We start from the raw sequence: 127911 nt of genomic DNA, 5'->3' as shown, positions 1-127911 counted from the left end.
AAAGATTTGACTTCTGATGCGACTGACTGTCAACCTAGTTTTGGCTGTGGAGCAGTTCAACACCTTGAGAACTCTCAGTTCATTCTTGAACGAGGGAACTGAAAGATTTCTGCAAAATGCCATAATTCTATACAACTAATTCCGTGCAAATAATGTGCCAGTCAGGTGAATTTTGTATTTCTTTTAAAATTTTCGATGTCTTCTGAGAGCACAGTGGAAATGCTGTTGAGTATTTGTGTGCTTGAATCTCAAGGTAGTATTGTTCCCACACAACGGAGCCCAGTGGAGTGAAAACCATGGTTTTCCTTTTCAAAAAGGCATTATTGGCTGTTCTTGGAGAAGTGCGTTGACCAGCATAGCAACAACCCTGCAAATCACTAACCTCTTCCATGCACTGCAGGGGGAAACTTAAATGCTTGTACCCAGCAAAAAGATGTCATCTTGTAGAAGACCAACCCTGGCTGTTCTCTACCTGAAGGGAATCCTGACTCGGGCCCACCTGTCAGGAATTCCATTGAAAAGTGACATCGATCATCTACGCAGAGAGAGTGGTGCAGCATGGGAAATGTGTCCCCAGGGCAACACGCTGAAGATGACACTCGGTGTCTGTCTGACTTTATAGGAGACTGAAGCAAATAAGACCGCATACCTTGCACTGTCATATAAGCAAGCGTTTGTGAAGTATATCTCTGAGATTTGAGCCCTCCATCGGGCTTTCAATGAACAGTAAAAACTGGATAGCATGTAGCAGCCATGCCTGTTAGAAGCTCATAGCTGGTTACAAATGTTTATGGCTTAAGGGTTACTTGACAGACTAAGGAAGGTGTTTGTGTCCAATGAGGACATCTTGTGGAATTAAGTTAAAATGCAGTGAGATTTCAGATGGAGGTTTTCACAATGGATGTCAGTGTAAATGACGAGGTCTCTGAAGAGCATCAAAATCATTCTAAGAATTGTCAGACTAAGAGCTCCACGCCATCTGTTAATGTTGATGATAGTTGCATTTTATTTCCTATCACCATCATTTCGTGACCTATAACGTCCTTATTATCCAGGTGTGATACTGTTTCCCTTTACAAAACCACCATCTGTAATGTTTGTGGACACTATGAAGAAGACTGTGGCAGTCAGCAGCTCCTCTGTGAGATTTAGCAGACTAACTGTATTTCTAGACGATGTTTTGATTAATAAATGCATTATTTATGCAGTCATAGAGAATCTCAGCTGTCGATTTCACTTCACAGTTCACTGTTTGGTGTTGCGTCCATTTCCACTGTATTGTCTCGAGACAGTACAGTGAGGTGAATATCTGGGAGACCACAGGGGAGAACAGAAAAAACCATCAGTGCGAGGAGGGGGGGGGTGTCGCTATCAGCATATACACCAGCCACCCATGTCTGTACGTCCCACAAAGTCTTGGGAACAGCTTTTCTCTCAAGCTATGGAACAATTCAAAATGTTACCATCTACATTGTTTACCCCCTCCAGAAATGATCACCAGACAACTGAGATGAGACCTTTCACCGGGATTTTTATGATCTATGTTTTGTACATTTATAATACTTCATGACCACCTATATTAAAGCATTCAGGCAGGAATGTTTTACTACAACAAATAAAAAAATGATCAAACTGGGTTTCTCTTTTAGTCCCTCAGGATTCAAAAGTGCTTGTGGAATTGCCATTGAAAGTATAGAGTGTAAGTAAACTGCGATTGATTATTTGACTCATAAGTATTCAGAAAGCGCCCTGTAACCTTACACGCATGGCTTGATCACTGCAGACGACAGGCTGTTTCCTAATGTGATTGTATTAGTGTGCTTTTTTATTTTGTAGTTTGTCCTTAACAGAAAGTTTGACTGGACAGTGAAAGCTTTTCCTGGCTATTGCAGAAATATGTGGTTGCTATTAGGCAGTAAAAAAAAACATTTATTTACATTTACTTTATTTAGCAGGTGACTCAGTCCAAAATGATATACAAGTGAGGTAAATAGCACATTGCAAACATATAATGAGTCAAACAGGCATATGTGCTTCTAGGCAAAACTTCCAATATGCCCTGATAGCAGTAATATACCATCAGGGGAGCCTTAAAGGAGGGAGAGTTTAGAACGATTCTAAGGGCCCCTGAGTTATTGGGGTCCAAAAATATTTGGAACATAATCTGATTGATCTCAGTTGGGAGCCTAAGATAATATGCTTTCATGGGGCCCAGAATCTCATGTATACAATAATATACATTTTATGTTTTGAACCCTCATTTCAGTAAGTTGTATACTGTTAGTAGTACTAGCTTTAAAGTGACCACAGCCTTCCATGGGTCCTGCTATTAAGACAGCTCATAAATGCTTTGTATTATAAAGCACTCGGCGCCAAAACGGAATCAAGCCAGATCTACAAGGCACTAGGCCCCAGTCAGAATACATACAGCCCTTGGTTAAAGGTTGAGTATTCCTTAGATTTATAGCAGTAAAAGTAGAATGTCTTCCTCCTCATCTGGCCCAACAATATTTTGTGGAAATGTTACAAGGTGCCAACGCTGATCAGAAATGGCACCATTCATCTTTGAAGGCGAGAGGTAGATCTTCGGGGTGGGGGGTTGCGGGGCGGCACTGAGCCTTTGTAGTCGTGATGCGGAGAGCTAAAGCCAGGATGGGGGTCCTTTGCTTTGTAGTGCGTGGGGCTGCATCAACAGAGCCGGACTCTGAGGCGCCCTGTGATGTGCCGGTGGCTTTGTTAACACCAAGGCTCGCTGACAAGGAGGGAATAGAGTGCCTGGGGTACAGGAGCCTAGTGAGAGGCATAGGAGCAGGGGCGTTTTGGGGGGTAGGGGGGGGGTAGGCTCCCTGGGAGAGGGCTACAGGCTGATGAAATTTTAATAATTACATGTGCAATCCTTCCAAGTTTGTGTGTGTCTATATATATATATATATATATATATATATATATATATATATATATACTCACACACACATGTCTGTATATATATGGAATATTGTGACATTGTGCTTCACATTTGCATCCTATCTTATTGATCCTTGGCCTTGATCCTCCCAGCAGACAAGTTTTATTTTAATTTTTCATTTTAAAATCTAAATGTGTTTTTTTCTAGGAAAAAAACAGATATCCATGTAAAATAAAGATCCAATTAGTTATATTCTGCTGAGAAGTTGTTGAAGAAAGTGTTAAATGAGGCTGTTAATTTGTATATTATTTGTAATCCAATATCTGTGATGACTGAAATACTTGTGCATTTGTGTGCGTCTGTGTGTGTGTGTGTGTGTGTCTGTGTGTGTGTGTGCGTATAAAACACTCTTCCAGTTCCAGTTATTCATCCTTCATGAATAAGTATAGATAACTGGAAAAGTGTGAGATAAATACATTTGGGCAAACCAGGAGGCTCAGTGAGGAAAGGGCTTTGAATGAAGTAGATACAAGGTGCTTCTACACAGATGGGGGGGGGGGGGGGGGGGGGGGGGAGAACCGATTGGTATTATGGGCCGTTAAGCTTCCACATGACTATGGATCACTGTAGTTCTGCAAAGTATCAGACATCTTCTAGGTATTCATCATAATTTCCCTTTAAATGGGATCAGATAATGTCAGAGATATAGCATGTGTGAAGTTGATTATATTAATAATTAGCTTGGAGACCCTGCAAAATATTTACCTAAATTTTATACTGCTGACTTTTTTTATCATAGGAACATTGGGCGCCCCGTGATTGGTTATCTGACATGCATATGCAAAGCAGAACGAGTGGTTTGCTTAACCATTCAGCACATGACGTCACATGACTCCAGGTTAGGTGGGTCCATCCCCCTGGACTCAAAATGCTGCCTGTGTGGTCGGTCACTTACATTTGGTGAAATCTGTGAAGTACTGAAATGATCCCCAGTCAGCTAAATCAGCCGATTAGATGGCAATTGTTTTGTTCTTGGCTTAGAATGGCAGTAACATAGCTTGTGTTTTCACAAATGGAGTATAGCCTGTGAAAAATAGCCTCGTGCTTGGTTGTGTGACCGAGAGGGGCTTTTCCCGCAGCTCTGCCTTTTCCAGAGTAATCCTCTTGGTAGTTGCCGTCTCACAGATTCCCGGACGTGTGCCATCGGCAGGCATGTCACTCTCTCCCCTGCCTTCACACACGAGCTGCATGTGGCAGCTGGGGGGGAAGGGTGGGGGTGGAGCGCCATGCACACAGAGTATCCGTGGGAGGCCTGTGAGAGGGCCCGCCCTCGGGCGTCTGCCGCAGTGCCTGTCTCTATCAGACCTGACAGGCTACCTTCACAGGCCTGCGAGGGAAGGCCAGGCAGAGGCTCAAATGGACAGAGGATGAAATCACCCTCTGCATTTCCATTAGAAAAGATCCATCCTGACAGTCTGCTCTGGACGAGATTATTAGATCTGAACAGCAGGACCATCTTGTCTCATTTGTTGTTGCTGTTGAGAAACCAGCCTTTTTACTCTTTATCTCTGCAGCATTTAACACTTAACTGAGATCTTTGCTCCTCATCAGACTTCTATTCATTTACTTAAAATTGTTTAAATGTGAGTCCATCTTTCATACTGGCGAATTTACAGGACAGCTACACAGGTATAAAACAACTGATCAAGATTTACAAACCCTGTAGCCCTGACCAGGAGGACTGGTTAGAATATCCATGGATGGATGAACGGACATACGCAAACCTTGGCTTGTCATTTAAATAAAAATGATGGATTTATTATGTGATGCATGGGGGCTATAAGCTCATGGGAGTTTTACACAAAAATGTTCTCATGGCAGAAAATGTACTGAGGGCAGAACAAAAAATGACTGGTTCAGAGAGATAACCAATCAGATTGTAGAGGAGATGGGTCTAAGCAACTACAGGAGGCAAACCAAGACATCTAATTGGTTTGTCCCGTATCCTCTACAAACTGATTATCTCTCTGAACCAGTCATTTTTCGTTCTGTCCTCAGTACATTTTTGTGTAAGTAAAACTCCAAAAAGCAGACTATAAGCCTAAAAAATTAAATGTTTTTGTATAAAACATAGATACAGAAAATGGGTGGAGATATTTACCTCATGTTAGCCTATTACAGTCTCTATGAAGTCCCCTTTCTCATGCTATGAAATGGGTTTTCCATCCAACTTTCGCAGGGCACATCTGCCCCCCGCGTGACAGCGAATTTAGCAGCTGCCCAAAAACCTTGTACACATGGAGACGCACCTGAGGGCACCCATAAGTCACTCTACGTCTGGCTAGCTCCAGTGGACCCCTCTGCTCTAGAAGCCATACTTCAGTCTTGGAGATAAAAGGTGATCAGTCTTAACAAAAGGGTCATTTATCCTGGTGAAGGAGGGTTTTATTCTGAGAGCATATTCCCACAGCGGGCTGTCAGTGTGAATGACAGGACCTGGCGTCCCGAGGTCTGACGGGCAGGGCGGCCCCCCAGGCATTCCGTGTCACTCATGAGGTCCATCCTGTTGTCTCCTCCATCAGTCTCGGCGCTGGAGCAGCTCAGAGGGAAGCAGGAGGAGGTCATGACAAGGGTAACACAGGTGATGCATTGAGTCACCCTCCCATGGCCCTGGGAGGTGTCCGAACAAGAATGCAGGACTGAATTTCTTTATGGCCACTGTGTGGAGCACTTTTGTGCATGAACATAGACATGCATTTCCAGTCCACTTGTGCTGTCATAGATATTATCAAGCAGGGGCATGCCTGGAATTTCTGCACCCCCACGCCAAATTTTCTGTATAATTTTGTGTACTCAAGGGCCCCTGTCAAGCGAATCTGTCAGGGTATTCATGCCCCTCCGACGCCCCTGAACACCTCCGTTTGAGATACTAAATGCGCTTATTGGTAATTTATGATCCTAAAACCCTAAGCCATGCCCCCCCCCCCACACCCCCACCGCTCCCTATGTGCACAGCACTGCATATTCATGCACAGTAATCAGTACTATTGATGTGACTGTTGGCCTGGGTCCTACACAAAAACAATTAATTACAATGTGACTCATGCCATCTTAGTGGTGTCCTGCTTTGCATTCTGAAATGATACCAAGACGTGCTTTGGCCTAACAGCACCCTTCCTACTCAGGGGGCCGGACATCTCCGCTCCCAGAATTCCTTCATTTGCTGAATCTCACTCCTGTGCTCTAATCACCATCCCTACCCAACCTTCCCAGCAGAGCCATACACTGCTTTTGCTGACCCTAACCCTAATCACCATCGCTCCCTAACGTGTCCAGATTCAAAAGAAAACCCCCCCCCCCAGCAAAATCTCACTCTCTTCCAACCCCCGATGCTTTTGGGTCTCTTTAGGTTACCATAATAACACTTCCTATTCGTTTGTGTAGCTTTAATCTGCACGCACACTTCGTTTTGCTTTATACTGTAGGAAGCCCGTCACACTGAAATCACAATGTCTGACAAAGATATTAAATTAGCCAAATTAGCCATGCCCTAAGCCAAAAGAAGCCCTTGTTCTCCAGCTGAAAATGAATTCGTGGGGCGATGGGAGGCGTCTGCGTGATGGCTGTGCTGTTTCAGCCAAAGGACGGATCAGCTTGCCGTGTGTTAGAAACTGTCTACATTTCCCGCTTTATATATACATGCTGTAAGTGTCACACACATCTTTCGGGAATGAAGCTTATCTGCTTATTCATGCATGGATGAAGCAGGTGTTTCGGCTTGACAATGCTGATTATTCATTTTTATAGCGAGAATAGCATTTCAATTCTACTCCTGGATGTGGGTGTCCCTACACAGGTGCTTAGCACTGTTGTTTATTTGTAATAACTTAATACTTAATGTAAAGCAAATCATGAATTAATGTGAATACTAATATTAGTGCTTATTTACTATTAAAAACTGCATTAACCAGCCATACTTTATTTACTATGTATTTTCACCACCATTCTTACATGATCACTTCAACATAATATACTAATAATAGGCCTATATTGCTTGTAGATTCTTATACATATAATTTAATTGCATCATACAACATTTCTTACCGGACGGTTTTTTTTCTAGAAACTGACAAAAATATTAATGTAAGAGCGGGACATTGTACACAGGGAAATTTTAACCGGCAGCAATTTATAAAATGGATACGACGAGATACTGGGTTGAAGACTGAATAATTCTAATACAGACAATTAATACGCAATTTACAGCAATCCCCACCCGAAAATGGCTTTTAGATGCATAGATAATACGCAGTTATTACAATAATATGCGTACCGATTACGCTTTGTTAAGATTTATGAGTTGAATAAACTTGATACTTCGGCTATAAAGTCTCTCTGTATACGTGATTAATGGCACTTATCCAAAATACTGTGAGATGAATGCATCTACTGGCAGTGCCAGTGCTTCCACACTGCGGCTGTTTCAGGAACTGCAACGAGCAGCCATATCGTCGCACTGCTAAACGTAGTTGCAGCGTTGGGTAAGTACAGTAGAAATATCACCGTGTCAGTTTGTGTTTCTTCTAATGCAAACGTGCAATGCTGATGCACAGAAACTCGTGCTGACTAAAATTGCAGAATATTTTTAAGTAGATGATTTCTGTGGTTGTGTTTTGGATTACTTCGACGTTTGCAGATGCGATTTTCCGCAAACAGGCACCAGATGCTGTTAGAATCACTTACTGTGTACATTTCGAGGATCTGGTTTGAGTCTGGCGTATTAAGTACTTAATAAGTACTGAATTACAATGTTTGTTCGTGAAGAGAAAAAAAACACAAAAGCGGAACACAGTTTAAAACAAACAAACGGCAAAGTGCACATATTCGGAATAATGAAACCACTCTGCATTTCACCCCAAACGCTCAGCCGCAGTAAACTTTTAGGAATCTTTATATTTGGGAAATGTTTACTTTAGAAGAAATTCATTACGGTAATACATAATAAAATCCAGGTTTGTGCCTTTTCACATTTTACAGCTTTTTGTAATGGTACGGTAGTTAGTTTTCCTGCAGTTGCTTCAGGGTGGGTATAAATACTGTTTTATTTTGTGCAAAATTATACATTTTTACTTGAAGCCATATGCGCGCACTGTCCCCCAGTTGGGCGTGCTGCTACTTCCAGACACTGGGTTGTCCTGAAATGTTCTGTAAAACTGCCCGCATTAATGGCTAAATAACATTCTGTTCACTCTGGCAAAACGTATAGGCTAAAAAATAAAATATCACAGAGGATATTCTGTTATATATTACTGAGGAAGCCAAGTGTTACCCTACACAAAAAGGGCCGGATCCTAGGCCATGTGGCGCCCCCCACCGACCGCTACAGACGATGGCAAAAGTTTCTGTGTCGGCACTACAGAGGGCGCTAGGGAGCCAAATTCAAGTTTATATCGAGTAGCGTCTGGCTGCAGGTGGAAAGCATTATACCACTGAGAATGTTATAACTAAATTAATATCCAGAATGCTTCAGATTTTTAAAGTTGTTAATAAATATCTAGGCAGGTCTTTGACAAGTAATCGTAGATAAGTGATTATATCAATAAAAATAATATTTGCGTTTTTTTAATGCATAAACAAAAAAACTTAAAATCACCATAGTGAACATTTACATTTAAATGGACTGACAGTATCAAACATAGATCGTGCACAAATATATGCGTAGAACATTTTTTTCAAACACGTCAAAAGGATAAATTACACTTTGAAACCGATAGCGTTTCTTTGTTCTCTGCGCATGCGTCAACTCAACCGAGACGAGCACTGAGTCTGCAGCCGTGTATTATGGTTAGACTCGGGTCCCTCAGAATATGCTGCTCTAGGTAACCTCCCACCAGCCCTGAATCCAAATAATGGTGAGGTTAAATCCAAAAAAGTGGCAAATGAATGGTATTTGATGGACACATCCTTCCCTTCTTAGACGTGTGAACTATATTAAGCCACATAGTCATACAAGGTGTGTGAAGTAAACTATAAGATGTAAAGTAGATTTGTGATTATTTAAGCCAGGGGTTGGATAGAGAACCTGCTGGATACCGGCACTGCAGAAGAATTGCCTACGCCTGATTTAAGCTACTTCTTAAATTCTTTTCGATGCTCTTGTTAGTCTCCTTCCCCAGTGACCCCAAACCTGTCCCGTGACTCATGTTGGGCCTCCACTGCTGCTGTCTGGATGTGACCCAGAAACCAAAGGTGTTTAATAGACTCGACCTGCCAGAACCAAGCAGCTGAGTGTTCGCTGACTGTTTAGGTCTAGCCCTTCGGGTCGGACTGAGTGGGTTAGAAGTACTGGAGTGGATTTTTTTTATTTATCAAATTGATATTGAATGCAACTGAAAGAAAATAAAGGAACAGAGAAAATATAATGTTTAATAGGAGTAGTAAAATTAAATCTGGGGTGGAATTGATCCTGGGAGAAAAACTCCTATAAAGCTTGACATGCTTGTATTTTGATTGGGATAGAAATAAGTTAAAAAGGACAAAGAAAACCTGTTATCCAAATATTTATAAGTGTGGCTCATATCTCCTGCAATATTACCTCCATGCTTTGAGGTGACACTGTCGATGGTTTCCTTACAATGGTGTGGTGCTGTCTTGGTAGATGAGTATACTGTCATATCGCATAACTGTGTAAACGCACTTCTTCTCTAACTGATGTGTATTTCTGACAGTCCTTAGGTGCCGATACGGTAAACAGACAGTTTACAGGCACATACGTGTGATAGAGCTTCTTCATTGTGTATGAGAATTACAGCGTTCACAAAGCAAATCTGTCACATATATAAATAAACACGATGCTTGTCACAAACGTGCAAGTATAGCTATCCACCATAGTTCGGCATGTCAGATTTATGTGTTAGATCACTGTCTTACCTGTGTTTCATTGTTTTGATGCTGCATATTTTCAGATAGCAAAGAGACATCAAAATGGTGGTAATGTGCCCGTCATGATTAATAAACAAGGTGAAGGAAGATGGTTACGTTGTGCTACAACATCTGAGCTCTTGTGAGGAGACTTCTGATGAACCTTCGTGCATTTCCATGGTTGTTTTTTGGTCGAGCTTGACCTCACTACTTTCCCTTGTTTGAGACGCTATAAATGAAAACAAGCAAACAACGTAGTTAAAGACAAACAGAAATGTTTATTCGTAGACAACCCAGCAGAAAACAAGTCACTTACCTGATTAATGTCTTTTTCCTGATACACAACAGTTTGTTGGCAGTGAAAAATAAGGCAAAGGGCTTCATCGTATATTTATATATGTATATATGATAAAAACATTTTTGTTCACTGACAGTAAAACAGCTATACATTCACTTCTTACCGCATACACACGATACCGGGGCATTGCACCCATAATCCCATACACGCATGCGAGAGCAAGGCGTTTCATGGAGGGAATTGGGGTGAAGGGGCAGCAGTGGGCTGTAGCCCCCCCCTCCCGGGGGGGTGACATTCAGTGTGTTCTCCCACTGGGCCAGAACGCCCAACAGAATCAGAGAGGCTGGGTGCTACACAAACGTAAGTTCACAAGGATAATCCCACGTATACAAATTTTCCTCCTCATCCAAGGAATCCTTTCATTCACTCTCTGGATCTTTCCTTCCATCTGTGTCGTCTACGGATAATTAAATAAGCATGGCCTGTAGGCCCGGATATTTATTGTGTGGTTAATTGCAGCATATCTCACAGGCTGACTGAAAAGACGAGGTAGATCCCTCCCCTGTCCTTCTGCAGCATACGGTCGGTACACATCCCGCCCACTACGAGCTCCTCCCTCTGTCATCATACCACACCCCGATGGGGGTCTCTGGAGTATGTGACCTCCCCCCCACTAGGTGTGGGAGGGGACAGTAGGGGGCGCTGTGTTGTCCCAGCACCACTGACTCTCACAGCACGTCACTCAGGTCAAAAGTGCACGACCCCTTTCTTTTCCATCGTTTATCAAAAATACCCTGTTGGCCAGTGTTTGTCAAACCAGTCCTCAAGGACCCCCAGACTGTCCACTTTACCTGGAGCTGGGAGGGAGCAAGAATGTGGACTGTCTGGGAGGGACCAAAAATGTGGACTGTCTGGGAGTCTCCAAGGACTGGCTTAAGAAACATTGTTGTAGGCCTGTGTATCCCAACCCTGTTCTCAGGGACCCCAGCCAGTCCACATTTTTGCTTCCTCCCCAGTCCCAGTGAATTAAAAATACAGAATACTTGGTACAGGTGTGTTGGGAGCTGGGAGTGGGGAAAATGTCTGGGTGGTCTCTAAGGACTGGATTGGGACACACTGCTGTAGGTCACAGCTTTCATAAAATTGAGTGCAGTGACCTCTGCTGGTCGGTGTGTGAAAGGTCCTTTGTTGGTGATACTGATAGACATAGATCAGAATCTGGCCATTCACCCCTCCCAGGATAGGGGCTAATATTGCCTGGGAAGGACATGCTCCCATCTTTTAACGCAGGGTTTAATAAGCCCACATCCTCCTGTCCTTGTGTCTCTGCTGCTCTGCTTCCTCGCTGTAAGGAAATTGTAAGGAAAAAATCCAGCACTTGGGGTCTGATTTTATCGGACAGTCATGCGGGACTTTCTTCCAACACGCTGCAGAGGGTTCAGATGGGACATTTACCATACATTAGCTATAATGTTGCACGGAGACCAATCTGTGGCTTCAGAAATCAGGATCACAATGAAAAAAAGCTTTATGCCGGAACCCATTATATAAATATGTAAAAAATATATCTGTCTCTAAAAGACTGATAATCAATGGCTTAAATAAGATTTTTGGATTAAGGTACGTGAGCACTATATATATATAATCTGTAATATTTTGAAAGGACGTGTTTTTGGACTTCATATTAAATGCACAGGGACCAGCCTGTTTTGTAGGAATCGATGTAAGGGCTTGAAGGGACACAGCTCTGTAACATTCTAAATCTGCTCAGAGTTTCTTACAAGTGGTTTAGACTGTTCTGCTCCTGTGTAGTGAAATCTGGAGTGTTATCAGCATTCATCTAACACCGCTGATCCTGCTGTGTGTGGATGTCCATAGGTGTGGGGTTGGGGGTGGGGGTGGGGTCATTGGAGGTACCTGCCACAGTGCTTCTTGTATGTTTTTACTGGAATTTTCTCAAAGATATTTATCTTAGGCTGTGTTTGAGGATTTAGGGGATTTTAAGATTTGGGAGACCCAGAGCCCTCAATAGTTCATATTTTTTCCAAAGTGCATACATTTTTTTAATGTTTTATAGCAGTTTCCCCCAGTCCGGTCCTCAGGAATCCACAGGTAGTCCAGGTTTTTGTTCGCTCCCAGCTCCTGGTTGTAGTGATGTGCAAATTAAGTTTCATGACCCATTCTCTGTATGTTTTGTCCCCACTAGATGGCACTCTTGGTTGGGGCATGAATTTGACCCTTTTTTGAACAGATACCATCTTCTGGTGGTGTCGGAAAATATAACAATTGGTTCATGAAGCTTCATTTGCCCATCACTACCCATTGGGGAGCAAAAATGTGGACTGTCTGACAGAAAGCTTTGAGGGAGCAAAAATGTGGACCGGCTTGTGTGTCCCCGAGGACCAGATTGAGAAACAGTTTTTTATAGGATTAATGCAGCATGATGGGGGGGGGGGGGGGGGCAGCGTCTTCCTGTCACTGCTACTCTGGGTGACAGGACAGGGGTGGCCTCGCAGAGGTGAACACAGCCAGCCTCGCCCAGGCCTCAGTACAGGTCTTTGAAGGGCTTGGAGTAATTGAACATCAGGTAGTCCATGTAGTAGAAGTCATAGGCCCTCTGCCTTTCGGAAGTGTCAAGCTGTGCAAAGTAGTGGCGGGTGATGTGAGCAGAGGTGCGCTCCGCGTGCGGGTTCCTGTCCTTGAAGCTGGGGAAGGTGAGGTTGTGGGGGGCGCCCATCCTGTGCAGAAGGAAATTGGCATCCTCCTCTATGGTCTCAAACTTGCCGATGAAGTCGTAGTCGAGCAGGCAGGGGCTGCACAGCTGGCCCACATGCTCCCAGTGGATATCCATGCCCACAGGCCGGTGCACGTCCAGTAGGTACTGCATGAACTCCTTGAAGGTCACCCCGGCACCGGTCCGGAGGGCTGCCTGTGAAGCGTTGGCTCGGTACCGAGAGATGATGGGCTTCCCGAACACAGGGTGGTAGTAGGTGTTGGGGTTCTCAAACTTGTCCCGGAAGGCTGACACCAGCCTCTCAAAGGGCTCACGCACGAAGAGCACTTTGGTGTAGGTTCGAAGCCGATGGGCGATGCCCTGGCGATCGAAGCTGTCCAGGCGCCTGAGGTGGTTGCCATAGTGCACGGCGTCATGCTGGATGTCCCGCGTGGAGGACGCCAGGCCTGCCAGCACCATGAGGACCCGCTTCCAGTTCGAGCAGCCCACCTTGGGCACCTCGCAGTACAACAGCTTGTGCCGATCCTCCACAAAGATGCGGGACACATGCTGCGGCGTGACCGTCCTCCTGCTGGTGCTCGTGTACTTGGCGCACACCTCCTTCGTCAGCCGCTTGCGCGCCTCCTGGACCCGGGCCAGCCTCCTCCGGCTGTCCAGGGGACCGGCCAATGATGACGACGAGTTACGCGGCTGCATGGCGACTGTGCTTTTCAGTAGAAGCTTCCTACGGCGTTTGGTGATGCGGCCGGGGCTGCCTTCCGGGGGAACAGACTGCCGCTGCCAGCTGAACGCAGGAAACTCCATGGGGGGCACGGGGCTCGCCGGCAGCCCGTCTGTGCTGTCCAAGCCTTGCCCCAGGCTACTCCCTGCTGCCTCCTTAGTGCACAGGTCCTGCAGCAGAGAGACAGAGCACATTTTACCCTTGGGCAACTGAGATTGGCCTGATGAGACAACCACAGTGGCTCATCTTCATTATGAACACTTAGTTTTAGTAAAAGCTACAAGAAAAAAAATCAAGACTCCAAAAGAAATGTTATTTTTTTCACCACTAGGAGGCAGCATTTAATCAATTTTAATACATCTACCTTATAAGGTAATGTCCTGTACAGCAAGTTCTGCTAAACTATTACTTTTTTCACAATGTATTACCTTACACTTTTGACTATTATCTAATAAAGAAATGCTGTAATTAAATAACAAACAGTCCCCAAAAACAAACAGCTTGCAAATGAAGAAAGCCCATTAACAAAGTGTACGCTCCATATTGAATTGAGACCATTTTAATCTGCATTAAATGTGCTGTGACAGGACATCACTGTAATGCTCAGTGTTGCTGAATGGAGTGGATCCATCTCTCTCTCTCTCTCTCTCTCTCTCTCTCTCACACACACACACACACACACACACACACACACACACACGTCGGCATACCTATCTAAATGGGGACCTTCCATGAATTTCTATGGGGAAAAACCCTAATCCCAATCGTGACACGCTTAACCCCCTTCCCATTCCTAACCCTAATCATAAGCAACTAAACAAAATACAAGGCTTTTGGCATTTTTAGTTCTTTGACTGCGCTCACAGATTTTTAATAAAATTGAGTTTATCCAAATGGGAACCTGAAAAATGTCCCCAAAAATAAGGAAGTTTCAGGTTTTATTACACTTTGAGAACATTTTGGTCCCTAAATGTGATCTATGCAAATCCACACACACACGCACGCACGACAAAGACCGTTATTAATATAGGTTTGTGTTTAATACCAGCAGGAGCTGAACTCCCCATCTGCCTGGCCGCCTAATTTGAAGAAGCATGTTTTGTTAGGCCTGCCGGGCACACAGCCTCCTACAGTCAGCAATGCAGTGATTAAAGAACTCTTTCATCTCAAATGATTATCACAGCAGCGGAGGGAGCACAAGGAAGTCCGAGGGGCCGGGGCCTCGAGGGCGTGTCCCAATCAGAGCCCTCGTCCAACCCTTTCGCCTGTATCCCAAGTGAGGGTGCCCGTGTCATGAGAAGCGAGCGTGTTTGAAGACAATGTGCATCGGGGTCCCCGAGGACCGCCGGTCCTCTGCGGTCCCGCAAAAAGCATGGGCCACTCTGGGTCCTGCCGGGGGGCTACAGGATGTCAGTCAGCCCGATTGGACTGGCCTTATCAGTGCTGAGCATAATGCTGTTGGCGTGTTTGTGACTGACGCCAGGCTCACCTTCCTCATGGTCTGTCCCAGGGGGTCTCCGAACCTCATGCCTGGTGGGGACAAAAGAGAGAGCAGTCAAACCTTCATGGCGGTAACTATGGTGTGGAAACGGCACTGCGGGTTTCTGGAGCATGAAGAAGGTGCAGCAGGTGTTAATTGTGTGGTATTATAAACCGTAGCTTTCTTTTGTTGGAAGGTGTAGTTCCCCAGCACTGTGGAGTGCCGGACAATAGGGAGGTGAACGGCCTTTACGGCGGAGGTGCCGCTTAATGAGACAGCGCTCACGCAGGCTGGGAGGCCTGACAGCACCCCAGACGGCTGTTTTGGCAGTGAGGGTGCTGCTAGCTCCTAGTGCTAGGTCAGTGGGGGTTAAATTAGCCCGTAAAAGGGCTCTGCTCATCCGCGGATCCTCAGAAGCTAGATCCCATGAATACCGCTTATGTTTCGGTGCTGAGTTAGCGATCTGTTAGCCGTGTTTTTATGGAAATGCGCTCTACTGACTCCTGACTACGTCTCACATATCTGGACCTGATGTGTCCCCATGTGTGATGGACTGTCACTCTGGATACCCCTTCCCCTGTGGGGCAGCTTCTTTCGTTGTCATTATGTGACTTACGCTGGAGAGGGACAAAGCACTTATGCTAAATATATATATACACGCACACATGTTTGTAGGGACTCTCCATTCATTTCTGTGGGCATAATCCTAATCCCAGCAATGACAACCTTAACCCCCTACACAGCCCTAATCTTAACCATAAGTAACCATAAGTAAACCATAAGTTTTTTGACTGCAGTCACAGATTACTATAAAATAAAGTTTTCCCTTTTGTGGACCGAAAAGGTCCCTAAACCATCAACATATTTGATCCCCACAATGTAATATATACATGATCACTCAGACACACACAATGTGTGTATTTTTTAGATTATATAAATGAGTCCCTTATGTTGTTTTCATATTCTGTTACTTTTAAAAGTTTATTTATCACACAGACTGGGAACTAATATTTAAGTATGCAACAAATGCACACCTCCAAGCAAAACGAAAAAAAAAAAGCAGTTTGATTATTAAAAATTACTAATTGTTTAACCCTTAACAATGTAAGTATATAAAAAAATGCCACTTAATTGAACTCCGTCTGTGCATAACTCAAGGAAATTAACAGTCAAAATTCGCTTCACACCCAGTTGTCATGCACTGAATATGAATGAAAAGAGTTGAAACTTTATCTAAGGAGTCCTCCACCAATGTTTGGGGTGGAGACACAAAGATGAAAAGGAGAAACTGTCTGCCATTCTGATAAGAGCTAGAGTCAGGGACTGAAAGAGTGTCACACCAGAAGTGTCGGCCTAAGAGAACCAAATTGTGCCTGAACAACGTGTACGGTTGTGAGGAAAGCAAACATCAACACTACAGCACAGTGATCAGGAGAAGAAAGTTATGGCGTCTAGAGGCTGAGATCGGCATAAATGTACATCCGCTCTATGCATCAAGAGCTCTGAGTAAGACTGGTCTGTAAGGGAGGGTGGCAGGAATGGACGCATTACTGAAAAAACCCCATCACTGGGCAGGCCTGGAGTTCACCTGGAAGTAAGAGAGTGACCCAGTTAAGATGCGGGGAAATGAATGTGTGGCTGGAGAAAGAGGGATGATGGTGCTGCACGGCGGGGAGCGAGTGTCCTGTTTGGACGGAAGCATGGCTTTCAGCAGCATGGGGGGGGTACCAAGGACAGGGCCGGGGCTGCACTGGAGGACATCCAGCATAATAAGGTGCATGTCCTTCAGCAGACAGTTAGAGTCCTGATCTCAATCCCACCGAGAATCATTCGAACAAAAAAAGAACCGCAGCACAGTCCAAGCGAGCCGAATGACCTGGGGCGAGTCTGTCAATGTATAATGGGCAAAAATCACACCAGGCCAGCGTGCAAATCAGGTGGATAACTACCCATTAGTGTTTGGGCTCTACGACAGGGGTGGGCAATCTTATCCACAAAGGCCACTGTGTGCGCGGGTTTTTGCTGAAACTCCCTAATTAGATCACTAATTAGAGGACTGATTGTCTGAAGAGTCCTCACACCTGGGTCTGGACAACTGACCTAAAGGTTACCCTAAAACCTGCACACACACCGGCCCTTTGCGGATAAGATCGCCTACCCCTGCTCTATGAGATACTAAGGTGTGGATTTGAATGTCTGTGCAAGTGGCAGGAATCAGGCTTGACATCCTTTAAAATGTCCACTGAGAAATAACTTGGATTTAAAAAGTACGGGATAAGGGTGTCAGAAAATGCATAAGAATCGTAAAACCTGGAGGAATCATTGTAAACAGATTTGCTGCAGCCTATAAAAGAACGATATTAAACATTATTACATTGATTTTGTACCATGCTGGTCACATTTATCTGACACTTATCTAAAGCAGCTTACAGTACTGTTTTGTTTTTTTCTTTCCCCAAACCCACGACCTTTGCATTGTTAGCACAAGGCTCTACTTGTTGAGCCACAGGAGCTGCATGTATGGTGGGATGTTGAGAATTACAGCACGTTATAGCAGATCTGATTCAGTGGCATAACCCAGCAGCTGCAGCCCTGGTCCCTCATGCGTTATGTTGATTCTCCATTTCCCTCATGCCGCCCCATGAAAGGTCAGGGAGCTGATTGGCTGCCGCTGTGTCTCCTTCCTGTGACCTTGCCCCGCCCACCCGAGTGCTAGCTCAGCTTCCTCCGGGAAGCCCTCAAGTGCTGCATCATCCAGGTCATTCACATGCTCACCACGCCTAGCTCACAAATTAATAAACAGTTAGGAATTTCCCCCCGCTAAAAGCTGAGGTTAAAGCCCAGTTGTTTATTTAGTAGCAGAAATGCTGTTGTGTGTACACAGTTGATCTAATGCTGAGCACTGAGCAATATATGGGGGAGGTGACCCCCAGGCTGCCTTCTTGGTCTGCATGGGCTGGGCAGACTGCCCCAGCTGTCTGGATCACTGTGCCACTGGATGCAGTGTGGACTTGTTCAAGGCTGAGTGCTTTACCTGCTAATCCAGGGCAGCTCATTCGTACTTCTGGAGATCTACCACCCTGTAAAGCTGGGGTGGGCAGTCTTATACAGAAAGGGCCAGTGTGTATGCGGGTTTTCACTGCAACTCCCTAATTAGATTACTAATCAGAGGACTGATTGGCTGAAGAGTCCTCACACCTGGGTTTGAACAGCTGACCTACAGGTTACCCCCAAAAACCTGCAAACACACCAGCCTTTTGTGGATAAGATTGGTCACCTAGGCAGTACAGCTTAGGTGAACTTGGTAACATAGCTGGTTCTAACACTGTGTTCTGTTTATCTCGGAGGTCGGAACTCACTCAAATCACACACAAGTCCACAGCATTCCAGTGCAGCAAATCGGAAAGCCATTTAGGGATTTTTTGCTTACCCAGATAACTTGTCGAATTTAATTTACCCCAGTTCAAATGGCCTTTATCTTCATTCACTTACTTATAGCCCAGACTACCTTAAATCCAACAAAACGTCTGCTTAAGCAAGAAATTCTGCTTAGTGAAACGGGCCCCAGTTATTTAATTGTTAGTCATTGTTAGCAATATCACTGGATAACAACACATTACCTGCATAAAAACACTATAGCAACACACAGACACACGATAAATTGCACAGGGAATGACAGACACAGAAAAAAAGCTTTAAAGAAGGGATACTGTTAAAGTTAGCTTCTAAAGCTAACTGCAAAAATTAATGAATTGCCGAAGACAAGTGCTTTTAAGCGTTAAAGCTAATGAAGTGCTAAACCTGAGCTGCAGTACTGATTCATCTCTCAAATACATCAAGACTGTTCACTTCACTTTCTGACTGGGACGCAACTACAGCTTTCACTTCTGTTGATAAAGGGCGCCGTCATCTTGAATTCTGAGCTCGGGGTTCTTTAGATTCCTTTGAGTTCATGAATCAGAATTCCAACCTCAGGGGGCTTTCTAGTTGAAATTTCTGACTAGGAACTTGGAATTTATGAGTTACGAGTTCAAATGGAACGCAGCATCACACTGAGATGTTACTGAATGACCTGCTTGTGTGTATCACGCCTGCTTAATTAGGACTGCACCTAAGCTTTGCAGGGTGGTTGATCTCCAGGAGCAGGAATGAGCAGCCCTGTGATGATGCATCCATGTCTGTAGGTTCCTGGGGAGAATACATTCTCACCGACTCAACTTGGTATCTAGTCGTGCGTACCTTTTTTAAGTTTTAAATTTTTTTAAATTAAACATGTAGAAATTCTTGTTTCATGCTATTGACCCCGTTTATCTTCTTTGTATATTTCTTTAGAATTCATTCTCCTTCTTTTTCTGTTGAATTTCCTGTGTAGTTTTCTGTATCAGTGACCTTCAGCTTTCCAAGGTCCCTCATTTCAGTGGGACGTTGAGTACGTGTAAGAGAGCCTGACTGTTGCTGCGTAAGCCCATGTGTCACCGCACCGGGAGCCTTGGGAGAACTTTCCGCACACACTCCCCGCCACACACCGCCCCACGCCGTACCCACGGCCCATAATTGGAATAAAAATGAGGGCAGGCAGTGTGGTCCTTGGAGATCTGGGCTTTTGGTATACTTTACTGAGCATGGATCCGTTCCCATAATGCACTGGTAAAAGCCAGTGGATGCTGTTGACGGTCTGTGAATTCCTTCATGGCTTCTGAGACCTCTGTTGCTACTTCCCTCTCATTAGTCATTGCAATTATCTTCCTCATATCCTGATCGTGCGCTGCATTCCCTGAGATGCGGGGTGATGCCAATGCACTGACATAGAAAACAGACTATTCTCCTGAGGCACCTTATGGGAAAACAACTTAGTAACAAGAAATAGTGTACAGTGTTAAAGTTTTGTAATGTGTACATATCTGTAGACTGGAGCTCTTTTTCAAAGACTCCAGAGCTCTGTATGCTAATGCAGGCAAAGCCAGAGAGAGGATGGGTGGTTACCCATGATGCTTTCTGCTGTATCAGGTCTATCTAAGGTGCTTCTCTATGACCTGGACACGCAGTAGAGGAAGCAGCTGTGTTCTTCCTTGTATGAGAAGGCGCTGCGTTACCCATAACCTGAAGGACAAAACCGGTGTTCTGAGATGCACGAAGAGAATCAGATCGACTGCCACCTGCATTAATATAAATGTTGGCTGCTCAAAATTACATCGTTGAAATGTACCGTCATTTTTTAATTAACGGTGTGGCGTGAGAGTATGTGAGGGGGCGGGGCCCGCTCCTCCTCTTAGATATTAGCAGTGGAGAGATGAGCCTGAGTTGAGATGCCCTTGCATTCTGCCCTGGTTGTCATTCTGTGACTGAGGTCGTACGCAGACGGTCGAGTGTTTGATCAGAACCCTTACGGCATGTGAAGAAGCTTCATGGCAAAGTAATGGGAACCTCAGTGATGAATATTTCAGCAGCTCGCACTCGCTCCCAGTGTGGGGCACCCGGTACGCTTTTGTTTCGCAGGGGTAAGCAAAGATGGCCCTTTTGTATTGTAGCTAATACAGCTGTATGTAGCTGGAGGGATTTAGACATTGTTACTTTATGTAATTATTCTGTTTTGTTGTTTTCTTTCAATTCAAGTCTGTTCAACTGTATTGTGATTATATAATGCCAGAGCAAAACCGAACATAAATTGGTATAAACTCTGCAAGAAAGGCCAGATGTAATACAGTAAAACCTCGGATCGCGAGCATAATTCGTTCCGGAAATGTGCTCGTAATCCAAAGCACTCATATATCAAAGCGAATTTTCCCATTAGAAATAATGAAAACTCAGACGATTCGTTCCACAACCCAGAAATATTCATATAAAAATGATTACATTTATAATACGAAATATAAAGAATGAAATACATAACACAAATTAACCTGCACTTCACCTTTGAAAAGAATCATGGATGGTGTGAGGGAGACGTGAGAGAGGAGAACAGGAGGGTTATTTTGTAGGACGACTTTCACTATAACTAACGGAATCTCTTTCTTTTTGTGCGACTTTACGCATAAATGTGGACATTGCATTGTCGTTAAACAGATTCATCGCTCGCACTGCTACATCCTTATTCGGGTGGTGCTTTTCTACTAAATTTTGACTATACGAGTGAGGCACGCCGACTGAGATTTAGATGTATTATTTTTGGTGGGGTGTCAGTTAATCAGAATTCAGAATCAGAATTACTTTATTAATCCCCGTGGGGAAATTCTCCACATGTAGAGTCATGTAAAGAACGGTGGTAATTCAGTGTAATGTATTGGTAATAATGTTACAGAGCATGTGATGGCATGGCTGGAGTTTGGGGGGGGGTATGGGGATCACCCCCCCCCAGTCCTCATCGAAAGTCGAAATTGGAGTTAATTGGCAAGACCAGCATTGCAGTATGTTCTATGCTAGCACTCTGCACTTTTGCATAAGCGGTTTGTTGATACTCTATAGGTAGACAAAGTAACAGGTAATGTGTGCATTAGATACATGATACATTCGTTAACACATAAGGTAAGAAAGATGTGTTCTTTTGTTGGCACCCCAAAGTGCAAACGTCAAATTCTGTCTATGGTCATAATTATTGTTTTTCGATTGGTTAGAAAGTTAGAGTGTCTGACCATGATAGCTCATTATGATATGCGAGTATGCTGTGACGTGGGGGGCACCTTGTGGTCATCAGGCTCGTGGGAGTTTTACACAAAAAATGTTCTGAGGACAGAACAAAACATGATTGGTTCAGGTCAGAGAGAGAACCAATCAAATTTTAGAGGAGATGGGTCCAAAAAGCTAAAGCAGGTGGGACCCAGACATCTGATTGCTTGGACCTATCTGGTTATTCCACCGGACGAATTATTTTTCATTCTGCCCTCAGAATATTTTTGTGTGAGTAAAACTCCCGTGAGCGATTAGCAGTGTTCTAGCCTTCCAAGTCCCAGAAAAGACACACCTGTTGTGTCCATGGAGTATGCCGTTGCTTTTAAGGTACTGACACCTCATTGTAACCCTGTCAAATTACACAGGGAAAGACAGACACAGGAAAAAGCTTAAAAGATGGCAAGCTGTTTAAGCTTGCTTTTCTTATTGCTTAAGACAACGTCTTTTAAGTGGTAAAGCTAATGAAGTGCTAAACCTGAGTTGCAGCACTGACTCATCTCTCAAATACATCAAGACCGTTCACCTCAGTTTTTGACTGGGATGCAAAGACCTTGACACATTATCGTGTCGGAGCTAATTTCCATGGAAACGCAGAGAGTGAGAGGACCAGAAAGTGTTAAGTGATATAATAGCGATGTGTTGTCTTGGCATCTACAGGCAGCAGGGATCCGAAAACAGATCTTCAGTTACCATCCTACAGGTTAAGTGAATGAGCACAACGCAAGCAGGCTGCACTGAAGGGGCCCAATCAGATTTCTCATTAAAATGCATGAGGCGCGTTGACCTGCAGGAATCCTGCTGAAACTTTTAGGGAACTTTGTTGTTGGTGACAGTGAAGGATAAAAAATGCAGATATGATTTCAGGTATATTGTATAAAAACAGTGTGAGTTGGTGCTGCCTGCGTCGACGGTAGCATAGAAAGGAGGGAAGCCATTTATAAATAAATTGTGCGTCGCAATTCATCTTGCCAGTGTTTCTTTTGTGACATTATGTGAAGGTACATTGGGAACTGGAGTCTTTTTAGGGATTATTCTTTTTTAATCCCTCTTTTAAAATAAATGAAAACAAATATTTATGACACTTGTAATAGCAGAGATCCTACTTTAACAATCACAGGAGCTGCTAATGGATGTAAACGTGGGCCAAACTCCACTGGCAGCACAAAGCTAAAGTATATCTGAAAAAAAATTTGCCGACCCAATCCACCGATGATAAAATCCGCTGACCAGGCCGATTGACAAAATAGTGTTAACTTTACAGTTGTTATCGCTTATTTAAAAATCTGGCGAGAAATGCAGCTTAATTTTTAACGTACCAACACGTTTTACTTTCCAAAAAAAGGCCCTGCGTCTTGCCAAAGCCTGCTGTATTTTTCAGTGTTGATTTTTTTGTATTTTCACTGATCCAAGTACTAAAGCACAAATATGCTGCTGTTAATGCTGCTGCTTCAGTTAGTTAACTCAGTTACCGTTAAAGTTGTTAAATCGCTAATAGATAATCAAACTACTTCTTTCATCTGAGCACCCTCGGCCAGAAAACTGTCCGTTCCTCTTTGATGGGATGGCTCTGTCTCGCTACACACTGAACCAGTGTTCATTTCCCTCTTCAAAGAGACCAGGTATGAAATAGCCTGAGCCGTGCTGTTCCGGTTGGGCTCTGGAAACAGATCTTTCTAAAGCAGTACATTTCATGCCACCTTGGACAAGCTCTTCCAACAGGAGCAGAAAACTTGCAGGTTACAGTATATTATACACTCTCCTCGAATCACATGGGGTGTTTTTTCTATTGATTTTATGCCAAAACCTCGCTAGTGATGAAACGGAAGCAAAACCAGGGAAATTCCTTGCAGGTTCCACAGTGCTTTGGATATGCCCCCCATTGCTCTCACGCCTAGCGAAAGAAATGCGTCAGGCTCCGTACAGGGCCAAGCAGCCCTCTTAGATGTACCTCAGCTGGTTCTGCCTTGCTCCCATATCAAACTGATTCTGATTGGATCAGACACCCCGGTAGGGTGGAGCATACAGTACATTGTACCACATGCATGTGTCACATGCCCACTGCTACTTACTGTCATGTGTGCCATGGCATTCCTTATAAAGAGCCCAGCAAAAGCTTGGTCATGTCATGAGCTTCCATGTGAAACCTTCACTCGATGGAGCAGAAAATATAGGAACAATGCGGCTCCCTGCATCCTGCGATCGCATGTTCCGGTTTGGCTTATCATCTTCTGCCATTTGACTCTAGACCACTATGTAGCTGTAGCACAGGGCTGCAGCATCATTCCGGTGAGACCCGTAGCCTGTGCATGTTAAAAACGTCACCTCGCGGGAGGTCATACTCCAGAAATGCAGTTTAATCAGACTAACAGTGGGAACCGGCGACGGATTTGCCGGGGACGCCGACCACCGCAGGTTTAATGAGGCACATTCCATCAAGGCCTCAGATGGATAATTCTATGTGAACGACTGCGTGAAGAAGGAGGGAAACCGATGCAGTAAAGGTGCAGAATCTCACAGCAGGTTATTATTAGATAACACAGCTATTCTAGGAACAAAAACATGAGTACAGCCTTTGGTGTGTGAATTATTTTTTTCCCCCCCAATAAGGGCATCTTCAGACTACATCTAGCTACAGAATGCTGCCTTTAATGCTTATTAAGTGTAGTTTGTCATTTGATTTATCTCAAAAATCTGATCGTGGTATAAGGACAATGTGTCCGTCTCAAGTCCTGGAAGTATATTTGCGACGAAGGGAACAATAAAAATGGGATTTATGCAATTTTTATAACCAAATACTCCAAGGAATGGTGCTTGTCTAAAAATTGTTGCTGCTCAGAGATGACTGGTACTTAGGGATTAGGAATAACTATGCTGTCACTTTTTACAGCTATTATATACTCATAGGAGTTTCAATCTCTTGGTAACAGCTAGTTCCTCAGGACCTTGTTAATGAGGGATGTATCCAAAGGTGCCATTTTGAGTGACAAAGGCCCGGGTGCCCATGCACCGCGGGAGCTGTTGCCAAGATGTCCTGGAGCATGTGTGAAACCGGAAGCATTTGCATGAAATTCCTGGGCTTCTGGAATTAGAAGTCTAGCTCTACCTCGGTGACAACACCCAGAGCACTCCCCCCCCCCGAAGGGAAAGAAGCCCAGATACCCCCCCCCCCCATCCACATTGTAGCTTTGTGGCCACTGATGACGGTCGAATAAATCCCAGTCGGCCTCAGATGTGTTGCTGGGGCCTCCTGTCAGCGTGTTGGTGAACCTGAAGGTCAGGCGCTCTCCCGCCATCTGGCCCGCTCCGCCTGTGCCGGCGCTCTCGGTCTGTAGGAGGGCCATCTGTGCTGCTAACGCTAGCTGTTGTTGAATGACGTGGATCTTCCGTACCTTCCCAGCAGCAGCAGTAATGCTGGTATGTCTCAGTCTAGAAGTGGGAGATCTGAACCTCATTTTCCAGTGTGTGTTGAAATACAAGGCTACCTTTACATTCATTGAAGTGGCCATGCATTTTGTCTACTCTAAATGAGATGTTTTAGCAACAAGGCTACACCCTTGGAGATTTAATGATCAGTCTCATGTGATATTAAGCAGTTCCATCCATCCATCTGTGAAAGCGCTTATCTTCAGCAAGGTTATAAGCAAATTGATGCCATCAATCGATATTTATGGAAACATCACAGAACATCACGACCGTGTTTTCTGTTCTGTTCCAGCAGTTTATTTGTGTTCCAGTGGAACTCTCTTGTTCCTCAGTGTGTTTCCAAACTCCTGACTGGCCCAGTAGTGCCTGCCTGTTTCATCTTTGGCTTGATGTGATCTATGCTGGATGGCAGGCAGATGTGACTGACGGCTGCAGGGAAACTGAGCTTGCAGGCCTGTGTGTTTTGGGGAATCTCTAACAATTGGAGAACCAACTGTGGCCCTGCATTAAATCCCCCGTCAGGAAAAAAACCCCTTTTTCATGAAGGAGGTAATTAAATCCTGACAGTGATTGTGAGCGCTGTGAGGATGAACGCTAAATTTCCAGAATGCATCTCACTCTTTGCTCAAGTCAAATCAATGATTCCAGGCATGCTTTGTGTTATGAGAAGCTTTTAGTAATTGAAGTATACTGAAACAGAAAGACACTGCAGCCATCTTTGGACCCAAGCGATGGCAGATCGGATTCCAAGGTCTCGAATGGACCTCTGTCAGGAAGTGTAAACTGCACCATTAATCTCTCTGTGGCAAAAAAATGCTTATGCAACCACCATTCCTAGATTGAAGCACAATGAAGGTAAAGGTCAGAATCCAGTAGCAGAGGCTGCTGGCAGGTTTGCTAATGACCTCCAGCAGGTCCCTGGGGAGTTCAGGAGGATGGCGACTGGCTGAAGATGGAGAATGTGGACCATGTATCAAACCTTTAATAAACGTCTGTTAATTTAATTGTTGATTTCAGGGTCAAACTCTGAGATAGACAGTGCTCATGCAAAGTCTTGGGACATTTACTTAATTCTGTAAAAAAGATTATTAGTGTTATAACAAATAATGTTTAACATATATGCACAGACTGTCACGAGTCGTGGGCAACGATCGCGAGCAGAGAGCGGCGATCGTGCGGAAGGAGCAGGCAGGCAACAGTATAAGGGAAAACGGGGGTTTATTCTGGCTACGGGGAGCCGGGAACACTGGACGCAGACTGACATCAACTGACATTAATGACAGACAAAGCAAACTGGGGAGACCAGGACTTAAATACACAGAACAAGGCAGCAGGAAACAAGACACGACTGGGCAGGATCAGGAAATCACACGTGGGTAATTAGGGGGCGTGGCACACACGAGGAGCGGACGAGCCGGGCATGACAGAACCCCCCCCCAAAGGCGCGCTACACCGGGCGCGCCAAGGAAGGGGGCGACGGACGGGACGAGGCAGGACAGGACCTGGCAAACAAGAACAGAATTAACGCAGGACAGGGAACAGGACCGAGGTACAAAACAGAGCGAGGGACAAGACAAAAGACAAAACCTGACAGAGGGTCGGGAAGGCAGACAGGCAAACCAGGAAGGGAGACACAGAGGGAACAGGCGGAACAAAGGGGCCAGGAGTGCAAGGCGGGTACACCGGGGCACAAGGAACAGAGACGGGAGGAACAAAGGAACGAGGAACGGAGAAAGGAGGAAAGACAGGAGGAGGAGCAAACAAAGGAGGGACCAGGGCAGGAGAGAAGGGAGAGAAGGCGGGGGAACAAAGGGGAGCCCGTGGGAGCCCCAGCGGGCGACGGGCGGCAGCCGGAGGGGCCGCAGGCGGCCGGGAGGCCGGAGCCGAAGGGGACCGAGAAGGGGCAGAGGAGACAGGGCGAGGGACCCGCGGAGGGGCCAGGGAGGGAGCAGGAGGGAGCACCAGGGAAGGGGACGAGGGAGCTGGAAGGGGCCAGGGCGAAGGCACGGAGGAGGGGGGAGCCGCAGCAGGCGGCGATGTCCGGGGGAGGGCCGGAGGTAGGGGCCCCGCAGGCGACCGAGGAGCCGCCGTCGGGGAGCCCGCCGGCGACCGACCAGGCACCGGAGGGGGGAGCGAGGCAGGGCGAGCCAGGGGGCAGGGCGGGCGGGACCCCAGCCCTGCGTCTGTGTCCCCTCCCTTTACGGGACACAGACATGACCCCAGGTCGGGGTCGAGTTCGCCGGGGCGAGGGAGAAACTGTCACAGGGGGCGCCTCGGGAGCTGCTGCAGCGCGGTCAGGAGCAGGAGCGCGGTCAGGAGCAGGAGCGCGGTCAGGAACAGGAGCGCGGTCAGGAACAGGAGCGCGGTCAGGAACAGGAGCGCGGTCAGGAACAGCAGGTGGCTGCAGTGGGGGCGCCGGCCCGGGAGCTGCAGGTGGCTGCAGTGGGGGCGCCGGGACAGGAACACGGTCAGGAGCTGCAGGTGGCTGCAGTGGGGGCGCCGGCCCGGGAGCTGCAGGTGACTGCAGTGGGGGCGCCGGCCCGGGAGCTGCAGGTGGCTGCAGTGGGGGCGCCGGCCCGGGAGCTGCAGGTGGCTGCAGTGGGGGCGCCTGGACAGGAACAGGAGCGCGGTCAGGAACAGGAGCTGGCTGCAGTGGGGGCGCCTGCCCGGGAGCTGCAGCAGGCGGCTGCAGAGGGGGCGCCTGCCCGGAAGCTGCAGCAGGCGGCTGCAGAGGGGGCGCCTCTGCAGGAACTGGAGCGCGGTCAGGAACAGGAGGTGGTTGCAGCGGGGGCGCCGGCCCGGGAGCTGCAGCGCGGTCCGGAACAGGAGGTGGCTGCAGTGGGGGCGCCGGCCCGGGAGCTGCAGGTTGCTGCAGTGGGGGCGCCTGCCCGGGAGCTGCAGGTTGCTGCAGTGGGGGCGCCTGCCCGGGAGCTGCAGCAGGCGGCTGCAGTGGGGGCGCCTGCCCGGGAGCTGCAGCAGGCGGCTGCAGTGGGGACGCCTGCCCGGGAGCTGCAGCAGGCGGCTGCAGTGGGGGCGCCTGCCCGGGAGCTGCAGCAGGCGGCTGCAGTGGGGGCGCCTGCCCGGGAGCTGCAGCAGGCAGCGAAGGCGGCTGCGCAGGCGGCAGCTGCGCAGGCGGCGGCAGCGGCGAAGGCGGCAACGGCGGCTGCACGGGAGCGGGGTCCGCCGGCAGCACGGGAGCGGGGTCCGCCGGCAATGGCGGCTGCACCGGCGCGGGGTCCGCCGGCAATGGCGGCTGCACCGGCGCGGGGTCCGCCGGCAATGGCGGCTGCACCGGCGCGGGGTCCGCCGGCAATGGCGGCTGCACGGGAGCGGAGTCTGCAGCCCTCTGGAGCAGTAGGAGCTGCCGCACGTCGTCTGTCATACTCTCCAGCTGCTCGGGGTCGGAAGCGGGAGTAAACGCTGCAAAGCTCCTCTGGAGTCGCTCCGTTAGCTCCACTACCTCCGGACTTACTGGAGGGACCAGTTCCCCCCAGATCCTCCAGAACAACCCCTGAAGGGCAAAGAACTGGGAGGCGCAGTTCACCGGCTTCCCTGGGTGAGGCGCGGGTAGCGCCTCCGGGGTGGTTACTGCAGGGGGAGAGAGCTGTGTGTCCGTGGGCATTAACGGAGGAAGCCCCTCTGACCAGGCGGCCGCAGCGAGCAGCGGAGGCGGCTGCTCAAGCTGTTCCGCAGGGAGGAGCTCTGGGTCCGGGAAGACGAAGGGCTCGTCCTCGTCGTCCTCGCTCGGAGCCCAGAGCCTCGCCAGGGAGCAGGGTCCCAGACCGTACGGCCCCAGGTCGGGACCCAGGACGATCTCCTCCTCCTGTGGGAGCCAGGGGCTGGAGAGCGAGCAGCGGCCCAGATAAAGAGGCGGCGCTTCCGGGATTCGCCTTCCCCTGCGTCTCCTTTTCTTTGTTGGGTCTGTCATTCTGTCACGGGACGTGGGCAACGATCGCGAGCAGAGAGCGGCGATCGTGCGGAAGGAGCAGGCAGGCAACAGTATAAGGGAAAACGGGGGTTTATTCTGGCTACGGGGAGCCGGGAACACTGGACGCAGACTGACATCAACTGACATTAATGACAGACAAAGCAAACTGGGGAGACCAGGACTTAAATACACAGAACAAGGCAGCAGGAAACAAGACACGACTGGGCAGGATCAGGAAATCACACGTGGGTAATTAGGGGGCGTGGCACACACGAGGAGCGGACGAGCCGGGCATGACACAGACATTTTCTCTTTAAGTGTCATGATTTTTTTGACTGAATTATTTAGTTCTGTTATTGTAGTTTTGTCTTAATTGCAATTGTAGCATTGACTCCCAAAGAGATGCTAAACAGAAATGTTTGGTGTTTCATGTTATTGCAAAGGTGTAATTAAAAAGCACCTAATGAGACTAAAGAGAAGAGCTCTTTTAGAACTATAATTTGGGTTTCACTTTATTACTACTTGAAATGAATGTTTTACTTAAAGCTATTGGTTGTGTCTAATGTGATATATATTTTTGTAAACAAACGAATAATGATTTTTGTTATAAATTTGTAGTATTTTTACGGACTTAAGCAAGCGTCCCAAGACTTTCTGTGAGCACTGTAGCTCAAGTCATAAACACTGGGTTTTACTAAATATCTAAAAATATACTGTAAGTATTCTCTGGTTTTGTCCTGGTGTGTAGATATTAAGTACTTGGATCCCGTTGCTCTTTCTGAACCGCCGCATGCTCTGTTTTAATAGTAAACTTTGTTGGGGAATAGCCAGTGAGATTTGTGATAACTAGGACTTTGAGGTTTCCATGTGTGAACTTGGGGATCCATCTGGGGGCAGTTTGAATCAAACATGTAGAAAGAGGCAAAAATACAGACAAACTAATAGCAGTTGTGTTGACAAGTTTTATATTGTTGTAAGACCAAGGTCCACAAACGCTGCAAGGATTCATCCTTAGAGTGACTGCATGCAAGGGCTTCGTCTTCAAATCTGACACAGCGTAGCCTTTACGGCAGTGATTCTTAAACAAAGTCAAGGCCACCCAGTGGTTGCTTTTGTTATGACGGCTATTAATTTTAATTTATTAGTGTTTCATAAGGGAGCCCTCAGGGCGGCATGGTGGTGCAGTGGTTAGCACTGTTGCCTCACACCTCTGGGACCCGGGTTCGAGTCTCCACCTGGGTCACATGTGTGCGGAGTTCTCCCCATGTCGTCGTAGGGTTTCCTCCGGGTACTCCGGTTTCCCCCCACAGTCCAAAAACATGCTGAGGCTAATTGGAGTTACTAAACTGCCCGTAAGTGTGCATATGTGAGTGAATGGTGTGTGAGTGTGCCCTGCAATGGGCTGGCCCCCCATCCTGGGTTGTTCCCTGCCTCGTGCCCATTGCTTCTGGGATAGGCTCCGGACCCCCCGCGACCCAGTAGGATAAGCGGTTTGGAAAATGGATGGAAGGCAGCCCTCCTAGGTGTACCTCAGCTGGCTCTGCCTTGCTCCCTTACGACAGTGTTTCTTCGACTATCGACTGCCACTGTACTCAAAATACCCTCCATTTTGAGGGGACCCAACGCACCCCAGGTCTTAGGTTTTGTGAAGTTGACATCATCGTTGGTTTATTTGCTTGGACTGTCGGGGTGATGGTGCCCTGCGATGGGCTGGCCCCCCCATCCTGGGTTGTTCCCTGTCTCGTGCCCATTGCTTCCGGGAAAGGCTCCAGACCCCCCGCAACCCAGTAGGATAAGCGGTTTGGAAAATGGATGGATGGATGTCGGGGTGGTGCTCTTTGCTAATTTCCGACAGTGGAAGAGAGGTGATTAACTTGGTGCTCTGTCAGCCGTCAGAAAGCTGGAAAAGTCAGCCATATGTCTGATGATGGTCAGTGTTCTTTGGGATGCTAATTACTGTCAGAGTATAGAAGAGTAAATAAAATGGGTTTGTCATCCTTGGCTTTCAGACTGAGGCACTGGGAATAGATGGCAGGTTATTGCCTTTGTGTCGATAGCATCGTAATCACCCCATATGTTTTATTTCCTGCCTCTAAGAGATTTCTTCAGTGAAATCTTCCAGAAAGAAATGTTACTTGGTTGAATTTCTTTTTTCTGCTCTTTTGATCAACCTCCAAACTTATGCTTTTATAGGTGTGTGTGTGTCTTGCATAGAAAGTAGGTCTTTTAAGTAGGTTTATTTATCTAGGGTGACGCATCTGCTCGTTACTTTTTAAATACATTCTGTTTTTCAGTGTACAAAATCAATTAATTGTGGGATTCCGATCCATTCTTGCTGCAGGGGTAATGGAATTTAGAGATCTGGAGACTAATGTGTCGCGAAAGCTCACCAATATCTGCACGGCTAACATGTTTGACGTTTTGAAAGCCTGGATTCAGAGGGAAGTCTTCATACCAGACAAAGCTTGTTTTTTTTTTTTTTTCCTGACGCTTAGCCCGCCTGATTCAGGGCACTACACGGAATCTGTCTTGTACCGTGGGTGACACCGTCATTCCGGGCAAACCCTCTGAACGTGTTCGGCCTGTCTTATTAAGATATGAAACGCTTCTTTTCATCAGGAGCAACGGGAACCATTTACCCTTGCTTAATAAGGTGAGACTGAACATAAGCCCCTGACTGTGCCTCCTATTCGCTCACCTCGAACGTGACACCGCTGCAGATCCGCTGGACGTCGTCCTGTTGCACTAAAACTGACACTTCGCCTGCTGTTGAAGATTAAGGAAGAGACCGCACTCCATTTAATTAATTTAGCCTAACTGCAGGCACCCAGAAAACATTTTGCTTTCGTCTTCCACAGCAAGCAGTACATATTCATTATAAACAGCCTGCTTTTAATCTAAAAACTGTCTAAAAAATCGTGAGGCAAATAGCCTGTTTAGACTGGTTCATATTTCTGAAGTGGCATATTTGGCTCTTAGTCTCTACATTTTGTGTCTTTCATTTGTGTGGAATCAGTCAAGGTCTCCGCGAGAATATCTGTAGAGACACACTAAGGCCGATTCGCATGTCTGCGTGCTGTAAAATTCTTGGCATGTGAATATGAAATAAATCTACTGGCAGCGTGGCATATTTTTTTATACGGAATGCTTAGAAAAACAAGATAATACATTTTTTATTAAGTACCTGTATGAGCCTCCTCTATGTAAGGAATTATAAACATAGCCATTAAACGCTGTAATAAACGCAGAAAACATGTATTATACATGAAGGTAATATCAATGCATATACATAAATACCTTTTGCAATATGCATAAGAAATTATAAACATCAAACTGCATTATTAGTGCAGTATCAGTAAAATGTTATTTTGACCAGGCAACTTGATAAAGTGTGTGTTCAGTTCATCTTAATACAAATTAGTGCAAATAGCACTGCTCCCATTTGTCGTGTGTGTGGGAATGAGCAGCAGGCTGCTCTATCACCAGCTGATCTTTCTTGTGGCTACGGATTATAAACTGCAGGCAGCGTGCTCCCTGTGTCATGCGCGATTTGGAAAATCTCATCCCTATTGCTCTGCTTCGCAAAAGAAGAAACTGTTAAAACTGAACTGTGGAGCTTCGTAACTGTTCTAAAAAGCTAAAAGGTTTAATTGCCTTGTTTGCGAATAAAGCTGGTGACATTTCTGTATTTTGTCAGTGAACAATCACCACCGTCTTGAGATCCCCCTCCTAGTTCTTCTGTGATTTAATTGAAACGACAGTCCTCCCCACACCTGCCCCACTTGATAACCGTGCACTATGCAGCCATTAATGACTTACCTGTAAATGAGCAAATAAAAGAAAATGTAAAGATTTTCTAGCAGATGAAACAAACCAAGGTCCCAAACGGTAATAGACCCATAAAACTGTTTTCAAAGTACTTAAAGTGGAAATGCATTTTCCAAACAGAGCAGCGTTTAAAAGCCTTAGTGGGTGTGATTTTAAATGTCTGCTAGCTAAGTTTATCACTTTCTTTATATGCTTTTTATTCAAGCCATCCCTGCACGTCAGCTGAGATATCCACCAAACTAAACCAGCAGTGTCTATGGCAAAGGGCTTTCCGAGGCTGTGCCTATATTCACCATATGTCGCTGTTTCTTGGGGCTTGTTGTTTTAATAGCAGTAATAAATCACGATAAATAATGATGACCATGAAGCAAGAACAAGCAAAACTTATTTTATCCTAAGACATCTCGTGAGTAACCCATGTTCCATTTACATAAACTTGTTTGCGTTTGTGTAATAGTAGCACTCTGTAGCCTGTTTACTCTAGTGGATGAAGGTATAGTATAGTATAGTACTATATAGTATAGTATAGTACAGTGTAGTATAGCATGAAGGCTATGTGTACACTGTGCATTATAACTTCAAGACAGCAAGACTTCATTAGCACAGAGGTATCTGAACATTATGGTTGATAATAATAACCCAGTGTGGTCAATGAGAGACTAATGTATACAGGGACGGATTACGGACCGGGCCAGCGGGGCCGCTGCCCAGGGGCCCTTGGGGTGCAGGGGGCCCGTGGGGCCCCTAGCCCAAAACAATTTGCAACGCTTATCAACAATGTATTTTCGTTTGTCTATTTTAGAGAGCCTACATTCTTTGATCCTCTGCCTACAAGAGCCCCTGACCCTATAGGGAGGGCGTTTGGCTGCCAAGGGCCCTTGAATTGTGGTGGTGGTGGTGGTGCTGGTGGTGGTGGGGTCCACACAACCCATAATCTGACCCTGACTGTATATTGCTTAAGGTGACTGTTGTGCTGACAACCATATGTCCTGCGTTGCTTTCAGCAGATTATTAAAGATACACGTCTGGTTGTGACTACAGGAGCAAAGTAGCCATGGCAGACCCCCGCCCCCTTCCCATCCATGGCAGACCCCCGCCCCCTTCCCATCATCCCTCACAGGAGTCCCCTATCTCAGGCTAGCCTCCGATCCACACCTGATAAGGGTGATTTTCCATGTTTGAGCTAGTTTGGGTGAAGAAGTGTGTCCCAGTGGCCCAGTGCAGCTCCTGAGGGCTGATGAGCTCCACAGTTATGTAGACAGTGTCAGTTTCCATGTTTTGTGGTTTCTTTTGTCTTTTTTTCTCAAGTGCTCGGTCCAAAATGGCTTTTAGAAAGAATGTCATGCTGCTCTGTAGTGTAGCAAATGCCACTTTGACGAAAGATTTTCCTTCACCTCGAGCAGAGCTGAAAAGGTCCTTCAAATATTAATTACGTGTCCATCAATACAAAAATAGCCCTCAGTAAGAGTATTGTTGAGCCTCTCCCTGCGTGAAAGTGGTGAAGTTCAGAGCAGAAGAAGCCAGGTATCTGACCTTCTTAAGACCTGCAGGAGCTGGTCCTCTGTCAGCTGCGCTCGCTGACTGGCAGTGGGAATCTGCACCGACGTGTTCTCATTCGCTTTCCGCAGCTTACGATCAGCTCCCATTTTCCCTGCTAAATCGACAGATTACTGACGTGCAATTCAGAGCCATAGCGCTGTGCCCAGTACGGCTAAGTTACTCCTCTGGGATTTTAGAACGTAAAGACCTTTGTGGGGAAATGCTTGTGGTCAGTTGAATACTGTAATATTTTCTTTACATGAAGGACAATTTAAGTATACTTGGCAAAACCGATTGATAAAATATAGAGGATGTACACAGATTCTTCTAAAACTTATCAGCTGTTACAGTAAATTAGAAAATTAGTAAATTATGAGTTTGTCATATTCAAAGTAGCATGACCCCTTTTGCCTGTTGCAGTGCTCTGCTCTGGTCACCGAGCACGGATCAATTTATGGTAAAACAAAAATGGTAACACGGAAGTGGCAAACATACAAGAGAACTGTCATCTGAAAATACTGCTCAACCTAATGAAGAAGTAGCTGAAAACGATGAGAATGGAGATAAATGTGAAGGTTTTCTATCATTATCCGACCTAAAGGAGCCTAATGTACTTGGAAAAAGAGTATGAGCTATTCGAGATGAGCACAGAAGGTTTCAGGACAAGTGGACAGATAAATTTTTATTTGCACTTCACTCAGAAAATCCTTTGTTTAATCTGGCACAAACCTTGCTCTGGTTTCAAGTGTGGCCAATTACAAGTCCACACAAACCGTGCACACAAAGGCACGTTTTCACCCAGGAGCAACATTAGGAAGTAAAACCTGTGCACAACAAAAATTCGTGCACAGAGCAAACTCTACTTCTGAGCATTTGACAGGGGCGATATTTGAGACTGTGTGGGTATTAGCGAAAGTGGGGGAAAAAAGCATTTTCTGGTGCAGAAATGGTGAAAAAATGCTTTTCTTGGCTACTGCATAAATATCAGAAGTCTAATGTAGCGACAACGAAGAAATGATAAAGCTAAAAATTGGTTATGATTGGTGTTTGCGTCATGTTTGGCTCCTTTCTTGATTTTTCCCAGCCAATGTGGCTCCCTTGGGAAAAAATAGTGAGAAATGCTTCTGTAAAGGTTTCCACTCGTTCCCTACATTTCAGAGTTCCCCAGTTCTGGTCCTGCAGGGCCAGTTTGCAGCACAGTTTGCTGATTTCCCTCCTCCAACACACCTATTAAACCTGCCAATTAGCTGGAGAGCTGAACATGGTGTGTTTGACCAGAGGAATCTGCAAACTGTTACACACTGGCCCTCCAGGACCGGAATAGGGGCAGCTTGTTATATGTGTTTCCTTTGAGATTGGCTGGCGGGTGGAGGTATCCATATAGTCAAGGGTCTCCAATGACTGTGTGGCCACTGGTCAGGTTTGAGGGGAGAGTGAGGCCTGTCAGGGTTTCCTAGGGCAGCTGGAGGGGTCTGATTGGCCCCCTGACTCCCACACTACTTGTCACAGCTGGGCTTAAACTGGTCCCCGTTAGCCAGTGCTGCTAAGAGGGGCTTACAAACCATCTACTGTACTGACCATGACTTCTGCACAAGAATAGACAAAATCAGCTCAGTTTTACCATCTTGGCAGGCAGCCCTACTCGTCTAAGACTTCGGAAATATACCTCTATGTGTCAGGCAGGCAGCTAGAGCAGGTAGGTGAGCGAACAGGAAATCCGTGAGCATTCCTACTCAAGACTGAAAGACAGCTCCATGTACGAAACACCCCTGTACCAGCTACCTTATAAACCTAAATTAGGGTGGTGGGTGACATAATGATTGGGTTCTCCCATCTTGCAACCCAGTAGTTAAACTCATTTTTTCCCAAATTAATTTTTTATTTGCAAGCCAATTGAAAATATCTCATTATACAGTGAAATACACTGGTATTTTTTATGGCCAGCAGTAGTGGGAAAATGATTAGTGAATGTAATTAGCAGCAGTTTTATGTTGTTTTCCAGTATCAAACTCCTGATTGTTGCTGAGGAATCCCTTATATTTATTTATTTTTTTAACTTTTCTCCATAACATAAAATGATGATAAAATTACGTGGTTTACAATTGTACAACTTTTCACGGAGGGCTCACAGATGGCAGATGCGAATTGCCCTTTGAGGACAAATAAAGTTTTTTTTATTTGATTTGATTTGATTTTGAATGTATATCATGCATACATGGACATACAAGATAATGGAAACACCATACAAAAACAAAACGAATTTTACACCGAGGTAACTAAATTGCAATTAAAAATGCAGCCACTGAGATGAGTCATATTAGACTGAATGCTAATTAGCGGCATGTCTCACTTGTAAAAGTGTGACAGTCAGCACTTTGATATGTGACTTTTCAAAGTAGCAGAGAGCTGGTGCCCAAACTGCAGGTGTCTCGATTACAAAAAACTGCAAGATTACAAGGAGGCCAGTGCGGAAAATCATAACCGCATGTACCGGGTCCATGTGACCCAGTCTCTGCAAAAACTGTGCATTGTGAGTGTCATAATGCTGGAATGTGTGCTTTTATCCAAGGCTGATGCACAATCTGGTGCAAGATGCACAAAACCTGCACCCCAGAGCGATAGAAAAAAGTAATATGGTCGGTGAGTCATCTTTCTCCCCTTCTCCTGGATCTGGGCTGGTTTACACTTGCAATACGGGGAGGATCCATAATGCCACAGGCGCCCACCTTGAGGGAGTCATTAAGTCCGTAGATTTTGCATGGCTGCAAATCTGCCGAAGAATATGGGGCCATTTGACAGGACCTGGTGCGTCCTGTGATGTAAACATTGTTTCTTTATGATTCTCCCGTATTGTAAGATCATAATGTCCACATGATAGTGACAGTAATACACACTGCTGAATGAATTCAACAGTGGTTTCACGAACACCAGGATTACATGAAATGCCTTCCAAGGCCTCCTGAATCACCAGAACTAGATGTCATTGGCCCTTTATGAGAAGTTCTGGAGCTCAGAGTGCAAAGTAAATTTCCACCTCCTCCATTCTTCAAAGACCTGGAGGCTTTTCTTCTTGAAGTATGGTCCAATCAGAGTTGGAAAGTTCAGGTTCGGAAAGTACAAATCCAGACCATGATTTTGTTTCAATCAACCAATGTGACTCTTTATACTCAACTGGCTAGTTGAGGACTGAAACCTTCCACCTCTGGGTCCAATATCCCGCTAGGCACAATTCAGGACTTGAAGCTGTTCTGAAGACAAAGGGTCACCCTACTCCTTATGAGGTCCTAGACATATTGTTAGTTTTTGCAGTATTTTATTGACTCTGTATATGTACTAAACACAGCTAAACACTGTTATGAAGCTTATGAGATGTTGGGCAGGAAATGATTACCAGGCTATACCATAATAACTCTGACACGGTCTAACACAACTGGTTGTGTATCTCACTTATCACCTTCAGTATAAATCAGGTTGACACCAAGGTGCAATACCACCCCCTTTCAAAGTCCCAGTAATGCCCCTGATTATAGCAGTGGAAAAGGGCACTGTGATTTACAGCCTGCACCAGGGGAGAAAAACGAGCTTCCAGGAAGGTTCAAAATGAGTCTGAGAAGTCTCTCAACAGTCTGGCGACCAAGGCTCTCTGTGTCACCTCATTTGACCAAGGCCTGGCTCAATCTGGTGTTAAGTCTCTGAAGTACAGTTGTAGGGAAATGGTTAGGATGTGGGGATCTTCTAGTTATGGAAGTTGAGAATGAATGACATACTAATAATCCTTTGGAAAAGTGATGTCGGCGTCATAGATTAAGTGTAGATGGGGTTAGTGAGTGTGTGAGTACGGAAACTACAGAGTGTGAGTGAGAGTGTGTAATGATTAATGAAGATACTCGTATAAATGAACGACAGATTAGGAAAGGCTGCTGATTTTGCCTGAATATTAAAATCAGTGTGAAGCACTGAGCCGTTGGAGATGGCAGCGTTTTGCATCATTCATGCTACATGTAGGTCTGAGTCACAAGTGCTCTGATGTGGCAGACAGACGCGATGAATTAACCTGTTTGCGATTCCTCACAGGGAGGGGGTACTCCAGGTGTTCTGTGCAAAAAGGAAGTAAAAGTCCATAACATGATAAGACGAAATAAGAGGACAGTTTAGGACCCCCGGTCCATCTTTGTATGTTCGATTGTTGAAGATGACCTTCTGGAGCCTCTTTGTTTGTTGATACATCTTGCTATCTGACAGTCGTGAAGTCCGACAATTCTGTTATCAAATAGGACACAGGGCCTGCAGAGAGGTTTGCTTTAGATCCCGATCCTGACGAGCAGATCATGACTACATCACTTTAGTTGTTTAAAAAATGTGTCTAATATAGGAGAAAATGACCTTGCGTTATGTATTCAGAGATAACGCCCACTGGAAGGCTTACTCCATTGTACCCAATGCAGACAATCCTTTATGTGAAACGCCAAATTTCTGCCTCAGTGATATAAATGAAGCCAAGCTGAAGCAGCCTCTGGAGACTGGAGTGGGTCTCCGGTCTTTTATCCCTTTGTCTGTCATTGTGATCTGGGAGTCGGGTCTTTCACGGGGTCTTTTTGTGCTTGTCAACGTTGCACGTCACCTCATCTCATCTGGGCCACAGAGCTCTCCATCCTTCACTGAAGTGGCCCGAGATGAGAGAGTGAGGATGCATTTGTGAGTTATCCTGGGGCTGCTCAGGCACATTGCACACATGAAGACCCTACTTAAAATGTTCTGTGGCAGACACATAACCAGACTAGACACTAGAATTGACGCCTCGTGGGCAGGCAGAGTTCAAACTGTCACCTGGGCTGGAGATATGGCGTGGTGTAATGGCACACCCATTCCTATAGGGGGCACTCTTGAGTCTGCGATCAGATGACCATTGCTTTGTATTGAGCGACAGAATTGAAGAGGGTATTCTCGCATCCATGTTTATTGATTAAAAGCACAACGCTCAATAGATCACCTGATTGTCCTGTACTTTGAAGATCTGGTTACTAAAGCCATTTATAGCTGCCTGGGGGTGTTCGGTGACCGTTTTTGTCCGTGCCGACGTGTGTGGAGCATGATAGGACAATGAAGTAACAAAATTATACCATCTCTTAGATTTTTCTGGATGAGAGCTGTGAACATCTGAAAAGCTTCTATTAATTTGATAATTAAACCGCTTTGATAGCTGACAGGGGCGATCAGAATAGACATCTGCAGGGCCCCGAGTTGTTCTGATTCCAAACTTTAAAGCCTGCGTCCTTGCTGTGTGCCGAACTGAACGGCACGTCCTTGAAACAAGTCTCTCCGAGTCTGTCACCATCCACCAAGGTTTCGTCTTTTCTTTTTTTCTTTTACGTCAGTCGTGGCACCTCTGCGCCTCCGTTGCCGTCAATCACAACACGCTGTCGTTTATTTACATCCCCGCTCACCGCCGTTGTCAAGAAAATTTAATCACGGCAGCCAGGGTGTTTTGCTGCGCTGAACAAATTGGCCTTGTTTGCTCAGTCATTACGAGCAGCTGTGGTTTAAGGAAGCAGGGCCGACACTGAGCTCGACGGCAGCATCTCCCGAAAAGCTGACAGGCCTCCGTTCGAGGCTGGGACCTCCCAAAGTGCTGGGCGCCTTGTTATGTCTCTCTGAAGACCCGCAGCTCTACAGTAAGATGGATGTGAGGCTTGGACGCCTGACAGGCTGATTCCATATGGCCCCTTAGCAATTAGCACTTGAAGGAGATGCAGGAAATGTTTCTACAGTCCGTGCGTCTACAGTGATGCAGCTGGTGCTGCCAGAAGGACCTTGTTTTCGGCATAGTGTCCACGGGTCCCTATCGAAGCTTGGCCTCCTGGGAAAGGCCCCCTTACGGGTCTCCTTCTCGAAACCGGCTCCTGGAGCCTCGCTCCGGTTTTTGGCAGGACTGACTGGGTCCATTAGATCCTCATTATTGCACAAAGCAACAGTCGTCCCTTGTGTTTCAAGCTGTTCCCTAAGCTGTTTATAATAGCATTGTTTGTAGATTCAGTATTATTTCTTTTGAAATGCATCATCCGGCCTGTTTTTACTCCTGTGTGGCAATATATGTAAAGCATTAATATCTACATTCATGTATTGGCTCTCAAAGGGCTAAAGCATTTTTTTTTTCCCCGGGTGCACTTTCACAGAAGAAATGAAAAATTACAGCGAAGCGTCTGACTTTTCTCTTCTCCTAAATAAAAGGAGATCGCTGTCACACAGCAGCGAGACTTTGTGATAACACTCTCTCTGTTTTTTTTTTTTTGAAAAAGAGGCTCTGTTTTGCATCTAAAAAACAGAGCTCTGCAAAGTCCTGAAGAGAATGAGTATGAGATTACTTGTTGTCTCCTGACCTCCATTATTTATATGTCCATCCATCCATCAATCCGCCCCTTTCTCCAGTATAGGATTCCAGGATATTTGTGTGTATGAATCTAAAATATCAGTTATTCTTTATGCATCTTGCAGATCTTTTTGTATGTACTTTACTCTTTCAGTTTCAAAATTGAGAAACGGTTCAGACATAAAAGACACTTTGCTGAATTAAAAACAAGATAAGCAGGGTTTTAACAGACTCTTGTGTAACCACACCCGTCAAACAAATAGACTAATATTACTGTGGCCAAAATATGTCGTCAGATTCTGTTTTAAAGTGCTCTGACACCCATGGCAAGCTAAGTGGCTATGAATGTCATGGCAGGGCCCTTTACATGCAAATGATGGGAAAAAAGTGACGATTTGGACTGTTCTGCTGGGAACCGCTATGATGTTATAATAAAAAGTGGCATATCATAATTCCAGCTCAGGGATAAGCCAAGACAGACACCTTTTTAATTTTCTACAGATGTAAGAAGGAAGAGGACAATGTCACTGGGGTGTTGTCAGCTCCAGTGTAGAGTGATAGTTTCACTCGTCCTCCAGTTCCTACCTTTTGAATAGCTGCTGTCTCTGTGGTTTAGCTCTGAATGTATGTTTTTTTCTGTCTGTCTGGGTATCTTCCGTCTTTGTGTTCGGTTCATTTTAGTGGGATTTTAACAGGTAACCTCTTGCTACGTCACTGAGTAAAAGCATTGTTGTCCTTAACTACATTCAGACAAGATTTTTCGAATGCAAATTTCCACAAAACTAAAATTAATCGTGAAATGACATTAGTAATTAAGGCCGCGATGGCTCCACTATGGAAAGGTACTTTGTTGAGAAATCATTACGTATTGTGGCCTGCAAGACACGGCCTGCTGCTAAATCCCCCCAGGAAGTTGCCCGTGCCGTTTGTTCCAGAACTCTCTGCGATGGAGGGCAGGAACATGGCGACAGCTATGACATCACAGCTGCCACTAGGCACCCCGTACCAACCTGCCCTCGCCCCATGGGTCAGCGGCGGCTGCCCGCTCTCCCACCTCATCCTGGCGACCGACGTCCTCCCGGTCACTGGGCCGCCCACCTGCCTGCCCAGTCATGTCTTTATGAGCCTAATTAATGCATGCCCACCCCAGTGCACCGTCCTCACCCGGAAGGCTGACCTGCAGAGCCTGCTGGGTGCAGAGATGCCCCCGGCCCCGGCCTGCTTCATTATTCATTCCCGTGTTGCATTATGCATGGAAATTTCGTTGTGTTCGAGTCAATCGACAGCTGTGACAAGCGACATTATAAGCGTGACTGAGCGTGGCTGAAGGCAGCCTGATGAATAATGCAGCACAGGCACATTAACCTGTTTAAGTAAAAGGTGCTGTGACCCTAACGTGCCCCACCAAGCGGGATATGAGAACAGGGACGTATCCTGTGATGTCCGACTGCTACTGGAGGAAGAAAAGAAATCAAAGTATTTCAAAGATTTTTTTCCGCCGTATTTTAAGTACACGAAGGGAATACTCTGAGACAAGAGTTCTTTCTCTTTGTGCCAAGTTGATAGAGACTCAGGCTTTTAACCACAGGGTTCTCATCCTTTTAAGACTAAAAAATAAATTAAACACTGAGAATGGAACGTGTATTTGTCACTGCTAAAAAAAAAAATAATCGAAATCATGTAAATTCACAGTCGCAGCCTTCGCTTTCTGATTGTAATGACTCCGCAAATCCAGTAAGGATAAGCAAAAAAGATGTGACTGGTGTAAAACCAGTGTAACTGATAAATAATCATGCACCTGACTGTGAGCACCTGTCCTGAGGCCTTTAGCTGTTACCAGTCCTGCAGTCCCTGCCTTCACCACTAGGGACGCCAACCCGCTCTGTGTCTTGTGCTGTAGGTGCTTACACACATGTCCAGCATCCCCCTCCTGTCCACCAGCCTCCCAAGACGCATACAGAGATCCTGTTTTTCCAGTAACTGTTATGAAAAAAGAAAAAACCCGTGCCAGTATGTCTGTCACGAGCCTCGCCGGGGTCCAGCCTTCCTGACGCAGATATAGGAGACGGCAAAGATGAAAACAAAGCCGAATGATCATCTGATTGGCTTTTAAGACACGGACAGTGACCAGGCCCTCCCCTCACAGCTACACTGGGTTATGTTATTCTTATAATGTGGTAAACAGTGGGATTTGTTTTTTTTTTTGGGGGGTGTGGGGGGGTGGGGGTTGTGGTTAAATATTTTTAGTTCAAATATTTGTGGCTCATGCTTGCTCTCATTAGCTGTGTTTTGCCCATATTTGTGAATTCATTCAAAACACCACACACACACAGTCCCTCTCTCTCTCTCACACACACACAACAAAGATGCTGCCGTATTCTGTTTAATAGACTGTACAAGGAGACAGCTTTCTGTCTCATAGTTCAAAAGGCCTGGACTGTCATCTGACCTTCTGAATGCTTCCTTAGGTTTCTTTGATTCCACTGCATATTCCAGGGATATGTTTTGCTTTAGCTAGCTATGGTCTACTGCAGTTTTGCATTATTGTCTTCTGAATTCTCATGAAATGATACACCCTGGTAAATTTGCTAATACTTCCCTTTTATATAAGTATATATTTATTCATGCAGAGTTTAAGCATACTATATACTGTGCATTTCAGACTCTGCTAGATTATGCAAACCTAGCTTCCTAATTCGTGGTTTAATGTGGCTGCATTATTTCTGTTATATTAGATGAGCACCTATGATTCGCTCCCCATTATCTCTCTGTCACTTAAACTGGGGCACTGCTTTCAAAAAACTGTAGTTGCACGAGCTATAAACACAGCTTAAAATTCAGAAGTAGAGTTTTCACGGGCCTATGTAGGTCATCCTCACTCCCAGTATTGGTGAAAGGATGCTTACAATGCTTATTAAAAAATGTAGGCAAAATCATTCCACGGGTTCAAATAAAAAATGTACTTTTTTAAAAGTTAATTTTGAAAATGATTTATTTATTTCTCGAAATCACAAGTAGGTAACAGGCCACATTCCTGGTGGATGTTCAACCAGGAGGAAGAGAAACAAGAAAAACATAACCCAAATAAATTAATAACAAAGGTGCCCCACTTTCAGGTGAAGATTGGACGGTGCGTCTTCAAAAATCGATGTTTTGAAATATCTACTTCCTGTTTAAAGGCCCTGGAATCTGCTGAGAGGACAGGACGTTGTTCTGATGCTAGTGGTATGTGTCTGCATCCTCTCGGCCCTTCGTTGTGCGGGTTTCGTTCTATGTATGCGTGTCCTTTTTATGAATTTATCTGCAGTACACCTTAGCCATCTTTTTCAAGGATGCAGCCCTCGCTCGCCCCTTACAGGTATCACCTGTTACTGCAGCTGCGTTAACGGTGTTCCTCCCCCACACACCACCTCCAGCAATGCCGATTACCCATTGGCTGCTTCCACATCTCAGGGGCGTCACAGAGATGGGAGGTGAACCGGGATCGTGCATAATAATTATCGGTGCCTTTCTGGATTCTCCCTCCTTGGTGCAACACAAAGAACTCTCAAACCATTTATCTGGGCCGTGTTTGTAAACACCATCTGTTTTAAGCAGAGTTGCTTTTTTTTGTCTTCTGCGATTCAGGTCTCTGCACTTACTTTCCATGATTAAAGACAGCGTGAGTACCTAACGCTGCCTCTGGCCCGTTGTCGAGTTGCTGATGGGCGGTTCGCGCTCTCTCTGGCAGCGTACACTAATGCCATGTACGCTGGCTTTGGGGATGCCCCAAATCGGGCGGGTTTTTATCACCTTTGGAGGTGGATCCTCCCCTTGGTGAACAGTGGGGATCACTTCCCTATGGCAAATGACCTTTAGTAGCATTAGAAAGGGAGAGAGCCTTTCATGTAGCATTGCTGCTAATTCACCACAACAGACGCAATGAATGCTCGGGTAGCCTTTTTATGTTCCGAAAGTCGAACATAACTATTGACGCATATTCACGCCTGAGAGCCATTATAAAGAATGATTACCAACGACATATGTTTCATCTGTGATCATTTGCTAGTTTTTCAATCTGTAATTTTATATCCGTCATCCGCAGCATATTAATAATGGCTATCGTTTGATCCAACCTGTTGAATCTTTTTATTGACGGCTCCTGACACAGATGGCCCATAAAACAAGTTTCAGCTTGCTCAACCCATCCAAGAGGAGGTTTACTGGGGCTCAGATGAGACCAAGAATTGTTTTTAAGCGGGGAACTAAACTGATAATATAGGACAACCAATTCACATAGGAATGAATAAATGTGACAGAAAAATACTTTGGTGTCCTGTGACGGGTTGGCGCCCCATCCTGGGTTATTTCCTGCACTGCGGCAGTAGCATCCGGGATGGGCTCTGGACCCCCTGCAATCCTGTGTGGGACAAGTGGCTATGAAAAAAGGATGGATGGATATTTTTGTTTATTTCTGTGCCGTTTTAGTGTTTGAGGGACAGAGGACATAGCTTTTGCAGTGACAGGTAAAAAGTTGCAGTGCTCCTCAAAATTAGCCTTTGCCAGTGGCGACAGGGCAGGTCGCGATCAGAATGGTGTCCTGCATGGTGCATTACATTAATAAGAAATGAACGATTCTTGAATTTCTACAGCAGCGATCCAAAGACACGTGACACGGGCCCCCAGGCATTACAGATTAATAAGGGATCGGTAAAACAATCTGACTTTGAGAGTCGAATGTAATCCGAAGGGCCTGTTATCATTCGTCTTCCTCCTTTTCGACTGCAAGCAAGAAACTCTGCTCTCAGAAGCTGGAGTGTAATTCTGTAGCCGGAGTCGGGCTTTTTTTTCTGGTGCTTTTTGGAACTTCAGAAAGCTCTTTGATTTTAAACAGAAGTAACAGTTTTAAATAGCATGTGGTGATTAATGCCTACAGTAACACATAAAAGACTGGTCTCCTGTGGCACATTTGGCTTTGAAATTTATTTCCATCCAGGAGCGTGAATTTCCCAGGAAAATGAGATGGGTTTGTTTATAATTGTCTTAAATTGAACCGAAACTTCAATAATAATAATAATAATAATAATAATAATAATAATGTTTCTGCTAGTTCTGTTGCTAGAAGCTTTTATTTGTGGTTCTATTTAGATGTGAGTTAACCAAACAAACCATCAAACAAACACAAGAGCCTAGCAGCCAGTGTATCCTGGCTTATTTATTCAGCGCTATTCTTGGTAGAAGCCTTGAGTTAGAGGCACTGACGCCTTTCCGTCCATAAAAATAGTAACGGCCACGGCAGTGGAAAACCGCAGGAGCGCGTTGTCTTACCCAAGTGTAAAACCAACTGGAACTGTGTTCTTCACACATTTACCATCCACCTGACTTTCATTACAGACCAGAAGGGCAGAAGGGTTTCTGCAGATGAACAGGGTGCTGACAGTTAGGTTGGTCTCTCTCGCTAAGCATAGATCTGTGCGGAAGGGTGGGGGCATTTAAACATTCTTCCATGTTCTACAGAGCTGGACCACCCTGTCAGAATTGCAGCCCTAAATCGCTACTCTGTAATAAATGATTAACAAGCGTGTATGACTGCATTGCCTCCAGGAGTGATCATTTTTTAATTGAGCAAGCCTTCTCTACAAATATGTCTGTGTCTGGTGAGATTATACAGTGCTGTACAGTTTTGCATCCCTCCTCCACTTGGGGATAATTTTGGTGTGCCCAGTGAAATAAAAGCATGCTAGTATGTGTCTAGGCATGTGGGTAAGGTGGGGAGTAACTGCTATTTTTAATCTGAGTTTCATTCAGATCACTTATAAAAAGCGGAAGCGGTAGTACAAGCCTGATTCTGCAAACCTGCAAAATATCTGTTATGTCACAGAGGAGTTAGCAGAGTATGGAGATATCCGCCACACGGCATTCAACCTCCCTGGTGAGCTGGAAATCTCAAGTGAATGGTCCACTCATGGACTGGAGTCTATCTATCTTATATGAAGAAGCCATATAAAGAAAAAAGACTAATAATAATAATAATATTAATAAGTATAAAGTATATAATAATGAGTATAAAGAAGCCTTAATTGATATATCTATATTTATAGAATATTGAAAAATCCGTCACCATGATTCTTCTCAAGGTTGATTGTTTGCTCTCTCATGTTTTGCACAGAACTACTCAGCTGAGACTCGGACAGTGAGAATTGTGTTAGCTAAGTTTTTGCACGATTGGTTTGTTGTCGATGTGCAAAGCTGATTAATTGAGAACAAGCCTTTCTTGACAACACCGTGGCTTAAATGGTGGAGTTGTCACAGACTGCTCACATAGCCGAGCTCCTTTCCTCCGCTGTTAGATAAATATTGACAAACGTGAGCGGCAGATGGCCGGGAGCCGATCTGGGCCACAGCAAAGCATGTTGCGCTGGCAACATCTGGGCACCTGTGCCCAGTGGATGGCGTTCCTGTGTTGAACTGGTCCGTTTCAGTCGTCTGGAAGAGATGAAGGGGAGGACAGCGCTGATGCCCTGGCCCAGATCCCACAGCGATCTCTCCACCTCTATCTGTGCTCTCAGCCCGAGAGGGCACCTCAAATCACCAGAGCAGATGGATGGGTGAGACTGAAGGCTCACAGTGCGTGGTGTGTCTCTCTCATCACGGATATGGGTCCTCATAAATGAGGCCTTTCAGATTAGAAAAATTTAGCTAGCGTGAGAAGAAGAAGAAGTTCCTGTGACAGTGATAGCAGACGGAACCAGAGGGTGTGAAAATGTTTTTTTTTTCCTGCTTAACTAATGCAACTGTCAGTCTCGGCCATAAAATAGCAGAGTAATGAACGTGCTGTCTTTTGGTAGCATAACTCCGGAAGCTACGAATGCGTCCGCACACAGACTGGACATGAAAGCGCTGACATCTGCACCCAAATGAACCGAACATCCGGTTCTCTCAAGGACTAGAATCTGGACAGCATGGTTTAGGGTTACAGTGGCTGGAAGTCCCCCTCATCTAATAACAGATGAAGCTCTTGCTTGTTGAGCTTTTCACATGGAGATCGTCTGTGGAGGCTACGGTGCCAGTCTTGCTGATTGCTGCCATTGCTTATCATGTGCCGTTACTCTTAAAACTTTGGCCTTCTGTGCAACATAGTAGCCTTTGCTGTCTGATTTGATGGTTTTCTGCCTCACAAAATCAGTCTATCTGTGTCTGTCAGTATTAGACAGCCTGAAGGGGAAACAATCAATAAAAATGTGTTGATTATAATGTTATTTTTGAGATGGAAGGTTTATTGTTGCTGTCAATAAACGACAAGGCCTGTTTTCTCTGTGAACGCTGCATGTTTGAGTGCATGCTGTGCCTTTGTCCTTTGTCCTTTAAGCTGGAAACAGGTCCTTTGTCTTCCTAAAGGACGATGGTGGTATGTTTCATGTGCTCACTGTTGGCTGCGATCGATTTCATTCACGCCTGGTGGTGCTGAGCTATTTGTTTCGTTTACCTCAAACGCGGTGTCTTTTAGAAACCGACAGAGCTGAATATAGTATTATGGGAATTATGAGCAAAAAAGGTGCCTGCTAAAATGTCAACTTAGCAATTAGCTCATGGGAGTTTATTTACGCAAAAATGTTCTGAGCGCAGAATGAAAAACGATTGGTTTGGAGAGTTAACCAATCATTTTTTGTTCTGCCCTCAGAACATTTAGTAATGAAGAAATAAAAAGGATCTCAAAAGCAGGTGCTTCCATACAGGTGCAGTAATTAAGTAATTAATATTACGACTTGTTTTTCTTGTATATAAAAATGTTCCGGGAAGTCTGTAATACATCATGTCAGAGAGAAGGTTATTCTTCAGTCAGTGGAATGAACAGGCAGTTTCATCATTATTTGTCAGTTGAGAACTTAATAGAGAGGGATACTGTGGTCGCATGGTACTGTAGTGTATAAACTCCCTATTGAAGCTTAAGTATGCAATTTTGTGAATAACGTGGGGGGAGGAACAGGCAGTGGTCTCACTGGGAGAAAGTCATATGGTTAAATGAGTCATACTTCACCCTGTTCTCTGTACGCAGATAAGTAAGTGTGTGGTGTGTTTTAAATGAAGCCTGCTGGCTCGAGTGCATGTGGCCCACAGTGTTGTGGCACCCCTGATGTGGGGTGGAGCATGTTCTCCTGGCATGATTTAGGTCCACTCAGTGCCTGATAGAGCAAGGTCAGGGCCAGAAAACACCAAGCCGTTCTGCGTGATCATGTTCCTCCTAAAGTTAGATGTTACTGTCCTAATCGAGTCTAATCTTCCAGTGCACTGGTGACCCAGGGCACACAGGGCAGCTGCGGTCATGATATGGATGTGAGAATAACAGGGGTCTCCAACTCTGGTCCTGGAGAGCTGCTGTCCAGTAAGCTACCTGGCTTCTGATGAGCCACACCTGCTCCTGGTATTTAGCTGACAACAGGTGTGGCTCATCAGAAACCATGTAGGATAGAAAACCTACTGGACAGTAGTTCTCTAGGACCGGAGTTGATGTACACCATATGCCATGGTCATCACGGGAACCAGGTCTCAGCATCAGGGAGCAGCACCTCGGACAGTGTTCTCCATCAACAGAACATTGAAATTCTTGGTGTTGCATCTTTTCACTAGAGTTCCAAACACATCTCTGCCAGCCAACAATGGGGCTGATCTGGAGGTGTTTCTCAGTTACACTCATTGGTAAGAATAAAAATGGTCTAACTGCCAATGCTCCCGTGTGATACGCAAATGCTGTTACCGTAATAACCGCAATAGAGACTCCTATGAAAACCGATATCTCTTCAACAGTGTTATAATGGACAAATCAGGCTGCAGCGATATACATGGCATGAATATATCAGTTCTTTGCGATTATTCTGTAGCTTTAACTTAAGCGAAGTGCTTTTGCATAAATCAGGATAATCCCTTCAGAGTTATCATCTTGGAATGGTAACCACTTTTGGTGTGATGTGGTGTGACTTCAGGCAGTGATTCTCGCTGGAAGGCATGCTATTTTACTTTAGGAACGTGCGCTGGTTAAAACCGAGCTATTGACTCAGGAGGCAATGATATTATTGACATGTCTGACATTATGGTCTTCCCTGTGCTCAGAATAAGCTCAGCCTCACTGTTTAGGGCTGTCACAGACTAGCCACCTCACTCCTGTGAATCATAATCAGGTATCTGAATGAAAAACGCCTCAAAAATGCAAAACTCTGATGGGAGTCTCCCATCTGGGCGACATGAACACGGATGTGAGCAGCTAATAGACCGTTTGCTTGTTGATGAAATCAATTATTCGGTTTCATATTGCTTGGAGACCCGATGGCACTGGGCACTAAATCACGTTGACCGCACGGGAATAAATCACATCTTGTATGGTTTTTTCCTCCTTCTCTGGGATAACGTGGGAGATTGTGCATCGTAGCACAAGAGGAAGCAGTGGGGTTCTTTTGCTTGCAGAGATGGGAAGAGGATGGCCAGCTTGAAGCTCTCAGCTTCCGACTGCATCTCACTCAACGCCTTCCCTTACCGGCTGTCATCTGAAGAAGCCCTGTACAGATGGCTTTGGGTTCAAGTCCTAATTTTTCCTCTTCTCTTTTAATTTCTAACCTCTGGGTCTCTTCTACCTTTTTTCATACCGGAGGGGATATGATATTGCCTGGGGTCGAATCCTGTTACAGTTGATCTCACAATTCCCACGCTATGCTGTAAACAAAGCCGGCTGCCTCGTGCTCTGCCAAGCGCTAGCCAGAATGGTTGTTTTGTGCGCCCGGTGGCAGGCGTCGTACGCCGAACTCCAGCCCTGGCAGCAGGTGGTGTGGTGCTTAACGATCCATCACATAGAAAATCCCGGGGAAGGGGGCTATTCTGTAGCCCAGATACTTGACTTGAATTTCCTCCGTAAATGTCAGACGGCATATAATACGCGAAACTGTAAGCTAAATCGGTCGATTCAGACACGTTCCTGCAAGCAAATAAATAATACTATTGTGTCACTAATAATATTTCTCTATAAAAAGGCCAATGAAAGCCTACTGTTGGACTGGCTTTCCATAAACCAAGCGTATTCAATTCCACTTGGCACTGTGAAAACGGGAACAGCTGATTCGATTTGTCCGAGATAACGGTTAACAGGGGGGTGGTGGATAGCTTCATCGTGTCTCAGCAATGCTGTTTGAATAGGAGTAAATCCCCTCATCTGGGGAAAGTTTCAGCCTGAGCCAATGAAGGTCGTGGCTGAGCTGGAGTGGCGGGGGTGTTACCGCGGTAATAGACTAACCCCAGGAACGCTCCAAATGGACTTGCTCGCATACTGATACGTATCTGTATACGTGTCATGACACCATTGGCTCCAAGCAGATCAATACACGCAGTGCTGTGATGATATTATCCGAAAGTTTTCCTGCACCACTCCTTTTGCCCCCTTGCTTGGAGGCAAAGGACAGGCCTTACATTAAATATTAATTCTTTAAAGGCAGCAGAGAGAATCTATTAATAAAAACGATTAAAAATTCTTATTTCAATAAAGATTTGTCTTAGGATAAAAAGCAGAAAATATAGCTTTAACTAACTATTTCTCACCCCTAGGAACCAAATACAAGCTACAAAGAATTTGACTCATACCCGAAAAAATGTCAGAATATACCTCATTTATCTGCATGTTCTAGACTGTTAAATACAGGCTGGCCTTGCACTAAATAAAAATTAATTAAACAAAGTACTCTGTGTGAAAAATAGGTTTACACCATCAAATAGAGGCCCACTCCAGAGGTTTCCCACAATGCCTCACAGCCGGAGGCTCTTAAGCAATGGTTTGGGCAATCTCCTTTTCTTGTGTGTTCCACACATATTTTTTGGTACAGAAGTGGAGGGGTTCATTTGTATTACAGACACATCTTCCCCCAGAAGCGATTAAAAAAAAAACATTGGCCTATCTGCTGAATGCCTGGGGGACCTCGGGGGAGCATCGGATCAAAGCTGTGCTTATTTATGGAGAATAATAAGCCTAATTGGGAACTTTTTGTGCCGATTGATCTGCAATCGAATGCGGGCCGGTGCACCCGCTGCCAAGTCATGGACGGAGAGGGGAGTGGGACACCGCAGCCCAGGACAGGACCTTTGGCTCAGAAACCTCGCTCCAGATCCACCGCCAAAGTCGACATTGTGCTCAGTCACGTCTTTTTTTTTTCCCCTACAATTTATGCAGCTAATTCTATTTTTAGAGATTTTTAAAAATAGCTTAGTATTAAATAATGGGCCAGCTGTAGTTATGCTGGGTTTGAACCAGCAGTTTTCTGGTCTCAAAGTCAGAAAGGTCAGACACACCACCTGCTGGGACAATATCGCTGTCAAGGTCCTTCAAAGGAGTAGTGTTACTAGAAGGTGGAGACGTCAGGATGCATTACAGCCTGCTGGAATCGCCACTTTGCTTTCAAAAACATACATGCATCTTTACATGCTATCATTAGATTGAAGCATTATGAAATATTTTGACTAGAGCCTAATGGAATTAAATGCTTCTGACATATGAAGCTCATGCTCCCCGGGTGCCTAATTCTGCAATATACATTGTGCCAAAAACGTTTTTTTTTATTTTTAAAAAAGTTTTTCTCCTTTTCCTTCTGTTTACTTTCCACAGAGTAACCTTTAAGTCTGAAATGTCACTTTCAGCAACTGTTCATCTAATTGGGATTACGTGCATCCATGCATCAAGTTCCCTTTCCTGTGGCAGGGAGCACTTGGTCTAAGTACGCGGCCATCTCAGGGCGGTAAAGGTCACGGATGCACCTTATGAGCATGTCTCTGGACTTGGAAGAAACCTTGGTTGCTCGGGGAGGGCACGTTCCGTGGAGTCTGACCTCACCTGACCCGGCGTCCTGCTGGATCTCTGCAACAAATCAAAAAATCCTGCATTCCTAATCCTACCAACATATGAACTCTTACAATAAGCAAGTTCATTCTGGTTCTTTTGTATGTTGTTCCCGTGACTTAATGCATATCCCCCTTACAAATGAAGTTGCTATGGTGGATTAGTGCTTTTCACAATGGCCGCGTACATATAGAGCTGTGATTTCAAATCCTGCCCTGCAGTTTGCATGTAGTTACCACGTTAGTCTGGCTTTCCTTTGGGTTAGGGGACCTGCTGGTAGTGTGCAATTCAGGCTGCACGCGTGTGAAATCCCATCCAGATTGTTCCCCCGCATTGGGTGCTGCACTCAGCGCAAGACTGTACAGGATAAGTGGTTTCGGAACATTGCTGGATCCATTGACAGACACAGAAATTGCCGTTGGTCTATCATCATGTCTCCAGCGTGACAGGTTGGTCAGAGGAAAACAGAGTCACTCTTACGGATTCACGTTTCCAGGGAGAGCCCCGAAACTCACACTGCCCTCTTTGTTGTCAAGGAATGAATAATTATCTTCTCCAGAGTATGGAGAAGTGTGGCTTTGGATGGTAAATCTTTTTTTATTTCTAGTTTAATTAGGTGGCACTTTGGGTTGCTGGCAGAAAGAGAGTCGTCTGTTTGTGGATCACTGCTGAAAGTCGTACCAGTGAGCCATGATGTCTTTGGAATACATTACAGGCCTGGGCAGCGGGTCTGATACGTCTCACTTCTGTTTAATTGCACATTTGGCATTACCGCTGTCCCCTGCCTCTCGTACGGACACCTGTTATCGGATGTCCGACCTATTTAACTGGTGCCCGCGGTAACGGAGAGGAGTGACCGGACTGCAGAAATCTGGAAAGGGGAGACAGTTCTGGGCAGTGACTCTGTGAAATGAAGCCCATCTGATCAGCACTTAGAAGTCCGGGGATACATGCAACAGGAGAGTGGCCCCTCTGAAGTGACAGGTGATATCGGGGGGTGGGGGCGGGCCACAGAATGTCAATGGGCCCCCTTGTGTTCCCAGCGCTGGCTTTGAGTGGCTTCACAGTCCCGCTGCTGCCACGGTAACCTTTATGCAGGTATGGAGTCCAAAAGTAACTGGGAGAGAGTTTTAGGGACGGCACAACAAAGGCTGAAAAGCAGGGCAAAAAAAAGGAGCAAGACTGAAATGAGGGGGCCGTTCGTAAAGTTCGCAGGGGGGTGAGACCCTTTCAGCATGGGCATAAATTATTAGCCCCCAAATTATCAAAACCAGCCAATACAACCCCCTGGACCTCCTTAAATGAGTGGAGATCTCACCCCCCCCCCCCCCCCCCCCCCAAATGCTCAACCCAAAGATATGCCCTCGACTTTCAGTATGTTGGGGGTTTTAGTCCACGTGGTTTTTAAAGGTTTTATTATTGTGATAGTCGAGCTAATTGCCTAATTTCACAGATGTCACTGCTGTTGTGAATGGTTCATAAATCCCAAAGAGCAAAAAAAAGTATATATATATATATATATATATATAATTTATACGTGTTAAATATTTCACTTATTCAACTTTGCCTTTAAAAATTCTGTTCTTTTTCAGAAATGACATTACATTCATTGGAGCATGTATACCATTCTAGACATTTGTTTCTCCAACAAATTCTAGCACTTAACTTGAGGTCGTTGCATGTCGTTATGCCTAAATACACCTTTTTATTTGCCCACCAAGTCTGATGCTTTCAGCTGGAAAATAAAACCACTTTATGAAACTGTTGTTTATTTTTTTTGTATTTTGATTCTATGAAAAAATAGCTTGTTATTCCACAAACGCTTAACAGGCCTGCTGGTCCACCATGAAAATGAGTTTTGAGTCTGTGGAACATAGCGGTCTCACCTTTCTTACCAAAAACTATAAACAAATAAAGTCACTGTTGGTTTTTCCTGCATGTTTCCGATGCTGTGTTTAGTCGTCCTAAATGGAGAAAACCATGAACATCCAGTAATTTAATGCGTCGTTGGTTTCAGACTAGAAATATACATCATTTGCTGTTCATTTTGTGAGTAGTAGGTAGGCATTTTCATGTTTTCTTTCCTGACCTGTGGAACGGACCTGGTCATTGACAATTGAATACAAATTCCAGAGAGAATATTGGCTTTTCTGTTTTTGTGGTGCCAATGATTGTCTGTGAATAGAAGATGGGATACTGGAATGTTCATGGAGAGCTCACTTTATCGGCATATTGTTTAGTTTTTGCGCTGCTTTGTACTGTGCTGGGCTGCCTGGACTATTTTGCGCTGTCTGTATTGCATTGCACTCATTAGTCTCGTTGAATGGCTGAGAGACAAGCATTCCAACGCACCTGTTGCGCATGGCCAATAAAGATCTTAAATCTTGAATGCTCTTCTTAAAGTCAAAATGACAGTAAAGAAATGCTGTAAAGAGATGAACATACTAAATGATCCAGAATCCAGAAATGCGGTGGGGGCCATTTTCAGAGCGCGTGCATTGTTACTCCCCTTTAGATTACAATGCAAATAGGACTGCAAATGTCTCCCTTTAGTGTAGGAGGGTGAGATTATTCCGGAAAACGCCAAAACACAGGGCTGACTCTTCCTTCGCGGTGAATGCGATACTGTTTCCTTTTGATGCACAGGATGTGGACTGATAACAATATTAACAATGCCAGTTTTCGGGTTAATGTCCCCTTTTTGGCTGATGCTACCCGACTCCTGAAGAGAGCTTCAGCACAGGAAAACAGGTTTTTTGTGTGTGTGTGTGTGTGTGTGTAAGGCGGGCCACACGCAGATACTGCCCTGGCAGCGATATGTGCTTTTCCCAGTCAGCCGCCCCTGCTGGTGTTTGTTCTTGGACATGCTGCTCTCTGCTGACTCAAAGCTTTGCACCATGGGATCACTCTGCCGTTCGCTGTTTGCACTTTCCAAGCCATCTGTGTCGACTTTTACCTAGTGCCGCTCCGGGTCGGTATGGCATGAGAGCGTTGTGGTGGTTCTTTGCGACCGGTGACGCTGATTTGCAAAGCTCAGCACCATTAGACTGAGAAGTAATTTAGTTGTGTGTAAAAGAAAAAACCCTTCCCACCTTGTTAAAATCTATGTAGTTTATAATTCTCTCTCCCCAACCCCCCCCCCCCCCCCAGTGGTTTTCTGCATAGCACTATAACCTCAGAACTCCAGGGTCCAGTTTAAATCGTGCCTCCATTCTGTGTTTGTTGCTCTTGCATGTTCTCCCTATATTTACATAATTTCCCCCCTTTGCCCGGTGTCTCTAAATTGTCCTTAATGTGTGTGAGTGGGGACCCTATGATGAACTGGCATCGCAGCCGGCTCTCCTCTGCCCCGCGTCCTGTGCTGGGTTAGTGCTCACGGAAAATGGGCAGATCTCTTTTTTTAATTTTAGTTAAACGCAACTGGAATAGAAACAAAACTGGGCAAAATTTAATACTATGTTCAGCAAAATTCTGCAAGTTTTACAATGGAAATTATAGCTTCTATCAGCACTGGAAGTAAATCTGGAAAACACAACAGCAAAAATAGTACGGTAAAAATATACTTGTCATTTCGCGCTGCTGTAAAACTTCCAGAAAGTTTGCAAAAGGGCAGAAACAGTTGATCCTGTGCTGGTCTGTTTGGCCATATAACCATAAACAAAGCAATGGGAGTGAAACAGTCAAAGTCGCAGAGGACATAGCGAACGTGGACCATGGCAACCGCTGCCAGGGAACTTGGGTAGGTAACACGGGGACGCTGCCATTTTTAGGAGGGAATCTACGAACAGACTTTCTGCTGACATCATAAAGTGCGGCTTTATAAGGAGGGTGATAAACGCCCCGTGCTGCCAGGATAAAGCCGATCATTTACTGCAGTTACTGATTTGCTTTTTGATGAGTCCTAGGGATGGCAGTCCTCCATCAGCCTGCTTCTCATAATAACACCTCCTTATTCTGTTAAGCTGTCGCTCTCTACTCTGGCCATATGGGGTTACAGTAACTATGACGACGACGGAGCAGGTTGTTGGGGGTGTTCCCGGGTTGACAAGACCCCACCACTGCATCTTTATCATTTTATTATTTATTACGATAATTCATGTCTCTAATGGCCCCCGATCAAACTGTAATGTGTCCCCTTAGCCGACGTACTACCGCCGCAGAGGCCGACATGCCAGTTTTCTAGGTTGCTGTTAGCGGGACTCTCTTTATGGAATTGCGTAAAAACATTTATGGTCAACAGTATAAATGACCTAAAAAATGCTTAATCCTAATCTTGAACTGCAGGATGGATTGAAATTCATTATATGAGAGGTAATAAATGACCATATGGGACTTAGTCGTACACATTGGCCAGAAGCACACAGGGTTATGGCTTAATCCGTAAATCCCAACCGTGCCCTTGCTATGCTGTTATCATTGTCGCTAAAGCTTTTGCATGAGGAAATATATATATATATATACGTGTGTGTATGTGTATTATTATGAGCCTACACAAAGAGCCTGGCTCACACAAGATAAGGTTTTATTTAAATAGAAAGAGTTTGACTTTCTTCATAATGAGCACAAAGAACCTCATTTAATGTGTCACTTTTGAGAAGCCAAACGTTTGACAGAAGGGAAATAAATAAGGGATGTAGAATGGAGCGTTTCTCTGGGCTCCGTCTGAAAGGACTTGAAGGGCACCTAAGTGTTCCACACGTCTTATGGACTGGCGGTTCGCGGCTGTGCCAGGAGAATCGCTTTCTGGGCCTCTGCCACGCCTGGCAGCCCATCACCGGCTCAACGGAAGCCCTCAGCCACCCTTTCCTCCAAGAGTCGAGAGGCCGGGCAGCACTGGCTGAGGAATTGTGGGAGCTGAGGGAGGGGGGAGGGGAGCATTTACTGGCAGTGGCTTCTAACCGTTAGTAATGAAACTGTGGAAATATCCTTAAATGATTTTTCACACCCATGTCGTATAAGACTGTGGCCATTCTATCTCTTCCTTTTATTGTGCGTCTGATAAACCCAGCATGCAGGAACTAGGAGGGATGGCAGTTTGGTGGATCAGATTTCTGTAGATGGACTGTTACAGCAATCCGAAGCGTTTGCATGTTTATACATCTGACAGAATGTCTGTCTGCAGCCTAATCACGCAGGACGGTCGTTAACACGTACGGATGTGCCTGGGTATCAGTCCCCGCACACCTGAGGGACAGTGAACATTCTAAAACTCAGGTGGGCCCCAGAGCCACCATGCCGATTGAAACCATGTGTGACTGCAGAGCCCATAATTCATGTCTGCAATCTTTCCCATGGGAAGGTGATACTGAACCCTTTAACTCAGTTGGGGAATTGGGGACTATGGTCTTGTTTGTTCAAGCCCAGACTTCATCTAAGTGTTATTATTGGGACCCGAAAACGTGAAAACAGGACATAAACGTCTAATCAATTCATGATGGTGGTTAAACTGAATGCATAAGAAGCCAAATCTCCCAGATGGTGGAGGACACGCAGGGCCTACTGCTCCTATAGCATTTCTCGATGCAGAAGTTTGAGAGATTTTCCCGTTGCCTAGGTTTTATGGGTCTTCCAGGGGATTTAGCAGATGTGGTGATTAATAAGAAGCCTTATGCTCCGCCCCCCTGCCGCGCTCGTATTCCATATGGCTGGCACTCCTGAGCCCTATTCCCCCACATCAGCCCCGCTGAGACACCGTCACCTGACTCTGACAAAGCAGGATTAATATGGGGCCTGGTCCGCTTCGTAGCGACAAGCTTGCGATATGCTGTCAACGAAGAAGCAGCCGGTCGGGAGGAGGATGAGGCGGAGCCACTTGGAGCGTCCTGATTGGGCGTCGACTAGCGGCCGCCTCCCGCTCATAGTGTGCTGGCTGATATGACATACAGCTCACCGACAATCTGCAGCTTCACTGTCTGCCGTTCACAGTCGGCCGATGCTTTAGATAAGTCCCCCCACTGCTTGTGAACCTGGTCCTGAAGGCAGCTTGTTTATGAGGTCCACTGACTCATGTTGTACTACTTCCTGTCCCAACAGTAAACTTTGCTATTTTGCTTTGATCCTGGTGCTGAATACATTGAGTGCAGCTCAAGGCTTCTCCCAGAATCCCCAGCGCTACTGCAGCTGGCTCCTGACTACAAAACTGTTTCACATTGGCTGTGATACGTGTCTTGTGTACCAGAGGGCTGAGGAGCTGGGTCAGCAGCAAATGGTAAGACCCAGAACATTCTGCAGTGCAAAAAGGTGCTGCCCTTATTTTCACCCTTATTTGAGATGTTAATTTATTTTATTGGTCATGACTGCAGAGCATCTATTCACTGTGCGTTATGTGCTGTAAATCACCCTTTCTATACATACTTCACTCCCCCTTTGATATGTCGTATATATTGTATGAAACACTTACAAATGGTAATCGATGTCAGGGCGTGTGTATTTCAGAAGAAGCTGGATTATGAGGATCTCCGGGGAAACGTGCACCAGCCCTGACTTTGAGAAATGTTAATTATGTGCAACACGTGTTTATTTAGAGAAGGCCCGTGAATGCTTTGCTCTTTCACACCTCCTCGGAATGTGCATGAGCAAAATCGGGGTCCTAATTTCTAACAGCTTCCCATGTTTTTTAAAGGGTGCCCTATAAATTTGTTGAAATAGAAGGAGACAAAAAAATGAATGTTGAAGGAGAAAAAATATTGGAAATAATATTTGAAATATGTTTTTTTTTTCCAGAGGTGGCCCAATAGGGTCATACTGAACACTGGAGGAAAGGTGATGGCTTGTTCAGTAGGGGGCCGTGGGAGGGGGCATGCACATTGTATGTAGTGTGAAGGAGCCCCCCTCCCCAGCCAAGAGCATTGTAGCACCATGCATTTATCAGTGGAATTACTCGTATTAGCTGGAGAAGTATCGGTTGAATCATTATCCACAGGAAATGAGCCCAGTCTTTGGCAGACAGAACTACAATTCATATGAATTGTAGTTCAGTTACATATTTTTACTGGCGCTGACAGCACTGGAAAACAAGAAACCCTGGCATCTCTCAGTCTTACTGGAATGACGTACCATCAGAAGTTCAGACATGCCTCCATGTCGTTAACTTTCCCCTCCGTCTGTAACGTCTGCAATTAGTCTTGACTCATTGAGGCACCTTAGAGACATTATTTCACTGAAGGATGTCAGGGTGAAATTAAAGCAAAGCCCACGTTCACGGTTTAATTTCAGGTTATCCTCGCTCTGAACTCTTCCATCTGACCTGCCTTCCGGTAACATTTGAATATTTGTGCTATGGGGGAACAGGAATAGGAGAAGTGACATTCAGAGAGCCTGGGGCAAGAGAAGGAAACGGGGGGGTAGAATTAATATTATTCTTTCGTAGCTGCCTTAATTTTTGTTATTCTACATTCATGAGGCTAGAAATGTGACCTCCAGACCAGCCAAAATATCACCTGGCTGCATAGAAGGACGTGACAGCTATCCCATCAGCCCCGGTTCTGCATTTGGCTCTTTCACGCTATTAGTTATGCACTGATGTATTGACTGTGTACATCCTGTGCATCAACTGCCCCCTGGGGTGTTTAGTGTTCAGAACAACGGGCATGAACACAAGTATGTTAAGTCTGTTAAACACAGTCAGCTGAACCACCCTGTCCAAGCACAATCCTAGCTGAGATCCGAGTAAAGCATGCATCTAGCCTTTGACACTGCTGACTTCTGTACGACCAACCAGTTTCCAGCTGGGAATCTTATTCATTGAGCCAGTTCTGTTAGGAAGGAATTATTCTTAAATATATACATGTACTTGTAATCGTCCCAAATCCCATGTTAGGAAATTATGACTATGCGCACATTGATCATATCATAACTGGGGACCCACAGCATTCTGATTTTGCAGAAGCTGACTTGTGTTCAACTTCTATTCATTTGGCAGTACAGACGCTCCTCTACTTACGAACGAGATACATTGCGAACGGCCGTTTGTAACTTGAAATGTTCGTAAGTCGTTATTCAACATCATTATAAGTGTATACACAAGTACTAAGAACTATGATGCTGGGAGTACGCACGCTATGCTGCTGCGCGGCGGGAGTAGCGGCCAGATGTCGTACTAGGCGGAACTGGTGAGCAGAAAAAAAAAAACGATGTTGCGGACAGGAGACGGGAGCCCAATGAACACAATTTGGACTTGCAGTCCTCTTCGTTCGTATGTCTGAAAGTTCGTAAATTGAAAGTTCATAAGCAGAGGAGCGTCTGTATTTACTAAATGTTGATATCTCAAATATCCTTCCTTCCATTCATCTTCTATGTGCTTTATTTGAGGAGGGTCTGGAGCCTTCGTGAGATGCCATGTTAAATACTTGTTTCTTAAAATAATTTAACACCGGTGTGAGAGTAGCATCACTGCATCACCCCTCTCCCTAAGCATGCTTAAGTGGCGATGCCCCTACAGAAATCAGCGGCTTCTCACTTCTTTAAATCTCCACACCTCTGGGCTCAGGCTCTGTGTGATTTTGTCTCCTCCCACAGTCCTGAAATTCCAGCTGGGGTTGGAGGGCTTATTTTAGCAAATTCTCCCTCCAGAGATCTTTAACCCACATTTGTCAATGGCAGACATGAGCAGTAAGACGACGGCCTTGTACACACATGAACATAATTTCTCTCTCGCTCTCTCTGTCTCACACACACACACACACACACAGGTTTGTAATTATATCTTCCTGGGAACTCTCCATTTAATTCTGTGAGGGGAAACTCTAATCCCAACATGATGACCTTAACCCCTACCCAGCCTTAACCCTTTCCATAATACGAGACTTTTGGCATTTTCAGTGTTTTGGTTTTATTCACAGGCCTTTGTGGGGACCTGAAAAATTTGGTCCCCACAATGTAATATAAACATAATACAGACACACACGCACACACACACAGCTCTGCAGTATTTAATTTACTGCACATGGTGTCATCTAAACATCTCCCCATCTGTAAGTGGTCAACACCAAACAGATGTCATGTTTGCATGATGAATAAAGCTATTCGGTGGCAGATACTGTAGGCTGAAGCCCCCGATTCCTGTAGCATCTCCGAGAGCCTTGAGATTAAGTGCTTCACCTGACAAGGGCGTCTCTTCCATTAATCTCTCCCCCCCCCAACTTCACATGAGGCAGCAGGTTCCAGAAACCCAACACAGGCATCTCAGCATGTTATGTTAATGGCCTCAGAATGCCAGTGACCAGCCAAAAAAGCCTAATTAGGTACTGAAATAGTGTCCCATTGTACAGACATATGAACAGATTAGTGTCAGTGATGGGCGCTGTCTATGTGAGGTGGGTCATAAATTAGGTGGGACGTGCTTTTGGGGACTTTTTTAATGGAAGCCACATAGCTTGACCAAATGGCCTGATGCGTATTAGCATGCAAAACCCATCACCACGAACAGCGAGGCTGCCGACGTCCCCCAGCAGAACAGACCTGAATAAACAGCGAAAAATGTTTAATCTGTTGTTTAGCATCACTGCACAGCGCTTATTGAATGTTTCTGTTTAATGAAATGCTCATTAAAAATATAAACAGGTTTATGATGGAGGAAATGGAATTTCTTAAGATATAAGATGGCAGAAGAGCCACGCTGGTGGCCTGCACACGTCTCGGGTTGGGGGACAAACGCGAAGGTGCGGATCCTTCGGACACGGGCCGGATTTATTCCGATTTCCGGTCCGACCGAAGGGGAAATGGGCCTTCGTTTGTTCACGTGGCATGAGACAGAGAGCCGAACCGCAGACCGTCACCGTGCTCGGGCTGATGGCTGAATCGGCAGAACAAGTCTGACTACAGATATTTTATGGTTTCCACTGAAATAAAGGTAGCTGATTATGAGAAAGATCTCGGTGTGTATGTTGATGCTTCCATGTCCCACTCTCAACAGTGTGTGGAAGCAATAAAAAAGGCCAATAGGATGTTGGGTTACATCTCTAGGCGTGTGGAGTTTAAGTCAAGGGAGGTGATGCTACGATTATGTAATTCCTTGGTAAGACCCCACCTAGAATACTGTGTGCAGGTTTGGTCACCGTACCTTAAGGAGGACATTGCTGCCGTGGAAAAGGTGGAACGTAGGACTACGAGAATGATTCCTGGTCTTAGAGGAAGGTCTTATGAGGAGAGGTTAGCTGAGCTGAATCTGTTTAGTCTCAAGCAAAGGAAACTAAGGAGGGACAAGATCCAGGTATATAAGATTCTAACAGGTCTAGATGCTGTTCAGCCAAATGGCTACTTCAATATTAGTTTAAATACTAGAACTTGTGGCCATAAGTAGAAATTAGTGGGAGAACATAGAAATTAGTCTTCCTGCTAGTGTAGCGCAAGCTAAAACCGTGGGCTCCTTTAAATCAGAGCTAGATAAGATTTTAACAACTCTGAGCAATTAGTTAAGTTCACCCCAAATGAGCTTGGCCTCCTCTCGTTTGTAAATTTCTTATGTTATGTTCTTATGTCTGTTGGGGTGCATGCAGAGGGGTGGGGGCAATAAAATTTGTCAATTCTCGGGGGGGCATTGGTTAAGCAGACAATCCACAGCCACGTCCCTAGGAGAGACCGGTTATATGTGTATTAGGATAAACGACTTCATTAAAGAGATAATATTAAAATAAAACAGGGTGCCGCCGACCCTGCCATGCAGTCAAGCCTCCCAATAGAACGCTAAACCAGCCTGGGTGGCGGACGCCCTACCTCTACCATCTCTGTCAAAAAACTTTCCAAATTTAATTCCCATTGTTTGAAATCACTGGAACAGACAGAACCTTATTCTGAGTCTTTGAATGGGCCATTAACTGCAGCGTACATCTCTCACAAAGAGAATTTTACCTTCCAGAGAACATTCTCTGTACAAATAATAGGTCTAACCACTTGCAAATGTCAGAATTTTTTGTTTTGTCATTCAGTTGAGTGTGGAGCTGTTCATGCAAATAAAGTTTATTTTTCCCAATATATCGAGTCATAAAATAATGTTCCTGGTTTATTTAAATTTCTGCTGCATTGTTATTTGTTATTCTGCATGATACGTACTGATGTGTGCAAAGCCTTGCGAAATATATGTATGTTCAAGCAAAGTGTAATTTCCAGTAATACGGTGCCATGATGCCTGTACTTTGTAATGCAAGACATTTGTTTGTTTTTATTATTTTATTAGATTAATTAATATGAATGATTGAGGCTGCTTGTAAATTGATTTTGCCCACAGACTTGTGAGTTTTGTGGCACGTGATGATCAGGAGGAAGCATGCTGCACACTGCACTCTTAACTGGCAGAATTTTCACCCTTGAAACCTATGAGCTTTAAGAGGTGCTTGATATGATGGGCCATGTGAGGGTTGCGATTGGCTGGGAACAAAAGTTGTTGTTCGAGGTGTTTTGCAGTGGACCTCCCTATTGGAGACGGAATGAGTTTAATTAAAGGGGCTGATTTATACAACAGCGCCTGAGCAACATAAAAAATGTTCGTGCAGGCAGCATATTTTAGATTGCATGTAATTATGCGTAACGTTTTTCATTTGCTTAGCACTGGGCCTTATTTAGAGCAGCTGATGTGTATCCCCTCCACGTGGCCAGCCAAGCTCAATGATTCGCATAGGTGAAAAATGTCTTAGAGGAAAATGACTCCTTGATTTCAGGGTTTTTTTTTAATACTATTAATCCTTCTCAGACAGAAACGCTTCTTCACTCTGCATGTGGAATAATGGGGAACTGCACATGCGTTACAGCTATTATGGAGAAAAACGTGACCCCCCCCCCAGATCTCATCAGCATTTGATTTTCAAAGTATTAACAACCAAAGCTTGATATATTTTAAGTGCAGCGACTGTTTGTTCAACGGCTCTTTGGCGTGGATGAGATTCAAGTCCAGGAACGAGAGGCTCGCAGATAGCTAACTGGCTGGTATCGAGCCCTGGGTTTATGCCAGAGACCTGGGAAATGCCAACTTTGGGTGTAACACTGCCAACAAATTCACCTGCATGCTGTTACTGCTTCTGTGGGAGGCAGAAGTGACAGGCTCGTCCAGATTCACCTCCATCTCCAGGATTCCTGTTCTGCTGGACAACAGCACATGGAACAGACCCAGAAGGTTAGACTGACTTCTTGGGTGACTTGGGAAACCCAGTTTCAGAACAGTGAATAATTATGGGATTGCCCATTGTACTTTATAAATTTAGGAAGGTTGGTGTTTATTTAAAGTTCTCAGGTAAAGTGTGAAGACAAGGCTGGATTTCATGTTAAAATCCAAAAATGCATTTGAACCCAAATCGTGTTGCTGGTTATTCTGAGCAGACAGGATGAGAGTCTGTTTCAGGGAGTGATACGGGCCGTGGACATACGGAGCGTCATCGTCCAGACAAATTACGATGCGGGCAACCTGAGTAAGCTGAACACAGCAAGCTGGGCCAGATGGGGATGCCTTTCATCAATGGCTACGACCGTCAGTCTTAGGCAGTATCGAGAGCATGACCCTCGCTGTCAGACAGCAGCCATTAAGGAGGCACCTTGTCCAACAACAAGCCCTTATAGAAACCGCAGAATGCTTTTAATTGACCTCAATGCTGATTTAGGTGACACATGAGCAGAATGAGATAGACAATTAAGGGTGTAGACTGTCTCCATATTGGATTGGACATAACGGGAACAGTGGGGGTGCAGGTAAAACTAATCAATAAACTAACCATATCCTGCGTGCAGAGTTCATTTACTGCATATCAGTAAACTAATAAAAAGGGTTTGGGTGACTTGATAAAATACAACAGGCAGCTGCTCTCTCTTTTTTTAATGATGGTTGGGAGAGGAATGAGGGTCGGGGGAGTAAGAGTGGGATCACCTGACACTTCTTTGGACCACGTAGAGAAACACACAGCCCTCACCCCAGATTGTTTCAGGCCGTCTGCCCTGCGTTGCTTGCGAGACACTGAGATCTGCGTCTTCTCAGCTAGGAGATGCTGCTTAACAAACTCCACACCGCGCACCCCTGACAGGAAAGCCGTAGGGTCAAGCATGTGCAACACGCCGAATCCAGAGGCGTAATGGAGGGAAGCGTGTGGTGTTCGTGTGCAGGTGCCAGGGGGGAGGGGGGAGGACAGCTCTGTGTTTTACGCTGATGGGAGCAGATGAATGTTTAGCTCAACGTGTCCCCTCAAACCATGATGGCGGAGAATTTTCACCTTTGTTCTTCAGAACGCTTCTCTCCTCTGTAGCGTGAATGCTGATTCTGAGCACAGTCCAAACCAAGTTTAAAAGAAAAAACATTTTCTCTTCCCGCTTTACCCTTCCAGCTGTAAGCAATGGTGACAGTTCAAAGAGTCTTCACACTCACTCCTGTACTGTCCAACCACCGGTTTAAAATGAATCTATAGTTGGAGCCAGGCTTGGGCTGACCTTAAGCCTGCTGGTTTCACGCTGGATGTGCAGAGCAGCGTTTACTCCCTGTGGAATGGTAATGCTGCTCCAAGGCCGTTCGGAACCCTGTCTCTAACATAGCCGCACATAATAGGTGTTTACAGCTGCTCAGGAATTATTCCCGACAGTAAATCCGGATTTCATATACAAAGAGCTCCGTTATCCATAATAACAGGCTTCTTATTCCTGATCCAGTCTCCCACACCCAGGATCTTGGGGAAATCCTGAGCTCAGTCAACATGGTTTTTTCCTAGAGGATTCCAGGTACAGAACGAACAGGAACCAACCATGGGAGTCAGTAGGCAGCAAGTGGTCCAGCATCTCCTCACACTGAATGAATGAGCTGTTTATGAACAGGCTGCTTTTCCGGCAAGGCAAATGCTTTTAGCTGAAGTGGAAAGCAAACGACATAATGAGGTAGTCTGTTATAATCAATCATAAGCTCTCAATGGAAGTTATGAGGGAAAAAAATCACTTCATGTCATTCTTGGCTATATGCATAGTTGAGAGTAAGATGAAGCTAAGCCCACTGGTGATGATAATAATAATAAGAAGAAGAAGAATAGCCATAATAATAAAAACATGCAATCATCGATTTTATTTGAACAGATCTACTTGTGTTCTACATTATCATTAAAATTATAGCAAAATACATATTCGAAATTGCCCACATGTGTCAGTGTGCCCTGTGATGGGTTCGCACCCCATCCTGGGCTATTCTTTGCATTGATCCAACAAACTCTGGACCCCCTGCAACCATAAATAGGACAAATGCTTTCAGGAAATTGGTGGTTCTTTCAGTCAGGCTGGCTGTAGGCCTATGAAGTCCTCATACCTTCCAGCAGGTGTCATTACGCAGGACTGCCCCAGTGTTCCATCTTTGAGTGGGTATTTCTCTCAATAACATGCTTCAAGGCCACATTTACACAGCTAGTCTTGGGGCTAATTAATCAACTCTGTCAGACAGAACAACTGCGTGAATTATATCTATACGTTTTTAATAATATAGATAGTATATTATTAGTATATAGTCAGATGCAAAAACGGTTAAACTGAATCACCTCAGTTTATGGATGGGGTGGATGTTTCTGGGGAGCCTTTGATTGGAGGACAGGCCCCGCTTTTCATGTGCAACTAATTCAATTAAGTTTTGCAATTAATCAACTCTGTCAGACAGAACAACTGCGTGAATTATATCTATAAATTTTTAATAATATACATTGTGAAATTTGAGCTTGATCTCTGGATAGAGGATCAGAAATGTATTATGAAGATTATGCTTGAACCACTCGTCCCATGTAATTAAAATTTCAATGCATTGACTGATTATGCAGCTCCAAGAAAGCGTAGCAGTAATGGCATTAGACTTTTATGTATGCTGCATGCAGCCCAAAACTTAATAAGGCACCATGAATGCCTGGATCAGTTAAGCTGCTGATGTTTTAACACAGACCGTAGTTTAGCAAATTACTAACACCAGACACTGCGCAGCAGCGGCAGCATAGCAGTCCTGCACTGTCAAGCATTTTTTGCACAAATCAACAGGGTGGGTGGAATTTGTGTGTAATCTGACCTGACAATTACCAAAGCTCTCACACATGCACACGCATAAGCACACTGCTCACCGAGACCTGTTTCCTAACTTAAGCCATTAGCGAATCAATTCATCAAAAGGTTACTGAATATTTCATGTGGCATCTAGGCCCAAGCATTAATTCTCTAAATCTCAGACAGAAAAATTGCTTCTGTAGCTTGTAACCATGGGCCTAGGAGGGCAGATGGCAGAAACATCTGGGTATAAGGTGGTGAGGGTGGTTGAGTTGGATGTTTCGGTGATGATCTTTCTGGAATTTTCCACTGATAAAGTCTTATTTGGGCTCTTTGTGTGTTGTTTCCTGGCAGAGACCCTACACCTTGAGTATGTTCTGTTACTGTGTACCATCTGTCCGCTGATGAGGCATTGCTTACTCTCACGCCTGGACATCCACAGACCCCTGGATTAGAACTGCTGTTTTACCGATACATTTGTCGTCCGTTTGTAAGAGATGGTGCCAGAAAGCAATATTCATCCCAGCAAAGCACCTGCTCAGCCTCTGGGTCCTTTATATATGTGTCTGTAAAACCCCTGGTGGATTCAGGAGGAGGTTCCTCACTGTATGTTCCTGACTGGGGTTAAAATTACGCCTTTGTCTTTCCTAAGCTGACCTGATATTTTAATCTGAATACCTGCTAATGTCATACAGAACTTTTTACATGTTAATATTTGTTCGCCAAAGGCTGTGCTTGTCCGAACGGAAGACTAATTCAATCATAAATGCAACCTAAGATCTCTGCAGATGTTGCTGACCAGTCTGCTTGCTTTGTGGAATGTTATCGGAATCCTTAAAAAGATCATGGCAACCGGTGATGACTCTGCTTTTTGTCTGTGTGTTCTGGAGCTGGGGGCATTTTATAACTTCCAAGGAAGATACGACACCAACAGGCTGATAGTCACGGTCTGGTGGTTCATAATCTAATGGCCTATGGTAGCGGGTACAGCAATACGAGTTCAGCACAGTGAAAAAAGTCATTGCCTCATCTCATCGTCTCAGCTGTCATGTGGTGCTACCCCTGCAGGCTCCCGTCTGGATGCTAGTCATGCCCCAACCATAGGAGCAGAACCAATCAGAGCAGAAAATGCTTGGATGTCCTGCCAGTTGGATGAAAGTGTCAACTGACAGGAAGGGTGTATTGACCAATTAAGCTTTAAGCAGACAGATCAAAAGGTTGTGCTGTGCTTTCTGCCGCGGTTGAACAACAGCGTCTCAGGCACGTCAGTGTGGCTGATTATAGCGGGGAGGGGGGGGAGTGAGGACAGGATGAATATAAATTTTGACGTATAGTCATGAATAACAAGCACTTGCATAAAGATGGGAGGACGGCTTGGCTTATTTGTTGGTGGGTCCCCAACAGCCCCGATGCCGAATTTGTGGCAGCAGTGGAGTAATAAATGAACAATAGGCCCTGTGATGGTACGAGCAAGGAAGTCATCAGCTTCTGCTCTGATGATAAAAAAAAAAAAAACACGTTGAGGGAGGCCCAAAGCCTACCTTGGAACCAACCATGTCCACATACAAAGGATATTTCTTGGTGGTTTAGCTCACAGCTGAGACACCACCTGGAATGGGGAGGTTTATTTAAATGAGCTCGACTCTTGTTCCATCTGCCGACTGCTGGGGCTCCTCTCAGGAAGAGGTGCTGGGAGAGTCGGTGGTCTAGCTAGTTCAGTCACCCGGAAATGGCTGACCTTATCCGCACCGTTGGCTGTCTGCGCTTGCCTTCCTTCTGCCAGCGAGCCTGCGATTACCTCATCAGGGAAATGGCAACAGGAGTCGAAACGTTCCTGTCCTTAATCTGGTCTGGAGGATGTCGGCGCCAACGCTGGCCAACAGCTTGGCCGCCACGCATTCAGGGAGACTTAACCCAATGATTCCAGTCCTAATTTTGCCATTTTCACTCGTCATTGGCTGAGGTGTATCTTTTATTTATCGCTTTAAATAAACTGGAAATCTTGTTTGAAGTGACATTGGTCTTCCCAGGCTTTTGGGGGAGGCATTTATTTATTCATGAACCAGGTTAAAAATCAAAGACTAAAGTGTGTTTAAGGAAGGGGGGGGGTTTGCAAGCTTTCTGAAAACTAAGCAGGATGACCTGTCTGCCTTACTGCCGCGTGGCGTCTTGGCTGAGCAAAGCACGGCACGGCATGCTAGCAATAACAAAGACTCGGCTCCCCTCTTTAGTTCGTATTCCAAACAGGCATCCAGATACATTGCTCCTCGAAATGGTAAGTTATTCAATATTCGAAATGTTTCATCCTTTCCATTTTATTGGATCCTGCGTGTAGTACAGCACTGTATTAAAGTGCTGTACTATGCTGTGTATAGCACAGTACTCAGAGGCAAAGATGGCTAAACTGAATCACCTTAATTTATGGATGGGGTGGATGTTTCTGGGGAGCCTTTGATTGGAGGACAGGCCCTGCTTTTCATGTGCAACTAATTCAATTAAGTTTCGCAAGCTGTCTGGTTTGTCTTCCTGACGTATCCCGAGGATGCTGTTCGATTCGTTCCATTCTCCAGTTGCTGTACCCCCTTGGCCTGTTTGCTCTCCTTGGTTTTTCAACAGCGCCCTTTCATCAAATTCTATATTGTTATTCAGGGAAATACCACACAAAAGTTATGTTTTATATAAACAGGAAATCAAACCGAAACGAGCATGTATGCAGCATAGCTGTCAAGGAGGTTTTACCATAGTCAGTTCTGTAAATTAATTCCGTGATTAGGCTCCTCCCTATTCAATTCTGTCCAGCGAAAGACTGATGTGCTTTTAGAGTTTAATTAAGAGTCATAGCCCCCTGGAAGCTGTCCTGTTATCTCATGCAGAACATAGTGGATATTGCCACATCCCACAATGGTATTATGTATCTCCTTGCACGCCCACCCCTTCACCGCTGAAATGTCCCTGCAGGATCCAATTTACGTCTCTCGCTATTATTTTTTTCAGCGGATTGCAGGTTCTTCTGCGAGCTTATAGAAATCTCATTCTGATTTATTGTTGCCCCGTCGCTGCAGCACATGCGTCTCCATCATGCTAATTGCAACTGAACGAACAGTCAGGCTGATTTTTTTTTTTTAAATCCAAAACCACTGAAAACATACTGGCCTTTGATTCACCGCTTTACTCTTCCGATGTCTGAACGCAACGAAGCGTCAGGATTATTTAAGTGGAAATGTTTGAAGTTTTTAAATTAGCGTTAGGAGAATGTATGAATTGCCCATATTGAATTGCCAAAGGCATAACGAGTCAGAAACCTTTGCATTTTACCATCACATTGCTCACCTCATAGCCCTAAAACACTTCCATCTCCATTCGTGACTGCATGTCATAGGTTGCCCTGACCTGACGGTGAGTTTTTATACTTAATATGTCTTTCAGTCAAATGTTAATAACAAGATAATTAGTCTTGGATTCAGTCATTATATATATAATTACGTAGAGTTACGTTCCGAATGGCTGTCCGTGACTTGAAATGTTCGTCATTAACTCGGATGCTGGGCGTACGCACGTTACGTTGGTGCGCGGCGGGAGTCGTGTCCAGAAGTCGTACTAGGCGGAATTGACGAGCAGAAAAAAAATTTCATGTTGCGGACAGGAACCGGGAGCCCAAGGAACTCAATTTAGACTTACAGTCCTCTTCGTTCGTATGTCTGAAAGTTAGTAAGTAGTGGAGCGTCTGTATATAAAATTATATAATTATAATTTCCTTTTTTCATCTAGGAAGTCATTAAAATTTTAATAACATAAATCATAAATTTAAGGTAGATTTTAGTCACCTGTTACAGTCACAGCTTCTTTTCCGAAAACATCGGGCTGCACCTGCCCCCGGCGTACTGCATTGTATTGTATTGCATTGTATTTTTAGTACTGCCTACTGCAGTGGCTATATGCACATACTTTCCCAGCGCATCACCTATTTATTGCATCCATTGCATATTTATTGTTTCACTCTACTCTTTTGTCTCGCACTGTCTCATCTCTTACTGCACTGCTGTGTGTTTTGTATTGCAACGCTTTCATCCCCCCCCCCTGCACTTGTCCACTCCCCTGAAACTGTGGCACAAGAACTTCACCGTGTTCCATGGAAGAAATATGACAATAAAAATTTGAAACTGGAGGCTTGCATGTCCTGGATTGCTTTCCCCAAATCTTCCACGGCAAGCAGTTTCTGCCTGATGTTGCAGTTTGCTGCTATTCAAATATCTAAAGCCTGAATATCTCCCAGGAATTTTAGACTCACATTGATAGATTTTGTTAGAGAATGACGTTTTACTTTGCAATTTTACCACCTGCAGGATCTGAGTTTAATTAGGGTGATTATGCTACTGCCTGAGTAAGCAGTCAACTCGATGCTGTCAAACACAGTTTTTTTGGGTTGTAATTACTTGTGTACATTAACCGGCTTTGGTTTACACGGCTTTAGGCTGATCAGACACTGCATGCTGGGCGGTTCCCCAGCAGGGTATGTGGCTGTGAGTTAATATAGAATGATCGTATGAATTCAGATTCAGGGGAAAACCCACAGTGCCTATCAGAGTGGTTAAGGATGAACCTTACGTCTCATTAAAGCCATCATCCCAATGACACAATGTTAGCCAGGATGCTCATAAACCACCTACACCAGTGTTTCCCAACCCAGTCCTTGGGGGAACCCTGGACAGTTCACATTTTTTCTCCCTCCCAACTCCCAGCCAATCAGGAACACCAAATTCCAGGTACAAGTGTGCTGGGAGCTGAGACGAAACAAAAATGTGGACTGGTTCCCCGAGGACTGGGTTTGGAAACACTGACCTATACGACCGACTTTCTATATGTGTGGCTGTGTGGGGGTAAAAAATCATCATGTATAAAATACTGGCAATTAAAATCTTCTGCTTTTGTTCTGCAGCTGGTTCCGCCGGCAACACAAACTAAATGTCATCTCCGCCTGTAGTGAAATACCAATAAGAAACACAAAGCATGTGGGCAGCAGCAGTGAGTGCAGGGATGGGCAGATCCCCAGAACTGAAGATAGTCATCCCATGCTACAACCAGTTGATTATAATCACCAAGTTCTCAACTAGTTATCTGAAACAAAATCAAAATGGATTTTACCAACCAATCAGATGTCTTGGTCCCACCTCCTCTACAATCTGATTGGCTATCTCTTTGAACCAAACTTTTTTTTGTTCTGCCCTCAGAACATTTTTGTGTAAGTAAAGCTCCCATGAGTAGGTTTCCTCCAGGAGCTCAGATTTTTCGGCCAGGCTCCAAACATATGCAGATAGGTGAATTGGCATCTTTAGCTTCCTCGTATTGTGAGTGTACAGTAGGTGTGCATGTGTAAGTACTGAAATGGTCTGCCATCCCGTCCTGGGTGTTCTCCTGCCTTGTGCCTTCTGCTACCAAGAAAAAAAATCCTGCCTGCAAATTTAGATATGATTTCAAGAGAAACCCTGTAGGATCCATTAGGGAAAACCCTGACTGTAAGTTCCAGTAGGTTAACTGAGCATTGCATTATGGGTAGGAGAACTTCCTGCACCTGCGAGTCATGTAGGTGAGCCCTCAGGCTTCAGCTTAGCCCTAATTACATGTTTTGGTTAGCACAGTGTTTCCCAATCCGGTCCTCAGGGATCCACAGTCAGTCCACATTTTTGGGAGGGAGCGAAAATGTGGACTGTATGCCAGGTATCCCAGAGTGGGAGACACTGGGTTAGCATAGTCGAAACCCACAATGAGATCACCTTCATCCAGCGAGTTTCAGTTGCTGGTCCGGATCCATTAATTGCTTTTTTAAATGTACTTGGTTCTTAAACGCCACCTCGAGAAATCTCATTAATTCAAGCCTAATTGCTGCCACGGCCTATTCAGTGCATGGTCGGACCATACAGTGCACAGAGATAATATCAATATATTTGTGGTCTGACACATCCTTCATCTTCCCAAAGAGACTAATGAATTCTGGGTAATTAATGATTTACATATGCTGGCTGTCACCTCTGAGGTCATCCTTTCCAGTCTCACTTGTTATTATCTTACTATTAAAATGGTAATTTATATCCCAGATCATATCCCATATGGGGGTGCTTGGTTTTCTGAGGATGATCTTAGCTGTGTTCAGTTCAGTTCTCTTATATATGTCTTAATTTTTTTAAAATAGGTTTCAAATAAGTCTTCTTAGCTTTCATATTTTAAAAAAGTATTATTAAGACAATCAGAATAGGTGTTTTTTTTTTACAACATTCTGCTGATTTTAAACAATTCTGATCTTGCACCCGCTGGTAAAATGATTTCACTGCTCCAGGTTAATCCTCTTCTGCTGTGTTTGACCACTCAGCACTTGCTTTTCATTTAGCTATAAAAGAAAAAAAAACTTTCATGTTTGATAACTATTGGATACAAAATGGTCTCTTTAGTTTATGACACATATTCTGTAAGTTTTCACAAGTTCTTTATAAAGTTATCTTTCATCGGACTTGTTACTGCGATGTTAAATTATTCCTGTTGATATATAATATTGTATCCCTGTGCATCCATCCATTTTCCAGTATAGAGTTCTACCCCAATACAGGGCTCAATATGGGCAATTCAGGTAAAACTACAAACGTAAACCCGAATACAAACCAAACTACAAACACAGGGAGGGCGTGTGAGCTCCATACACAGGGGGGCGGGAAACAGACCCATATTTCTGGAGGCGTGACACCAGAGTGCTACTTGCGGAGGCCCCATGCCATACTTATACTTGCATGTTTTATGTTGATTGGTTAATGTCATTAGAATGGGTTTAATGAAGATACTGCCCCTGCACTAATGGGGAATCCCAGCAGGGGGCACTGTTGTTGTGAATGCATAAAAGAGGGTCCCAAATCACAGTGAGTAAGTTTCACAGACAGATGCTGTAAACCGGGCTACTCTGATAATCTTTCTTTCTTCTACACTGGAGCTACTGAACATGGCTTCAACAATGGTCACTGTCTTCCATGTCACAGCACATTTAAAAAATTCTGAATTCCTATTTTCCATAAATGGTAGCATGGAGGTGCAGTGGGCAGCACTGTCTCCTCACACCTCGCTAGTGTACGCCCTGACTCCATGTGTGGAGTTTGCATGATCTCCCCGTGACATCATGATGCATTTCCCGTTTCTTCCCACAATCTACGGTGAACTGTAGTTGCTGAATTGTCCCTAGTTGTGAATAATGTGAGTGGGTTGGCACCTCATGCTAAGTTATTCTCTGCTTTGCACCCATAGCTTCCACGATGGGCTCCGGACCCCTGCAACCCTGCATAAGACAAGCAGGTATGGAAAATGAATAATTTCCTGAAATACAGCTTTGGAAAAGACACCACTTTATACTTTTTAAAAATCTGCGTTTTAAAATCCAGGTTTAATCCTGGTTCTGCTAGCAGGAGGCTGCACTGCGCATCAGGCTGTTCCAGGCTCAAAGTTTCTAAGAACAAAGTGAAGCAGGAGACACTGGCAATAACCAAAAACCAGCCAGGTAAGAGGGCAGAAGCAACCTTCTAATGCCAGAGATGACTGTAAACTTAACTGGCAGTGTCTCATAAATGGGGGATGACCTCAAGTGACCTTCAAAAGGATTGGGAAACATTAAATGGTGTGAAGTGCACTGCTAAGACAATTCATAACGGGCTCCTAGAAGCAGGACTGAAGATCCATAAAGCAAGGAAGAAGCCCTTCATTAATGAGAAACAGGAAGGAGCCAGGCTGGATGTATATTTTACACAGCCGCTTAAAAACCCATAAGCTGAAATATAAGTGAAACCGTAAATATTGCTGTGGTCTCTTAATTTTTACCAGAGCTGTATGTGTATGGTCATGGTCAGATTTGGATGATAATGACCATAATTGTCTGTTTAATCTATTGCTTGTGGTCATTTCCTACCCAGAAACTCTTTGTGACTCATCGTCAACAGCAACGTGGGAATTCCAAGTCTCGCAGCTCCTCACATCATTTGGAGGTGAGGATGACCCCCTCAAGCGGATCATGGGAAGCTGACTTCCTCTAGTCTGAAATTGTGTCTGCCGGCGTAAACAAACTGATGATCACCGGTGATAAAACCTCCGCTTCCTACATCATTGAATAGAGTCACCTGCTTTGACCATAGAGTGTGGCTGCTTGACCCAGAGGGGCATCAGGAGGCTTGCATGCATGGACAACAGTGACAGTACCAGTCAACCTGGCAGTATAGACTGCATATGAACCTTGTGGTATGGGTGTTCCATTGTCAAGTATGGAGCTCCTCAATGAGAACGGGGCCAGTCGTGGACTTGTTGGAGTCTCCGTTTCTCATCAATACCCCTGAACCCCCCTGCCCCCCCGAGGGGCTCCTGGTGACACTCTATTCGATGATTACTGCTTTCCACAGCTGTAATTGCTCCTGTGAAAATCCTCTGTAACCACAGCTGCTGAAACCAGCTTTTGTAACGACGACAGGCTGTGTGTCCAGTGTCTGTAAAATGTATCTCCCAGTTCATCCCAGTTCAGCCATCGGTGTCAGGGGGCATTTCCTGATCATTATTCACTTTGTTTTATGATCGCATTGAAGAATACGACACATGAAAATACATATTTTCTAGAAATTGTTTGAGAATATAATACTGTACAGTGTAGTGTTTTACTCTCAGATATGTTTTTTTCTTTGTAGTGATTAGGTCATTTGGTAATTTTTGTAAGCATCAGCAATTAATGTTAGATGAGTAAATTAAGGCATGGGGTTAACTGAAAACTGTGTCTAGGTCCTCATAGCGAGGATCACTAACTGGAGAGCAGTACTGATTTCGTCAGAACCCAAGTCAAATCCCTGAATGAGAAACAAGACGTTATTTAAACCTGTTTGACGGGGAGAACTGGATAGCAATCAGACAGCAAAACCTGGACGGCTTTGAGACCCTCTCTGCTGTTAGGACAGAACTGCAGTAATGTTACAATACAGATTAGCATTACTGGGGGAAAAACAACCTCTTAACCGATATCACGTTTACAACAGTGCTGCTGCTTTGTGCTGTACAGTGCAACGGTGATTTTTCTGAATTAGGATACAACCTGGTAAAAGTACTGTAAATTACCCACTTAATAATGAAAACTTATGAAATATGGTTGTTGACTGAGTTGTTAAGATAAAATAATTAGCAAAAGAGAACGTTGTGTCTATGGTTTATATTATTAACAATATGCAAAATTCATAGCGGAAAAAAAGATGTGGGAGGGCATATTCTTCATGTTAAAGAAGTACTGTATGATGTAAATGAAGTGACGTTTTCAATCTGCTTATGAGAAACTGAGTTTTTGTCTCTTTCTAAAAAACAGGCTTTTATCAGCAGCTTCCCTGACAACATTAATCACGTATGGCTCACAATGGAAGGAAGGGAGATGATTTCTTCCTCCCCTCGCCTTCCACCAGGTTCACAGCACTGACAGCTGTAGATACTCCATAACTGCAGCATGGACCTTTGTAGCTTCAGACTCCCTCATGATGGCTGGTGAGTGATATTTCCAGAATTGGTGCTACAGGAACTCGACAGCTCGATATTCTGCCACCTAATAAGTCATCCTTGAGGTACGGAGATGTTCGTTGTGCATAGACCTGGAAACTCTTTCTCATTGTCATTCAACAACTTTCTCTTAATTTCACATCGAGAGGCCATCTTACCCAGAAAATAAACAGCCTCTGGAAGAATAAAATCATGATCAGATTGACGATTCTGTGAGATTAGTAATTAATATTATGTTGAAACTGTCTGTCATTTCATTGAGAATCTGGAGAACTGAAATTCAGAGCACTACATAGCTTACATTTCAGCTGTCTTGTTTCATGCCTGTGTGGTATTACTACCTGTCACTGTGGCTCACAGGAAGACCAGAATAAATCATATTTGAATGGGGAAAGTTAAGTTGAGCAAGCAGTAAGCAAAGCATAGACTGATGATTTAAATTGAAAGATGGACCACTGTAAATCCGAGGGCTCGTATTCTGTCTTCTTCTGCATCCTCGTTACAGGAAAACGAGCTTTTATTTATCATACTCTTAGAGGGGGCCTACCTGTTTAATCCCTCTCTTTTTTTAAAGCGTGATAACATGGTGCTGATTTATCGATGGTCTCCGAAAGTGTCGGATTTCGAAGCTAGGAACATTCCCGCTATGCATTATTCAGCAATCTCTCGATCCATCTTTAGGAGCCTGTGAGGATCCCTGCTGTTACTCCGTTTCTTAAAAAGCATATTGAGCTAAAGAAGTTTCCTGAAACGCCCTGTATGGCAATGAAAATTACTCCACTTCCCTCGATCTCTGCTACAAAGCTGCACTACACCCTAAGCATGAGCAAGACTATGAACAAACTTGGACTCAAACAGCCAACAGTACAATAAGTGTCATTAGTCAATGTGCTGGCTAAATTGTTTGGTCAATGGTCATTAGCATGGTGATTGTTTTTAATTTTACCACAGCAAAGCTCATGGATCTATACAAATGTCCCAATCTGCATAAACATGCCAGGGGTTCAATAAAGGGGTAAATCGGGAAAAGCTACAAACAAACCTGTCATGGTTGCATAGCAGGGAAGCAGAACAGAAGCCCTGAGGTTGGGTAGGTGGGAGTTTATTCAGGGGAAATAATCAAAAAATATAGGGTACACGCAAAATCGACGTCAATGACTGGACTGGGGTAAGACTGACTAGGTAGCACTTAATACAACAAGACTAATTAACAACAACTATACACAGCTGGGAACAGGGACGGATTATGGGTTGTGTGGGCCCCTGGGCAAAACGTTCGCGAGGCCCCCCACCACCACCACCAGCACCACCACCACAACCACCACAATTCAAGGGCCCTTGGCAGCCAAACGCCCTCCCTATAGCGTCAGGGGCCCTTGTAGGCAGAGGATCAAAGAATGTAGGCCCTCTAAAATAGACAAACGAAAATACATTGTTGATAAGCGTTGCAAATTGTTTTGGGCTAGGGGCCCCACGGGCCCCCTGAACCCCAAGGGCCCCTGGGCAGCGGCCCTGCTGGCCCAGTCCGTAATCCGTCCCTGGCTGGAAACACCTGGATTCCACACGAGGTAAATGAGGGGGAGAGGCACACGGGAGTATCGGACGAGCAGGGCATGACAAAACCGTAAAATTAATATGAATTTAATCTTTATATCTTGTTATTTGTTGTAGTAAAATCAGTGTTAACAGACATAGTGGTAATTTTTTGCAATATTTCCCAATCCGGTCCTCAAGTACCCACAGTCGGTCAATGTTTTTCCTTCCCACAAGCTCCCTGCCAGACAGTACACATTTTTGCTCCCTCCCAGCTCCCTACTGGGAAGAGCCGCTGGGGTATGATTGCTTGTGACCTATGATGGAGCCACATGCCGTCCAGGGGTTTCCTGCATTCTCCGACTCTGACCATGGTAAGTGTATAGAAGGTGGATGGATAAAACCCACATATTACTAAAGTGATTGTCAGTCACTTTAGATAAACAGGCCTTCTAAGTAAATGTACGTTTTTGTGTTTTTCGATTGGAGGTTGAAAGGGGCCTTGGCATGATCCATTTGTTACACAGCAGGCTGCAGGGTGTCGGTACCCATTCAGCAGGCTGCATCTCCCTCTGTGACTGAAGTTTCATTTACTCTGCATATATCTCTCCTTTAGCAGCCTGTCAATAGTGCTTTTGCGGAAAAAAGGGGTGGGTTGGTCTTCTGTCTGTCAAGTATGTAAAATACCAAAGCTACTTCAATAAAGTAATGAATAGCTATAAATGACTGGCATTTTTAAATGGAATTACATAACACCAGAGGGGGTATCTAGTGATTAGGGAGCACTGTTTGAATCTTTGTGTGTGTGTGTCTGTAGGTGTGTGTATGTACGTGGTCATGTATATATTGCATTGTGGGGACCAAATGTCCCCATAATGTGGTAAAAACCTGTTACTTTGACATTGTGGGAGCCATGTTTTCAGCCCACACTAGGGCAAACTAGATTTTATAAAAATCAATCAAAAAACTAAAAATGCCAGAAGTGTATTCTGCTTGGTTACTTATGGTTAAGGGTAGGGCTGGGTAGGGGTTACAGTTGTTGTGATTGGGAGTAGGGCTTTTCCTACAGAAATGAATGCAAGGTCCCCATTTCGATGGGCACACCAATGTGTGTGTGTGACTGAGCAGCTTTGCCCTTGTTCAGCGCTGTCAGCCCCCCCCTGCTCCCGTACAGATCATACAGTCATTGCGGTTCTCACCCGGCTCGTCATTGGCCTAAGTTCATACAGTACCCTGCCACTTGGCCTCTAACCTTTTAATTCCTTATTTCCTATCAGGAAGCCAAAATGTTTGTTATCCTGCATAAGACGTCAGCGATGCTGCCTTCAGCCAAAGGCAGGTCTGACTCAGTGCAGAGGTGATACAGCTTTCCGGAAGTTTCCAATTTAATCACTGACTCACTCTCCCGCTAAAAACCATGGTAGAACCAATTTAAGAATGACACCCAGTAAATATCATCTTACTCTCATGTCCAGCACTTTCTACATGGACACCCCCCCCCCCTCTGTCTAAATGGCAGGGATATGGAACCCAATCATCACATAGACAATTTTCAGTTTTGAACCTAAGAAGCTATCGCAGTTAGCAGGGCGTCGCTCTGATTATCGGTGATGGATTGTTTCAATAACGGCATAATTAGTGATTAGATTGTTACCCTCCTTTTCACCACAAGACTGGCATCTGCTAGCCTTGAGATATACATGACTGAGGTGTTAAATTGCCATGTTAAATTCGCCTACGCTTTATAACTGATCGACTGGCAGCAACGTGCGGAAGTAATTGATTTAGCACTTCCGAAAGGTTACATTTCAGAAGAGCACTTAATCAGTGTATTGCGATTGCTGACTCCTGTCTCATATCCATGTTTTGGACTACAAGTGCCCTTTTCAACATGGTGACATGGAGTGGGTACGACATCGTCCAGATGCAACAGTTGACTGGCTTTTCGCCCTGGCTTGGGGCCCTCTTGAACAGGAAATCGCTGTATTTTCCAGCTGACATTTGTTATTTGAAGTTTCTTGGCATTATGGCATCGAAATTAGAGAGCTGTTGTGTTTGGCTTTATCAATACAATTCCAATAAACAAAAATCACGCCCATGAAATTAAAAAATATATGTGAAATGTTATCTAAACTGGCACTACATGCTTCAGTGATATTCCAGCAAGAGAGAAGCATTTATTTATTTAAAAAAGGACCATCCCTCTAGCTTCTAGCCAGTTATTCTGGAACAGGTTATCTGTCCCAAGGGTGGAGCTTGTCCCAAGCTGCGTAGGGCACAAGGTTGGGGTTCACCATAAATGTGTGGCCTATACTACGAAGCAGGGTTACTGGCTTATCGGGTTAACTTGTCGGATTTAAGGTACCACAGTTTAAATGGACTTCATAATCGTTCACTTGCGTTTTGCCCAGACTATCTTAAATCCGACAAGTTACCCCAATAAGCCAGTAACCCCGCTTCATAGTACAGGCCACTGATGCTCGTTAATCACAGGGTATATACATAAAAACACTGCAGTGTATGTAGAGAAGCCAGTTAGCCTAACTGCATATCTGTGTAAGGAAACTGGAGTAGCCAGAGGAAAGCTGTATCACACAGAGGTACCATCTGAAATTCTCCCACAAACGTTTGATTCAAACCCCTAAACACAGAGCTATGAGGTGACAGTGTTACCCACTGCGGCACTGTAATTGTAAGAAATTGTTTTCTTTTTTTCTTTTTGAAGTAGTGCATTCCCCCAGAGCAAAACTGTAAGGTACAATGGGAAATTACAGTCATCTAACCAATATTCCCAGTAATAAAAACAAAATAATAACTTAAAGGAGAGAGTTGGGTTTCAAGATAAATGCACAGCAACAACAAGGATGTGAACTTACCAATTTATCCGCAAGGCCCACGTTCTCATGCAGACTGGAATGAGTGGGAATATGAATCTCTCCCTCGTGATTGGAAGCTGACTCAAATACGCCCCCGTTAAAAAAAAAAAAAAACACTCTGGAAACCAGCACATTTCATTACTGGCGAGTGAGAGTTACAGGTGATGTGTATGCGAGCTGAGAATGACATAACCTTATCCAGAGAGACTGCGAGGCTCAGAGCCAGGCTCCGCATGCAATGCGGCAGGAAATGGCCCAGTTCTGTCACGTCCTGCTGTTGGTGCATGCTGCCGTCTCTGTCTGAGGGTCTCCATCAGGGCTATGCTGCTGGAAGCAGCTCTAGGGGCACAGGGGGCGGGTGGGGGGGGGGGGGGGGACTCCCTTGATGTACAGCAGGAGCCAGCAGGCCGCTTGGCGCGGTGGGAGAAGGAGGTGATCCTCCGTCAGAGAGGACCGGCAGCCGGGAAGCATCTCGGCATGCTAACGACCTGCACCGGCTGACCCTTTCACCCTGAGTGTTCCAGTTAAACAAACACCACTTACACCGCAGCCCATCTGCCCATCTGCAGGGCAAATAAACAATTAGCAGAGCCTACAGTTTAGACCTCATCCATAATACAGATGGATATTTGCTAAATTACAGTTAAAAAAAAAAGAATAAAAAACCTCTGCTCTGCCAGTCAGGGAACTGAATCAAGTGCTCTTGGATTTTCTGTTTCCTGGCTCCCCAGTCAAGAGTTTTGTTTTTATTCTAAACATTCATCTTTAGGGCAGGGGGGATTGAGGGAAGATAGGCACATTTCCGCAACTCAAAGACATGAGCACAGGAGCTGAGATATCAGAATTACAATCAAGCTGATTTGTCATTTTTGGCTGTACTGTTGTGACAAAGGCCTTCACTCCTTATACTGACATGCGTAATATAAGGATGGGAAAAGGATCTGTCTGCTGGGGGGTGGGGGCGGGATCTCCCCAGTAACGATCGAATCTTGGCTGTCACCGACACTCTCAGCGTCACGCACTCGGAGATGGCGAGGCTGGAGAAGCCGGTGTGTGGGATGAGGCTGGAAGCTTGACGTGCCAAAAGTGGATCTTGTACTCAGTAAGAAACTCGTCAGCAGGAACCCATAAACCCCCCCCCCCCCCTCCTCTGCACCACGCCAAACTTTCTGAACTTGCCTTTGGTGGGACACGATGTCCGCACCGCTACACTGCTGAGACCCAGGGTGACACAAGACCTGCAGGGTTGGCAACTTTGGCCGGCGTGAGATTTTTAATTTGAGGCAAGTCTGCACACACATTTACTTGTAAATAGTCGGTGGGGTTTGCGAACGACCTTAACTCTTTTGAAATAGTTGATTTTTTTCGTTTACAATGGAATGATGTAGATGTGCCGTAAAATTTCTACTATGAACACGAGAATCTGAAAGCGTGAGTGAGGGGTGTGAGGGCTGGCAGTCCTGTAGCCAAAGCGACTTACCATCCATTGCGGGGAGTGAGATTTACACAGTGGCCGGGCTGCCGTCGTCTCCAGGTGAGGAAGCAGAGCCATGCTCCTCTTGCAGCATGGTGGTAAAGATTAACTGTTCCTCTCAACGTCGGCAGCCCCTAATTAATGCACCCTCACTCTGGTGTCTGCCTCCCCCGGCAACGGAGCTGACACCCCGTGATGGAAGGGCTGTCTGCAAGTCGGCTGGGTTGCCAGGAGACGGTGACAGCGACAGCAGCCCCCCTGTCCTCTGAGCTTGACCATCTTCCTGCATGTCTAAACAGAGCGGTGACAAACGGGTGGCTGCTCCATGGAAGCCTGGCCTTCGGAGGAGAAGCTTGCAAGATTTGGGATGAATTAGTGGACTGTTGTGCACTGCTGTAAACTCAGGATCACAAACGAAGGGTTTCCATCCCACGCCTGCTGCATTGCATGGTCATCCCAGGTTGCCTGGCTTTCCTGCAGTCTGAAAAATGTACAACTGGAGTTCCCATATTGCATGTCATGTGTGTGCATGTGTGTGCATCTGTGCGTGTCTGTGTGTGGGTTATGTATATATTACATTGTAGGACCCAAATGTGCTGACAAGGTGATATAAACCTGTTATTTTGACGTTGTGGGGAACAATTTTATTCGGTCCCCACAAGAGGTACCTCAGTTTTTAAAAAATCTGTGACTGCAATCAAAAGTGCTATACTGTAAATGTCAAAAGTCTTGTATTTTGTTGGTACCATATGGTTAGGGCTGGGTAGGGGTTAAGGCTGTCATTGTTGGGATTAGGGTTTTTCCCATAGAAATGAATGGATGCTCCCCACAAAGATATGAGTTCAGATCTGAGTGTGTGTGTGCGTGTGTGTGTGTGTGTGTCTGTCCACGCACATTTTGTTATGGAGTAGTGTGCTGTCCATCTCTGTCCCCTACTTCCTGGAATAGTTTTCTGATTCACCATGACCCTACATTGAACAAGCGATTGAGCAGTATGAGCAGTTTAAACACTTGCTGTCCAGAGAGGGACACTGGGTAGTAGAAGGAGCCATAATGGGCATGATGTTGGTTATTGTTTTTCAGTTCTGGGATCCGGATGCTGAGCTTATGTGTCTTCAAAAAAATGAAGCCATATCTACTCTACCTCCACAGTAAGGCTGGTCGCGCTCTAGGCGTCGCCTCGCTGGGCGTTAATTAAACGAAAGTCAACAAAGTGTTCTGCGACTCGGGACTCGGGTTAAAAATGTAGCTACACCACCGCACGCGCCTAAGAGGAGACTTTGGGCAGAAAATTCCATTTTCTTTATGCTGCACATCAAAGAAACTGAGAAATAGGGGGGGAAACAGCTCAATTTGTCAACGCAATTCATGGCTTCTGCTCTCAAAGACTCAGAGGCTTCATCCAAGGCAGTCAAAGTCATTTTTTTGGACCTCTGGAGGGGCGCTATATTCAAGCCTGGGATAAATAGCAGTTCAGCTATATGTGTGGGGGTGGGGGCTGACCAAATAATGCATAAGAGGAGGTAGATCATCATCAATTTTTTTTTTTGCAGTGACAGCTGACTAGATCACAGACAAAGTTCTCAAATAAAAAAAAAGTCACAAATTAAACAACGGTGGCTGTGGATGAGAGGGAGTGCATCTGGGATAAAGATCCCCGATACCCAGAAGCAACAGGGAGTTGATATTTGGGGTTTTGGCGGAATAATAAGGAACGATAGCAGCAGCAGCTGGACTTTCCAAAACAGGTACGGATTTGTGTGAAGACATGCAGTGAACCAGGCTGCACTGACGTGACACTCATTCGGGGATGCAGACTGGTCTTCACGCATCTCTTTTTGGAGAGACTGAGAGTCTGAGAAAGGGGCCGTGTTGGCAATTCAAGCAGGAAACGGCAAAATCACACTGCCGTGTGCATGAGCAATATGCTAAGTCAGTTTGTTCATTTCTAAGGAAATCTTTTGACAAGAATCTCTTTCCCTTCATCCCTCATTTCATCTCATATTTAATTTGCTTGTAAAGGAACAAATGCAGTTGGCAAGTGACAGACAAGCGATGAAGCAAATTACCACTGGAATACATATACAGTATTGGAATATAATGCAAATATGAATCTGACACTAAGAAACTCTTAGGCAGAAATGTTAATTGGATGGGAACACAATCGTTTGTTATGCTTGCATTCATACTTGTGCTTTTTTTCTGTGATCCGGAGTGCAATTGCATTTTGATACTGGGAGATATGTTTTCAGGATGGTTAGGAAACATGGATCAGACATTGTGGTATGATGGACAAAGCCTAGACTTATCACGCTTGCAATTTCTTGAGGATAATCCAACGGGTTGCTAGCGTGGGGATGCATTAGCGGACGCTTAGTGGGGGGGGGTCTGTTTCTCACTTGATTCTCTTAAAAACAGAAGGATCAGTCATTTGGATTCCCTTTTTTGGGGGGAGGGGGTGATTCTCGATAGCTGTGAAATAACATTTGACTAATGCATTCTCCTTGGCTTCTCCGACAGTAACTGGCTTTGTTTTTTTCCTTGAATAATAGAATGACATCGCTCACAGAGACATAAGTGCTTCAAAATAGGCTATTGATTTTATTAATTTGATCAATGGTATCTCTAACAACTTATTGCTGTAGCAGCAAATCACTGGGCTTCTAGTGAGAATAGTGGGGTTACAAACCTACAAAGGAATAAAGAAGGACAAGGCTATTTTATGGTGGAAACAATACATTGAATCGACCGTCTACTACTAAGAATGTCTAGAAGTCAGGATTTGACAATGCAAAATGTTTCGAAATACTGTCTCTAAGGTAGTCAGGTGGGAGGATTGCTGCGGCCATTTTTGAGGCAAAACCTCTAACCTGGTAATATGCTTTATCTATGTACAGGTGACGTGATGGGCACCTTTTTACCAAAGACAGAAAGATGGAAGTCCCGGACGTTTCAGGATCTTTTTATTGGGAATAGAGGCGATGCGATTCGTGCAGTTGCAGTATGCTGGGGGTACAGCTCTAGGCTCCAGTATGAATGTCACCCTGGAAGCAATTTTTTTGCTTATAATTATTTTCGAATCCCAGGAAGCACAGTGCAGAAGGCAGGGTAGACCCTGGAGGGGATGCCAGGTACCTCATGCGCTGTATACATCTGAAATATAGCCCTCGCCATACACATGAATATGCTTTTGATTATGACCAGGTATCCACTTGTCCTACGCAGGGTGGCAGGGGCCCAGAGTCTATCCTGAGAGTTACAGGCACAAGGCAGGGAATAACCCAGGACGGAGTGCCAACCCATCACAGGGCGGATACACGCGCACACACACACACACATACACACACACAATTTGGCCATGCCAATACACCTTAGCATGTTTTTGCACCATGGGGGGAAACCAAAGTACCCAAAGGAAACTCCTTGATGGCACAGGGAGAACATGCAAACTCCACAAACATTGATCTGGGGCAGAGAGTTGAACCTCAGTCCCAGAGGTATGAGGCAACAGTGCTAACCATTGCTCCATCCGGTGATTAGGACTCTCGGTAATATCATCTCACACCCCTTCATCCCAATATCTATATTCTCAGCAGACCCCTTAGCTGCACTCTCTACCACAATTATAAAGGTAAATACACATTAACACGATGAATGAGAATTCCTTGTTAGAACTGAGTCGTAATGCTTTGGTCTGTGAATCTGAACAGGAAGACTTATCCTGCCCCTATAACTCTGGAACACATTAGCTGATCTCCTCGCTTGTTTTAAAGCTGGCCAGATGGATGAACAAGATGCTATTATAATCAGTGGTAGCCAACCAAAATTTGGTTTTCAAATCCACGTGAATGATAGCGGGTAGATCAAAGCAGTAATATCCGAAGCAGCACAAACATAGATCTCTCCATCCATCCGTCTTTCATAACTGCATATCCAGTACAGAGGGTAATTTATTTTTTCAAAAAGCATTTTACAGGTAAGAAAACAGGCAGTTTCAAGCATGATGCATATAGCTATTTTGTCAGTTAGACCTAATTATGGACAACAGCTGTGCTGTTTTGATTTCAACTGCGCTTTGAAAAAGTAAATTATACGTTGCTTCTGATTATGGACTCTTTTAAAACATAAGAATTACGCTGATCACTTGAAAAATGAAAAAGTTTACTAACAACAAACAGGTGAGACATGACAGTGGGGGGAGGCCGAGCTCTGATTGCGAATGCTTTTGGTTTTGTAGATGTGTAATCAGTAGATGTTTGCTTATCCTTTTACCGTTAAAATGGTTCAAAGAGCATGTTATTCTGGCATTGCAGAGGAGAAAATGATGTGAAAGATAAAACTATTCATTAAAAGTGTGGATAACCCCTCAAATATATGTACTGGAACTAGGAAGTTGGCATTTTAAAAATAAATAGTGTAAAACATGAACACTTGTACCCAGCAGCACGGCATCCAGATTTAATGGTCTGTGAGTGAATGTAAACTGAAGACCTAGAGCCCCTAAGTGCAGGTTGTGGCTCCCTGTCACGCCTACTGCCTGCCCTGCGGTGTCACACACCGTCTAGTTTGATCCCGCTTTCTCCGCGGTGGGCTCATTCTCCCTAATTCCTGGTAATTTGTTGTGGAACAGAGCCTCCGCTCTGGACATATGTCGAGCCTTGAACTCTGCCCATCACTAAGGAGCATTCAACAGATAAGCATCGACTGGCCCGCTCTACGGACACCCACATGTCCTCCTGGTGTCGGCTGAATGCATTTCTGAGAGCTTCTTATCACTTTCTGTGACAGACAGGCTTAATCTTTTTTTTATCCTTCTCCCTTTCAAATACTCAAGAAAAGTTTGAGGAAGGGGTTGCGCCCCCCCACTGTGGTACAGGCTGGATCCCTCCCCCTCCCCGGGCTCCTGTCACCCTTCCCCTGGCCAGAGGTTGACAGATAGTAGCATTGAGGGTCTCTCCCCTCTTTTGGAGGAGGGCCAGGGTCTCTTGCCCTGGAATCTGCTCAGCCCTCTGTTTGTGCTGGAGAGACATGCCAGCGCTTGGCGGCATCATTGCAGGACAGAAATGGTCTTAAAAATTCCATCTGACCTTTGAGAGGATTTAGGAGGACTAACCTCGATCTTCATTAGTGGTGTGGTGTCATTTTTTGGAAAAACAGAAGGATTGCTGCCAACATTCTGTGCAGACGTACTTGTATATTTTAAATATTGTAAAGTGAAGTCACTTTCCATGCTGGGGAATGAAACTGGAAGAAATTCTGCTGAATGGAGCCAGGTAAATGTTTTCAACGTGCCTGTTATGCACTATAGATAAGATACCCCTTAAAGGGCTTGGTGCAACCACTTCTCAGTGAACTGCAGGTAACAGTAATTGAAAAGATACAGTGGCACAATTACTGTGCAGAGAAAATCATTTTAAGTGGTTCACCTTGGCTGCACAATGAAACCAGAATTTTTTGGAGGCTCTCTGAAGCCCTTGAATGCTGCTATTGTTGTTATTTTTTCAGTTGAGTTGCTTTCTTTTTTGCAATGTCTCTCTGGGCACTGTTTACGCAAACCTGTCTTTTGCATTGACCAGCTTTCATTGTTTCCCTTTGACCGCCTCTGAACATCAGCTTCTCGCTGTCTGCTTCTGATCGTCTGCCTCTGACCATCTGCCCCTGACAGCCTGCCTCTGACAGCCTGCCTCTATCCATCTGACAGTCGGCCCCTGACAGCCTGCCTCTGACAGCCTCGTCTGACAGCCTGCCTCTGACAGCCTGCCTTTGATAGCCTGCCTCTGATAGCCTGCCTCTGACCACCTGCTGTTGACCATCTGCCCCACACAGCCTGCTTCTGACTGTCTTGCCTCTGATAACCTGCCTCTGACTATCTGTCCCTGATAGCTTGATTCTTATAGACCACCTCGGACCCGCTGCCATTGACCATCTGCCCCACACAGCCTGCCTCTAACTGTCTGTCTCTGATAGTCCACCTATGACCACCTGGTACTGATCATATGCCCCTGCCAGCCTGCCTCAGTCTGCCTGCCTCAGACCGTCTGCTTCTGACCACCTGCCACTGACCATTTGTCCCTGACAGCCTGCCTCAAACTGTCTGCCTCTGACAGCCAGCATCTGTCCGCCAACTTCTTCTGGGTGGTTTTGGCACTATCGCCCATGTGCTTTTCACTGAAGTATGTAGAGCTTAAAGACAGGTTTTCAGACAAGGTTGAACCCATAACAACAACAAATTCTTCTCATCAGGAACTGCAGCAGGTCTTGAACTTAGCAAGGTATTTCAAGTTCGGAAAGTATTTCACTTTGTGAAGTACTTGTCATGTCATATAGAGCTATGTCATTTAATTATCAACTCAATTTAAAGTACTTTGGCCAAGGGTAACGGTTCCTATGATGTGAATCTACACTTTTAAGAGCACCCACTAATGTTCTGCTTTGGCACTCCAGAGAGACTGAACCGCTGTCAGTTCGATGTGTGGTGAATCAAAGAAGCACAATATTCATCTCTTCCTTAATTCACTTTGAAGAGAGGAGATGGTTTCTCCGGTTTTTTTTTTAACCAGTGGCCAGACTTGTATTTTCATGCTGATACTCATTAGGGGCCTTTGATAACCAATCTAGTCTTGATTAATTGGTCCCATGTTGAGAGCTCTTTTCCAAGACAGCTGAAGATTGGTGTCTGACAGATAAATTAATGACAGGGGACGCTGAGAACCAGAACCTTGTCATATTGAATAGGTGTCAGATAGCTGCCTTTAATCAGTGCAGCGATGGCACTGCGGTGTCCGTGACTCCCTTGTTTATAGTGATTGCGAGATGTTATTTCCTGATAGCTCTGGCTTACTGCAGACAGTGGAACACTGGGACACTTTTTGCCCCTGCGCTAGAACAAGGAGGAGTAAAGGATGACCAAGATAAGGCTGTATTTGTGCTGTGAATAGAAACCCTTTCAGATATAGAGTGTTTTGACTGATCTTTCTTCCATCAGTAACTCAACCACAGTGTTTTGCTCATCTGTCCATCTTACATAACCTCTTATCTATTGTAGGACACTATGGCGAGTTTTCTCAATGGTCAAAAGAAAGTGTTCACCCCTGACAGGATGCCACATACACACACATTGTACTTCACCCCCCCCCCCAATTTACAACTATGTGACTAATGCACCCATTGGCATCTTCACCTTTATCTTGCCAAGTTGTTTCTTATCTTGATAGAAGTAAAACGAGAATGATGAACTTCTCAGCCAGGTAGTGTTTTACAGCTCTTCTAGCTGAACAAGCAAAGTGCTGTGCTAACATTTCGAAGGTCATAGGTTCAAATCCCAAATCTCTACCATAAGTCACTTTGGATAAAAGCATCAGAAAAATGATTTGTGATGGTTTTACAGCATCCAAGTGTTGAAGGGTATGAGACACAACTTGAAAGGCAGCCTGGTGCCCTGGGACGTGCCCACCCCTCTCAGGTGACAGTGGGACCTTTACAGCCCTAGGGCAGACCACACTCGCAGAGTGAAAACCCTCAGAGGGCCCGTCTTAGAGATTTGAAAAAGCTCCCCCTCTATCGGATCAATATGGGGGTTCAAACGACGTCCCATTTTGATTTCCTCTCTCTCTGCGAAGCTCCGGGTGCCTCATCGATAGGGGAAAGGCTGTCACAGTCCCTGTCCTCAGAGGGAGATTAATCCCATCTCTAGTGGAAGTCTTTGCCCTGCTTGGTGGTTAGTTACAATTATGCCTTTTCAACTTCTCATACTGTGCAGACAAGTTAGATCAAAGTGTCTATTTTTCCACAATTACTGAGTATAATATCCTTTAAAATTCTATAGGAGCTTTTTTTCAGAATCCTTTATGTTGGCAGATACTGTAATGGTTTACTAGCAACTGGTTATTTAATTATTTTTTCTTATGAATAATAGACTTTTACAATGTTATTCAGTGAGTTTTTTTCACTCCCATTTTCACTATAGACACACGGAAGAAATAAAGCTTCCAATAAATAATCAGAGGAAACCAACCCATTTTCAACACTTAAATGGGATCAGAGGTAAAACAGAGTGAAAAAAATCCATGTATCTGCGGCATTGCCCCTCAAACAGGGTCATGGAACTGAGGTCACCATCCAGGTTGCACTAGAAGCCACCTCCTTGTGCTTCCGGTCCATTCCTGATCCTGTTGCTACTTGGATTCCTCTCGGTACTGGAGCTTCATTTAGCATCGACACAGAACAGGGCTGAGGCCCAAGAATGGCAGAAGCACAAGTTGTTGAGCACACTACCGGTGTAGCTGACCATAGCATATGGTATATTTTAGGTTTACGTCATAATACAGTCCAAAGTAGACAGTGTTGCTTCTTTCCTGTAGATCCAATATAAATTGCACCTAATGATGCAGAAAATTATTTTGCTTTAGCTTTCTGTATTCCGGAATTCCAATTAGGCCACCGGGTAGCAGCTTAGGTGGGAAGGTTTGACTACTAACCAATCAATGAAAACCTCTTGGTAAAATATTGTTCATGCAAAGAGAGTTTGGTTATTCACCTCTGAGCATAACATTAACTAAAAACTTTGAATCAAAAATGTTCTTTTACAGTTTGTTTTTTTTTTAAAAAAAAGATATCTTATAATGCAGGATAATTCCTATAACTTCTTATTCATATTAAAAGGGATGATTATGTATTATGCAGACTTATTATATATGCGTCATTATTTTTCGTATTCCAAGCAGACCACAGGATACTTTGGGAGATGATGTAGACGGTCATCCTCACGGCAGCTTCTACAGCACTTAATGATAATGATGAACTATACATTTATCATGTTTGATTTTGTAATTCTTTTTGCAAAATGAATCACCAAATGGATTCTAAATGTATTAAAAATCCTTTTTAAGGAAAGATAAAGGCCAAAAGCCATAGTGGTGTCACTGTACATGACTAGAACTTTCCCAGAAGGATTTACATGCAGATATTTAAAGCCTATTAACTCTTGGTAATCAGCACAGTTTCATTACATTAAGAGTCAAATAAATGTTTTTGGCAGAGAGAAAGGGCTTAAGGGATTATTTGACTCTCTCCACTCCCTACCCTTTGCCTGGAGGAAGAAGGGGAGGGAGTCTGCACCCAGGATGAGATGCTCCGCATGACCAGAGGGCCCACGAGGCAGAAGTTTCCCTGTGTTGATGCTCCAGAAGAGCAGCGTCCTGCTTTAGGGCTGCCAACTCGCAACAACAACAGGGACATCAAAGACCCTGTCATGTTTCCATGGAAAACCTCCATGAAGGAGAGACGTCACAAAACATAAACACAGATTAACTATTTTTTCCCACTTTTTTTTTACCTGATCCTTTTTATAAAGTGTCAACACACTTACAGTAGCTGTTGACTCGGGTTGCTGTGTCTCATTAGGGTTTAAGCGCCTTAAGTGTTATTGCTGGTTAGGAGGCCAGGTCCTGAAACAACTAAAATACCTGCAGTAGTTTTAGTAGAATATGCAAGTCATAGATACCTGGGCACAGTTTTCTGCTAGCAGTATAGTCAGACTAATGTTATTTATGAAACTTAAAATCCTTAATGGAAAAGTAACCATGTTAGGCTATATAACGTTAACATGTAGGGAGGATTGGATCTAGGCGTAGGCAGGCTGAGCTGTTGCCTAGGGCCAGATTTACATGAAAAACCATCTATATAAACATGTCCGGTTGTAGCTATAAGCAGTATATGCAATTGTCTAGGTTTCCCGAAGTACTTGCGTTGTAGAGGAAGTGAGTTGAACGTCAGTTTTCTTGGTGGGGGGGGGTTCGCAAGACAAGCTTGGCCTTGGCCCCCTGAAAAGGCAGATCAGGCGCTGCATGAGAGCTATGCCCGCTGTCCGAATGTGCATGTCTTTAGAGAGGAAGCCGGTCCGCTCATGTGACAGCAGTGAAAGCAGAGCAACGGTGTGTGTGTGTGTGTGTGTGTGTGTGTGTGTGTGTGTGTGTGTGTGTGTGTGTGTGTGTGTGTGCGCGCGCCAAGCAGCGGCGTCCTTACGCGACCTGTGGAGTGCGTCGCGGTTCTCGCTAATCACGCCATCTCAAGAGGCAATTTCCGAGAGCATCACAGTCTAAACCGATTAAATTTAAATAGATACGTTTGTAAAACACGTCCTGGGTTGTGCGGCTCTTGTGTAAATCATCAGCAAAATGCAATTTACCCATCCAACCATTTACATTTCGTTATAAACTCATTCTGTTCTGTTTCTCAGACTCACCATTATTGGATTTCATTGCAGTTTAACATCATATATTTTGAAGCTACGGCATATAAGATTACATTAAAATTGTGTTACCCTGCTGTTTCAAGACAGGTGTGCTTAAATACAAATATGCTGAAATAGGTTTCCCGCAGAAAATCACACGTGATACAGTACATTTTCTCTAGTGATTTTTTTCAGTGTTTAGTTCCTTCGCTTGTGTGTCACGGTTGGTACGTTTGTGATATTTGGCCCCTCAAATTTTTATTGCATTAGGGAGTGAAAATTTAAGTATCAGAAGCCAGAAGATGATTGGGGGGGGGGTCTTTTAATATAAATATCACCATATGGGATGGCTGTTAGAATTATGATAATATGTAACAAGTAATTCCACATCGAGACATAATGGATTTGCGCAGCACATAAATTCTACTCTGAACACAGATACAAATATGAAAATATACATCTTGAGTTGTTCTTAAAAAAATGACGCAAAGGTTCTCTAGCTACATTTGTCAAGTGCTGAAGCGAATGGTGATTTTTGGCAGGAATCCACTTTAACTTAATGAATGCCGCTATATTTAAATGAAATTAGCTGTGTAAAATTAGCACTAATATCTGTAATATTGGAATTAATTTAGCCTTCGTTATTAAATATTAACTGCTGTATCCGTATTCTGTATGAGAAGGACTACACGCACCCTGCTAATTTATAGGGCTGTATATCCTGGCAAACCAATCCCTTCCCCGGTTACACTTAAGTACACTGTGCCTGGGGACACCGGCCGTCTCGGGGGAGAGTCTGGTCTCAGGGGTCATTATTATTGATTCACTTCACCTGTCCCTCATCCATGACTGCAAGTATAAAGTGATGTGTTCTGTTCTTTGAAACCCCCATTAACTCTGCCCAGACCCTGACATCTGACCTGTTTCCCTTTACACTTCATCTTGATTCAGTGCCACACATGGCTTCCTCTTTTCCATTGAAACAACTCTCATTTTTCCTTTTCCTCCCTGCTTTTCCATCCCTGGTAAACCATGAAAAGGGGAAACCCAATTCCCAGAAAACCCATTTTTCCCATTCCATTCCATCCCCATGTCACACGATTCTCTTCACCTCCCCTGACTGGAGCACGTACAGTATACATTGTCTGGGTGCCGAGTTGAATCTTGCTACATCCATGCCAAAGCGCATTCTAATAGCCCTTGAAGTGTTCCCGGTATCTGAGGAGCCCCGCAGTCCTCCTGCAGCGACTGAGCCGAGAACGATACAAAATACACTCATCTGGCAGCGATAACATTTAGGAATGTATCTCTCCATCAGTGGAATGGGAGAATCTCTGGAGATTCCGCTTTCGGAGTGGAGTGTCTCTTATCGATAGGATCCCTGCCGTGGTGTTCGGTTTGTCGCATGCAGGAAACTCGCAGTGAGAACGACACTCGATACACCATCAGTTGGGAGCGGAGCGCGTCACTGGCTGCCAGGAGGCACAGCTAGGTGCGGGAATGCTTCCTCCGGACGTTCTGGGACTTGTCATGCCTGGTCCTCTGCAATGGATCTTCCTTTTGTTCCACATGCACAAGGAGTCGATACTTAATGGCCCCGTGATTTGCCGTCACGATGCTTTTGACTCGTCTCATGCTTTGCCGTTTTATCAACTTTCGACCCCTAAGGTCTTTGTCTGCTAGAGTCTATGTACGAAGGAGCCACAGTGAAGGTGTGAAAATTCACTGCTGCCCAAGGTTTACAGTCAGGAGCTAAACGCTACACCCAAAACACAAGGTAAGATTGGTTCACCTGGGGCATTTCTCCGCAGAACCTATTTCATTTATTAGATATTATTCTGTAGCCTGGGGGGGGGGTGTCTTTCTCCACGCATCTCTGGGCTGATGATTACGAGGACAGAGTAACTGGCACCTGGAGCCCTCCATATCAAAAAGCACTGACCTGGAGCTTGCTGCTGGAATGTCTCGGAAAGGTCCTGCAGGTGTGTGAAGAGCACCAGGCCCCCAGCTCCGAACAGCAGGAGGAACCAGAAGAAGCAGGGCAGCTTCATGGCCAGAGTCCTCAGTCTGCGCCTGCCGCACCGAGGATCCGCTGTCTTACATTCCACCCAGGGCATCTCCTGTCAGCCCTGCCGCAGGGACCTGGAAAAAATGGCAGCAGGCAACCGCTCGTCATTTCAATCTGACGTTTCAATCTGACTGCTGTTTGGCTTTAAGGAGAAGAAAAGGCCAAGCCCTATGTCCGTGCAAACTGGTGTCTCCTGACAAACTTTCAGGCTACTGGAACAGCCTTATTGGTTGAATAAAAATGTTAAAACAATGACGATTCACTGCAGAAATCCCCATAAGTAATGGTCACGAACCAAGGAGACTTGATATGCCTCAACTGTTATTTATTTTGTAGCAGGGGCATAGGGACTGGGAGGGGGGGGAGGAGTGGGTGGGTACCCCCCAATATTTAATTTGGCTTCATCCCCCCCCCCAAAAAAAAAAGAAATACGCCTTGGCATTTAAATTACTAAGTTGTTTTCCTTCCAATATCATAGTCTCACCTTCGCCCTTGGTTTGAAGTTATGCTACATGTAATTTTTCCATTTTTGCGATTTTCTCACCATCACGATGCAGGCGTACAAGGTGTCGCTGAGTTATCTATTCCGGTGGCTTTACTTACTATATTATCAGGTCATGCCTCCACATGTTCGTGTTTATATATGGGTAATAGAGCGTTGATTCCGGATATGCCGGGTGTGTGACAGCGTGTATGTTCTGTCGTGGGCTTGGGTAATTTGGACCTGGGTCTTCTGCGCACCCGTGTTCACCTGCTGACACACACATTCACAGAAATACAGTGAGCGAAGAAAAGGTTCTAGTAAATTTGAAACTACGGGGATTAACACTTGAATGGCAACTGAAGAGTTCAAGAGAGGCTCATTAGTTCATACAATGTTAACATGAATCAAGAGCCTGAGATGTATACTCTGATAGAGCAGGACCCTTTAAAGGGTAACTGACCCAGTGCCGAAATGTGAGACTCCCCATTCAGCGGCCTTTGCTAGAACAATGTGTCAGTTTATAGACTAGAATCAGGTTGAGGGAGTCAGCTGACCGAATGGAGTTGCACCTCTGGTATTTTTAATTTCTAGATCAACATTTAACTGCACGACTTAACAATTTTGCATATTTATAATAGTGCTTATCAGCGGACACTGAGGAGATTTCATTTCTGTTCAATGGTATGATCGGGGCGCCTCCCCAGGGATTTTAATAGCCTGCAAAGGCAACTTCTGCTTGGTCCTTATAAGAAGTACTTATTAGCAATAATAATACTATTAAACTCATAATTATGACTCTGTTTGCTCATTGAAGGACCTGGCATCTATGTATCTCTCAATTTTACTGGGGCACTTCAACGATTCAGGTTAAATACTTGACTCATGGCAGCAGTGGGGGCAGCTCCAGGGATTTGAGCCAGCAGCCTTCAGGTTAAACACCGTGTTAATTGCACCTGCTCGGGCTGAATGTGCGGGGGCTACCTGCGCACTTCCCTCTCTCCCGGCGCACAGCTACCCCCGTCAGGCCCAGCGCCCTGCTGCTGGCAGCTTCCTGCCTTGCCAACTTCCTGCTTTGGCACCACGATGAGGATCCGGCATCCAATCTCCCGGCACGTACCAGTACATCCACCCTACTGGCCACTGTGGTCGAGACCTCAAGGAGCTCCCACCTTTTATCTCGACCCCACCCACCCACACACGCACGCACACCCCCTGGCGCGGAGTGTGATATATGAGTCTGCAAGCCTGTGAGGAGCATTGAACCGCTGTCTGATTGAGTCGCTATACGTCTCGTTTGATTTATATAGCCATCGAGGACAGATTCAACCGACGGGATAAATCGTATGACTTAGAAGAATACTCCCAACAATGAGCTGAAGGAAATTGATGAATGGGCTGCTTAGCGTTTTATGAATAAATCAGAGTTTATTCATATTATCAGCGCCGAGGTTTTATTAATCACTATTTTCGTTTTATGCGGTTTTGAAAAGGTAGATATGCTCAAGCTATGAATTAAATGGAGAAAGAATAATGTGCTGGTTACTCAGCAATACCTGAAGGCAGGGAGTGAGTATAAATAATCTATTCATTTTGATGATGCAGTGTTTGGTCTCCGGATCGACGCGGCACTGTCAGCATACGACTGGTATCGGCCTTACTGCTCATAACCTGCTCCTTGGTGTGTACTGTAAGTAGTCTGTGTTGAAACAAGTACTCATAACTTGGAGCTTCACTAGAGGGTGCTGACATTGATGTGACCTTTATTTATTCAACTTATATACGAAGTGCTGTTGCCTTTCACACCATTCTGACAGCCGTTCATTAAAACCCTGTTTTCTTCTACACTCCGTAACAGACACTTTGTAGCTGCGATAGATCACAATTTAACTTGTCTGTGTAATTAGAAGCACATGAATGCTTTCCCAGTGAGATGCATTATTTTGCAGAGAACTGTGCTGTTCACAGCCACTTTTGCTGGTGTTGATAATCAGCTTTAATTTATATACTGCAAACAAAACGTTATGTGATATGACAGGTTTTATGACAGGATAATCTCCAACGCTCACACACCACTGAGATGATATCTGTAGGATCTTCAGTGTAACCTGAGAATGTCCTATGCAGTCCCAGATAAGCTTACTCAGACAGTAAAGGGCCAATTAGCCACTAAGCTATTAGCAACATCATTCAGCGTATCTGATTTATGGTCGTAAAAATAGGGCTTCTCTGCTTTTTCCTTCTGCTTTCAGCCATGCGAAACGCTGAGGTGTCGAACTGCAGACACGCTCCAGTTCATTTTGTATACTTACATGATCCATATGTTTATATATGCACAGATAGCAAAGATTTACATGAAGAAAATGAAGCCTTATCTGCATTACGCAGGGTACACACACTTATAGATCTGCATGTTAAAAGGCACTCCAGCAAACGTGATTCCAGCTTGTCTGTCCTTTAAGCGGCACAGACTGAAAAATTGTATATGAAATGGCCAGACAGAATTCATCAGCGGCCGCTTTGATCAGACCGGTTTCCTATGTCACGTCTTTACCCTTCAAAGTGTTTGACATTATGCACATTGGTATTCTTTCGTAGGGCCCCATGAATAGGTCGACCGCCGGAGCGAATATGGAGATGGAAGCTCTCCAATTCGCTCTTCCCGTCACATGATGTCCCCATGAATATTTTACGAACTTCCCTCTGATCACACTGACAAGGGTACTATAAATTATTCTTTTAAAATATACAAAAAGATTAATGTCCCACATTTTGATGGTGTTTAGTTTTATGGAGAATCTGAATTTAGGGAACTATCGTGCGATTTCACTGTTTCACGAATACCTGAAAGGGACACCTGTCACTGCACGTTTGTGCAGCTTTGGATTGGACACCATGGCTAACTGCCAGAAGGTCTGGACTGGACTTTTCTCGGATTGCCACACGCATGCTTCATTGATTAAACATCTTGTCACATTAATGTTTATTAGCAATATTAAGAATCCATGGAGATCTTAGTATTTAATTCTGGCACCGCAGTGAGACAGCCTTGAGTGGTCCTTGTGAAAATAAAGACACTCCTGATATATCTGCTGACATCTGTGGTTTTTCACCCTAATTGTAGTTTCCTTCATGAAATGCAGTTCTGGGATCAATTTGAGACCATCTCATGGCACACCAGTGTATGATACAGTTCTGGGATCACCTGGCACAAGCAGGGAGGAGGACCCCATGGTTTTTTTGCCTAGGGCCCCCAGAGTCCCTAGAATTGTCTTTGCATGTAAGACACTACACACTATATTAGTGATACCAGCAGGACCCACATGACGCCCGCGTGGCATCCACCTCTTCCTTACATATCACAGTCCTGCTGCTACAACTACAACATCTGTGTAAACGAAAGAAACAATCAAACAAAAATCTCAGCTACTCTAGACTCGGTGGGGTTGTCATAGGGAACTTGTTCGAAACCCTGACCAAACTGTGTTGTCCAGTCCACAATCCTTCTGCTAATGATGAATTCATTAGTTTTATGCAGCACTGAAGCCTGGCCAATGTGAACGTCTGTCTTCCAGTCAAATCTGGTTCAATAGTGGAGTCAAACGAAATGGGCAATCAAGTCTAATTCGGCATAACACATGTTTACAAGGCACCCACCCCTGCTCTTGGCTTGTGGAGCTTGGATGCTCTCCCCGTGTCTCGCAGGTTACCTCTGGGCGTCCCAGGTTCGTCCCACAGTCCAGGAACACGCTGAGATGCAAATGTCATCTCTAAATTTCCAAGAGTGTGCGGAGTGATGGAACAGCACAGTGGTGGTCTGCAGATGGATGGATGGATGGATGGATGGATGGGTGGATGAAGGGCAATGTTGAATGCAAATAAGAAAACAGGATACTGTACAAACATGGTGTGACTGTAGATGATGGCAGTTTCGTGGGGGAGTGGAGGGGGGTGGGGCTTGATCAGGTCAGGTGACCCTGCCTCTTAACATGCAGCATATGTTTCTAAATCACACATTTCAGAAGCCAAGAGGAAACAGAGGTCCAGAAAGCGTGGCAGGGTACAGCATGTACTCGGCCTTCCATTAGGGAAAGGAAAAAGGCCGCACAGCTTTTTTTATGCTAAGGAAGAAAAAAAAAAGGTTTTTTTTTTCCATACCATCTATTTCTTTTTTATTGCCTTCAAGGATCAACGGCTTTCGCTTTGGCGAGGAAGAGATGCAGTTTTCTTTTGAAATCAAGCATGAGAGAGGTGAGAGGTGGGCTCGGATACATCCCCGATAGCCCCCCAGATAACTCCCCCGGGTGGAAATAAACACCTCTGCACACCTGCTTCCTCCGTGCCGCAGCCCACAGATCCTTTCATCTCCGTTGATTGGTTTCCCTTGGACTTGGGGGGGGGCGAAGGGTTTCATCATTCTAAAGGCTCACAGCAGTGCGGCCCTCTGACATATGGGGGGGTGGGGGCTTTAAAAAAATCATTTCTGCAGATCACGGCAGCAACAGAGTAACCTCTGACTGAAGAGTGTGTCAGCAACGGATGCTTTGAAAATATTATCAGAAAGGCTGCTCATTCTCTATTTCTCTGCTTACAGTCTTTCAGGTATGAGGAACCTGCCTGTGTTGTCAAACATTGGATAAAGTCTCCTGAAATCACTGATCAGTTGCAAATAGCACTTAAGTAGAAGCCTGACTCTTAAGTGAAAGACCGGTAAATCCGAAATGTAGGTGTGCTGATCTGTGTTTTAATCCCTATCCTGAATAATACAAACAGTCCCTCTCCAGACAATCAGGGCTATTTCCGCACTGACTGCTCAGCAATGACCTTGTTTTCACTCTATCTTTTGTTCCCTGACCTGTTCAGGCAGGGGTGAGTCACATTTATGATTTATTCTAAATTTGGTGTGTGTATAGAATACGATTTTATTACTATGTTTGATAAAGTCAGCTCACAACTTTAATTCCTGTTTCCTGTTTCGTTTAATTTGACTCGAGGAGAGACTGCTATGTATATGTATGAGAATATCTATTTTATTTATGAATTCTTGCCTCGTCAGAGAAGTACAGGTGTGTCCCGAAATGTTAACACGGACTGGATTAGCTTTTCGTCTGTAAGACATACCAGTCTTATGCACTGGTCCCCTAAGCTGCAGGAACTGCTCTTTCTCGCTGAACTACATTCAGTAAAATTAATACAGCACTGAGTGTAGCTAACACTCACTGCAATATAATGAAGTCAAAACTAATATTCCTCTTCCTGCTAAATGTAATGAATTCCCCCTTTATGTTGAATGTGAGGCCTCACATTAGATTGCTGCTCCACTTTGTCACCTCATAACTGATATTGATTATTATGTAACAATGATACAGTCTTTGGTGTATTATTTACAGACAGAAGTCTTTGTGACATGAATGATACAGTCTTGGGTATATTATATACAAACAGGGGTCTTTGTGACATGAATGATACAGTCTTGGGTATATTATATACAGACAGGGGTCTTTGTGACATGAATAATACAGTCTTGGGTATATTATATACAGACAGGGGTCTTTGTGACATGAATGATACAGTCTTGGGTGTATTATTTACAGACGGGTCTTTGTGACATGAATGATACAGTCTTGGGCGTATTATATACAGACAGGGGTCTTTATATCATGAATGATGCAGTAGTTCATGAACATATCTAGACTCAACAGAATGTGGAGAATGGTGTGTATAAAGTGTGACGAGGGAGACTCTGCATGGTGGTGGGTCCATGATTACAGCCTGACGGCGCATTCAGCGGCGCATGGCTGTGTGACATCGCAATCCTCGATGTATTTGGTGTGCGGCGTGTGCTGACAACCTCCTCATCTGACACGTGGTGAAGCTTTAGTGTTAATGCTGGGCGTAATGTTGGTATATGCTGTAAGAAGCACTCTGGCAGAGATGGTGAAAAGGATCGTGTGATGGGGGTTTGGGCACGGAAGAAAAGGCTTATCGGGGTTTCCTTTTCAGAAATAACAGAGCTCAGCAAGGAAGGGAATGTTTAACAATGTTTCTTTTATGGGAATAACAGGGATGGGCAAGAAAGGGAAGGTTTAATGGGGTTTCTTTTATGGGAATAACAGGTTTGGGTAGGGAAGGGAAGTTTTAACGGGGTTTCTTTTATGGGAATAACAGGGATGGGCAGGGAAGGGAAGTTTTTACGTGGTTTCTTTTATGGGAATAACAGGGATGGGCAGGGAAGGGAAGTTTTTACGTGGTTTCTTTTATGGGAATACCAGGGATAAGCAGAGAAGGGAAGTTTTAACTGGGTTTCTTTTATGGGAATAACAGGGATGGGCAGGGAAGGGAAGTTTTAACATGGTTTATTTTATGGGAATACCAGGGACAGCCAGGGAAGGGAATGTTTAATGGGAATTCCTTTACAGGGTTAAAGGAATTGGTAAATCATATGAAACTACAAACCTGACCTCAGTGTCTCCTCCTCCAGGGGGCTCCCACCCCCATGCATGTTGCCCTACACACATATATTAAATGAGGGCTATATAGCATTACATACAATTAACTGTAAATTAAGTTAATTGTAACCTCCAGATGTGGGCTAATCTTTACAACTGAGTCATAATACAATTAATCTTATATAATTTTAAGACCAGCCGTTTCCCGCTGATGTTCTCTTTTAAACATGCTTAAATGGTCCCTGTGAACAGCTTTAAATTAGAAGCTTAAATAAAGCGCCAGTGACCTTCCATGTGCTCAGCCCAGACTGCATGGGGCCGTGTGACCAGCCTTAACATGGATTACCACAACAGATGGGAGACACCCGCTGAAATCAATAACCCGTGTCTCTCTGAACTAAAAAACATTACGAGGGCTCCTCTTGACCAAAGATTGGGCTGGGCGTCTGATTGTGTAATCTATACGCACCAATAGCCTGGGCTCAGAATTCGAACATGGGCAGCAACCACTGTTACTGAGCCACACGGAACACCGATATACTGGGGGGGGGGGGGGGGGGAATCATGCTCGGGGTCGTGTTGAACACCAGTCTCTCGATCACAGCGAGGAAGCATCACCCATTCATTTCAGCCAGGAGACAAACTGCATCGCTGCGGGAGATGAATTCATGGATACAGATCCAAGTCTTTAATTGAATTAGGAGGAGAAAAAAGTGTGAGATAAGCCACAGCTGCTTTGAGGGACCAGGAGATGAGAGGTGGAAAGATGACTAGCAAAATGTTGTAAATAACACTAATATAGCTCCTAAGCATGAAGCCCTGCGGAGTAACATTTTGAAGAAGCTTTTTTAAGATGATTAAAAATCCATATATTACATTCATAGTGATCTTCCACCAATGTTGCTGAAACTCTGAAAATGTCACATCTCCACAAATCCAGCAGCTGCCCATCTCTGCACATGGTCCAGGGGCACAGGACCTGAGTGTGGAGCACCACAGGAGGGATGTGACCGTTGAGTTGCAGGGTTATAGGTCTTGGATTGGGCCATCATGTTTCGGTTCTGGCAGGGTGACGTCATTCTGAGACCCCAATGCATTTGACACATGTGACCACAAAATCGATTACTCTTGGATAATTGCCCCATATTAATGAACATGGATAACCAAGAAATGCTGATCGGGGACAAACAGCTCACAACCCACAAAAAGTAAAACCCTGTCATTCTCAATGGTGCTGGACCGGGATATGGGCTCCGTTCATTTTAGCAAGGGTGTGAAAAGAGCAGAGTGGGTAGTTCTAACAGGCATGCGTGTGTGATCTATAGCAGTGTTTCTCAACGGCTGATATCACACACCTGGTGTCATTGTCATTATCACTGACATATACTATACAGACACTGCCCGGATTATGTTGGTCCGTGTTGCGACTTCACGATGAGTATTCCACTTCCATTCTGCTTTTCAGTTTCAGTAAATTATTCAGTAAATGACATGAGATATTCAACATTTTATTATAAAATATGCTTTGTGTTAATGATTTTGTCCAACTGTAGGCTAAAGTAATTGTATCTAAGCATCTTTAAGGTAGGCCTTAGTTAGGTTAGGTGTACTGTTAGGAGTAACCCCGGGAACGTAGACCAGTGTTTCTCCATCCAGTCCTCAAGGACCCCCAGAATCCCAGCTCCCAGCACAGCAGTATCAAGTTTTCTGTGTTCTTCCCTGTTTGGTTCAGGACAGTCTGCCTCTTTGGATAATTGTAACTCCCCACCACTGACTGATTTCCCAGCCTTCCTATGAGAAATCCTCTCCCGCCCCCCAATCATTGTGTGTGACCCACAATGATTCGGACATCACTGTTTCTGTGTCCGTTATGTCCGCTGTTTTCTGCTTTATTCATTTAGCGTTTGCTCAGTCGTAATCTCTGGAATATTCACCCATGGCACAATGTGGAGAAGGGATGGAAGAATTATTTAAAAGTATTATTTTTTACTACTATTACTATTGTATTCTTTTTACTTCTCAAACATTTACAGTTGCACTTATCTTTTTTAATTGAAAGTTACAGTTATTATATTCTTATGCAATTTACATACAGTAATTTTCACTAGACGTCATCAGAATCGTTTATTGCCAAGTACCTTTATATACAACGAATCTACTTTGGCGTGTGAAAGACAATCAAGACAACATAATTAATTATATACTGTTTTTTTGTTATATACATTTTTTGTGAAAAATGTGCATAGTGCACATTTACTTATTTATTTACTTGCATATATTCTATGTTTATTTAGTAATGTAATAAAATGTATAAACAAAGACAATTCATAACTAAAAATATAAATTATATAAGTGCTTGGGTTTTGTCTCCTGACAATCTGCAGAGCACAAAAGATTGTGGGAGTTTGAATCCTTTAGCATAAAGATGACGGATACTGGGTGTGTACAAAGCCAGTGGCTCCCTCTCTCAGCCTCATTAAGTAGGCTCTGTTTACAGTGAGGGAAAGATACCTTAAGTAACAGGCCCGTTCCCGTAATTTCTTTTAAAAAAGAGACACGTACTGAAAATTCACGATGGAAGGAAATCAAATGTATGCAAGTTACCTCAAATTGAAACCAAAAATTGCTGTGTATTGAATTTCTAAGTCATGGTGCTGCTTTTAGGAGAATATAGCTGCACAGAAATGACACTCGATTCTTTCTCATGGTTCCTAAGGCTTAAATTATTTCAGATGTGCTGGTATTGATTCCATCAGAATTACAGAATCAGTTTAGGGTGATGGTCACAGAAAAAGTGCCCAAATTCTAATGAAATGTCTTTGAAGACGTGCCACATTCTTCTGGCACGTAAAAAAGGCATCACAGCTTTGCAGTGTCCGTCATGTAGACACTTCGGCACATTAGATGGACGTGAAGCCGATTCCGATGAAGCACCTGTTCCGTCCTCGGAACTGTACCCCAGGAACTGAAGAGCACGTTTGGCTATAAATTTCACAGCCAGGGTTTGATGGCTCTGGTCTGGCTACACCAGTGCCTCATAACCGCGGATCATCAGCGGTCGTCTTAAATTACGGGGTCACAATGGAATGTCACAATGCGCCAAAAGCCGCCTGTGGACTCCGCGAAGCCCATTTCTACCGCGGACCATCGATGTTGTCTCATTCGTGTAAGGATACGGTGGAGAATCCTCGATAGTATGCTTCCATCGATCATTTGCAGTTGGAACGAGGAAACAAAGCCTCTCTCTGCAACATACAAGGGCTCTTGCCAGGTGACGTCTGGCCGGAGATCAGGGCTGCAATACGCCTCGTGAAAAACAGACATGGTTCATTTAGCTATGAGTCTCTGCAAAGCCCACACCTCTACCAATCCAGTTAATCAATAACGGAGGCTGTGCCTTCAACTTACTGATTCAAGGGATCCTGGCTTATAGGGTTTTGGAATGAATTGCAGATGACAAACAATGAAATGTGCTGCATGAATGTATCCCACTAGTGGGCTTTGGCTGCTCTGAGACCCTGAGCCCCTTTCTTCTTACCCATCTCTTCGCCACGATACAAATCCGTCACGTATTAAGCTTGCTGAAGCCACCCAAAAGGGGCTAAGTGAAAAAAGCAAGCTTAAACAGACATTTTTTCAGGCAAATCATAATCGCTTAAAAGGTGGTAATTACAATTAAGTGATGCCATAAAAATGGAAGTTTCTGCATACACACAGGGAGCATTGGATCGTGATGCATTTAAGTGCTATCAAAGATGCAGAGGCTTCAAATTACGTTTCTATACGGCATTTCTTCAATAAAATAACCACTTATACTTACTTATACTGACAATTAAATAATAGGCAGAATATTTCAAATATCTCTCCCAAAACGGTCGGTAAAATATACCCCAGAAAACAAATAAATGTACTCAGATCAGCTGTTTAACAGGTTGCTAAAAATGCACACATCATGAGTTATCTGGTAATCCTAGTGTCAATGTTTGATATGATTTAATTTAAAAGCCTATAGCTTGTGGATAGGATCCAGACCCTGGAACTCTGCATAGGGCCAACAGGTATAGACATGGATGGATGGGAGATTTGAGGTCTACAGTATATGTGAAGTCTTCTGTAATGAATGAATGACTTTAGTGTTATTGAAGAAGGTACGATGAAACTGGAAGACTGTCTTTGTCAGTGCAAGAAAGAAAAAAGCCAGGGAGGATACAAATACAAAACAAACAGGATGGATAGAATGTAAAATAAAGAGGCCTGTTCCCTTCATTTCATTCAATAGTGACACAGTCTGAAAACTGACGACAGCACATGGAATGATGTCACATGCATCCAACTTCAAGTTGAAACCAAAACCGCATCTGTAATTACCAGGGAGATGTGAAATGGTCAGTGGAATCTACGGAATTCCTGCTTCTGGTGTAACATGCTGGATTTCCATCTAGAAACATCACAAAAGCCCCCCACGCGTCTGTCCATGTTCATAAACCAGTGCTGCTTTTCCAACGAACAAAACTTTGCTAATCTTACTTCTATGCTCAAACTGTCAAGGGGGGGGGGGTTTAGAAAAGCACTTTGTTTTTGTTGTGTCTGGCTGCTGACTTTTTCAATAACCTGTCCAAACGCCGTGACATGGATACATAATAGGAAATACAATTTAATCCGGACCAAACAGAAAACAAGGAACCACAGTTTTTATTTTTTACTAGGGTTCCCAAATAGAGGGCCTGCTGGCCAAATTGTATCATCTGCAAACCTCCCCCCCCCCCAACAAATTTTATCATCACCCCCGCCCCCCCCCCCTCCATTCTGTCAAATTTTATCAGGGCTTTGTGCTGCTGATGTAAGTTGGCCCTCAGGGTATGTAATTGTGGCACCCTGTGTAATAAAGGGCAATTTGTGAAGGAACAATATAAAGTCGTGTGAGGAGCAGAGATAGGTGACCTGTCCAGTTAATCAGTGTCCTCCTGAGCAGGGAAAGGCTACTGCTCCCCTCGTTACTGAACGCCCATCTCCTGCAGGGGGCGTGTGCACAGGCTACGTTGCCCCTGTTTACATGCCGTGTGGAAACACAGGAAAGTGATCTGATTATGTGAACCGGGCCCCCTGCAGGGCACGACAGGCCACTGATTGGTGGTAATTAAACTATTCAGTTAATGGAAGGCTGATTGATTGTGTCTCCCAGGGCTCAGCATTCTTGGGTAATGTCGCAAATACTTCGAAAAGTTAATTAAATTGTGAGGTGGGGGAAATCGGATGAAGACATTGCAGTGAGCGAATGTTCCTGGACGGCGGCGAAATCTAAAGTAGGCAGAAAACGATAAAACAAGGCAGGAAAACAGAAGCGTAGCAGGTAACATCGTTTGGGATGAAGACCTGCACTATGCTTGCTGAGCTGACAGTGCCTGTTTACAGATTTATTCTGCTGAAGGATGTGTCCCCGCAATCCATCACCCCCCCCCCCTTTAATCCAAATGGCTGCACTCCAGTGCTCAGATGCCCCTGTCATGATAAAAACACTGTACCCCATCTCATCCGCTTCATATGAGCTCATCACTGGAGAAGCAAAGAAAAGCTGGTGAAGGACTCTTCTACCCGAGTGGCCGGCTTCTCAGTCATACCTCGTTTGTATGCACTTGTTTATATGTATGTAGATACATTCTTCCTCCAGTGACACGCCACACACACTCACTGCTCGCTTCTTGCACTCGCGCACAAGGCGCGGTTGGCTGAACACTGATGTAGTCGCCCTGGTCCCCTCCTGGGATCTGAACCAGCCCTGCAGTTTCCACGAGTTCCAGACTCGTGAAACGATCAGGCTCCGGATAAATTAGACTTGAGGCGTCTTCAGTTGGACAGAACAGGAGACAATGGAGGTAAACGCGTAACGTTGTTCATCTGCCTATTCCAATTTCCTCCTCTTTTTTTTCCTTCTTTTTTCCCTGATCCATTACACTCTTCCTTGCATGCCTAATCAAGTAGGCAGCTAATTACAGGAAACTCAGGTAAAACAGATGACTATAATTAACTTCAGAGTTCATTTCTGTTGGCTAATTGATCAATGCACTGTCACTTGGTCACTTAATTTGACCAGAATTATTACCCTGACAACTTAGGGATGAGGAAAAGATCCAAGAGCTGTCCGTTGAACTTGTCTTGCTGGAGCACAGCCCCATCTACAAATAGTGCAGGGCGTTGTTTGGGCCTTCAGAAGTTGACCTTGCCCGTGTGTGACTGAGCCATTCATCTCTGTGAAAGCAAAGTTAGTTTCACTGCTGAAATATGCTCCCCTCCTGGCTTATTCCACAACACACATTACACCTGAGCTCCGTGTGAGAAATGAACACTGTCACAATTTTGCTCACTGCTACATCAAACAGCAGAAAGACAGATGTGCTATAGTCAGGAAAAACGGACAGAGCAAAAACTGCAAATAATCTCATAATAATTTAATGACATTTGCTTTGTTTGGTTGAGGTTTTTGGTTGTTATTCTGAGGTTTGCCACAGTTTTAAAACCCTAGCCTTATATACAAGTATAAAAAAATTTCATGCCCACTATGTCCAGAGAATTAAACAAAAAAAATTCCACAGTAGCATGAATAGTTCTGATGCCAGGGTACATCTGTCTGACTCTCGTAGAAAGGGCTCATCACCAAAGTGCCGTGCATGGAGTCACCTGAAAATCTCCAGGATTACAGGAGATGTCAGCTTTGGTCTGTCTGTAGGGGAGGATTTTCAAATGTGAAAAAAAAAACATTACACTGTCCAACTCTCCCACAAGGTAGAGTTTGACCTGTAGAGAATAAACAAAGCAGTCAGCTTGACGGTGGATATGCTCTGCTCTCTAGGTGCTCAAGAGAGTACACTACCAGTCAAAAGGTTTCGCGCACGCTGAGATTTTCTACATTTGCATGTTACTCAGTTAACATTCACTAAAAATACATTCAATACTCTTCCTAACATAAATTGACAGTATGTTCACCATTTGATTACCTTCATTAGCAGGAAAATGTTCCTGATTCATCAAAATAACACCCTGTAGCACTTATAAGAGAAAAAATTTGAGGCATTCTTTCTACAAGAGACATTAAATACTGCTCTGTTGCATGGGAACTAAAACAGTTAACTAGCGCATTTAAAGTTAAAGAACAGCCTGACTAATGCCATCACCTCACAGGCAGTTAATAGGAGGTCAGACATGCACTGTTACATACTCCTTCCATGGTATAAAAGAAACTTGCTTTATTTAACTTGTATTCTCATTTATAGTTGTTCATGTTCAACTTTCCAGTGCTTAACAAGAAAAAAAATCTGCGGTTTATAAAATAAATATAAAAGTTGTGGGGCGGCATGGTGGTGCAGTGGTTAGCACTGTTGCCTCATACCTCTGGGACCCGGGTTCAAGTCTCCGCCTGGGTTACATGTGTGTGGAGTTTGCATGTTCTCCCCATGTCGTCGTGGGGTTTCCTCCGGGTACTCCGGTTTCCCCCCACAGTCCAAAAACATGCTGAGGCTAATTGGAGTTACTAAATTGCCCATAGGTGTGCATGTGAGAGTGACTGGTGTGTGAGTGCGCCCTGCGATGCGATGGGCTGGCCCCCCATCCTGGGTTGTTCCCTGCCTCATGCCCATTGCTTCTGGGATAGGCTCTGGACCCCCCGACCAAAGTAGGATAAGCGGTTTGGAAAATAGATGGATGGAAGTGTAGAAGTGGTAAAAATCTGTGGTGTGCAAAAGCTTTTGACTGGTAGTGTGGGGATGGGTGGGGGGGGTGAAAGTTTGAGACAGAAAAATGATCATTGAACATTAGGCCGAAAATCGACTTGACAGCGAGAGCAGAGATCCTTGCGGAGACATCCTCAGTAAACACGACCGAAAGTATTCCTTGTATTGCAGTATTGATCAATTTATGAGTATTTGAAGGACGGCACTGTACACTGCTCTGCTAAGAAGTAAAGAAGGAGGTTTGTTTTCAGGCAAAATAATGCTGAAGAATGCTTTCCACCCATACATCCAGGTTGATATACCAAAAGTTTCAGGTGACATAAGCTTCATTTTTCCTATAAGAAGGTAAATGACTGAAACTGCTGACCACTGCCATTATCAGCTAGCAGGCTGTCAGTTAGTTGCTCTCATTAGCTTAGCAAATTGTCCAGCTCCTGCACCAATCCTCCATTTCTGTTAGCGGGGTGTGTTACATGCTGCACCAGGTACGCAGTGAGCTCTAGCTTAATCACGCTATAAGAGCTAACTTAAATTAGATTGATCTTCCCTGTTGAATCATTTCCTCCTTTATGTTAGGCCATTTATTTATCATTGGCCTAGCAGAATCTCGTATCCTAGACAACCTGCATAATGAACTTGATTCATCAAAGCTTTCTCAACAGGGAAAAAATGTGTGTATCTGTATGTTTTTTTTTTTTACACAAATACTTCTTCCATAACTGCTTATCGAGTGCTGGGTTGGAACAAACCTCTAGTTTATCCCAGGAAGCACAGAGGCGGGAACTGCCCCAGATAGCGATGCGGGTAACACTTTTTAGTCATTTATAAACACATTCATAACCAATAATAACGCATTCATGAAGCATTATAAACATAGCTATAAATATTTATCAAAAGGCACAACACCTTATACCATTATGCATTATGAATACTTTATGAAGCTGTGATCTATAATGCATTATAGATACCTTTTAATGCATTATAATGGTCGGTATAAGCATTAAGGGTGCTTTGTTCTGCATTATGAAGGTATTCATAGTGCATTATAGATGAAAGCTTCATTAACCACTCATAAGTCATTATAAACAAGGCTATAATGTGCTATGTGTTTTCATAAATAGTTATATCCATGTTTATAATGCGCCTCCTGCCCTTAGCTTCCAGGATAGGCTCCGGACCCCCCACGACCCAGAAGGATAAGCGGTTTGGAAAATGGATGGATGGATGGATGTTTATAATGCTTTATAAATGCCTTATACTGCATCATGAATGTGTTTGTAAATTACTAAAAACATAACCTTAAGTAAAGTACTATCATTACATCATTTCTTTGTAGGGCACAGGGTCACATACAAAGTGCAATATAGTGACAACCATTTACCTAAACGCAGGTATTTGGTCTATGGAAGGCAATCCAGACAGATGGGGGGGGGGGGCAAGCCAATTGTCTGTGCACAGAGCCAGAGGTTAAGCCAGAATCTATGGCGCTACGCTGAGCCACACTACCAAATGTGCACTATATGGCCAAAAGTATGCAGACACCCCAATTAATCAGAGGAATCTATTTGATCCACGCCCACTGCTGCCACAGATGTATAATTAAGCACACAGTAATGCAATCTTTTGCAAAAAACGTTAGCAGCAGAATGGGTGGTTGTACAGGAGAGGTTAGCGACTTTCTACTTGGCACCATCTAAGGATGCCATCTTTCCAACAAGTCACCCTGCTACAGCTGTTCAACACAAGTAAAGTGATTGAGAAGGACAGAACATCTGGGAACCTGTTCAGGTGTGAAGCGGTCGGCCACACAGCAAGGGACCTGATAACCCAACATCTATACCCAACTTGGATGGCAACAACCCCAGCAATGCTGCAGCATCTAATGGAAAGCTTTCCCATAAAAGGCTATTAAAGCAACAATGAACTGACCATCTTCATATTAATACCCATAGTTTCAGAATTAGATGTTGGACAAGCTGGTGTCCATAGACTTTTGGTGATATAATGTAAGGGAAGCATGTCCCTAAAAGCAGGCTCATGATATATCAGATATAATATGCCCACCTTATTATAAATAATCGTTATACCACTCTTTGTACTTCAGAAAAGTTCACCTACTATTTTCATCTGTTACGTATTGTACTGTATTTCCCCCCCACTTCAAATTTCTAACAACAACAATAATAATTATAAAAATTGACATTTTTCTACAAACTTACACAGGCTTCTAAGGCATGAATTTGAGATTCAGAGAACACTAAGTTAACTACATTTCCCCCTGGAAGCTGTATGAAATTGTGAAGCATTGCTCAAAATCCACAACCCAAGAAACAAAATATGAAAACAAAATAAATCTTCCTTGGCATCAGCTCCCATTACAGTAACCCTGAGGAAACGTGAACTGCCACGCTAAAGAAGATGCTAAAGTGAACATGGCCTCTGCAGGTGCATTTGTACAGGTGTGGTTAATTAAGCAAATAACGACCCATAATGATTAGGAGCCATGAATAAACAGGCCCGGCTGGCTACTCGCTACTATGACAAGGAGAAAATATCTCAGTGACAGTGAGTGAAGGAGGATTGTTAGAGCGTGTTTGAGAAAGACCTCAAATTGTGGACTTGAGGAAGAGACATCCTGCAGTGCTGTTAGTATTAATACTGGTTTTAATACTCAAGTCTGCAGTGAAAAACACCATGAACCAGGGCAACTGTGATGTCCATGCATGGATTTCAAGTGCAAGGTAAAACAAATGAATAGCTGTCAACCAGTTAACTGCAAATGTCAATTTATGATGTGAAGAGGCAGTTTCATCCCATAGAATCTGGTGAGAACTTCACAGAGAAGGATAGTGTGGTCGCATGGTAGTGCATACATTCCCTAGTGAATCTAAAATATGCATTTTTTTGTGAATAAGGAAGGGGGGGCAGGCAGTGGTCTCACTGAACAGTGGGAGAAAGTCATATGGTTGGATGAGTCATACTTCACCCTGTTCTCGATACGCAGACGAGTAAATGTGTGGTATGTTCCAAAAAAGCCTGCCAGCTCGACTGATTGTGTCCCAAAGTGTTCTGGCAACTCTGTTGTGGTGTGGGGCATGTTCTCTTGGCACGGTTTTGGTCCACTCCGTCCCTTACAGAAGAGAACTGGGGCCAAGAATAATCAATCCATTCCAAATGATCAGATTCATCCATATCTCTTCTACCAACGGCCCTATCCACTGCGCGAGTAATCACCAGATGGTTTAATGAGTGTGTTCACCATATGCCCAGGCTGTTACAGTCACTAGATCACAACCCAAATGAGTACTTGTAGTGGACAGAAGTACAGCCTCACCAGTGCTGGACAAAATGCCAAATGGTGGAAATTCCCATGGAAAGACAGTGTTGCAGAGATCGAGACACGCCCAGTATCTATGCCAAGGTTCACTGGAGCTTTTTGCATAGTTAACGGTGTCCCAAAATCATATCGATGGGCTGTTTAGATTTGCATTTCCTCTATTGTGCTAACAGCCTATAGATACATACTGATACACATCCAAGGTTTTGGTGCTTTATCTGAGACCTGGCGGAAGCTAGCTGGTATAGTAGTCAGAAGGAGCCCCAGGTGGTGTGTTGCGATCCTGCGTTACTGAAGCAGATTTCTGCCGCAACCTCCAGACGACAATCCCCCCCATCAGCATATCCTCCCACACCAGTCGCTCGCATTGTACTATCCTTCAATCTAATAATCTTTAGCGTCATAAATATCTCCTCTCATATTCTCATTGACTATAAACACTTTCGCGTCTGGAGGAAGCTGCTTTGGCTTGATTGTGTCAGGCAATTGACCAAAACCGTCAACAAGACCGAAAAACCATGACTCTAAGTGGAAATGTAAGCGGTTTGTTTTAATACATAATAGCTCTTCCATGCTCCCTGCAAATGGTGAGCATCCATTAGCATAACACTAAAAAATGTATGAACCTTCCCAGGAGGCTTATTTTCGCAGAATTAAGAAGGCCGCTAGAAGCATCCGCAGCCACGGGGGTTAGAAATTACCTTCTGTACCACCCAATTTTTAATGTTTCGAATGGCCGGTGAGACTCTCTCTGCCTCCATGAAGAGGACCCAAATAACAAAACAAGCATTTGTCTTTTGGTGAGAAGGGCACTGAGGCTCTTGACACATCTCATCCAGAATGTCTTCTAAGTATCTCCTGAGTACTGGTGGGCTAAGTTAATGTGGCACATGCATATTTTAGTTAGTTCCCTTTGAACATATTTTTGACAAAGTTACTCTATGGACTGGGAACACACAGTAGTAATAGCCATATTTTTAACCCATGGCATTGATGTGGCAGGAATTCTTGTGTCTGTAAATTCCCTTGTGGTACCTCTCTGTCACTTTAATAATGCCTGCTTTCTCTGCGCTGTTTTCCATAAGCACAGCAAAGCAGGGAAAAGAATGTGTGGGGGTGTTGCCTGCGAATCGTCATGAGTGTGCAGATCACCAGCCCAGAGGAGGAAAGGTGTATGAGATGGCACTATTTATAGCTAGGAGAGAAATTATTCAGCGAGATCCAAAGTGGAGCGTATAGCTCTTCCTTGACAGCCGACGTGGTAGGATGAGAAAAGGAGGATGCATCCTCTGCCTGCGCTCTCCCCCCAAAGCACGGGCTGCTTAATGGAAGCCGCAAAGCGGAGTCGGAGCTTTGAAGCTGCTCGGCGTCTGTCACAATCCCGTTGCTTTTGTTCTCAGGTAGCTTCCCTTTTACTGTCGCACGACAAGCCGCCTCTGCGTGGGACGGAGCTCCGGATTAGATCCTGGAACGTGGACAGAACGTCTCCCTGGCATTCTACCGTAGGATACATGAGCTCATGGGAGTTTCACTTACACAAAAATGTTCTGAGGGCAGAAAGAAAATGATTTGGTTCAGAGAGATAGCCAATCAGAACTTGGTCAAATGCCACACCAACCAATCAGATGGCTTGGTCCTGCCTCCTCTAGTTGCATGAACCCACCTCCCCTGCGATCTGATTGGTTCAGAGAGATAAGCAATCATTTTTCATTCTGCCCTCAGAACACTCTTGTGTAAGTAAAATTGCCACGGCTGATACATGATGACATTTCGTCTGGTCTGGCCTTCCTTGGCGCAGAAGTGGGATCTGCCTTCAAATGCTCTATTCTTTAACTGAAGTACAAATGTGTGCTTTACACGAGTGTGAACATCAAATAGTATGACGGCCTTCTGGTCATGTGATTCATCAGAAATCTATGAGGTTACAGTGGAGGACCATGTGACACAAGCGATGCCAAAAATCTCCAGTGCACGTGTGCGCACACGCATATATGTGTACACATGCATCTCGGTGGTGCCCAGCAGGACTTGGAGCACTCGGCTCCTCAGCTTTGCAGAACTAGTGTACACTCCTAGGCCATCTGGACCGCTCTGTGCCAGGCTCTGTGGCCCGGAGCCAGGTACGGATCCTCGCAGCACCGCTACCGAGTTTTCGCCCGCCTCAGCGCTGCGCTGCTGCTGATCGTGTGCTGATTGATGTTGTTCTGTTATGCTCATCGCTTGGGAGTATGGATTTGTGTGGCTTCAAACAAGCACTTCAGTGCATCCAGGGCTGCTGAGTTATTGACCTCTTGATGTGGTTCTGATGTGTCTAGCGTGTAGTGCACATAATTCTGTTATAGTATAGCTGCTGACAATGCATCATAACCAGCAGGCGCGTAAGATATCAGGATTCATGGGTTGGTTCCTTCATCAGTACTGTGTATTGTTAATTTGGTGTAAATGGCTGTGTTTGTTGCTACAGACCATCTAGTTTGTAACACAAAATTAATGCAATGCTCAAGGTTCATCGGAATTAATCACACCGGCTTCGCTGATGCTGACCAACGCTTTCTCGCAGAGCTGTCAGGAAAATTCTTCTGTGTAGCTGATGGCAGCAAAAATGATTCTTAATAACCAGAGAAACGTGCTATTATCCATTTATCGGTTCCACCCGGGTGCCATTCAAGTTATTAACGGAAAAATGTTCTCTGCGTGGGAAATTAATGAAAGTGATAAAACACATAATCTACTAAATACCTGACTGAGTTGGTAATAACGTGCCTTTGCCATCTAAACAAATGGCAATTAAACGAAACTCTTGAAATGTATGCGAAGAACATAATCAGCATAGATGTAATGAGCAGAGTTTGTTTCTGGTTTCCACCAAATGAGAAGAATGAAGCACGTTCACCAGGGCACAGGTCTGCTTGGAGAACTTGTCTGTCCAAGAAGACGCTGAAAAGGTACTTGGAACTTCATATGATCCAGAATTTATATCGGTTTTCCCCTTTATGAACAAAGCAATGGAAACTGCTTTTGAACCAGATTCTAATACAGGATATACTTAAAGTGCAGACTGCTTTCAAAATACTGCACATTTCCAGCTCCCCTGAACTCCACTACGAAGCAGCTGTTTGGACCATCTTAAAAGTTTTTTTTTTTTTTTTTTTTTTTAATATAACCTTTATACTTTGTTCCATGTAGAATTCCTTTGATCACAGCAACAGGTACAGAGAATGTGGCCTCAGTTTGCATATCTAAAAGCCTAAGAGTAACCAGAATGATTTTGTCTGTTCCCTAATTGTGTAATTCATGCTATGACAAAAGTACAATTTACTTCAGAGAAAACTGCAATTTACTTCAGAGAAAACCTAGCTATTACGGTGCCTAGAACAATTACGCTTGTTAGCGCATTTTAACTCTGACAATAAACATTACATTTTAAACTAGATTCTAATATGTTTCGCTCCATCCATCTTTCATCTATTGATCTTAAAACCGTTTATCCTGGTTAGGCGGGATTATGAAAACACAAAGTTAAAATTATGTTTAATAATTTCAGTAGTCCTCCTATTATATCCTAGTATAACCAGCGCATGTGTTTTGTGATGCAGACGCATAGATATCCTTTCAACGCATGTAAAATGGGAAGGTTACCAACTTGATTTCACCATCGTGTTGGAAATGAAATTTTGATCCGTCATCGCAAGCTCCGACCTTTACATAAGCCGTGATTCCACATTGGACAGAGTACATGGTTACAAATAATAACAAGTGCTTCAAAAACATTTATAGGCGTAATGAAAAAAATATCATATTATTACAACTCCGGATAATCTGACATTTTAGTTTTCCACGTTTATCTCTTAGTTATCAGGTATCGCTTACTTTATGAGATGATGGAAGTACATTAATTTTTCTGTCAGACCATTACTAATCTGGGAGATGCTCCTGTATATTAAAATAATTTATCACTGACTGAAATTTATCAATTAATGGTACTGAAGTTCTCTACAACATTGACAGCGCCAGTCCCAAAAAGAAATGGCTGTCGGACTCCTACAAGAAAGTTAAACACACTCGGAAACAAGTTTTGTCCTTGTGAAGATCTACTTGGGAAACCCCAGGTAACTTGCATAAACCAAATATGAAAAATTATGTAGCATGAATCTAAAGTTGTTATGATTAGATTCGACCCGTTTACTAAGTTTTGAAAATGCTACAAGAAGTTTATTTCTACTACTTTCATGCGAAAGACTTGACTTTGATCGAAGGTTTAGCCTGTGGAAAAGTTTACGTATCTGTTGTCGCTCTGTAACCCTATTACTGAACTACTATTAGGTACTTTAATATCGATTTACAGTAATTGCTGTAATTTTTTTGTGCTGCGTCAAATAAAACAGGAAAACAAGTGTAATTCACCCCTTCATGTACCGAAGACATTACAGTATGATTACAGTAATGGTTCTTCCTAATAAAATAAAACTGAGCAATAATTACATAATGCCTACATCTGATATTTCGATCGATCGGATTGTAAATACTTCATATATCCCGAGACTAATACCAGGTAAACATACCCTAACATTCGCTGTCCAAACGCATCCCATATATTCTCGCAGGTCACATTAAAAGTATTCCGTTTCAGTGTATTATATTCTGAACAGAGAATATATACGTCCAAATGCGTTTCATGACCCAGTATTTATATATTAGCATTTTTATATTGCAAAATGGGTGTCTATCGTAATATATATGAGGCAGATAAAGTACTCACCTTTAAGGTGTCGACAATTACCATAGAGGTGGGAACCAGTTAGCCAAGTACCGCTTTTCTGCAGTTTCTATAAGGAGTCTTCCCCTTTACTTGGATTTAGCAAGTCTTCCTCGGCACTAGCTTAAGACAGCTGACAGTTTCTTAAAAGTGACATCAGTTTGACGGTGCAGGATAGTTTAAACAAATCTCACGGTGTCTTCTTTTCATGAATCGCGCCCTGCGATGCATGGTTTCCTACGGATAGTTTTGAGTTCGAGCCGATTTATAAAAAGGTTGTCTGGAAAGGCAGGCAGATGCGAAAGTAGGAGCGGCTGGAAGGTAATACCATATCGCTCTCCTGCTGCTGCTTACGTCCCGGAAAGTCTCCGAGGAAAGTGATGCGGGCTTTATGCCTCCAGGCACCCGCTACAATGACAGTCCTCGCCGGCTCCGGAGATCACGTGGAACGCCGATAAACCGTGCGGAGAGATCTGCTTGTTAAAAGGGTACTTACTGGCTGGCAGATCCCCAGTCTCCATAAATGTCATGAGCTGTCTCTTTCTTTAAAAATAGCATCATGACTGCTTATTAAAGTAGCGCTCTTCGTGAAGACCAGCTGGTTATGACGAGCGGTATTCTGCCCGTGGTATCCATGCTGCTGCATATAGATGTGTGACCAGCGAGGTTGCTTATCTCTATCTCCTGGGGTAGGTGTGTCCGTCGACTTCAAGCAGATGAAGATGCAGTGCTCGGAACCGCCGGTGTCAGAAGCAGGTGTAACGTTATTTAAAGACAAAGAATAACTCGAGCGAATTTGTTTATTATCGATGAACTTATTGTGACTCTTTTTCTCTGTTTTTAGCAAACTTCATAAGAGATATTCGTTCTATTGTTAAATGTTTTTTTCTCATTTTCGCTTAAGAAAAGTTAATCAAAATGAAGAAATAAGATTAATCTTCTTATAGGTTCTTTGCGATTAAGATTCAAACCCTAAAACAGACTTAACTTTCCACTGGTAACTGCTGTGGTTGATGATTTTGACATAGTTAGACCATTATTGTCATTCGTGACTAGACTGTTCTGCTATAGTACATTTTTATCTAGTATATTTTACTTGAAATGTTTCCAGCTCTAGGCTACACACACGTCTTTTTTAACTGCATGATTTAATGCCCAATTTAATAGCGTATTTTTTGCATATGTTTAGGTGGGTTTGTCAGGTAGGTTTGTCATCGAGCCCTTGAGGAAGAACATTAACCCCAATTGCAGGGATGTTCAGTGACCTTGCACTCTGACCCCAAAGCTTGTTCTCACCTTTAAATACATGTGTGCCTGTACGGCCCACGAAGGGCAAGATGGAATATGCATGAACTATTAAATTTCCCCATGGGGATGTATAAACTACCTGTGTTGTATCTCTCTGTCACTCATTCATTTTGCATTCACAGAACATTCAAAGAGCACGTAAGTATACCTTAACTTCCTAGTATACGTTAACAGCTTTATTATACGTTAATAAACATTATACGATAATACAATTATAATTTTTGCTATCATATAATGTTCATTACTAATGTATATTAAAACTGTTATGGTATGATTAGGATGTTATGGTATACTTACGAAGGTGCAGTTAATGTAAAACGTTATATGTAAAACATATTTCGAGCATTATTTATTTAGAACAAGAACTGACTCCTCGGCACCACACCTTCAGACCTTCAGTGTTTAAGTCCGTGCGTTTTGTGGTCTGGAGACAGTATGGTTAGCATAAGCCTGCCCCGCCCCTCCCCCCAGGATGCCCCCCACATGCTCACATTTCCCTAACGAGGTCTTAATGACGCCAGTTGTACCACAGGGAGGGGCTCATGCTGTGCGGTAGGAACAGTGTAACATTCAATTGGATTAATAGCCTGCAGCGTTTTTCTTTGTCTTTTTTTTAATAATATCTTTTTTAATCATCTTTCCATTGTCTCTCTGATTGTAGTTATCTACTGCGGTGACCGTAGCCCCCGCCATCATGCGTATATGAGCAAAATGAGAGTAGATCTTTGTTAAAAATTAAATAAGTTACAAGTTGTGTTTGTCCTCATTTGGATACATATTTGCCATTCATATTTAATGGACTTTGATATCTACCAAGTAACGTGTCTGATTAGACAAATAGGATTAATAAAGCTGTAGCTAAGAATTGCTGAAAACTTTTCTTTAAAGTCTCAAGAGTTGGTCAACAGCAACACCTCAAGATGCACCTTTGGTGACCAATCAGGCAGCATTTTGTTTACTAGAACTGGATTGTGGGTAAGGGACTAGCGGTGGATGATAGGAAACTATGATAAGTTTGCTTGTGTAGAAATTTAAAGAGACATTAACACAACAAGGGTGATGTTGGTCTCCTTGAACCTGGAAAGGAACTGCTATTCTGCAGGGCATAAATTAAAATCTACTTCATCTGTGTATTATATTTCAGATTAACTCCTTAAGCCACCATAGCATTGTTTTACACTTTGTTTTACAGGATAGTTATAAATACTGTATATCATTAAGATTGTTGATATGGCAAGGGGATTAATTAAATACAAAAAAAGAATTTTAAGTGGAATTCATTTATTTTTCATCTATCTTGAGGAAAAGTATGCTTGGCTTATTTTTTGCTAATAAAAATAAATAATATTTCAGAATCAACCAGAATAACAAAATGCACAACAAACAGAAGTCAGCATTCGTTACAGCGACTGCACTGCAGAATGCTTTCTGTCAGGAAAATTAAACTGGATTGTTTCTCTGTCATTGGGGATCTGATTGCTGCCTTGCTCTGTATGTTGAGTTTGCATATGCTCTTGCTGTGTGATGTGGGTGCCCTCCAGCTACTGCATTGTCCTTCTGTAGCACAAAGACATGGTGTTGGTACATCACTCCATCCATCCATCCATCCATCCATCCATCCATCCATCCATCCATCTATCCATCCATCCATCCATCCATCCATCCATTTTCTATGGGCCTATGCTGTTCTGGGTCACAGGACCCTAGCTGGAATTTCTGAATTCCCCACATGGTATTATTGTGTGTGTGTGGGGTGGGGTGGGGGGGCTGGCGGTGGTTATGTATACGTGTATATTGCATTGGGACCCCACAATGTGATAACAAACCTGTTATTTTGACATTATGGGGACATTTTATCGATCTCCACAAGGATAACATCAGTTTAATAAAAATCCGTGACTGCAATCAGAAAACTAAAAATGTCAGAAGTCCTGTACTTTGTTTGGTTACTTATGGTTAAGGTTAGGGCTGGGTAGGGGTTAAGGTTGTCATGTTGGGATTTTGTTGGGAAGTTTTCCCCATAGAAATGACTGAACAGTCCCCACCAAGATATGAGTACAAATGTGTGTGTGTGTGTGTGTGTAGCTCATTCTGTAAGGGGTTCACATGGCCTCATGCCCTATGTTGCCTACATAACATAACAGCAAGAACAGCAATAAAACATACACACGTGTGTTGTTTGTCATATTGGTTTGAGATACAGGATGTTATTGTGTCCAAAGGATGTCAAGAAAAGTACAGTAAATGTCGAGCACTGCAAATCAGTTAAAGTATAACGTGACACACTGTATATTGTTTTGACCAGATATATAAAAAATGTGGCATTTAAAAAGCACTTACTTTATGAACGCTGAATTATTGTGTTAGATGATCATATCACAGTTTTAAATGGTTTGGACATATAAGATAATCTTCAGTTAGGTTGTATAGTGATGAGCTGTTTTATTTTAACCCCCCCCCCCCCCTGCCAGGACACCCCACTGTTAGACGCTGTTGGGAATGCAAGCCTGCAGGAAGATTAGCTACGTTCACTATGGTTTTCTAGAAGGTAGTTAAGCAGAGTTGGATTAACAAGCTTTTGCTGGTGAGTGAATAAAGGGTAGGAAATAGATCGCCTGCCTTGTTTGACAAAGGCGCAAGGCACATGATAATGCATATATATTTAATTATGTATTACATTGCAATGGTAACTAGATACTTCAGCCCCTTAAAAATAAGCATCTCTCATTGTTATTTATTGATATGGTCAGACTGGATATATGCTCCACATTATACATGCAGCTGTGCGAAATGTTTTGACAATCAAAGCTGCAGTCATTCTGTCAATACCTGAAATAACGAATTAGAGTTCTAGAAACTACTCAGGACCTTTGCCAATGGCTAATACAACTGCTGTCTGCAGGTCTCCGAAGCTACAGTATTCAGCACGGTTCTTAAATAGTTTGTAATGTGTTATCTTTGCCGCTGTCACTTTGCCGGTCTTGCGGCCAAGTATGTAGGTTGTTTTTTTTTTTTTAATAGTTGTGCTGTCAGAGTAGCAATATCCCAATAAACAAAAGGCAGTGGCCCATCCTGCCAAAACCGGACTCCCGGTGCTGCAGTAATTCTAGTTTTAAGGGCAGCTGCAGTGACGTCTGAGGCGAACCGACTGGCTTTGCTGTTTGAAGTGCAAATTTCACCAAGCATACAGTAAATGTGAAAGAGACCATTTTTATAGTCTGTCCATCTGTTCATCCATCTATCCAGTATAGTATTGTTGTGAACCAAGGAAGGCAGAGTCCATCACAGTGCAAAAAAGTTGCCCACACGATATTAAACTACAGATAATTTAGAGACGCAAATTCAGAAGAGAAGTGGAATATCTGCTGGAAATATGTTTTACACTCAAACTTGAGATCTTTGGGAATGTCCTTTGGCGTGGGCGTGGCTATTAAAGAACATTTGGGCATTATGTGAACAGTAGAGATAGAAGGAAGGGGCACAATAGAAACCCCAAATGATATATTTAGGACCTGAGGAGGAGCAGAACCACCCTTTGTCTTCAGAACAGTTTCAGTCATCCTTGGAATGCAGTCATACAAGGCCTGAATGGTCTAGTAGGATTCTGGGCCACATTTTAGGAAAAGCCTCTGGTTCTCTGAAGGGAAGAAGGAGGCGTTGATCTAATCTGCACTCTGTGCTCCACAACTTCACATAATTGTTCAGCTGTTGAATTTTTAGCATAATCATCTTGGAACATGGAAACATGATGTGGCAACAATGCTAAAGCTTATGGTGCACATGGTCATGTTAAAGGCTCCCATAACCCTTGGTCATCATAAAACTATGTAGAGCAATCACTGGACCTAATGAATCTCACAAGGATGCAGCCCATGTCAATGGAGATTATCCTTATACTGTATATACTGTATGCTTGGCTTCCAACGGTGATCCACTGGGATGTGGGCAGATGACTTGTCAGACCATATTACTTTTTCCCCATCACTTGGGCTCATGGTTTGTGCTTAGCTAATTTGGCGTTTCCTTTATTTTACTCACGTCCTGTAAACCCACGCCTATTTTTTTAATGCATAAAAGAGAGCGGCGCAGGAAATAAGTCCCTCTTTGTCCGATGTATCATTTTATATATTGATCTGCAGATCTTCCCTGCAGGACACTGTACAACTGAACATTGGATGGTACTGGGGTCAGTGGTAATAAATTAAAATGCAATAAGCAGGATGGAATGGTGCAGTTTGCAGTCTGGATGTACAGTATAGGAGCAATAACTGCTTTTTATTCTGCGGTCTTAAAAAATGCAGCCCCTCCTGGTCAGAAAGTTGGTCAGAGGGATTCTGCAAACCACCAGTGAGTGTGAAATATGAGTTCAAGTTTGTTCTCACATCAGCCCTGCAATTTTTTTTTAAAGGCTATCGCAGAATGAGGAAGCAACTTGGATTGCATTACTCATACACTTAGTAAACAATGCACAACCTAATGGACAGAGACCAAACGGACAACCAAAATAGCCCAGAGGTTTTAATGCTGTGCAAATTGGAATATTCTCTACATTCGCAAGGAGGGCTATATTGTTGGGACTGGTTTAAGATGATTGTGGGAATGAAATTGATATGCAAATGAAACTGATTTGAAATTTACCAACATCCACACTGTTAAACTAAAACCCTGAGGCTTTTAATTCCCTTTCTCTATAATTTAGATCAGAGTCAATTTTTTTATTGCATTATAATGTGTCTGTGATGCAGAAAAGTGAAAGTGGCCAAGCGCATACTGAAAAATGCATCTGAAGATGGAATTTCAGTCGATACATTAACTAGCCGTTATCTGTTATGAAAACCATAAGATGATTCTTCAGAGAAGGATTAAAAGTACACAGTATACAGAAATCAGTCCTCATCAAACTAACACCACTGACATTAGTATGAATCGGCCACACATGTAAACTTGATTAAAATTTTATGTCAGCCGATACTGTATACATTTTTTTTTGCTTCCTGTCAATTGAACATTGCTTAATCCCACACATTTTTTTTTAAGTATCACACCCTTAAAAGTACGGTAAATTTCCTGACCAAAACCATCTTGAGTTAAATGTCTATCTGAGAAAAGAAAACCTGATTCAAACTAAAGTGAATCTCTTACAAGTTGAACTGACTGCTTTAGCCAGTCGTCAATGCATAAATATGGAGCTTTCAGTGAGTGGTTCCCTCTGAAGCGTAAAATCTCTTAATGTGGTGAAATATCATCCTAGAATCATCTTACCTCCACTCTTGCGGCGTGGCACTGAGGAGCTGGGCTATTGTGAGGTTAGCTGATCTGTAAAGATGGCAGAGTCTAGCTCAGGAGAAAAATGTTGGCCTAATGCATTTATTCTATGCAGCATTATATTTTCTGATTTCTATGTCTTGTGATAAAAATTTTAGACTTAAAAAGATGCAAAACATACGTTTCCTTGATTATGGATTAATAATATCAGAGTTATGAATCGTAGCGTGTTCTGTTTGTAATCAGTGTGATTACAGAGCACCAGCATTAATCTGCTAATCTGGAATTTCCTTCGGCATTGAAGAAATCCTTGTTCCTTCAATGTCTTTTTTACTAGGACCCCATGCCAGAAAGCTGGTCGGGGCAATGCTGGTGCATGACGTATGGGAATTTTTGTGCAAGGCGCGCCGCAATTTTCAGTTCCAGAAGTAAGAAGCGAGCACTGGATGGGTTTGAAGAGCGCAGGTTATGTCACAGCAACTACACAATTCCAAAAGGCATGTTGCTTTTTCATCAAGCACCATGGCAGTGTGCTGTCAGGAAGGTCAAATATAATTGGCAAAAGGACTCGGAACAATTGTTCACTTGCTGATCGGTTTCAGATTGCGGTGTTCTGCCTATCCCTGCGTGTCTCTCTCGTCCAGTTGAAGAGGAGTGTCGGCTCTTCCTTATGGCTCAGTCGGATATTTACAACATCCACAGGGCATGTCAGCTTCCTTATTTCATGGGCGGCGTGGAAACGGACATTAATTATTGATTTTGCATGACATTTCTTACAGAAAAAGAGTCTTTTTGGTGCCGTGTGGTGCACATTCTGTTATATAATGTATGACTGAAAGTTTATCAGAATAAAAATAAATACATGACGAAAGAAAAAGAGAGAAATAAAAAGAAATATAGGTCTGTGATAGTTCCTACTAAACGTTAATAGCTGTTTGGTCCACTCAGCTCCATCACAGATTCTGGCTTTTTGGGGCCATTTTGCTGGAAAAAAGGGGCTGACTGGGATAGAGTGGCTCTTCAATTAGGGATTACTTTGTGCAGCTCACTGCCTCCAACCTTATTGAAGATCTTCGCTAATGCCACTCTCCATGCACTCAGCTTCCTCGGAGATGAGGGAATTGAAATGATTGGATTAGGATTAAGACTTTTTTCCTCCCGTCTGAAATGGAACAAAAAAGTTTAAATCCAAGTGTTTGCACATACATGTGCCTGCACATAGTAAACCTCATCAAATGATGGTTTTAGATCATCTTTCTCAGAATAGTATAGTTTGTCTTATTAAATGAAAATGCTCCAGGCAGGAAAATATCCTGGGCCTGAATTCTGTGTGGAAGAACTTTTTAAACACACGTCAGTTGCTTCAAGTTCGGAAAAAAACAGGTGCCGGTACTCCCCATCTTATTCAATATCGGGTGTCAGTACTCCCCTTGTTATTCAGTTCAGGGTTCCGGTACTCCCCATGTTATACAATACCGGGTGTCGGTACTCCCCTTGTTATTCAGTTCAGGGTTCTGGTACTCCCCTTCTTATTCAGTTCAGGGTTCCGGTACTCCCCATGTTATTCAATACCGGGTGTTGGTACTCCCCTTGTTATTCAGTACCGGGTGCCGGTACTCCCCTTGTTATTTAGTTCAGGGTTCCGGTACTCCCCTTGTTATTCAGTTCAGGGTTCCGGTACTCCCCATGTTATTCAATACCGGGTTCCGGTACTCCCCTTGTTATTCAGTTCAGGGTTCCGGTACTCCCCTTGTTATTCAGTTCAGGGTTCCGGTACTCCCCTTGTTATTCAGTTCAGGTTTCCGGTACTCCCCATGTTATTCAACACCGGGTGTCGGTACTCCCCATGTTATTCAACACCGGGTGTCGGTACTCCCCTTGTTATTCAGTTCAGGGTTGCGGTACTCCCCTTGTTATTCAGTTCAGGGTTGCGGTACTCCCCTTGTTATTCAGTTCAGGGTTGCGGTACTCATCTTGTTACTTAGTACAGGGTGCTGGTACTCCCCTTGTTATTCAGTTCAGGGTTCCGGTACTCTCCTTGTTATTCAGTTCAGGGTTCCGGTACTCTCCTTGTTATTCAGTTCAGGGTTCCGGAACTCCCCATGTTATTCAATACCGGGTGTCGGTACTCCCCTTGTTATTCAGTTCAGGGTTCCGGTACTCCCCATGTTATTCAGTACCGGGTGTCGGTATTCCCCTTGTTATTCAGTACCGGGTGCCGGTACTCCCCTTGTTATTTAGTACCGGGTGCCTGTACTCCCCATGTTATTCAATACCGGGTGTCGGTACTCCCCTTGTTATTCATTCAGGGTTCCGGTACTCCCCTTGTAATTCAGTTCTTGATTCCGGTACTCCCTTTGTTATTCAGTTCTGGGTTCCGGTACTCCCCATGCTATTCAATACCGGGTGTCGGTACTCACTCCCCTTGTTATTCAGTTCTGGGTTCCGGTACTCCCCATATTATTCAATACCGTGTGTCGGTACTCCCCATGTTATTCAATACCTGGTGTCGGTACTCCCCTTGTTATTCAGTACCGGGTGTCGGTACTTCCCTTGTTATTCAGTACCGGGTGTCGGTACTTCCCTTGTTATTCAGTTCAGGGTTGCGGTACTCCCCTTGTTATTCAGTTCAGGGTTGCGGTACTCCCCTTGTTATTCAGTTCAGGGTTGCGGTACTCCCCTTGTTATTCAGTTCAGGGTTCCGGTACTCCCCTTGTTATTCAGTACCGGGTGCCGGTACTCCCCATGTTATTCAATACCGGGTTCCGGTACTCCCCTTGTTATTCAGTTCAGGGTTCCGGTACTCCCCATGTTATTCAATACCGGGTGTCAGTACTCCCCATGTTATTCAATACCGGGTGTCAGTACTCCCCATGTTATTCAATACCGGGTGTCAGTACTCCCCATGTTATTCAGTTCAGGGTTCCGGTACTCATCTTGGTCATTAGTACAGGATGCTGGTACTCCCCTTGTTATTCAGTTCAGGGTTCCGGAACTCCCCATGTTATTCAATACCGGGTGTCGGTACTCCCCTTGTTATTCAGTTCAGGGTTCCGGTACTCCCCATGTTATTCAGTTCAGGGTTGCGGTACTCCCCTTGTTATTCAGTTCAGGGTTGCGGTACTCCCCTTGTTATTTACTACCGGGTGCCTGTACTCCCCATGTTATTCAATACCTGGTGTCGGTACTCCCCTTTTTATTCAGTACCGGGTGTCGGTACTTCCCTTGTTAT

The 127911-nt window shown here is 44.3% G+C and overlaps 1 protein-coding gene and 1 long non-coding RNA gene across 4 annotated transcripts; one reads left to right on the top strand and one right to left on the bottom strand.

Annotated features, from left to right (window-relative positions):
- Positions 1–7397: 7397 nt before the first annotated feature.
- Positions 7398–75989, top strand: LOC125706189 (uncharacterized). The gene is made up of 4 exons (XR_007381922.1): positions 7398–7446; positions 74913–74960; positions 75047–75162; positions 75572–75989. It is a non-coding gene; the product is annotated as an uncharacterized LOC125706189 (long non-coding RNA).
- LOC125706188 (carbohydrate sulfotransferase 8-like) lies at positions 10085–118862 on the bottom strand. 3 transcript variants are annotated; one of them, XM_048972764.1, is made up of 5 exons: positions 118110–118862; positions 95234–95433; positions 92142–92881; positions 15069–15109; positions 10085–13749 (listed from the first exon to the last, which is right to left on the bottom strand). In XM_048972764.1, the coding sequence occupies exons 4-5, from the start codon at positions 15105–15107 to the stop codon at positions 12670–12672; spliced, it is 1119 nt and encodes a 372-aa protein (XP_048828721.1). In that variant the 5' UTR covers positions 15108–15109; positions 92142–92881; positions 95234–95433; positions 118110–118862; the 3' UTR covers positions 10085–12669. The 3 variants fall into 3 exon arrangements, with proteins under 3 accessions (XP_048828721.1, XP_048828722.1, XP_048828720.1); XM_048972765.1 differs by lacking the exon at positions 92142–92881 and adding an exon at positions 52577–52676; XM_048972763.1 differs by lacking the exon at positions 92142–92881 and having other exon boundaries at positions 118110–118861.
- Between the last annotated feature and the right edge of the window lie 9049 nt (positions 118863–127911).

Source organism: Brienomyrus brachyistius, chromosome 13, assembly GCF_023856365.1.
Source record: "Brienomyrus brachyistius isolate T26 chromosome 13, BBRACH_0.4, whole genome shotgun sequence".
NCBI lineage: Eukaryota > Metazoa > Chordata > Actinopteri > Osteoglossiformes > Mormyridae > Brienomyrus > Brienomyrus brachyistius.
This window is presented reverse-complemented; position numbering and strand designations above follow the sequence as displayed.

What these genes read in the sequence shown, in the direction of transcription:
- LOC125706188 (XM_048972763.1), bottom strand. Translation starts at nt 95,408, where the DNA reads ATGCCCTGGGTGGAATGTAAGACAGCGGATCCTCGGTGCGGCAGGCGC. An exon ending in ATTCCAGCAGCAAGCTCCAG is followed by an intron (nt 15,110 to 95,233) that starts GTCAGTGCTTTT and finishes TGTCCCCACCAG; the next exon opens with GCATGAGGTTCGGAGACCCC. An exon ending in TGGGACAGACCATGAGGAAG is followed by an intron (nt 13,750 to 15,068) that starts GTGAGCCTGGCG and finishes TCTCTGCTGCAG; the next exon opens with GACCTGTGCACTAAGGAGGC.